General features: G+C 35.7%; 2 protein-coding genes across 4 annotated transcripts; one reads left to right on the forward strand and one right to left on the reverse strand.

The window, feature by feature from the left end:
* Nucleotides 1–28,563: 28,563 nt before the first annotated feature.
* Nucleotides 28,564–56,199, forward strand: CHODL (chondrolectin). Of its 3 annotated transcripts, XM_048957908.1 has the most exons (8): nucleotides 28,564–28,734; nucleotides 44,749–45,061; nucleotides 45,775–45,932; nucleotides 49,041–49,088; nucleotides 49,460–49,543; nucleotides 51,096–51,198; nucleotides 53,700–53,778; nucleotides 55,434–56,199. In XM_048957908.1, the coding sequence occupies exons 1-8, from the start codon at nucleotides 28,644–28,646 to the stop codon at nucleotides 55,434–55,436; spliced, it is 879 nt and encodes a 292-aa protein (XP_048813865.1). In that variant the 5' UTR covers nucleotides 28,564–28,643; the 3' UTR covers nucleotides 55,437–56,199. The 3 variants fall into 3 exon arrangements, with proteins under 3 accessions (XP_048813865.1, XP_048813855.1, XP_048813874.1); XM_048957898.1 differs by lacking the exon at nucleotides 53,700–53,778; XM_048957917.1 differs by lacking the exons at nucleotides 49,041–49,088; nucleotides 53,700–53,778.
* Nucleotides 56,200–60,820: 4,621 nt separating this feature from the next.
* On the reverse strand, nucleotides 60,821–114,104 carry TMPRSS15 (transmembrane serine protease 15). The gene is made up of 28 exons (XM_048952073.1): nucleotides 113,960–114,104; nucleotides 112,112–112,242; nucleotides 111,086–111,153; nucleotides 110,549–110,593; nucleotides 108,896–109,038; nucleotides 107,180–107,227; nucleotides 106,049–106,080; nucleotides 104,385–104,481; nucleotides 103,003–103,122; nucleotides 97,006–97,114; nucleotides 94,796–94,905; nucleotides 93,278–93,415; nucleotides 91,927–92,076; nucleotides 89,373–89,475; nucleotides 88,786–88,936; nucleotides 87,889–88,030; nucleotides 84,065–84,154; nucleotides 82,695–82,820; nucleotides 82,118–82,249; nucleotides 79,893–80,003; nucleotides 77,138–77,270; nucleotides 72,248–72,343; nucleotides 69,395–69,444; nucleotides 68,778–68,952; nucleotides 66,644–66,825; nucleotides 66,299–66,394; nucleotides 65,232–65,371; nucleotides 60,821–60,994 (listed from the first exon to the last, which is right to left on the reverse strand). The coding sequence occupies exons 1-28, from the start codon at nucleotides 114,102–114,104 to the stop codon at nucleotides 60,821–60,823; spliced, it is 3,237 nt and encodes a 1,078-aa protein (XP_048808030.1).
* Nucleotides 114,105–140,780: the final 26,676 nt, after the last annotated feature.

The raw sequence follows: 140,780 nt of genomic DNA on the forward strand, positions 1-140,780 counted from the left end.
AATGGATAGCTGGATTCCTGCTCCTAGATATTCTCCAGTTGTTGGATTGTTAAAATCAAATGCTGAATAAACCCTTATGTCTCATATCATTACATTTATTGTTTAAAATTACTGGTCGATATTTGCTTGCACATTAACTAATAACACTGGCTATTTCACTGACCATACAATATCACAGTTAATAGCAATCATGATGCCTTACACCACAATAAAAGTTGTCCTAAAAGAAATCAATAGATCCCTTCTTTTGTATCAGGGAGGACTGAAGAATAATAAATCATGTAATTTGAAATGATTGTTCAGTCTGACAGCATGCAACTCAGAATTGCTTTGAAAGATAGGTAGAGTCAAATTCTAATATGAAATGCATCTCCAAATTTATAGCTTCTGTGTAGGGACAGGTTACTGCTACAGGGTCTTGATTAATTTTCTGAGCTTAAGTGCATAATGCAAGTTTGGAGTTCACACAACCAGTCTTGTCTGTTTGTGGGTTGTGCAAGTTACAGCAACAGAAGTTGTCTCCTGGTGCATCATGAATTTGATGACATCATATTGTGATCTGTGACAAATATACATACAGAAGAACAGAAAACTGATTCACCTAGGTGAAAATCCTTAGGTTTCATATATAAGAATCGTAAGATTCTTTGAGAAAGAGGCATTCACCACCAAAAAGACAAACACTAATACAAATCAACTATCAGATACAGCATGCAGGCTATGACATTAATGATACACAAACACATCAAAATCGATTGGCTTTCTGGCAGCTGTTTATACAAAAACATTACTTCTTTTAAGAGAAGAGTTGTCTCAGTTTTATCATAAGGATCCAAATACAGCTCTATGGAAGTTTAAACTAGAGGAGATATATTGAAGATATGCTATTAATGATGTTTTAGCATGACAAAATTTATATTAATTCATACTCATGGTAGAAGAATCTCTTATCTTTTTTCATCAGGACAAATAATGGTTTGCTATGAGACTACAATGTTGTTATACTGTGCAATGATTTATTACCTCAGATATTCAGCATGGCTAATTGCTGAATGTTTTTGACAGGTAATCCTCTCAGCATCTTCTAGTCAAAGACAGTGTCTTTCCTGCCTGCGTATATTTTGGAGTGGCCAGTAGGGCGAGGCAGTAATTGCTCCCGTTACTGTCTTTGTGAGGCTTCATCTGGAATACTATGACCAGGCCTGGGGCCCACAGTATGAGAAAGACTTTGAGTTGTTGGAATGGGTCCAGAGGAGGGCCACAAAGATGATCAAAGGGCTGAAACATCTCTCCTATGAAGGCAGGCTGAGAGAACTGGGCTTGTTTAACTTGGAGAAGACTCTATGGTGGTCTTCAAGTACATAAAGGGAGCCTGCTTTGGCAGGGGGGTTGGACTCGATGATCTCTGGAGGTCCCTTCCAACCCCTACAATTCTGTGATTCTGTGATTCTGTGATTCTGTGATATATAAGCAGAAAGGAGACTGAATTTGTATACAGTCCAGTAGAGGTAGAGCAAGTGGGAATGGCTTAAAACTAATACAGAGGACATTTAGATTAGCTGTCAGGAGGAAATTCTTTACTCAAGAAGGTGGTAAGGCACTGGCACAGGCTGTCCAGAGAAGCTGTGAGTGCTCCATCCCGTGAGGCATTCAAGGCCAAGTTGGATGGGGCACTGGGCAGCCTGATCTAGTTGGTGGCTGTCCACAATGTGAGGGTTGGAACTTGGAGCTTTATTTCAAATTCACTCCTTTTTATTCCACCATATGTTCTCCATAACATGACTAAAACTATTCTGGAGCACAAAATACCTGGAGAATAAGTCTATGCATGAAGTATTCCTGTTTGTGTTTTGCTGCACGATGCTATGTTAGCTTTTCTACATGCCATTTTATTTACCTTCATAGCCCTTAAATGTGTGAGCTTTTTTATATATCACATTTGTAAAACTAAAACAATGCACAGACTGACAACAAACTGACAACAAAAAACCAAACTACAATGAAACAAAGCAAAAAAACTAATAGCTATTATATTGACTAGTTACATTATACAGCCTTTTACATTATTTTTCCTGACAGATAAAATAACATAAGCATTCTGACATCTCAATGTAGTTCAAAAGACATTATCCTACTTACAAAATGGCATTAAAAACCCATGTGCAATAAAAAATTCCAAAAATCAAATAATACAATTAAATTTGACCAGTGTAGATTAAAGGAGTATAATGCTTTTATTTTAGATTCTGAAGTGCTACTACAAGCATGATATTAGAATGCTGATAAGGAGAAGGAATTAAAAAAAAAAAAAAAAAGGTAATTTTGATGTAAAAATATGAAAATATGAGGGTTTGGAGAAAAGAGAAATCAAGGTGACAATTACTGTGCAAGTGTCTTGGACAAGCTGGAGATTTGCAAGCAAAGAAAGGAGAATAGAGAAATGGACAAATGGAAGTAGAGGTTGTGTGAAGGAAGAAATTATATATATATATATATATATATATATAGGAGAAAGAATTGTTAGGATACTGAGAAAGGGGGAAGAATCTGACAAATGAAAATGAACAGACTTGACAGGTCCCTTTTCTACCTATTGGATTTCTTGACAGTCAAAACACAGTGTGACTGAAGACTAGTCTCAGCTGTGGGGCAACTATTGATTCTGGTTCAGTATGCACAGTTGATGAAGGCAATAGATTATGGATGTGGTGAAGCAGCTTCTAGAGAAGGCCATTTGCCACATCAGTTTCTAATTCTTTCTGTTTTCTTAGTCAATGTCACAAACATTTTGTCTTATCTTTATTTCGCTATTATCATTGTCACAGTCACTAACTAGTTGCTCTGAAAATGCTTTTATTCACTCGTGTCAATTTGTCATACATTTTCATTTTTCAATAGAACTGATGAAAATGAACAGAATTTTTGATCTTCACATTTTGCACTGTATGGCTTTTACACTGGTGTCAGTAACTTCATCAGCTGAAATTACAAAACAGTGTAGTTGATGATTTGTCATTAATTTTCTTAACAAAAGTTATTGAACTGTCAAATGAAATTGACTGAATTGCAATTAGATAAATATTTTTTCTGTTTTGATTTTTCATTCTATTAAAAAAATTAAACTGTGAAATTATTCTTCACTGCAGGAAATAAACTGAGGACCTCACATATTATTTGTTGCTAAACAGAATCCTGAAATCAGCCTACTACCCTGAAGATATTCTCCAAAATTTTTACTTTATCCCTGGAGTTCTGAATTTGGAACAACTAGGAAAACAGCTGTGCTATCAAAGCATTCTTGTCTCAAACATAAAAAATGCCAAAACGGAACTGAATGTTCTGAAAAGTATTCTGAGTATGTATACCTCAAGAGAAAGTTAAAAATGCAATTTTGTATAGAAATGGGGGGAAATTCCTATTTTAAAGGACCAGGTAATTTGCTGAGAAGACAGCTTTGAATTGGAAGAGCTAGAGGGTAGTAGAAAGTCCCTAAGAAATGCTTACAGTAGCAACTGAACAAAAATGAAATAAAAATAAAAAAATAAGCAACTGTTCTGATTAATAAGAATGTTAATTCAATTTCCATGAACTTATTTTTTTACAGTAGACTTCTATGAGGACAGAATGTCCTTTATTCTGATACATGGGAAACAGAATATAAGAAAATATGCTTTTTTTTTTTTTTCTTTTTTTTTTTTTTTTAATCCTGGAAAGTAAATTGTAAAGAATCTGTCTTCAGTAACAAATAAAAAGATCTATTTTCCTAGTCTGTGATGTCCAAAAAGTTAAATAATCAGAGAAAACGAACAGAAATGGAATCAAATTTTTGAAATTGTATCAAAAATTTGCCACGTCTTTCTAGCCTCTTGTTATTCCTAATACATTCTGGGGAAGTACTCAATTTGCAATGAATAAAGCTATACCAAGATCAGAGAAATGCTGAATTTCATGGAATTCACCTATTAACAAACCAATCTACCTATGATTTCCTATGATTGAGTTTTCTAAACTCTGTCCTTTGGATCATAAGATAAATCAATTTTAAAGGTACCACTGGAAGTCTGTTATCCAATCTCCAGCCCAAAGCAGGGTCAGATACAAGCTCATGCAGGCTGCTCAGGGTCCAGCTGGGTCTTGAAAACTTTGAACCGTGGAGTCTACACAGTCTTTCCATGCAAAACTGCTCCACCAGCTGTCTGTTCTCACAAGGAAAATATTTCTTCTCACATCAGTCCAGTCTGAAACCCTCATGAACACATGCCCATCGCTTCTTATTCTCCAGGCTCTGTGATGAGCCTGGATCTGCCTCCTGAGTGACCACTGTTTGGATATAGGCAGACAGTTGTTAAGTACAGCACAGCTGTCTTTTCTCATTTTCAGTTTGCACAAGCCTTAGACCATCAGCCTCTCCTCACAGGTGAACATGCCAGCTCTTGACTGTGTTGATGGCACTCTGTTGAACTTTCTGGAGTTTCTTGTATCAGACAGCTCCAAACTGGATGCAGTATTCTAGATATGATCAATCTAGTACAAGTGTACTAGATTGATTCCTTTATTTTGTCTATCATCAGTACTCCTGTTCACTCAATCCAGGATGCTGCTGGCTGTCTTTGCTGGCGGGGCAGGATGCTGGCTCATCCTCAGCTCTCTCACAGCCCAGAGGTCTAGACCTTTTCCAGCAGAGCTGCTTTCCACCAGACTATCAGTCTCATGCCTATATTTTAGGCAGTTTTTCATTTTAATGGACAAGATTTGTTCATCTGTGTTGATTTTTATAAGGTTTCTACTGGACCGGCCTTACTGACTGTTTATGTCTCTCTAGATGAAAGCCCTGTCCTCAAGAATATCAAATGCTTATCTCAATCTGGTGCCATCTACAAACTTGAGCATATTTCCTAAGAGCCACTGACTAAAATGTCAAATAGGACAGACCCCAGGATGAAACCCAGTGGTAATCCACTTGTTACTGGCCTCCAATTAGAGTTTGACTCATTAAATATTTCTCTGAGTCTAATCATCCACCTTCTTCCCAGTTGTTCAGACCATAATGTCCTAATTTGGGCAGAAACATTGCAGGAAACTGTCAAAAGTCCTCACTAATCTTTAGTAAGCTTTACTAAAGATAAATGACATCTGCTACTCTTAATTCACATGCTTAAGCTTTTTATCTTATAAGGTAATCAGACTAGTTAGGAATGATTTTTACTTGGTAAATCCATAATGACTGTTCTCCATCAGTAGCTTCTTCTTTCTCTAGACAGAAACATGTATCTAAGGGAATTGTTCCATTGGACTGAAGTAAGGGTGACTGGGATGAAATTCTATTTGACCTTTTTTGAAGGCCAAGTAATCATCACCCTTGAATGCTCCCATGAACTTGTATTGTTCCAGTTATCTCTGGCTTGATCTATATCCAGAAGTAACTCTCCTCCTTGAGCCCTGGCACTAAGTGCAGTGGTCTGAGTTACCTTGTAATGTACTTGTAGAAACATTTTTTGTCCTGTGCCCCTCATGGGTCTTCGCTCTAGCTGAACTTGAATTTTCCTGACACCATCCCTTCACATCTGGGAGCTTTTCTAAGTTCCTCCCTTATAGCCTGTTTCTGCTTGCATCATCAGTATGTAGTCTGTGTGCAATGCAACTCTGCCATGAGTTCTCTGCTTTGTTTGAATTTGTAGGTGTGTGGTGCACCTACAGACCAACATTCTTTCCCTCTTGCACAATGAGATTATTACTGCATAGAAGTCGTCCTTTATTTCAATGGGACACATACAACAGTTCTTTCTCCAACACTTCTGTATTTCTTGTAGCATAACCAGCCATCTAAAGAGGTATCTCCCAAGTTGCTGGGAACAACTGGGTGGATAGTTTACCTTCACAATCTGTGAGAAGAGTGTTAACCTCTTCTACATAGTAGAATTCTGAAAAAAAAATGATAGAACATACTTCACAACTATTTGCTGCTTTAAAACAATGCATCCTAGTACCCCAAAGTACAAGCATTCCTACTAAACAACATGTGCATGCAAACACTAGATTTAACAGACAAGTAGAGAAATAAAACCTTGCTGCCACTGCCGTTCCCTGACAGGAGGAACAATATGAGCCATTTAGCACCAAATTAGCTAGTGGAAGAACCTAATAGTTAATTCCTTAGATAGCAAACAGGAGGGGGGATGTGGCAATTATTCAATAGACTCATATTTAAATACTAAAAAGTAAAAGCATTACTAATGTCTCAATTTTTTTTTTTTTTTTTTTTTTTTTTTTTTTTTTTTTTTTTTTTTTTTTTCATTTCTTGGGTAAAGAAATTTTGTGTAAGAAATTAGATTTCTCAGTTGAGAGATGTCATAGAGCCTTATGGAAAGAAGCGAATAACAAGCTTTTTCTTCCACTAAGCTCAAGAACGCACAGAGTACAGGCTGGCATTCTTCAGAGCCCTGTGGCTGATATCACTTCTTCATACATATTAATCAAGCCAGGAAGATCCTTCTTCATTGTTCTGATGTCACAACAGTCAAAGTTTTGTGTCTCTTCTTTGTTCATACTTTGGATGATGCATTCCTAACTAGAATAAAATTAAAAATATTGAAATTATACAATTGAAATGAAAAGAGTTTGATTTCATGCCATGTTAAATTTGATACTTCTAGATTCTTCCTGATACTTATCTGCATGATTTACTGTAGTAGGAAAGACAAATTCAAAGAGATGGAAAGAAATATTAACAGCAAGTTCGTGCTAAATCTACTGTTATCATACAAAGAACAGTTTTTCTGCCTACAGCTAGATAGGTTTAGCCTAAATTTTAATATCAGCTTTTACTACTGAAAGGGAAAGCTGAAATAAAACATGAGCATAAATGAAATAAATTATACAAAAATTACTATAATTATGAACATCAAAGTTACTTATCAAAACTCCATCTTCTTTATGCTAATTATTTTCCCAACAGATTATTCTGAATAGGATGAAGCCATTTTACTTATGAAAGAAAACTAGTGTTTTCCTGTTCCCTGATAATTAGTTATTCATATTTAGATAGTCTTCATTCACTGCTGCACAGGTGCCTCAACCTTTGCCATATAATGTTGAGCTGTATTTAAAGAAGTACTCTTTGAATACTTCTAAAGGAATAATAATAATAAAAAAAACTGTATTAACAGCTTAATCACCCTACATCTCTCCAAACAAGAGATCTGTCATGTGAAATTCATCTTTTTTTTTGTCAAAAGCACTCACAAAACAGTTCTGACAGACTAAAATACGACAACGTTGTATCAGCAAGCTTGCTTCAGCAGCCCTGATAATTTAACATCCTATTCAGGAGATATTCAATTTCCATGGCTGCTGGCCATGAAGTTTCAGTGAACTATGGGTTGGCACCTGCAAGATTTAATTCCAATTCATATAATAAATTTCTGTCTTCCTTATTGCAAGTACATTAAATGCTGACTGCTGACTATGGCTACGATGCTCCAGCAGAAGCATGTGTTATTCACGTATCTATATATAGAAGTCAAGGTTATATGTCCATCAAGCTTTCAAACCTATGTCTGGATAGACCACAACTGATTACACGTAAGAGGGAGAAAAGTCAATGAAGAATGATGTAAATTGAGAGGTGCTCAGAGACGTCAACAGGAAAAATGTATCTTGATTGATGCATTCCCATCTGTGTGTACTCTGAGTATGTTATACGCTTATTCCCATGCAAAGTTCTAGTAACAATCAACACAAATTAAAAATCTTCCCTGTATCTTTTGAGCTACCACTACATGAAATCATGAGCAAGGTAATGGATGGTGCAACCTATTCATTTTCCTATGAGCCAAGATTTTCTAATAATGAGTCACTGCTAGTGTGCTATGCCGAATCAACCATAACGTACCATACCTTCCCAGTGATACAGTTTGGTTTATCAGATCTGATGTAGCCTAGACAGGAAGCTCATATAGGAATCAATAACGTAAGACTACTTTTAAACCTCTAGGTTATCTGCTTTTACCATTTCAGCCACAAAACCTATTCTAATTCTAAACAAAATACTTCATTGTTTCCAATGAAAACTGCCATGAAATTTCTGATCTATAAGATAAAGCTTCAATATTTTGACAATTTCATCTGATTCACAATTAAATGTCAATGAAGTAACGAGTGATATAGTAGTCTGGTATTTCAGTCGGATACTGAGTTTACTATCTGTTGGTGAAACATTCATCATTACTTTTAGTAAAAAAACAAACAAACAAACAAACACACACACACACAAAATTGCAGAAAAACAGAAAAAGAACACCAATTATTTCCTCTGTGCATTTGATCTGATCAGCTGAAGAAAAGGATATAGTTTTTAATGTATTTATTTGTATTATTCCTGTAAACATAAGGAGCATTTGTATTTGATTCTAGTAGTTTATTCATTGTTACACTTCAAAAGTCTATACCTCCTTCTTGTCCATCTCCCAAATGTCACTTGCCTGGCTACTGAAAGACAAATGACCAGCAAAGTAGAAGTAGAAACACTCACTTCCTTAGAAGCTGTCTATCTATCTCTTTTAGTCAAGATATATTTGCTTTCCAACAGATATTTGTCCATTTGAAAACTTTCTTTGACTAGTTTGCATAATGGCAAACTAGAAATGAATAATAGGAAATCCCTGGAACAATAAGAATACAAGAAGGACTTAAGGATGAGAAGGGAGCTAGGAGATACTAAGGAAGCTTAATGACACCATAAAGTCACTCTTGAAGTGCAGAGTGGTGACTGAAAATGGGGAGAAAGATTTGAGGAAAAAAATCAGAAAGAAGAAAAGTAAACGAAGTCAGTATCTCGTACATCTCTAGCTGTTATCTGACATAGGCTTCTTTTCACTAATTTCTATTGACACAGCTGGACAGCTCTTCAACTTCTTGTTATGCATGCAAGGAAGATCTGGCTTCTGTCTCTATTAGTAAACTGAAGAAATTTAACTTGAAAAGCCATTTAGGCTGTGTGAAAAATATCACTCAAAGCCACATCTATTGCATTTCTTTCAACCCTCCTACACATTATGATGAACTCTTATGATGAATTAAGCATCTGTGTTCCTGAGAACTGCACACAAGAATACAGAACTGCAGCAAGCAGTGCAATGTGTTTTCCTTGGATGCAGGAGAAAGCCTCCCTTTTCTACAACGTAATAAAATATACTACTGCTTGCACTTCAGTGAAAAATTCCCCAAAATGCTTTCAGTCTTCCATTTTATTTTTAACGATTGGAAAATGAACAGCATGCTGAAGCTCCAGTGACTGCTTTTCTTCACTAATTTGGCCTTATTTCACAACTGTAGATTGCTTGTGCCCAGATTTTATATGCTGCTTTTTTTCCCTCTCTCCACTGTGCCAGTAAAAAATGTTTTTTCATCAGAAATCTTATATTTATCATTTTGGTGTCACTTAAATGAATAAATCTATCCTGGAGTAATGTGCAAGTCAATAAAGTAATGTACATACATCAAATAATCTTTTACCAGCTAAGGTATTATGGTACAGGTAATAGAGTTCTTTGAAATATACTATAAGGCAATATATTTAACTGTAACTGTTGATTTCTGCAGTAAGCCAATAAAACTGTGCTTTTATGCTCTAATAAAGGTCAGTTTTAAAATATTCTAAGGCCTCCTAGATTCTTTTAATCTCTGAATTAATTTCTTCTTTGAATTAAGTTTAAAAATATATATCTTTTTCCTTCAAAGATGATAGAAAAAAGTATCTATAGTTAGTACAGCTTCCACAGAAAATCAGTAATGAAGACCTCAACCTCCTAACAGACTCAGGTTTATTGAAACCTTATGATTACATTAAAAAAAATTTTGGAAGGTAGTAGTGGAGGTAAAATGGATACCCACAGATATTTATGCATTGCATCCTCTTGTTTATCTGGACGGCCTACCTTAAGCTAGAATAAGCTGCGTTCAAGCCAGAATCTTACAATATCAGAGTAAACTTTTGACTATCTAATGCAGTTGGCTGGAAGTTTTAATGTAGTTTTTTCAAATGCTTTATTGGGAAATTAAAAAGCTGGGACAGCAAAGATATGATGGAGTTAGGTCTCAGTGCATGTGCTAGATGATTGGCTAGACAACATTCAGGCTGGATTCTGTAAAAAATTTTGAAGGAATCTTCAAGTTATCCACTGGAACAAAATATCAAATGTAGTGGGCATTCAGTTGTATCAAAAATAGGCAGATGTATAGATATAGATGTATTTCTGAAGTATTATCATGATAAGACAGATTCTCCCCAATTTTTTTCTATTGCCAAGTGGATGTTTTTATTTCATTTTTCATATAGAACTTCTTAGATTATTTTTTGTAATAGTACATAAGGAATTGAATGCCAGACTAGGGTACTGCAAACAGCTTGAAGCCATATGTCCATGCCACAGCGCACTGATTTCAGGCTTCTGAGTACTCTGTGAAGCAGTAACTTTCCAATCAAATTTGCTCGGTTCACATGCAAAATGGTGCTTTGTTTAGGTTTTATTACTACTAGTTCTGTCAGACCATCCTTAAATCTGAAAAGCAAGCTACTTTTTTTTCCAGTTCATGTATTTTTCTAGTTGCAATGAGATCTCTGATGGCCGAATTGCACCTCTTTTAGCACAGAACACATGGTACGGCATTACCATTTCTGTTGCTTTTGAACCCTTCAGGTTGCTTAGACTGTGTTTACTTGGTCAAATGACATGCTGCACAAACTAGAGTATAAAACTTAAAAAAAGAAGTTTTTTTCATTCAGGTGGTTAACGCTAGGGTAAGAATGTCTGAATACAGAATGCTGAGGTTTTCTCAACATTAAAGACCATAGAAAAACAGAACAGTTTTAACTGCTTTGTCTATCCGCTGAGGAGTTTGCCAAGACTTCCAAGTGCCTGCTGATGTCCCAGTGACAGACATGTCAGAAGGCTAATTATCAGCCACCATCAGACACTTTCATTTTTCAGGAAAAAGGAGGCTGTTTATCTTGCAGATGAAATTTATCAAAGAGAGCATTTTATTCTAATGTTCTGCCTCAACTATGGTAGTGAAGTAAAATGCATTAGCAAAGACAAAGGACTCAAGATACTAACGATAAAAAGAAGCAAAATCATCTTCATGCAAGCTAAATTACTCATCAGCTCTTCGCTGGAATGATTTGTGCATAGCTTTATTGTTTGTGTTGCTGAACTGCCCAGAAACTCCATCCATTATTGTTAGCACCTATGCTAGTATTTTCTAGAAGAAAATTCTGCCTGTCATGGAGAGAAGACTGCTGTAAAGAGAAAACACAGATAATCAGTGTAAGACAAGTACAGTTAAATTTCTAGGTTAGAACTGAGTACAGCTAGGTAAATTCCTCAGTGCTGAAAACCATCAGAAAGAAGTGAAGCATCTCCAAAAGCCTGTCCTTGGTGGCAAAATTATTGTTTCTTGTCAGCTTCACACCTTGCTGTTGATAGAACAAGATCAACAGTGGAAGCCTGGCTGGCAGCTGCCCTTCTGAATGCTAACAAAAGTTTTCAGTACCTTGGGGAGCTAGGTATCCAGTTGACTGATTTCAGGTTTCAATGGTCCCATAGGGAATTTTTATGTACTTGCAATACAGAACAGGGGGGGTTTGGTTATTACTAAGGTTAGGCTTTTATTATCTATCAAAACAGACAAAAATATGTGTCGTACTACTGACTTATCAGGATTGCACACACTACCTAAAAACTTCCATTATATGACACCAATTTAGAGATAAATATTAGCCATCTGACTTAGGGAAAAAGGCTTCTTTGGCAGCGGTAAGGATGTTTAAACTCAAAAATCATCAACATATATTTGCCAGAATATCTGACATACATATTTTCCTGGATTAAAACCATAAATTCTAGTAACATTCATAGAATCTTAGAATCATAGAATGGCCTGGATAGAAAAGGATCATAATGATCATCTAGTTTCAACCCCCCTGCTGTGTGCAGGGTCACCAACCACCAGACCAGGCTGCCCAGAGCCACATCCAGCCTGGCCTTGAATGCCTCCAAGGATGGGGCATCTGCAACCTCCTTGGCAACCTGTTCCAAAGTGCCACCACCCTCTGTGTGAAAAACTTCCTTCTAATATATAAAAAAACCTCCCCTGTCTCAGTTTAAAACCATTCCCCCTTGTCCTATCACTATCCACCCTCATAAACAGCCATTCCCCCACCTGTTTATATGCTCCCTTCAAGTACTGGAAAGCCACAATGAAGTCTCCCTGGAGCCTTCCATTCTCCAAGCTAAACAATCCCAGTTCCCTCAACTTTTCCTCATAGGAGAGGTGCTCCAGCCATCTGATCATCTTAGTGGTCCTCTACTGGACCTGCTCCAAGAGCTCTGCATCTTTCTTGTACTGGGGGCTCCAGGTATTCCAAGCATCCAAGCCTTCAGCTTTGTGAACTGTGTAAGTGAACTGCAGAGATAAGCAAATGAGTAAAGGAGGAGGGCAAAGGGCAATAGAGATAAATAGTATCAGAAGGGGATAATCATAATAAAACCTGATTATGGACTGTTTGTCAGTAGTTATGGTGGCTTAAAATGAAATACACACTTTGGACATCCTAGGCAAGTTTAAAACAAGGAAGAGAAGAGAAATTCAGGACTATCTACTAATTGCAACACCGATGTGCAACAAACCTCTGTGACTTTCATGGTTTTCAGCAGTTCTAGGGTACGCTTGGGAAGTAAACACCAATGAAAATTTGACCCAGCAACAGCAATTTTGCCTTGCAGGCTGGGATAGCACACTCCCAATCCTCAGTTCCAAATTCTAGACTCTTTTTTCTTAAAATTCCATTTGAAACAAATCTGAAACTTAAAGTTTTATAAAAAGGGCTACATACATTGTATATCAATACCAAAGCAGTTTCAGTTTCCTACAGATTCTTCCTCTCCCTTGCAATTGTTGTTATCTTTGTTATGACATATATATGTATATATATATGTATAAATATGATATCTTTGCTATTATAATTCTGTCCCCTGAATTTGTCCATTGGCAAGAGTAGAAGCTCAAAAATGCTAAAAATTGTTAAAAAAGTTCCTGAGACTATAGTTCAGATTTTCTTAGTAGATGATTCAATTGTTCAATTTGAGGTTAAAGACTTCAGTAGTTTATTGTTTTTTTTTTTTTTTATTAGAATTAGTGAAATAGACAAAAGGTATTATCGTTCAGTACTGAAGTGAAAGCAAACCTTGAAGCTTTAAGTTATTATTTTTTTTTTATTTGAATCTTCTCATTCAGATTTCATTTTTGGACCTTCAGATGGAGAAATTACACTGTTCCTCCAATGAAAAATTATGCTTTCTGATCAAGCCTGTTTCAAACTATCAAAATTAAATCCCCAGCACACACAGAAGTTTGTGTTCCAGATAAGCACTTTCCCTAACCCGTGTACATATTCTGATCATTTAGTTCACCTTTGTTCTCTTCCTTTATTTTGCAAAGATGACGTGAGTAATTATTATTATGTTAGCTCTGGTACCATGAGTGCTACAACAGACCTGCAGCATAATTTTCTTCCTCTTTGGGGAATTGGTATTTTTATTCACAGTACAAGAAAACCAAGTTTGTGAACAGAATATTTTCCCCCGTTTCTGTTTCTTTATTTGGTGTTTGATGCAATAAATTGATTAGATAGACTAGACAGTAGTTTCATAATCCTGTTCTGAGCCTACCAGAATTAATTACAGTTCACATAATACTATTCAGGAAGTATGTTCTAAAAAGCAGAATACTCATTATGATATAATTTTCAAGAATGCCATCCACATGGTATAATTCTCAACAGTTATGGGGACTGGTTCCTTCATACTATAGAAGGGCGAGACAGTTAGCAGGTAAGGATTTATCCAGTTGATGTAATGTATGGTCCTGTGTGAGTCTGTCACAACACAGATCTTCCTTCCTCTTTATTTGATTAGATTTCACCTGCCTACAAGTACCAGTGTTATCCTAATGAATGCTAATGAGGTATTATAGCATTTTCACTGGTTTCAAGACACTTGGTGTCTAGTCTTCAGTATAGACCCTTGCACAAGGGATGTGAGAGTTTTGATCGCATTCCCTAGAAAGAAGATGAAAATAAAGACATGTGAAATATATTTTGCAGAAGAATTCTCTAGCAGTTCATTTACTGTTTCATAAACAACTTTCAGCATCCACAACTGAATTGACTTGATAGTTGCATATACAGACTGCAAAATTGTTGCTTCCTGTTCATCTTGGACAGCTTACTTTTGATACTATTCTTTATCTGGTGCGTCCCTCAATGAAATAAACAGAAAACCTTAGATCTTGTTAATGTAAAAACACAGATATCTTTCACAAAGGACTTATTAGCACACTTGAAAATTCTTTCTCATAGCTGAATTTATTTTTAGGTGAACACAGAAGGTTTTTCTCTCACTAAACACTCCCTGAGGCAGAAAAGTTAACCATTGTTGACTCCACTTCTATTGAAAAATTTTCACTAAACTTCTCAAGTTTATCAATTGAAAGAGTATTTAAGGCACGAAAGTAGAACAAAAATAATTAGTGTGGTAAAAAAACAAAAAAGGCATAAAGTTAATTCCTTAGGATTATTCTTCTACAACAAATTAACTTACTGAGTTCAGCCTTTTTGTAGTTCTTCTAACAAAATCACAACATTTACATACTTGGCTACTTCTTATACAGACAAGTGATCATACTTACCCTTATATGGAACCTACTGTTGTCCTGACATTTTTGTGTTTCTGTTGGTTTTTTTTTTTTTTGCAGTGATACATCTGAAAGCGCATCTATTGAACACTTGAAGAGCTACACAGCTATTAAGGACTGAAACTCGTTAAAAGTGCTAGCAGGGATTGAGTACACAAGTCTCTACTGAAGGAGAAGTACATGTCTGAGTAGTGGTGTATAGCTAAATGTAACAAAGATTTTCATAAACTATTAGGTTGCTATTGTACCATATTGAACAGAGTAAAGTCATCCACTAATGGTTCATGTCCATTCCATTACAACTTCATAAATGGATACTGAAATTATATTGATTTGCATAGATATGCAAGTAAATATGAAATCTGAAAATTCAATGAAATATAAATTCTGGGGTATGAAGAACATCTGATGATCTCATAATAGGATAAAAAGTCCATTACTTAAAGAAAGTATTGCTACACTTCAGAAGTTTATTTTAACACACTACCACAATAGGGATGTTGTCAAATATGGGTTACCAAATGTTCTTGTGCCATTAGGATTCACTGAAGCCTTGACTCTAAGCATAGAAAATCCTAATGTGGAACATCCAATTTGTAACAAAGTGAAAAGTATCAACATTAAAGTAGTAATGTGAAATGGGAAACTTTGGTCAATACAAAAGAATGAAGAAATATAAAAGAAAGTATTTGCTGTTTTCAAAGGAGAACTTGACAATCAGCTTCCAGAGTCACTTTACCATTTTACCAAAAAAGTAAAATAATAATTACATAATAATTTCCTTGGAATTTATTTTTGTTTTTATTTTGTTTTTTTTTTTCAACCACTGTCTCCACAGATCTATGTTTCTAATAATGATTTGCCTCTACAACATCATTTTGCTTTGATATAAAACAAAAGTAAAACCTCTCAAACTTATAACTCAAATAGTTCTTTTTAGTTTTTATTAAAAAGAGATCATTTTTCCAAAGTTACACTGGTCAGATTCTATAGTAACTACCAGAATGTACAAGTAAAGGCCCAAAGATGCAAAAAGACTATTTTGGTTATTTGAATATATCTCATAGTCAGATTACAAAACTGAAGGATGGAAAAGCACTCAAACAACAGAGGTGTAAGTGAATGGGTTATTTAGAGGTCAAGAAGATGCAAAATGGAGTTCAAGAGTCTCCTTGTTTACTGAAATCTGTAAGCTGGTTTGAGAAGTCAATAAGGAGCTTTTGCAGCTTTTGAAAAGAGAGTTGCTTAAGCTTGACTTCCTTTCTTGCTTTTATTTATCTTCTTTTTATACCCCCAGAAGATGGCAGTATAAGACTCTTCAGGAAATAGCATGATGTTAACATTTTCATTCAATTTTCATAAAAAAATGCTTATTTTTTCCTTTTTATTTTACCTTTTATATGAAATCTATGTAATGAATTTATTTACATTCTCTACAGAGGAACTGATCTGCTTCCAGGAAGCTTCCTTCCATTCACCAGAACAAATCCACGCACATAATGTCTATTCACCTGGGAGCATCAGCAAAGATATTTGTGGAATACTTCTGGTACTTCACCACTCTGAGGTGCTTATCTCATATTAAAGTAGTCTGCACAATTAAGTGTCAGCTTCCTTCCTTTACTTTTAATTCTCAACAGCTCACGTGGATCAGGGCAATTTTGGATATGGCTCCTGGGATCAAAGAGATATAGTGTTTATAGCATTCATGTTAATTGTAGAAAGAAGATTCCCATGTCTTAGGAAGTCAAGTCAGCATCAAGCCTCTCACTGGCTTCGATGTAAGAGGGATAAGGTCTGCAATACACATGAGATCATTATAGGATGTTTGGAGAATTTTCAGTTTCTGTTTATAGCATTTAGATTAAAAACAAACAAACAAACAAGCAACACATCAACACACCTTCTATTTAGGTTGTTCAGATACTCAAATCTTTCTAAGTATAATTCCCTCTGCACAGAACCACTCATTTTTGAACTCTAGCTTTCAAGATGGAGAGTGAATGAACAACTGATATAGAACAATTAGGTAGAGACAAGAAAAAATAAAAAGTCTATTTCCAGTCAAATATTGCCATGGCATTGTTTACAAACACTTGCAAGTTCTCACTGATTATAAAGATAGCTTGTTGTTATTATATTCTCCCTAACACGCTTAGCAACTTTTTAAAAATACAGTACGTCACTGTACATGAAATCTAGCTCATATATAGCTATTATTGAAAATTTTTAACATTCAGACCAGATACAATCCTTTCCTGAGCTCAATAGGCACCAAAGCATAACTGTTGACAATTCTGCCAACTAAGACCACTTCTTCTAGGACAGTTCCAGCACAGACTCTTGGCTGCATTCCCTTTGTCTATCTCACTAAGAAACACTCTCATGTTTTCTATATCAGGCAGATGGAAGAGCCACAAGCACTAAGATATTTTCCATTTAATGCCTTCATCAATCTTCCTCCCTTCTCAGAAAATAAAAACATGAACTTTGTATATGCTAAATGATTTTCTTGTTTCATTTATGGCAAATATTCTCAAAATTTTCACTGCTTTTGTAAAGGAAGATGATGTAAAGATTTTCTTTTTACTAAGAGGAGAGAAGACCATGGGTAGAAAGCTCCATGCAACAAACATTGGTGGAATAAAAGCTGTTTAAATGGAAGAGGGTTAAAAAAAAAGTATAAAGCAGTATCCAAAGGAAAAAGCTTCAACTAGTAAAAGATTTATGATGTGTTGAAATAGAAATATTTTCCTTTGTGAAAAATCTAGTCCTAGCCTGAACAATAAATAGTTATAAAGATGTATGCAATAATGAAGTATACGATATCTAAATCCCTGGATAAAATTGAATAGTTCTGTTGGGACTGATATTAACTTCAGTGAAAGATGGGAGAACAAACTGGCCTTATGTTAAAGTCCTTGGAGAAGGAAAAGAGGAACCTTCAAATAAAGACGAAGAAAACAGCCTGATGCACATATTTCAGGAGAAATCATAACAGGTAGGAATAACAAAGCAGTAGTTATGCACTTAAGATGAACTGGATAGATATCTTTATTGAGTTTTCAGCTTCCTTGCCCCACCATAAAACAAACAAACAAACAATCAACAAAAACAAAGAAACAAAAATGTACGAAAAGCAAAAAAGAACACATGCCAAATAAACAAAGAAAAACTCTTAAAAGATGCACAACTACCCACAGTTAGCCACTTGGCTGAAGTTAAGATACAACAACCTAACATTCCTTATCATATCAAAAGCATTTCTAACTTTCTTTAGATTTCAGCGCAAAGATGGATACATGCCCCAAATGAAGCGGACAATTTTTTCCTGTTTTATGTCTGCAGCATCTTACACAGAACACAAGAAACAATAGTTATATCCTTTGTTTTAGAATAGATAACTGATGTTTTCGGCACTTCATTTCTTTATAACTATCATCACTCTACCTGGAGTATTATGCTATGGTATCTAACATATATATGTGTCCATACACATGTATGCATAGAATATGTGACAATATGTTGCTTAACCTTAGTACAAAATATGTGTCTGTGTATATATACATATACAACATATATTCTCTAACTCTTGATGCTGTTTGGGTCTTCCTGAAATGAAGTATAAAGATATTTTTTTTTCCAAGATTTTTCTATCAGTGAAGGAACTTGCTGGAATTAAACAAAAACTCTAATGGAATATTTGGATCACAGTGATGTGATTTTTCAGAGATGATTGGCGAGGGTTTCTTTTGCTGCTTTCAGGTAAACTCCAAATATACTCCACAGTCTGATTTTATACTTTTAACAATTTTTGTTCTATTTTAATATCATTACTTGTCTAATTTTCTTTTATTGAGTTATGAAAAGTGCTCAATTTTTAGTGTCAGTTAAATAGTGTATTTACCTTATCCGCATGCGTGTTTGCAGGATTGTGGGAACTCCAAATGCATTCAGAGATTGATGAAGTGATTTTTTTTTACAAGTTGATTACAATAGGTTAAGAGAATCCCTTAATTATCTTGCCCTGTGGCCTATCCACTTTGGCAGTGACACTATCTCTGCAGTTTCACCATATAAATTCCTTAATATTTGAGTTGTTTTACAGTCTGTCTATAAAATTAAATAGTAAGAGTTTACACTGCATGTGGAAGTACAACCAGATGACTTCAGAGGAACAGCAAACTTTAAAATAATTTTTCCACAGTGAGTTCTCTTGAGGAGAACATGAAATATTTTTCATTCCATCCACTCATGTATACCTTCTGTCATTTGGCATTCAATTCTATTTACCTGAAGGCATTCCATGTTAGGAAACCCATGATGCCAAACAAGGAGTTTGACAAGAATCATATTAACAAGCAGATGTCCTTAAGGTATTCCATATACTTTAAGTCAGTTAATGTATCATATAAGCTTCCTACATAGATCTTTCAGTGTAGCAACTGTAACTGGCATTCTTGCTATACCACTATTTGTTTTTGCTTAATTTTAATCCAATTTTTTTTTTTTTTTTTTGGGGGGGGGGAGGAGGGGAGAGAGGGGTGGTATCCTGAGTGTTTTGCCCTCTTGCCATAAAAAGAACCTTTGCCAAATGTTCTCTAGGAACATAATCATATCCTCTTTCCTTTTATAAGGCTATGGAAAGTTCTTTTAATCTATTACTAATCAATTTTCTCATACAGGAATTCTCATTACTTAAGTTTCTGGATTTATTTTTGTGCTGGTGATATTAGCAGATCTCTTGAACAAAACCTTCCGCTCTTAATACAATTGAGACTTTAAATCAATAACATAGCCTAATGGGATTATCCATTATTTTCCTTAAAGATGAAACAAAACCTACTGATTAGACTTTCTAGAGGATGATTTTGTATTCCATGTATGCTATCTGTTAAATAAGTTGCTGCAGGGTGTATTGTGTGGATTGCTTTTAATTCTCTTTATTTATTTATTTATTTAAATGGCTCACTGCAGGGAAAAGGGGAAGATATGAAAGGAGGAGTAAAACAGATCTATTTAGAGAAAGCTGCATGATCAGATGGTATCACTGGCCAAAGCTCAGTTTTGGACAGGAGCATGAGAGCCAAACTTTCAGAGTTCCTGGCATCCCCAGTATCAATCAGATCTCATTGGGAATACAAGAACCGTAGTTATGTCTGGCATTCCTGCTTCTGCAACGTAGGGAGGATCACAGGATAGCTTAGCTAGTGAAAAGAAATATCAGTGTGTCTTGAAGAAAATGAATTCTGCTTCCTGCTGAATCAGCCACCTTATAGCTGCAGAGTTTAATTAGCAAAACACTTGACAACTGTAACTGAATTAATCCCAGCTCTCCAGGAATTAGAGTAATGAAACAGTGAGAAGTCAATGACACCTTATTACCACCATCTGAATTACAGAAAGTTATGAGGCCATGGTAGTTCTCCAAATTGAAGAGAGATCTATGACCACGCTATCCCTTATTAGAGAAGTAATTTTCCAAGATTTAGGTAGCCTTAACAGACATTTTGTCTGAAAAAGACTACCACCTGTAGTTCAAGAGAATAAATCCAGAGACATCACTATTTTAGTGTCACATGTTAGGTTACAATAGTAATGTGACAATAGGCTTAGCCTCTTTCAGAGCTTTAGAATCACAGCTTATTTAATTCTAGTAAGAAAATTAGTTGACATCAATGAATGAAGAGGTTCTTCTTTGCAAGACTTCTAGCCTGAACAAATTCAGGGCAATGAAGGACAATTTTGCTCAGGAAACATGTGAGAGGAGTGGGGGATGAATGAAAGAGAAGACAGGGAACAAGGGTAGCAGCATGTAGCTGTTAATCCTCAGTACTGAAGCGTAAGAACCCAGATGATGGGAGACTTCCCAGAGAGAGGAAGTAAAGATCTAAACCATGAGATGCGAAGTCCTTAATCATTATCCTTCAGTTTTCTGGGGCTTTTGTCTGCTATTAGACTGCAGAGTAGATTAAGAGTCAGCTACTTAGAGATTTTGGTCTGTCTCTACTCAAGGATGGATCAGAGAAACCATACTACAGAGTATCATCAAAATTATTCCTTCCTGGTCATAAGCAGAGCTCTTTATTAGTGGATGCACAGACTCAAATGACAGAAGATCAAATCAGTTGACTGCACACAAGGATGTCGTGAATTTAGAGGCAATGTAATATTTCAGGCTACCAGCCTTTGAAAGACCAACAAGAAATTGTACATTAGAGATTAAGCAAATTCTTACTTCAGTTTCTGTCTTAAGCAGATAGGCCTTGCCAACCTATGTTCAAGCAAGATTGAGAAATACTAACAATATAATTTCATTGTAATAACCTTCCTGTGTGAGTCTTCTTCAAAGGAACTTTGAAGTGACCATTAAAGAAGGAATGCATTTTTGTCTCCGGAACAAGATTTTTATTTTGAAGTTTTTCCAAGTAATATTGTTACTGCTAGTGAGAGTGTTTGGATCAGAAATGAAGCAAGAAAAGCTTGAAATGTCATTTGCTGACAACCAAATGCAATATCATCTGGAGCAACTGAAGACAATTTATGCTCATCTGTGTTTCTGATGTCTCTTTTCCTTTGCTCATGCATTCCTGCTTTATTTGGTCATGACGCTCCATTAATGTACAGTTCACACAGTTCAATCAGCAGAGATGTAAGAAATCATCTCTGCACGCACAGCCATGTCTTGCACAGTGAGTGTATTCAGCCTGACTTTGACCATATTTTGGTCTGTTTTAATGGAGTGTGCAAAGTCTCATCTTTCACTTTCTCTGTATCAGAGACAAACACATTAGGTATGCTGACTAAGAGATGTGACTGACTTGTCCAAGCTAGGAGGAACACACCAAAACACATACTGTTACAAGATAGATTTGGAATTACAAATTGTCATTTATTCTTCTGCTTGGAAGAGAGAGAAGAAGGTGCATAACGAACTTCATAATACAGCGCTACAATTTTTTTGAGAGTTCTCAGTAACAAATTGCACAACTTGCTCAGAATAAATTAAGACACAGAGCAAGGTTGTGAAACAAAGATTTTTTTTCCTTCTACTCAAGTGCATTAGTTACTTGGGTCATTAAAAAGCTGAGACATGAACAAAAGCAGACACTGAGCGATGGGCAAGACTCCTTGTTCTGCTATAGAAAAACTACGTCCCTCCCAGAGAAGGGGACAGAGATGACATCCCTGCTATTCATCGCTGTCTGAGTGCTCCTATTTCTTCTGTAACACATCAGACTTCAGGACTCAACATTAGGAGCCAGCAGTTCCTGAAAAGGAAAGCAGTCTTGTTGGTGAATTGGTGTGAACAAGAAAGGTGTGGCAGGGAACAGTGTTCTGCGCATGATCATATCATTGTTATTAGGAGATCAGCACTAAGAATTCCTTTCACAGCATTACAGGGTATATGGAGCTTAATTCAGATTTATCAGAAAGAGTGTAAACTGCAGTCCTTGGTATCAGTAGAATGAAAGAAAAGATACTCAAAGAACAGGTAGTATTAGAGTGAGACTGAAGCAGGCTTACAATAACACTCTCAGAATTACTGCATTAGAATAACAGAATATGAAGCAGAGAAACAGAATAAGCATTGATAAAGGTGAAAAAAACTGAAAAATAGGTTTCAAGAAAGTGCTTAAAAGGCAATATCTCTACATAATAAAAACTAATTTGAAGTACTCATTTTTCCTCTTACAGCCTAGACAAAGCTTTTCAACTATGAGGTACAAATACCTCCATCAGTAAGAACATACAGCAAAGCTCAATCCAGCTCAGGTTCCACCAGTAAAATAAGGATCTGGAGACTGTCAGGCAATCTCTATTGCAGAGCAGCCATAATAGTCATCAACCTTTATTGGTGAGCAGATCTTCTTTGAACCACTTTTTCTTTTCAAGTGCTTGAAAGCAGATGAGAAAGAAAGCATGAGTGTGTTGGCCTAGTAGTCACGTTTTAAGAAACAGGTGAAATTTTTAGGGGAAAAAACACTGTGGTTAAAGAAGTCCAAGATAAAATCTGTCTTCCCTCTCATGTAATCACTGATTCACAGGATGTTTGATGGACACTCCTAGCAAGCCTTTCTTGTTCAGTCGTCAAAATAGGATTTCGGAATAAGCAGTAAAACCAAGGTCTGGAAATTTGAAGAGCGAGTTCTATGACAGTCCTGAACTTACTATCCAGGAAGTCTAGAAAATTCCAAGCTGCAGAGATTTAGATAAAATATGAGAAAAATTATGATTGGATAGCCACAAAGGTCACAACAAAAAGGAAATGTGCAGTACAACTTTCATTCTGGGAATGCCTTATGTAAATAGTGCTGATATCTGTAATGCTTACAAACCATAACATCCAAATGAGGTCCTGTCTTTGTCTCCAACACAGGAAAAACAGGTTAATATAGAGAAAGAACAGTATTAATCTCAGTACTTGTACTGCCTCAACTAGCTACACTATACTTGATGAACATCAGTAATTAGGAATTAGGTTCTCATTCAGATAAATCAAATAAAGAAATAGAGAAGCTTATGTTCAACCAAGGATATGTAACAATCTCCTTATAGTTGAGGACACTGGGACTCTGAAGCTGGGTACTTGCTGTGCAATTGCTGTTTCCTTGTTGAAGAGGACAGGGAAATCAGTGGCTTAAAATTTGCCTCAGCGGCGAATTCTGAGGAATTACTATTTTTACCCACAAAGACAAATTTTCTAACAATGCTTTTCAAATACTTCCTTGCCTTGAACACATTTCCAAAATAATAATTTTGGTATTGAAAACAGGACATACTCTGATCTCAGTTTGGGACATAAATCATAGAATGGAATCATAGAATGGCCTGGGTTGAAAAGAACCTCGAAGATCACCTAGTTTCAACCCCCCTGCCATGTGCAGGGTCGCTAACAACTAGACCAGGCTGCCCAGAGCCACATCCAGCCTGGCCTTGAATGCCTCCAGGGATGGGGCATCCATAACCTCCTTGGGCAACTATTCTGCTGCTCAGAGTTACTATTTTGCATCTGATTTGAAAATCAGGCTTAATTAATTTTCATTCTACTGATTATTCTGATCTAAACCCAAGAAATATTAATAAGTTATGACAATAGCCATGAAGATTTTGCTGAATAATTAGCTTTAATGAAATTTTAAGGAGAAAAAAAATGCTTTACTTTAATAGATACAAGATATCACAGTTTAAGAATGCTTAAAAATTCTGTGAGCTAGCAAGTTTTGTGCTAGCACATAAAAAATATCCTATGGCCTTTAAGAGAGCCTGTTTATCTAAAAGGTTTTTTTCTTTTTTTTTTTTCTGCTATATGTTATATCTAAATGGATTATAATTGAAGGAAATTAAATTACTTTGATCCTCGTTGGCAGAGCTTGGTGAAACTGTCAGTTGTGCTGCATTGCATGTACAACCACGCTGGTATTTTACACAGTGCAATGCAGCACTATGCAGAAATACCTGAGTTAGCACCAAATTATCTGGCTTCAGAGCTGGGTAGATTAATTTGGGAACAGTGCCCCTCAAATTGGGCAAAGGGTACCATAGCTCAAGCTCCTTGCTGTCCCCGGCTGTGCAAAATGCTGTTTTTCAGGTATTCAGGAATTTCTAAGTGGCACTGCATTGTGAAAGATAGATAAATGTTTTTAGACTCTTGAGTAGAAAATGAAGTACACATTCTTATTTCTCCTCTTTTCTGTTCCTGTTTTTCTTTTGACTCCCATCAACTTCAATGCAGGCTGGTACCTTACATGATACTGAAGGGGGGTTAATGAAACTTAAAATTTCTCGAATCCCTTCCCTCCTCTGGAACACCTAACAACTTCTCAAATGTTTTTAGGATCTGTACTGAATACTTCTCCATAACATAAGGAATAATAATACTAAAAAAAAAGCCATAAAAATATAATGCTATTATAGTACTAAGAGAATTGGCAGGAGAAGCTAAGTAGCTTAAACTGTTTTTGGAAGCCAGTGGGATATGAAATTGAAAGAGCTCTAGAAATGTTATTTAATAAATTATCTGTATGCAGACTGTTGTACAAAACTCTTTTCTCCTCCTACTTCCAATTGTACACTGGGCATCTATAGAAACTGCATCATCTAGGATCATGGGCAAATGACAGAAAAATTTTAGATATGAGTGGGAAAATTAGAAAGAATAATCACTGATGAGAAATGAACAGAGTATATAGCTGTAACTCATATTTTAACAGTACCTCAAGAAAATGAAATAGAGAGCACTGCCTCTTTGGTTAATGGTGAAATAGAAAAAATCACAAGCCACCTCAAAGGATAACTATTCCAATATGTCTTCCTTTTTTTCCCCTTCTAGGTTTGTTTTAAAATTGATCAGTGCTACTACATAGTACACTTTTTAAAAGGTTGGGTAAATCTATTCTTTAAAGTTTAAATTGAGTGAGCAGTAAAAGCACCATCACATAAAGATCATATTTATTCACAAATTCATAGAATGAATACCATCGCTAGCCAGTGATGTAACCGGTTTTTGGAATAAAAGCACACAAGCTTACCTATCTTCTTCTGTGATAAGACATTTATTTATCTTCAGTCTAGTTTGTCTCAGACTCTTTATCTGTACTTTTAGTCTAAATTATCTTAGAGTAAAATTTACTTCAGAAAGATGCCTACCTCTGATTCAAAGATAGTAATATTTTGAAAGCTTTATCTTCAGCTAAGCTATCCTCTTTCTTATTTAGTTTTCCCTAGATTAGGAAATAAAACCTTGCAATGCAGCAAAATAGTGACTCTGGACAAACAACAGTCTACCTGTTGTTTCCTGGATGAAAAGATGTTAGGATGTTGCAATAATATTTATAAATTTTATCCTAACATTTAATAAACTGGAATTACGTATGTCCTGGATACCAGGCTCTTGAAATACACACTGGTTTTGTTTTTTTGTTTTGTTTTGTTTTGTTTTTGGTGTGTGTGTGTGTGTGTGTGTGTGTGTTGCAATACAATTATCACAATTTCTTAAAATTCTAGGCTGGTCAAGTTATGCACAGTTCTGAGATGGGACATATACTAAGGATGAAACCAGAGTATCAAGAGATTGAGTGTTTAATAAAGACCATAAACTTGGTCCCAGCAGAGAGCAACCAATTAGTTCCTCTTTTCCTCATTTAAAAGGCCCAGTTTAACAACTCCAAATTATACAGTTGCCAGGTCTGGGAATCAATTATTTTTAAGTGAAATTTGACTCATCCTGAAAAAAAGAAATATACTTCAATTACAAAAGAGGTAGGAAGACAGATCAGTAGGTACCTCCTCAGCTGGTGTTAATGGGTACTGGTAAGGAAAATGCCTCTATGTCTTATATCAGTGCTCAGTGCTCTCTTTCTGCAGGAGAAAAAGGAGCAAGTGGCTGTAAGTAAGATAAAGAGACTGGAAAATTTCCACAGATAAAAACTACAAAAATGCAATTTCACAACACAACTGTCCATATTCTTATTTTACTTTTATTTTTCTTTTCTTTTTTTTTCCCCAGGCGATCCATATGATGAAAAGTCCAGCAATGATCAGAAGAATGCCAGGAACTGTCACTGCATCTTGGCTAGTAAACCCACATAAAGCAAGACGAGAAAAATGCTGCGTAATTTGCTAAAGGGAGAATTTGTTTTATGCATGCTCTTAATTTCAGTGGAAAAGAGATGGTGGTGTGTGTGCCTGGAGAGTTTCTTTAGATGTGCAAATATATTTCATTTCAGCCTTGCTTTAAGAACTGATCATTAAACAAATTTTTGAAAAGGCCTAAGGAAAAGGAGGAAGATATTTCTGCTGCATATGGCAGGTATTCAATAGAAGATTCCCACCAATATAGGTGAGGAATTCATTTCTTACTACCTGAATGCCATTCCTGAGACAGTAGAGGGAGGGTCCTGCCACTTTGGAAAACTTTTAACATTTTTCTTATTTTCCCACTTCTTTTGGCTGGATGTTACTTGGGATTCAAACATATCAAAACCTGAACTCCCTCCTATTTAAGACTGGAGTAGGTTACAAACATGTAAGACTAAAATGCTGTGACACACTTTCCCTCCCCAGCCTCACCCCCAATACTTGCTGTATGTATTACAGTTTTTTGGCCATGCTCTTCTCTTTCTGCATACCATCAACCTTATGTGAGGAAATGCTTGAATCTCAGATACCAGGGAGACCATAAAATCATTAAGGTTAGAAAAGACCTCCAAGACTATCTAGTCCAACCACCAATGCATCCCCACTGTGCCCACTAACCACGTCCCTCAGTGCCACATCCATATGTTTTTTGAAAATCTCAGGGACGGTGACTCCATCACTTCCCTTCCCTGAGTGCCTCACCACTCCTTCTGAGAAGAAACGTGAACAAGAAATCTGTTAACCTGAACCTCCTCTGGTGCAAATTGAGGCCATTACCTGTTGTCCCGTGGCCATTGCTGGGAGAAGAAGCCCACTCCCACCTCACCACAACCTTCTTTCAAGTTATTGTAGAGTGCTACAAGGTCCCCCCTGAGCCCCCTGTTCTCTGGACTAAACAATCCCAGCTCCCTCAGCCACTCCTCATAAGATTTGTACTCCATACCTCTCACAGTTTTGTTGCCCTTCTCTGGACACGCTCCAGGGCCTTGATGTCTTTCTCATGATGAAGAGCCCACAACTGAAAACTACTGGAGGTATGGCCTCACCAGAGATGAGGACAGGGTTCTAATCACCTCCCTGCTTCTGCTGGCTCCACTATTTCTCATCTGCTCTTAAGTAACTTTATTCCAAAACATTTTGTTCAGTATGACCATTTTGAGACTATTTCTCAATGTACTTATAGATTTAGAAAATAATAGTTATTGGCTTGGAACCCTAAAATCCACATGGAAGACCAAGTCTCATCACTCAAATAAATAACTGTTATTAAGAAAAATTTTGTGGCAAAATACAACAGAACTGGAAATAATTTTCCATTACAGTTTATGTGGGTTTTTCAGTAGGAAACTGATCTCAGGTAGTTTTAAAACAACTAGGAAATCCATCAAGTATTTTAAAATCCATAGTAATCTGAGATGTATTGACTTCACAACCTGGCTATAAACATCCAGAAGGAAAATAACTTACAAATATGACACGTATATATATGGTCTCTAGCTGAGTTTTGAGAAAGATGAAGTTGACTGGCAAACCATCAAATAATTTGCATGCAAGATGTCCATTAAACTCAATGGTAATCTATCTAAGCCATTCTCTGGAATTCAAGTAAAAGATTGGTGCTTGGAAAGAGTGTCTGTCTTTAGAAATCTACAGATAGATATGATGACATGAGGTACTTGAAGGTCCTTGACAACATGAGGTACTTGAAGGTCTTTGAAGCAGTCCTATGAACAGGTCCAGAAGAGTTACCGTGGCATGTTTTAAAAATGATGGTAATGTGAATTTGATGCCGATATCTTCTAGAGCAGTGAGAAAAGGGAACTTTGCAGCTTATACACCTGTACTTATATATGTAGATGTACACATTTAAGTGGGAAACAACCTATTTCTACCCTTGTCAGGGGAAACATAGATCAGAAGACCTACAAAGCCCCAAAATGCTGCAGAAAGCGCTCGGTCAGGCTCTCGCTCTCAGCACGGTCACCCGCCCTGAGCGCCCCTACGTCGAGGCATCCACGCACTACTGGAGCCGCTGGCACAGTGCGGCTCTCGGGGCCGGGGGGCGGCAGGGGGCGGCGGGGGGCGGTGCTGGCCTTCCGCCCGGCCCGGCCTCCGCCTCTAAAGGTATATAGCGACGGGGAGGCGGCGGCGGGCAGCATTGCGAAGCGAGGAGCGAGCGGGCTGCTTTTCCCCGGCATGTGTGTGGGGCTTGTCCTGCCCTGAGCGGGGCTACTGTACGCGGAGCCTTCGCCATGGGGCTGGGGCTGGGACTGGGACTGGCCGCGGTGCTGGCGGCCGCCGCGCTGTGCGGGAGCGGAGCGCTCGGAGGGCGCGTCCTCAGCGGTAAGTAGCGGGAACAGGGGGAGCAGGCGGGAGTGGGAATCGACGTAGGGGAGAGGTGGGGGCAAAGCACTCAAGAAGTAATCCTGCGGCCAGCGATGCTGTGCTGATGCTCCGGAGCGACCTGGCGCACGTCTAAGTGCATCTGCGGGCGCTCTCACCGCAGCGTCGGAGTTGGCGAACACTCGCCGTCCGGTGGAGGCTGGGCACAGCTCTGATTGCGGGTCCTGGGAGACGGAAAGTTCCGCTGCCAAACTTCTGCGGTAGCCGTAAGGCAGTTCCTGCCACCGCGGTGTTTTCTTGTGCAGACAGAGTTTTTGAGCTGATTGAGTGCCTGCGTAACTCTGGTCCGTTCTGTCTGCGGGACAAGAGAGCACAAGAGAGTTCTGTCTGCGGGACACGTTGCAGTGTCTCTGAACCTTGTGCCTTGAAATGTTTGTGGCCACGCGGGAGTGTTTCTTCTCTTTATAACACAGGTGGGAGGAAGAAGCAAACTATTAAGAACACGGCGCAAGTAGTTTTGTGATGTGTGGGTGCATCCAGAGCTCTCTTAAGAGAGAAAACAGTACTTCAGAAACATGTATCCAAAGCATGAGATTAGGTTAAGTTAAAAGCCTAATGTGGGATCGCATTGTACATTCCCAGCACACAGGTTCATTTGCAGAGAAGCTGCAAAGTGTAATGAAGAAAATGTTTTTAACTGGATTTGTGTCAGATCCTCCAAGCTAAAGCTAACAGGCTCCTGGAGGCATGCTGGGTGCACAACCAAATCCTTATGTCTATCTTGACGCAAAGATTTAGACACCTGATTACACTTGTTAATGAGTAGTGTGTAAGACTCTGTATGTGCAGGTAAAAACGTGTCTTCATAAACCTACTGCAGAACAGTGCAAGTTATTTCTATGAGCTGTCACAGAGACTGCAATGGCAACTTGTCAAGGAAAGTTTGTTGCAGGGCTTTTGGTATTCAACATTAGGTTTCTGATTCCAGACAGTTTTCTTTGTAGCTGCTCATGGAGTACAGTCACCGACCATTCCAGTGATGTCTTGTTTGAAGCAAGCTCATGTGCACAACAGATGTACTGTATGTGTGTATGTGAAACTGTCTTTCAGGAAAAAAATAGCTAAGTAGAAGTGCTGCAAACATTTAGGAAAAGCTTGCCTGCCTAGCATTTAACCAGAAGTATTTAATCCACCTCTGTTATAGCATAAAATTTGTAGTCATTTACAATACAGTAGAGCTTTTAGTTTAACAATTTATGTTAATGCTGTAGTGCATTTTGTTATTGTAAGGAACAGTGAAGATTGCTCATTCATAAGATTGCATTTTGCATTAGCATTCTTGGTGTAAGAGTCCACGTGTGGCTGAGGAAAGCTCATCCCTTTGTCTTCTACCTGGATCTTTGGCACTTAAATGACATACACAGCAAACTGAATAGAAGCCATCTTATAAAAGAGTGCATATAACACAAGTACCACCTGTTCTAGTTGTGTATAAGACTTTAGGTTTTGGACAGAATACAGACTGCAGTATTCAAAGAGTGCAATCAGTCTCATGCCACTCTATTATTCTAGCTAATGCTTGGTTAATTTAATACAGGAGAGGATTTAAAGCCACTTACAGAAGGAACCATTTGTATTCTATTAGATATATTAGCTACATTTGTATTCATTAGGTAAAGAGGACCCATACTATACAGAAACAGTTGAAGATACTCAGTGTGCCTCTATCAGTGTGTCCTGCAATATGTGGGGAGGACTCACTGTTTCTCACATGAACCCCACCCTCTCCTGCCACATGCACACGGGTGTACAATGATTAATATGCACTTTTCAAGAAAGAAGTACTACTGCTGAACTACTGGACAGTGTGTGCTGCCTACCTCTCTCCAGTCTTGCTTGTCTTTTGGACTTAAGCAGGCTTACATTTAAAATTACAAACCTTCATTCTAAACAGACCTGTTTCTGAGAAAAATGTTAACTTATGCTTCAATCCTCATAGTATGTAGGAAATGGAAATATCTCAGTTTTCCAAATATGTTTAAAAAAATAATCCTCATCACTCACATTAAAAAAAAAAAAAAAAAAAACCAAAAAAAAAAAACCAAAAAGTTCATGACCTTAACCTGAGTGCTGGTTGAAGCTTCTGGAAAGATTCCCATTAATTGTGGTAAGTTTGCAGCAGCCTGAGCAACAATTGCAAAAAAATTGCAGCCATTTTGCTCTCAGCATCAAGAGGGCACAGAAGGAAGAGTCTACCTTTTGAAAATGCCACTTCCTTAGCTAAAAGTTTCCTGTTTCTTTTTCAAAGAATGTGCACTTTTTTTTTTTTTTTTTTTTTTTTTTTTTCCCTAGGCAATTGCAAAGTTGATTATTTGCATCAAGACATTCATATTTAGGTGTTATTCTGCCATCTCTAATTTGAAATTTGTTAAGGAGAAGTAGTACAAGTGGTTTGCAGTGTTAATGCAGCTAGAGAGATGCTTTGCGAGGCGTGCTCACAGCCTCTGTGTCAGAGTATTTAGTATTGCCAAAGAATTGATGGTCAGAGAAAAGAATTAAAGCAGCTCTGGAGAAACTGCTGAGTCTGCCTTGCTACCCCATGACCTCATGAGGAATGTGAAGTGATGATAATGCAGTTTGCAAAATGCAATTACTTTAAGTATCTATTGGGCAGGAAAGATGCAAACTAATCTTATTACTAGTCATTTAACAGCCTATATATTAATCATAGACATTATACCTTAATGGCTGCTGTTTGCTGTATGTTTGTATTTCTATGGCTTTTAACATTTTTCTCTTCACTCTGGCAATGTATCAGTGCCAGATTAAGTGATACAGTATTTTGGTATAAAAGTAACTGGCTATATGAAATCCCAAATAAAGTAAAACATTTTTTGGATCACAAAACAACAAGGGTGGCCACTAAACTATAGGCTTGTTTGCTTCACATCTAGGATGTAGATATTTTAATTCGTATAGCTCATAATCACATTTGAGAAAGTCATAAGTATTATGAAGTATTTTCCTGGGTATTGCATTGAATATCCATGAACTGATAAGAAATCCTTTTTCAAAAGGCAAAATTCAATTCAGGTCACTTGGCTTGGCCTACTTGTTACACCTGAGTTTTGTCTTTGTGGCTTTAAGTATTTTTGGCTGATGAAACTTTTTGATGTTCTTAGTAACATGGACTGTTATTTTTAAGCTACACTGGTAGCTCAGAGCTTGAAGAAGTATTATTAAAAAGAACACTGCCATTCTTACCTGGAAAAGGTACATGTGTGATTGCTCTGTAAGGAACACAGAATTGTGAATGCTCAGCATTTGGTTCCATAATAGAAAAGGTTTTAATGAAAATGCATATCTGCGTGGTACAGGATCTTTTTGTTGGGATGGTTTAATCATACTATTTTGGATAATTGCTGTTGCTGAGTCTTTGAGAACTGCAAGGGAAGTTGGGTACTTAATGCCCATAAACTCCTTTATTAATTCTTTCTTTACACATCTATTTTGACCAGTGTCTTCTTGGTGATTAGTCAGTGATCTAGGATCTTAAATGGAAATGAAATGATGATTCCTGGTTACAGATGCATGCTTCTGTTAAATACTTTTTGCTCCTAAGAAGGAAGTTACATAATACGAAATGACCACATCTAGGCCTTGGGCTTCCAGCTCAAGAAAGATGCAGAGCTGTTGGAGAGAGTTCAGAGGAGAGCCACAAAGGTAGTCAGATGGCTGGAGCACCTCTGAAATGAAGAAAAGCTGAGGAAGTTGGGCTTGTTCAGCCTACAGAAGAGGAGGTTCCAGGAACACCTCACTGGCCTAGAGGAAAGATGGGGAGGGAGTCTTTATCATGCAGTGTTGTGATAGGGCAAGGAGTAATAGTTTTAAGCTAAAAGAGGTTGGATTTAGATTAGATATGAGCAATAGATCTTCACTAAGAGAGTGATGAGGTGCTGGAACAGCTTGTCAAGAGAAGTTATTGATGCCCCATATCTGGAGGTTCTCAAACCAGGTTGGATGAGGCCATGGGCAGCCTGAAGTAAACTGCTATGAATGTGCTGAGAGCATAGTTTAGATGACTTGAGATGCATGATGGTGGAGGAGATTTTCCATGGCAGAGTAGATATACAAGAATACTTAGATCAGTTCCAGGAATTGGACTTCTATGTCAGAGTCTAAAATTCTAGCATTTTGTCTCAGGTGAGCATGCCATTTTTCCAGAAATAGTGATTCCCCACTTTAGTATGTTGTTCAAAAACAAATTAAGGCACTGATGCTCATGATTGCCATGCTCCAGCATCCCACTTGATGAACAGGCTTAAGAGAACATACCACAGAGGGAGCTGTGGTACATAGACTGTGGGGCAGGATGGATGTTTTGCCTGTCTTTCACAGCTTTTCTTGCTCCTGGTGAGACAAGGCCAATGTTTTGTACCAGTGCAGCAGCTTGGTGCAAAATAATCTCTTGCCTTCTTGAAGTTGTTTTCTATATCTTGAGTTTATTTCTCTGTAGTTCAGATCTGATTGTGTGAAGGTGAAACTTTGGGTTTATAAGCTGTTTGCAGGAAAACATGCTTTGGTTCATAAGGTGTTCTGTAAATTTACAGCAGTATCTGAGTTTTAAGACTAATTCTCATAATGACTTTCTCTTCTCCAATCACTCATGAATCTGAAAAGGATGTACTCTATTATATATGAAATAAGAAATAACAATGACTTGATAGTCATGGTATTCCCATGTCCATACTAGGGACTCACTAGTCCAAAATGATTGGAGCCTCTTGATGAAGAAGTCCCCATCACTGACAAAAGATAGGACTTTCAACTCCAAGCAGTCTAAAGAAATAATGAATCCTAACTAAAAAGTTAGCATTACTCTAATCAGCATATAAATGTAGCTGCAATATACAGTTAATAATTCTAGGATTGCTTCATAAACAGTGAAGGAAAAAAATATGTATTTAGAGTGTGATTATATCATTTTAACAGTCTTGAAAATACTGCCAACACACCCTAGGAACACTTGTTATTTTCAGTCGTCTACACAGTGAGGTTAGTAAGACAGCTCAGATACTGACAGCTACGTTCTGAATTGGTAAAGACAAATTGCACTGGATGTATCAACAACTTATTTCCTTGTGGTGTTTCATACATGTGATGTGAAATAGCCAGTTATACTTTACCTCCATTTGGCTTTATAATAAGTGATATTTCACTCTAAAAAAACATTTGTTTTTTCCCCTCTTTAGGAAGCTCCTTTCTATCTTTGCCCAAAGTGAACTGTAATCACTAAGTTCTAAGTTCCCACATAGAAAGGTTTTTCCCATGCTTGTGATCAGAAGATGAATGAGCAAGAATTTGTCCATGGCTAACTCTTTTCATTGTGAGACTACTGTAGAAAAGTCAGCACACTATTGCACACATACAGAGATGATTGTAAGGTGATCCACCAAGGAAACTTTAAGTCTATGAAACAAGGAAATGAATATAATTTCACATTCATGTTTAAATTTTATGTACATAAACACAGGTCTCTGTAACAAATATATGAAAATACACTAACAGGAAAAAGAAAAAGAAATTTAGCTGAAAAAGAATAAGAGTGTAGAGATGCTTGCTGTGGATGCTGACTGATGAAGATAATTTCAATGATTTTAATGATTAAAGATTTATGAGCAATTCCTTTCTAGAGACTAAAATAAGAAATGAGCAATGAGCAGAAACTCTCAGAAGTGCTTAAATTTATGCTTGTGATAAATCTGGTTGAAGGAATCTACTGATGTATTTATGGAAATGTCTGCTGATTTGAAGTAAGGGAATCAGTATACTCTGCTCTCCTAGGCAGGCAGACATGAAGCTTGAGCTACTCAGACCCTACAGTTTCTATTGAGTCTATTTCAAAAAATGCTAAAAACAACTTACTAGCTGCCATGTTATGGCTGTCCTAATGTGATCTAGGAAATCTTTTCTGTTTTTTAGCCACACTGAAAACTATAGATGGAGAGACTTAATTTGCCAGTTTTCTTGCAAGACTGATTCTGTCAGTACTTCAGCCTTTTTGTTAAACTGCTGAAATGTCTGAAATAAATGGAGTTTTCTTGGTGTCTTTAGGCTGTGACATGCACACCTCATTGCTCTCTACAACTACCTGAAAGTAGATTGCAGTGAGGAGGGTGTTAAGCCCTTTTTCTCAAATGATCTCTTTTGACAACTGGTTGAATGCCAGGAAATGTCTCAAATTGTGCCAGAGGAGGTTCTGATTGAACACTGGGAAGAATTACTTCATGAAGAAGGTGACTGAGCATTGGCACACATTACCCAAGGAAATCCCCATCCCTGGAGCTGTTTTTATGGACATGGCACTAAGGGACATGAATTAGTGACAGGACTTGGTAGGTCAGATTAATGATTGGACTTGATGGAATCATGAAGTTCTTCTCCAACCTAGATGATTCTATGTAAAAATACATGTTTTGTGCATTTATGAAAGATATCAGAAAAATAAAAATATCAAGCCAAAGCATTGCTAACAGTTTCAGCAGTGTTTTAAATCTTGGCTAAGTAATTTAGATCCTGGAGAAGACTTGTAGATGTGTGGGTCTTTCTAACACCTTGTATTTCCTCTTAGTCTGAACAGGCTCAATCACCAACATATGTGTCATCACTGGTCTCCCTGTGTGAATCTGTGGAAGTTAGTATGGTTGATTAATACTTCTCATGCGTTATATTTTGGCTAGCATTGCAGACTTTTTAACAAGCTTCTTTGTTGAGACGGTTTACATTGTGTCATGTTGAAATGCAAGCCTATTGTTGAATTTATGTGTGTGGATGCTGATGCTCAGTTGGCATTGTCCTCATGCATAGTGGGGCCAAGAAGCTGGTTGCTTGCTGTGATGATATTGCTAAACCTATCAAAGAAAGAAAGGGGGAAAATTAGATCTGATACCAATCTCTTTCTTCTCAATATAGAAAAAGAGAAGTCAAGTTGAAACTGTTAGAGGGTTCACGTGGCAACTACATTGACACTTTGCACACATGATGAATCCCTGAGTGCTGTTGTGCACTGGCTCCTTATACAAGCAAGTGGCTGTCTGCTATGATCAGTTCTGTGATATATACTCGTTCACATGATCAGAAGAAAGAAAAAAGTTATTACAGGAAAAGCTAAATACACAGGTTTTAATTTATGATGTGAAAGTGAATTGATGCCAAGAAGAGAGGGAAGCTTTCAGAGCTTCAGTGATTTGACTGGGGTGAAAAAAAAGTATTCAGGAAATAATTAACAAACATTTTTTTTCAAAACTGACATATCATGCAAACCAGCAACTAATACTACTTGATTGTTCTATAAAAATGGATATTTATTTCCCAGTAGAACACACTTATGTTGTATTGATTCTGTCAACTGCATGTTCCACATGGATAATTATGGATGGCAAAATGTTGATTAGCTTCTAATGAGATTTAGATATCAAACTACTTCTTTATGGCTCTATTAGCAGCATGCCATGTGTGCAGTGCTAAGAAGCTAACTAAGAGAAATAACTGTTATTTTATCTGAAAGAAGTGAATAAGCCTGTTACTGCTTTGGGAAGATGGCAGCCTTTCATGAGGACAAATGTTCCAGTCCTGAGTACATCAGGAACAAGCTAGTGACTGATGCACCACATCCCCAGTTTTGAAAATCCAAGCTGACTTGTCTGCTCTGGGGAGTACAGATTCTTCTAGCACTTTAACCAACACAGTGAAACCATCTTTTGCGGGACAAGAAACCTTTGCTTCCATCTTTCCATGACCTAGAAATGTGCAAATTCTGAGGATAGAACTTCTGACTAAGTGACTTTAATAATTCTCCCCATAATAATCCATTCAGATGAATACCTGTCATCAGTGTTTATATATAGACAATTTAACTTCCTATTTAACTTACCAACTATCTTTCTGCAATGTGCAGGGAGGCTATTGAAAATCATTTAATTTCTTTTTTGTTTGTTTGTTTATTTTTCAGCCAGATAGCTGAAAGTCCAGGCATAAGGGAGAATGGCTGTTACAAGTAATAGCCAAATGAGCTCTGGACAGTGTCACCTTACAAATAGATTTGTACTCTTTTTGGTTGCTCAGTTTTGTAAAAATGTAGGTGTTATGGATCTGAGAGCATTCGTTATTCAGAAATAACCCAGAAAAATCCCTGTCTCCCAAAGCACTTGGCAACTCAACAGCATAAACAGTCAAGGCTGGCATATAGTTGAAAACTCCACTTCTCATGGCAAAATAAGAAAATAAGGAATCCCTGGACTGGACTAGGACAAATATGTCTTATGTTGCTTTGTATACTGTTCAGGTGCATTAAATCTCAGCGTGAACAAACAGTATGATACAGTACTTTTAACCTTCAACTTCCATCTTCCCCATTTTCTTTCTGTGCAGGAGTTGCATTAATTTTAGAGATTGGTGTTTGGCAGGTGTCTGAGTGCCTCTGTCATCAACTTTTCTGATTCATGTGATATGGGATAGTTAGTAGCTGAAGATAGATTACTCGATCTATGTTTGAGAGAGAACAGAAAGCACATATAAAAAGAGGTAAATTCTATTCTCTTTATTGGTTTTGTATGCTAATGCCTGAGAATTTATCACTTATTATGAAAAGTATTGTAAAATTTCTGGCTCATAGACAAGCGTTGCTTAAGAGAGACTGTTCCTCTCAAGAAACTTTGTCTATGTGCTACAACAGTATGATAGGCACACAGACTATCTGCCTGTACAAAAACCCAAAGCACAGCTACTTAATAGACTCACATGACTCCCATATTTTATGTAAGCACTTAAAGAGAACTCAGAAAATTCATAGTGGTGTTTTTTTTTTTCTTTCATATAAATCACTTCAGAGAAACTGTATTATGGCAGCTAGGTTTAAACCTTAATCCATAAAAAAGTTATAAATAAGAAGTTATTCTTCTCTCTGCAGACTTTGATATTAAGAGACTGGGAGAAGAAGTACCAATCAAGGTACAAAAGACGAAGCAAAGAAAATGCTACTACAGAGAGAGCTGATCTTCATAGCAGTATGTAGGACAAATTTGGTAGCAAACTCAATTCCCTAAACTGCTTTGGAGCTTGAGTTGGGCAACATATGTGAGCTGAGTACTGAGTAAACTGGAGAACAGTGTGTCTTCAGCATTACAAACCTTGTGAGAGAAGATAATTTGCTCTTACAATAAACACAGACAGCATAATTATGAAATCTCATCACAGTAACAGTTCTTTAAAAAAACCAAAATGATGACTCTTCAAAAATATAAATTAAATTCAGTAGACTGGATGAACACAAGCATGATGCAGTAAAACATAAAGAACAGTAACATAAAATGTCAAAACATGACCAGCACCTGAGCTTCATTGAAATCTGACTAATGATACAAGGGTTAGTTGACACGATGCCCCATCTTTGAATCAAAATGTGATTAGGAAATTGTAATATCTTTAGACCACATTCTAAAGTGCATTTTTATGGCTTGTTGTGGAATAGCCTGTATCTTGCATTCTGGCTACACAGCTTCCGAAGTCAGTGTGCTCACATAAGTTCCGGACTGAAATCTGTTTTCATAACGCAAGCAGGAAAGTATTATTAAAGCAGTAGAATATTTTAATTAATTTACAGAGACTTCTGTCCCGCTATTATTTTTTTTTTTTATCTCTTTAAGTCTCCATGTCTTTATTACTATACTTTCAGAGGCCTCTGTTAGCCTCATTCTGGTTTTTGGGACTTTGGTTAGTGTTGACTGTTCCACATGTGTTTGCACCGAACGTTCCTCTGTGTTTTCGGCTAAATTCATTATCTTATAAGTCACCATATGAAAACATAATGGACTTTCTAGAGCAGGCTTTGTATGTCCATTTTTTCTCTTTATGCTGTATGCATTTAGCTACTGTTACCACAAACTAGATGAGTGCTAATTGTAGCTGAACTGAGCCTTGGGTTATAGCTTAGTCAACAGTGTTCAAGAGGGAGATGGGATTTACAAGTAGGGAGCTTGTCTTTTATCTGGGATTTCCAAAACTTCAAGCTGAGTCATGTTCATGACACAGGATAAACCTTGTGCCTCTCATGGCCCATATGGATGTAGTTGGCACTTACGGAGGTGGCTCTTTGAGACGGGTACTATCAGTAACCTTTGTTGTCAGTGGCATTGCTATAAATTCTATCATGATAAACCTAAAGGAACCTATTGTTTCTTTCAAATGAGGAACCACTATTAAAACATAGCAGAGATATTCCTGATTGAAGTACCTAGCATTTGTTCGCTACTCCTTTTCTTAAAGGAGATCTCCTTTCTTGCTTTATCTGCAGAAATGTTTTAACTAAGTATCAATATTTGAACTAAAAGCTAGATTTATTTCAATATCGAAGTATTTTATTAGGGAGGTGCTGAGACACCTAAGGATGAAAATGTAACACGACAGTGCTAGATGTTTCTTAGCATAGATATTGTGCCCTTGCTTTCTTCAGCTGCAGGAATGGTGAGATGAAGTGAAAGAAAGGGATTTTAAATCAACTTCTCTGCAGTAGGCAAATAGAATTGCTAAGGCAGAGAGGGCTGAGGGACCAGGGGTAGAGCTATGCTTTATGGCTGGTGTGTGCAGGACAAGGAGAAAATTATAAACTTCTCCAGGTTTGTTTCCTGATGAGAACATCTGGGAGTTCTAACCTTGTAGTTCTGCAGTGCAATAGTGGGAGAACAGTTTTTCTTTCTGTCAGTTCAGTGCAGCACTCTAACCTCAACAGACTTTCTGGTGCTCTGGTGATGATGAAAAGGTAATGTGAGTGTTAATGGCAATAATTCAAGTGCCTGTCTCTATGCCTACTTCTGAGCAAGGTCTGAGGGCAGCTGCTTGGGTGAGGGGAGGTTAGTTAGGAGTTAAGGAGCATACTGATTCCATGAAAAGAAGGATATAGGTATCTATAGGTAGTCGGATAGGGTTGGTTGAAATACCAATTTGAGCATTTGTAAAGGATAGCAGTGAGAATAAATTATTAAATTTTCTTTATTGCATTAGTTAGATCTTTGGTCTCATACTTGAGGGAGGACTAAATACATTTGCATCTTTTTTTTCTTTCTGGATGTGCTGTGATGAAACATTATTTTTCTTCAAGGTTTTTTCAACTAAAGCAGCCTAGGGTAGACTTTACGGAAAGGTTGCAAAGACCATACTTACCTGTGTTTATTCATGTTGAGCGGTATCCAAGCCTGATTAATTCCAACTTGTAAAACTAGTTTCAATTCAGTCGCGATAGGAAAATTGGAATTAAACTTATAAAGTTGAAATAGCCAATGTTGTTTTAGAACTAACAGTAGGGTGTTGACAGCTATAAAGATGTTTGATAAAGATGTTTGAAAAACGCTATAGTTAATGTTTCCATACTTATCTGCTTTACAGTGTGGTCCATTCTCTCATTTTCACTAGTGAATTATTTTTGCTTTGTAGTTCATAAATTAGTAGGGAGACAAAGCTGTAAAAAATATTGCTTTAATGCTTGACATCTCAGCATGCTCTTAAAAGAACACTAAAATGTCAGCTGATTTGCCAGCTATTAACGTACAACTGCAGATTTCCATTAACACATTGAACTAGATCTGCAACAGCAGCTAAAAGTCCCCTTTGAAAGAAGAAAGAAAAAATTCAGAGAGGGTCATTGCCTAAACACAGGAACTAAATTAACTGGAACAAAAGAAAATTCAGAGCTTCTTCCAGAAAGCTTACTACACTGCTATACTTCATTCTTAAAGGATAAGTCTTAAACCCAGATATTTCTTGGTTGCTTGCTGTTTTCTCTATTTTTGTTTTGACACGTATTCTTGCACAAATGATCAGCCTGTAGGGAAGGAACATTTCTTTTGTATAGAGAGTAACAAATGTTAAGAGGCACTGGAGCAGGGCAGTGGTAGTAGCACTGGGCCTCCTGGAGTTCAAAAGTGTTTGAACTCTGCTCTCAGACATGGGCTTGATTTTTTAGGTGGTCCTGTGTGGAGCCGGGAGTTTGACTTGATGATCCTTCAAGGTTTTAATTCACTAACCATTTCAGATAAACACTAAGGGTACAGATTGGTCCTTTGTTTCTGTATTCTGGACCTCCCAAGAAAGCGCCTTACTCAGAGTGCTTAACAGACTTACTGGGCTGCACAAATCAGATACATACCAAGTGCTACAGTAGCACCAATTGCACAGTTCTGCTGCCACTGTGCATCACAAATACCTGTCCTTTTCCTCACTCCATGAAGCCTTATGTGTTTTACTCAGCTTGGTGGGAGTAATGGAGATGTTCACACTAGTCCAGTATTGAAGTTGCATGATCATACAGTGCAGCTTACAGCTTATGGATACAGGCTTTATAGCAGCTCAGAAACATCACATGCCATTTGGTAACTTGAGTCTCCTTGCAACATCTGACTGAGAATGACACATTTAACTGGAAGATCAGCACACTGAAGAAGCTTGGTCAGTTGACCAGCAAAGACTAATTTCTCCTGTTGGAAAGGTCCTTCAATTCAGTAACAGAAGAAAGGGAATGTGCATGAGAATGGAACATGAAAGAGCATTTCAGGCACACGAGAAACAAGAGGAACAGGGTGGCTGGAAGTATGATGGAGGGAAAGGTGGTTATTTTCCCAGGAAAGGAAGAGCTGCAGCAGAGGCATTGACATCTGAAGTGACCAAACTAGTCATCCTGGTGGTCTACTTGAATGAAACCATGATAGAGATATTTTGTTATCTGAATTTGCTCATAACTTACTATTTGTTGTCAAAGAGAAATATATGCACAGAAGGAGAGGAGTTGTAAAAGATTTTTTTCTGAAAGCTGTCTGGGAGGTAAAACGAAGAAGACAATGGACCAAGGAATCTCCATAAATCTGCTTCTACTTCATGAATTAAAGCTTTGAATTCAATCTTCAGTTACAGGGAGAGTCCAATCTCCATTTAAATGATTATTTCTGTCTTACATAATTCAGTGCTAGCCTTTGGATGTTTGTACTCCTATGTACATATGTGTACTCTGGCAGTAAGCCGTAGTCACTCATTCACAGTGATGGGAGTCAGAATTCTCCTTTACTGTGCACTCCATCTTGCCAATGAGACAAAGGTCCTGAGGAAAATAAGAAGGTTTGTGATCACACCAGCAAAATTTGAATTTCATTATATATGAAAGAGTTGAGCTGTTATTTCATATGCAGCTTTCAGTCTTGCATTTCATACTTCTGTACATTCAGACATTGCTTTGTTATTTTGATAATAGGTGTCCTTTTTTTTCTTCTTTTTTCTTTTTTTTCCCAAAGAAGTGCTATAAAGAAACCCCTTATTTTACATGCATCTCTAATGAAGTGTCTTCCCCTTGATTCTTCAGCAGCCTTGCCCAGCTAGACTTTGGCTCTGTGTAGATTCACTGATATCAAGGCTCTTCACTTATTTGAATGAAGGAAAATATCAGTGAAGAAACAAGGACAAACTGTAGAGTTGTCAGGACATTATCAGAGAAAGTCCAAGGAGGTCGACTCTTCCTGGTCGCTGAACCTGATTCATTGCTCAAGTTTGTCCTTACATTAGATTTTTCTTGTTCCTACACTGTTTTGTCAAGATAACAGCTGATAAAAGACAACTCCAGAAATCTGTCTGCTAAGCCTAAGTAAAAGGCTTTTTTTTACTGATAGTGTTTCCTCTAGGTGAACTGTAATAGACTGTCATAAAGAAAAAGGTTTCAGATTTTTTGAGGAAGGTTCACAACAACCACAGAAAACATTAAAAAATTAAGTGTAGTATATAAAAAATAGAAGTTACTTTCAGATTTAGCTAAAAGTCATGAGGTGATCATGTCTTTATGTTCACTTTTTGAACCCTTCCTCTGTCCGCCAAATAAACTTACTGCTTAGTGAGTCTGCTCATTCCACATTTTGTACATGTTGAATAAGCTCTAGAGAATCCCTCTAGTTGAAGATAATTGTGTTTTTCCTTTTCAGGAAAAGGGTGTCTTTCTCTGCCAAAGAACTAGAAGGAAAAAAACATTATTTTGTCATTGCCTTCTGATATTTTTCCACACTTCTAACTAAGAAGAGAAGGGAAACCCTCTGTGAATGCAGTATATCAAGTGCTTTTTGAAAGCATCATGGGGATTATTCAGTATCTTGATAGCACTGAGATGTCTGCAAATGTCTGGAACTTCTCTTGCTGTGTTAAGGGACATTAGCTGCCATCTCCAACATGGCTGCCATCTCCAGCACCTCTGGTTCATGGACTTCTGCCTGACTTGCTGGACTTGTAGAGTCCAGACTGGTGCTTGGGATCTCTGGACTTGGAGGACATGGCTGCCATTTTCCTACTTGCATGTTCATTCAGTATGCAGCAAAACTGAGCATACGTCCCAGAGACATGCAGACAAGGCTGATCATACAAACAGCTGCAGACAAGGTGCTGCCTTCAACAGCATCCACCTGTGGGATCCACTCTTCAGGCTGACGCATGCATGTTTGTGGGTCCCTTGAGTACTGGCAGGTGCCCACTGTCCACCCAGATCCCAGACTCCTTACCTACTTCATGAATCAGCCACTCACAGGCTGAGCTTGAAGCTTGCTGCAACAAGATGGTGGCTATGTTGACAAATAGTGTTTTATAGCTGAGAATTTGCTGTATCAAATAGTGTCATTGTGCTCTTTGTATCTGTTTCCATGCAAGCTACAATAGGAGCCATTACTTGTAGAGCAGTTTACATATACATCTCATGCACACTGAGTTAAGTTACACTCAGCCCTTTAGTAGCTGGCACCTGGGCTGGGTTCTACTGCCCAGCTCCAGCCACTGATGTGGAGCCTGCCCTTGTCTCAAGCTGGTGCCTCCCTAGAACTGATTTTTAGGAATTTTAGCACCTGCTGCTGGTGGTGAGAGAGGCCTAGCTGGGGTGGAAACCCTGCCTGCTTTAGGAGCTGATGCTAAGAGCATCCCTATATTTGCGGTGAAATGTGATGATACACAGATAAACAGTTAAGAAAAAATTTAATAATAAGACAGGATAGACTGCAGTGACTACCTGCAGGGCTCAGTCAGCCGAGTGTACTGACCAAGCCCCATTTTACATGACTGTTTTTTATCCTTTTCCATCTTTTCCTCCCTGTTCCTTCCCATTTATTAACCCTGCACTGTCCATCATTGGTGTATACAGTTCCGCAAACCCCCAACTCCCCCAGGTTTGCATCCTTATCAGTTGCAAAGCCCTGTTTGCATGCATTTTCTTGATTGCCTTCCAGTTGGTGTCAGACAAATGTTTATCTCCTAGTTTTCTCCATGACATTTGCCTGTCAGACTTGTGTCTATATGTTTATTGCTTCCTCTTGCTTTTACTAACTCTTTTTAAAATGAAGAAGTCATTAACTTCTTCGACATTGACCCTTTAAGGAGCATTCTCCTTCTGCACGGACTTAGGGGTTGCATTTAGAGATGCCATAGCAGAGAGTAACTATGAAGTCCTTGTGAAAGCAGCCTCTCAGGGTCACATGGCAGAATAAAGAATGAGTTAGCTTCTTCCTGCCTCTAACACTGAGAAGTTCAAAGTTTTTTTTTTTTTTTTTTTCTTTCTTTCTTTTTTTTTTCTGGTCAAATAGCTTTCCTTAGCAATGAGAAGTGGAGTTGGCCCATTAATTATGAAATACCCTCCAGATCCTAGCTTTAACAGTAGGACTTAACAGTACAGTCATTAAAAGCAGAGAAGCATTTCTAGAAGTAAGTGGGAATCTTTAGTGTCTCAGTATGTTTAATGAGCGTGGGAAGAAAACATAGATTCCAGTGAACTGTACATTATGAGCCATGTTAAATTCAAGCTAAGGTTTTCAGCAGTGCCACATTGTTACTGTGAGTCCTTTCAGGAGGGGGCACAATAAGTGCCTACTCACCTACACCCCTTTATTCATGATATGCTGTATTTTTTTTTTCTTTTTTCACATTTGTCACATATGTACTTCTTTTTTTCAGGTCAAAAGGTGTGCTATGGTGGCTTCAAGCGTTCCTGCTACAAGATAGCTTATTTCCAGGACTTATCTAGACGCGTGGGCTTTCAGGAGGCCCGCCAAGCTTGTGAAATGGATGGCGGGGCTTTACTGAGCTTGGAAAGTGAAGCTGAGCAGCAACTAATAGAAAACATGTTACAGAACCTCACTAAGTCAGGCTCTGGGATTTCTGATGGTGATTTCTGGATTGGACTGTGGAGAAGTGGTGATGGACTGACCACCTCCAGTGCTTGCCCTGACCTCTACCATTGGGCTGATGGAAGTATGTCACCCTTCAGGTAAGTCTCTAAAGCTGCTTATTGAGCAGGTATAATGGAAACAAATGAAGAGTGAAATGTCTGGTTAAAAAAAAAATCATAGAATTGTAAAATCACAGAAGGGGTTGGGTTGGAAGGGACCCACTTGCTGCCCTATGAAGTTAATAGCATAACTCCTTAACTTCTCCAGCCAAGGGAGAGCTGGCAGCCAGGGTTTTGAATTTTAATCTGTGAAGGGATGGCATAGGAGATGGCAGCCTACAATTTTCTTTGCTTCCATTTCAAATAAATTCTGCAAGACTGGCCACCACAAGTCAGGCGGCTAGCCAGCAAATAAATTAATGCAGGTTGCTTAATGCAAACTGTTCTGTTTCTACACTGTCTTTTGAAAAAGCTTTAATTTCATGATTAAGCATAAGGCCAGAAAAACAGCAGCTCACAGGTCTCAGGACAAAGGGGATCTATTAAGAGTCAAATAGGAATGAAAAAGAGTAAAAGAGCAGTGTTATTTCTAACAGAACGTTATTTATACAGAGATGGTTTTGATCAGAACTTTAAGATCCAGAAATTTGCAGTCCAGGTTTTAAATGCCTTTTATAGAGGTGTTGTGGGAAATACTGTTAATCATTGAAGAAGATGAAGTCACTTTTTTTTATTGATATTAACTGTTCTCCTTGATATTCTGATCAATTTTTATTGTCAAAATTTGAAAGTTTTTATTTATTTACTGCTAGAAATTGGTATACAGATGAGCCTTCCTGTGGAAGTGAAGCCTGTGTTGTCATGTATCATCAGCCAACTGCAAACCCTGGTCTGGGAGGGCCGTATCTTTATCAATGGAATGATGATAGATGCAACATGAAGCACAATTTTATCTGCAAGTATGGCCCAGGTAGGTGAAACTAAAGTCATCTCTCACAGATGGGGTGCTTCCTTAGAAAATCTATTGCCTCTTGTTTTGTGGAGGAAGCTGCAAATGTTTTCTGGCCGCACTGTTAGACTTGCCAATGTTACCGATTCCTTTGGAGAGTGAGTGACAGAGCTGGCATTAATTGGAGTTGCAATTTATCAAAGCTAGTGGTGTTTTAAGTAAAACTATCTGTGTTAAAGAATGTTTTTTCAAGATTCACTATCTTTCCTTCTCAGGATTACACTGATTTAATTCATTTACTAGTTTATTCTTCAAAAAATTATTCTAAACGGCCATTTTTTCCTTTCCCTACTTGCTCTCATATAGGATGGTCAAACCATCTCTTGATCCTACCACAAAAATTTAAGCCGTTTTTGCAGTTTCATACCTCTGAAATTCTGTATCAACTTATATATGATAATCACTTCTAACAGTATTGTTTTAATGAAAGAAAGAACAGTAGGAAAAAAAGTTCATCTGCAGATGGTGGCAGAAAAAAACCCAAGTCTTATGCAATGTACTTCAGGCATGATATAGGTTCAGCAGAGGAAATGTGAACTATGAACTAGAATACTGTGCAATCAGTAAAAAGACATGAGAGGTAAACTTTGAAGTTGAACCTGTAACAGGTTTTGCTTTTGATGGTACCTACAGAAAATCAAACCATGTTTTTCAGCAGGATCATGCACATTTCTTCAAATAATATATAGTGTTTTTGCTTTTCAAAAACTAAGCTCCAAGTCAGAATTAATATAAAATCCTACTTTTACCAGCTATTTAACCCACCAAATTCTGTGTAATTTCCTACCTGCTTTTTCTGTATTCATGATCTAGTAATGATCACAGTCATTGATCCAGGCTATTTTCTTCCGCCAGCTTTCATGGATAGACAGTTCTCTCATTGGCTATTGCCATAATGATATTTTTAATGCCAATTAATATTGTAAGTAGATATTAAATACTTGGAAGGCTAGATATATCCACATATTTCACAACTCTACCCTCCAAAATCTGTTACTGCTTCTAAAATTAGTAATGACTATTGTTGTCTTATGGCGATCAGTGATCATCTCAGTCACATGAGCCATTCAAAGAATTGTGACATATAAAGCCTTACCACTTTTACAGCTGATCACAGCTGATTTGAAATAAGAGAATAAAACACGTTTTGTTATTAAAATAACAATACTTTTTGTGTCAGAAAATGCAGGTTGGATTAAAATAGTGCAGTTTTGAGTATATTTCATGACTTTAAAAACTCAGAAATGTAAATGAAATCATCATTCCACAACAGCAAACTACTTACCATTCTAGCTACGGTGTGATAAAGATTTATTAACTTCTATTGCTTTCTCCATTGAAAAAACAATGCTGGGTGTTTGGGGTTAGCAGAAAGCAAAAGGATAAAAGTAACAAAGAAAATGAATTTATATTTCTTTCACCATATAGAAATAGGTTACTCTTGTATAATAAGGAACATTGTATCAATAAGGCAAACAATATATACATAATTATTAAGATTGGCATTGTTATGTAGCTAAATACAGTACTGCAAAATTGTAGCTATTTACCTTCCATGCTGCTGCAATTATGCTCACTAGCAAAACAGACTATTCTCCAGAAATGTATTTTTGTATCACATGAAGAATAGATGTATAAATGCATATAAATGGGTATATAACATTTCCTTCATTACCTAAAGGTAATACCATGGTGTAAGAAAACTACATATGCTACCTAAAACCCATACATAAGACTTATGAAAAACCTTACTTTCCTCTCCAAATAGCTCTAATAACTTCAACTTCAGCTATTTACTGCAACACTGCCAGTTTACTAGTAGTATTACAGTGGCACACAAATATTGAATTTCACTTTATTATGTAAATGTATTGTTTTTCACAACATTATCATCTGTTTAGAATATATGGTGTAGGACAAAATGGAAAGGTTGTAAGTGGCCATGACAAAGTTGTGCCTAATTTTACCAGCAGTAGGTTCAGGGCAGTCCTTCATTAGGCATTCACACTCAAGCATGTTCAAGTCATACATTCATTTTTTAACCATGCTGTTGCAGTGTTTGGTTTGCTTTTAAATGATATTGATCATTCGGTGATCTTGAATTTCATTATAGGTTGATAATAGCAACTGCATTTTTTCCCGTCCGTCTCCTGTATGTTTGATTATGCTATCACATTAAAAACTCATCTTCTTGTCTACTATCTAGAGTGATCAATTCAATTTTCAGTGGTGTTTTGATATCTTTCTTTACTTATGGCCAAATATGACCTTTTGCTCTAGTAGGTGTTAATGCCCCTTTGATTTCTCTCAGCATTTTGTGATAATGAGGACACTTGGAACTGCAGGCTAGTAGCACTGTTATATAGACATATTGACATAACATTAATTATTTTATTCCATCAATCATGCAGATTCCACTCCTATGCTCATTCTTTTGATATGAGATTATTATTTCCGTAATCTTCATAAAATTTTAGCTATAATGGTCACTATAAGTAAACTTGCAAACCTCCGCAGTGCAGCTCAAAGCCATGAATTGCTCCTCTGGTTTCTTACACATTACAAGGAATGTGATACTATCATTTGCCTTTTGGTAATTTCACTTCCCTATGTGTAACATTAGAATTCACTACCTATTACTGTTTTTTTAAGTCTGAAATTCTTTAATTATTATATTTTAAAAATGAATAGATTTAAGTATTAATCAAGAACACTTCCTCTTATATTGCCTTACTATCATCTATGTAAACGAAACTTTGGATATGTTAAGAGTCTTATTCAGCACAAGAATTAAAAGATTCAGTAATTTTGTAATAATTTAGTAGATGCCATCAAGAATTGAAACTAGAATGAACTGTAACCCTTTTCTCAGGAGAGGAAAATGTATGAAGTAGAAGAAAATTTACTCTAGTTTGCAAATAATCATTGGTAATGCTGCTGAAAAATTAAGCAACTATTGTTTTGGAGGATAAATCTATTTCTGTGATGCTGCATGCAAAATAATGAAAGTATCTGTTTTATTACGCACATTCTTTCTTCAACGATTGATTTCAAATATTGATTTAACAGACAATGTCTTAGAAAAAGAATTAGGAGACAGAGCAGAGCCAGATTACGGTAAGAAATTTTGAAACATTTAATTGAATTGCAATAATAAATGTGTAATGATAAGAATAACTTACAGGAACCTGCAAAATTACTTAAGTTTATCAGGTATAGGCTAGTACTGGAACATATGAAAGATATATCTTGGAGACTAATAGTGAATATGGCTATCATTCATATACTTCTGGTCATAATTCCTGTTCCAGATGAAATCCCAATTTTGCAACAAAATCCTATTTACAGATTTACTTCTGTCAGTTTAATCCAGAAAAAGTTCTTTTTTCTAATAGAAATTAAAATGTAATTGTGGTTAAATTTTTAAGTAGTGTAACAGCTCTATTTTGTGCATGTTGATTTCCTAACAGATCTGATATTCTTTTTAGGTATTTTTCCAACGGTGCCAGCAGGAAATCCATATGACACAAACAAACCAGAAGATCAATATCATGTTATAGCTACTGAAACAGGTAATAAGAATGTAATGGTATACTAAAAACATTTAACAGTAGACTCATTTAAATTATTAATAATTTCCATTATTGTCAGTGAGAAGGACAATCTATTGCCTCAGGAGATGCTCTGAAGAATACTTTGAATAACAGCTCAAGAGTTCTACTTTGTCCTGTTTGTAGCTCTGGAAATAAAATATTTCCATGTATCCCCAAATTTTGATCCAAACCTGCAGTTCAGCAGCCATTAAAATCTGCAGTGATGCTGTGACCCCAGTGATCTCTATGAAGATACAAGATTTCACTAGCTTTCATCCAGCTGTGGAGGATCTCCATCTAGAGCTATGATAGCGTTGGTTCTTTGTCTCCTATTCTCTTCTCCTACAAGTAACACAAGGTACATATCTGTTATACCTTATACCCAGGGATCACAAAGAAGGCACTAAGGAATCTTTCCTAACAGATAGGGCACAGAGTTCTCACTTATCTGTTGAATAAGTCCTGTGTCATGCATCTCCCAAGAACCTCATGTTTTAAGGAATGCTAAATGCTGAGTGGGAGCTTGCTGTAATGCTCTTGGATGCTCACTTAGCAAATTATGTCTTGAACAGAGTCCTGCTGTTCTTGAAGGGTTGTAGCATGGCCTTAATTCAAGGAACTGCATGTCTCCAGGGTGCAACTCAGGTTCTCACACGATATAGCATGGTATTATGGAAAGTTGGCACTCCCTTTCTGCACTTACTGGCTGGATTTGAGCCAGTTTCCTAACTGACTGTTTGCACCTCCAGGGGAATGGACATACTGATGAACTCTATTTTGAAAATGATACGAGTATTTTCTACAAACTGTACAAAGACTAATACAAATAAAGAAACCTAGCCTGAACATTCATATTTATTCTTGCACATACAAATATTTTCAAAAGAGCACAATGGATAAGAAAGTCTCCATAGTATGTACCTTAGGTGTATACTGTTATAAAACATTGGCATATAGTTACTGAGAAACATACACTTCCTGGAATCTGTAAGCCCCATGTTCTATTCTAGGCAGATAACAGAGTAATTTTGCTTTTGCAAAATTTGCTCGGGGATCTGCAGGGAAGCACTTTTAGCTTTTATCTGTCTTCATGTTAGCTGAGGACATTTTATGTATGTCTTTCAAGGGGAATTGGGAGAAAGAGCAGGGGTTGTTTCTTTAGTAGTCATGTACATCTGGAATCCAATATATAGAAGTAACTAACTCAAAAGTTTATATGTACTGCAGAAATAATAGACTAGAAATGTACTCTTTTAAATACTTGAATTTTCAATCACGTTTGGAAATCTTGTACCGACATACAATGGAAAAGTCAAAATTTAAAACCTTAAGGTATGTTTTACATTTCAGTGGGGAAACTATTTTATTATTGATTTTATTGACTCACCTTTTCCTAGCTTTTCCTATAGAAGGAATACATAAATATTCTGTGTAAGATAATGTATTTTTGATAGTTTATTCCAGACTTTTACTCACATGGTCAAGAGTATTTCAACATGAGAGGCATTAATGAGAACTTTTTGTCTTGTAGGTATAATTCCAAATCTAATTTATGTCGTAATACCCACTATACCACTACTACTGTTAATACTGGTGGCTTTTGGGACTTGCTGTTTCCAGATGCTTCATAAAAGGTAAAATACACTAATTGAAACTGGTCTAACAATGCAGAATTCATGTTTCCATTGGCAAGCTATTCATACTGAAGGACTGCTTACACCTCCAAGTATGCAAATAAGCATCTTATCATCTATTAAAATCCAAGTAGTTTACAGCTGCTAGAGCTGAACATTCACCTTCAGGCTTTTCCAGAATAAGCTGAAAGAATTCCAGGTCTCTCTAAGTATATTGCCCCTATGACTTCACTTGTTTTGAAGAAGATATCTTTGCTGACCATTTGATCTGCTGAGTCCCTGGCAGCAGTTTTACTTCACATTTTCCATCACAATTTACCTCCTATGTAGTTTCTGGGCTTTAGGGAGTAATAGTGGGACCGTCTCTGATACAGGGCAGACTCAAGGACTCACCTCATTTTCTGACCAAAATGTTAGTTTGTTCTGAGAGGGACCAGGAGCTGCTTCAGTGCACATCCCATAAGATCAAGATGAAACATTGGTGCGGGCAGATTGAAAACAAACAAACAAAAAACTTGTTTTGAGCCACATGTCATTGCTACTCCTTTGTACATCATTTATCTGTCAAAGATGATAAAATGAAGGGATATGCATTGATAGAGATGGGGTCAAACAGCTGTTTCATTATGTAAATAGGAAATATTTCAGCCAATGGAAAAGGATATGTTTTGATTTACACTTTAAATACTTTTTGACATTTCTTCTTTCTCAAAAATATGGTATGCCAAGATATGAAAATATGTGAGTAATTTTTTTCTCAGCTAATCTTTCTGAAACTTTCAAGGACTTTTTTCATTCTGCATTATTTTCACAAAGTGTTAATGTACTCTAGAGAATTTAAACTGAAGTATTTCAGACAGAACAAGGGGAAATGGTTTTAAACTGGAAGAGGGTAGATTTGGAGTGGGTAGACAGACTAGATATCAGGAAGAAATTTTTTATTATGAAGGTGGTATGGTGCTGCAACAAGTTGCCCAGAGAGTTTATGAATCTCCCTCCATGGAAGCTTTCAAGGCCAGGATGGATGGGGCTTTTAGCAACCTCGTCTAAAGGAAGGTGTCCTTGGCTATAGCAGGGGGGTTGGAACTAGATGATCTTAAGGGTCCCTTTCAACCCAAACCATTCTATGATTCTACTTTTTAATGGATAAAAATTATTTTGGTAAAGTAACAGGAAGAACAATGAACAGATTCACAGGCTCTGTTATCTCTCTTGAAGTGCAGCAACATGGACAAATTTGACATCATAGTTGTAAGAAATTAGAAATAAAAACAAAAAAATCCTCCTTACTTTTTCTTTCTTTCTTTCTTTCTCCTTCTCATTTAGTACTTCCTACAAATACATCATTTCAAATGAGAAAACACTCCAAATGTAAAAGTCTGCTTGAATCTGTATTCATGTACACCAATGATCACAGTGATCCTTATTAATAAATATGTCTTCTCGAGAGAAGTGAACATATAGAAAAAGTACTACAAGCTCTGCAATATAAAATAGATTATTACTAAAAATAAAATAGATAGCAACTCAAAGGAAAAAAGAGAACTTTGTGCGTAACAGTAGGAATTACACAGACAATTTAAATCTGGAACATGTTATATAGTGGACCTGAATTGCTTGCTAAGTGTAATGATAAACATGCTCACATCTTTTCCAGCAGCAATTTCTCACTTTAAGATTAAAAAAAAGAAAAAAAAGGGGTTTAGAAGCTGAAGCTCTCAAATAATCCTAAGAGGACAATGAGAGATTTGTGGCCCACTGATATCAATAAATTGTAGTGTTGACTTCGGTGGGCTTTAATCAGGCCTTTGATGCTATAGAAGTTCATCCAGGAGTAATAAATTTGAACTTTCAAGAATTAAAAATCACATGACAAAGAAATAGGAAATCCAGCTTGAAAAATAAACAAATGTTTTTTTCCAAATGGGTTTGCACCAAAGTTTTTAAGGACAATAAAATCTTTTTTTCTTTTTTTTTCATTAAAGCACATCTAAATCAGAAGCAAATATTTTAGTATCACCAAAAAATGAAGCAATTTAATTTGTATCAGTTGAAACAAGTCTTTAAAAAAAAAAGTGTCTATTTTCTTTTTTTTCCCCCACAAATGACTTACCTTGCAAATCATTTTGGTTCATCAAAAATACACAGTTCTTGGGCAAAAGAAAATAAAAGAAAAAGTCAACCACTTAAACTAATCAGTTGGACAGTGTGGAGTTATAGGAAAGGGACGCTATCCTGCTGGGGAAGGAGGGATCCCCAACTTTCCAAATGAACTTGACTTCTCATTCTTTTTTAGGCTTCCACAACATGGTGACCTTTCCTCTGAAAGCCACAATCCATGGCCAACCAGGACATGCCTAGCTTGAAAGGTCATGACTAATTTTGCCTGGTGTTGGGCTCTTAAAGGGTAGTAATAAAGGCAAAGCAAAACATCTTCCCTGTAGCCAGCAGAAATGATCAGCTTGTTCATGCTTAGATACTCTCCCTTTCATTTCTTCCAGGGAAGCAAGGAGAAACTGCTTCAAAGACCCATCTCCATTATCATCTGAATGCCTTGCAGAAAGTTTAAATTCCAACCTGGTATATTTCTCAATTTCTACAATTGCATTTGATGATCAAAACAGCAATGTGCTATTTATTGCACCTTCTGTACTAAAACCTGTTTCTTGAAATAGATGCATAGCTTTTGAAAAACAATTTAGGTTAACTAAAGATTAGCTTGTATCTGGCCCAAGGTATTTAGAAATTCTTCCTGCTGTGTGGCAAAGATGCTGTTCAAAGCATTTCATCAGAAATTTACAAAATATGCTTGATTTTGCTCTATTAATCTGGAAATCAGTAGTGAATCAATTTCTTAAAGAAGAACTTAAAGTACTTGATTCATTGCAGTTGCTTTGTTTATAGCATTGTGGCCTGATCTAAAGTCCACTGAAATTATAGGAGGCTTTTCAATTACTCCAATGGGATCAGGTAAATAATGCATTACTTGTAGAGCATCAGAGGTAAGTCTGGAGGGACTGAAAACTACTATCCCATTCAGCTCCCTGAAAGTGTGTTTTAAATCATTCCAGACTTGCTTACATTTACACACCAGTAATAACTGAGTAAAACTGAATGTATAGTACTGTTGGGATCTTGACTCTCAGGCTTCCAACATACAGAATTACATGGTGCCACAAAGGCCACTTTCCCTTTCACTAAATCAGACAGTGTATCAGTATGAAATATTCTGGCCAGAGACTAAAATATTTTGATCACAATGCAGCTGCAGTGGCTCATGCCATTCCTGTTCTTTTCAGTAGACTGCAGTTACTTGACATCTAAATGAGGAATGATGGTGCATTGTGGCAGTCATACCTGAGAAGATGCTAGCCATGTGGAAAAACTGCCTTCAACCTGCAGGGTACCTCAGGGTTCCCTGTAAGTATTAGTGTGACTGGTTTTGCAGTGTTCCAGAGCAAGTGCTTTCAGATCAGTTTTATACTTTTACTGAAAAATCCTACAAAACCAAGCTCACAAAAACTGTCAATGGCACTGAATGAAAACTAGGCCTCAGGAAGCTTTCTACTGGACATTCATTCTAGGAGTCTGATTCATATCCCATTGCTTCATTAGATGTTAGCTCAAGCCCCGAAGGGAAGAGGCTTTCTGGCTAAGCTGGCACCTGTTAATGTGTCATGAGCACAGGTGTGCAGCGTCCATATGCACATGGTCAGGTTTGTGGTAGCCCTTTTGGTTGGGTGGGCTGGACCTTGAGCACACGGACGTAGGCTTGGAGACATGTATGCTCCTGTCCCTTGTGTATCCTATTCAAGGGAATTGCTCTGGTGAAACTGTGTCCACACATTCACTCACATCTGTTCATAGAGCATAGTCATCTTCTGAGAGGTTTTAGTCTGTGGCCAGAGATAGGAAAGGCTATGCTGTATGAGTAAGTGTGAAAGGATGTGAACTGAAAAATGAAAAATAAATACTGTCCAAGTCAAGTCACTGCATGGAAGGAGCTCTCCTAAACAGGGTGGTCCTGTAACACTGGTAACAGTTGCTTACCTTGACCCACCACTGTGGCACTAAGTTTGGTCCAGCATGGGCATGGCTCTTGTGCGGAGGGGACATCTATGCCAACAAAGACAGCCTTCAAATAGGGGCTGAAATATCCGGGTCTGATCACAAATCTGAATCAGAACTGTAAAGGTATGTGTACACTGAGAATAGTTTATATTTTTATTTTTCAGTAAAGGAAGAACAAAAACGAGTCCGAACCAGTCCACACTTTGGATTTCAAAGACCCCTAGGAAGGACAGTAGCATGGAGGTATAATGATTTACTGACTGAAAGCAAAGCAAAAATAACATTTTGCAGTCGGGCTGTATTATAATGTCGTCTGAGAACATTAGCTTGGAATGGCTTGAAAATGCAAAGGATCTACAAGAATGAACTGTAAGCTCCCCCTTGAGGCAAATGTTCAGATCATTTTTATATAATGTTTGATTATTAATTCAGTAACAAAATATGCCATGCTAAATAAAGGGTATGTGTTTATTTTGCTAAGAGATGTAAGTCAGCTAGTTGTGAGTAATGAATTGAAAACGCATTTGAAATTTTTATGAGGACATATCTACAATGTATATCAATTTTAAGATAGATTGTTTGTAGTTAAACAAAACCTTCTTGTTTTCTTTAATCTCCTATGCATTGTAACCTAGTTGATGTACTGTACATGAAACTGACAATTTTGCAGTGTAACAATTATTTATCTTTGCATAAATGTTTGATACAAAATATTTGTTTAGTATTTATTTGCACACTTATGACAGTTTTTGATCCTCAGGCACAAATTACTTTTGTATACATAAATTATGCTTGCTGGCAGATACTTCTGCCATATTGCAACATTCATCAGCTATGACAAAATTCAAGGATTCAAAAGTGGTTTAATCTTATAGTGAATCCACTTTATCAGGGAGTGACCACCATATCTTCTTGATGTATTGGTCCAAGGTCAACATAAATCACTTCGCAAATGATAAAACAATAATGAAGTACCTTTGAATACAGTTCTTTTTACACTGGTTAAGCAAAATATTTTTAACTTTTTCTGAGAGAAAATACAAATTTCAGTAACCCAGTGGGCAAGAGTTTAAGAACAGAATTAGTTGTTTCAGTAAATCTATGTAGAGAAGACTTTAAAGATTATTTAAATATGGTTAATAGTTTTTTAGGAATAATGGATCAAAAGGAAGACAAATGGCTTTTCTTGGAAACAGCACTAAGAGATTGATCCCAGCTTTAATGAGGCTTAGCTAGAAGAGTGTTAATTATGTTAATTGGTAGATCTAGAGGTAACACTGATGCATTTAAAGTCCTTTATAAAAAAATATTACTAATATCATTAATGTTCATTCTCTTTGATGCCTTAAGAGCTTTCTGTGCTATTAGGATGACATCTCAGGGTGCTAGCAAAAGCACTCTAGCTGATTTGTTGGTGACAGTCTGGTGCTGTTTAAGAAAGGCTAACGGGTTTTACTGCAGTTTGCAGCAAGAGTTCAAAAGCACAAGTTCAAGTTTGTCAGGCTTTCCATTAATAGAAATGCTGGGTGGGAGCTGGGGAAGCTGGATAGAAGTGAGAGCATATTACAGTTCGTGAAGCCTGCACTGTGATTGCTGATATTGACTATAGCTTCTGAAATTCATGGACAAATGTGTATCAATTTTTCTGAGTAAAGAAAAAAAATAATTTAAGTTCCAAAGCACTAATACTAGTTGTGCAATGCTATCATTGCAACTCTTTTGGAGGCATCTTAAATTTGAAGTTATGCCATGTTTTTATTTCCTCTTTGAAGAAGCTGCCTCCTGTAGTTCAGGTCAAGCATTGCCATTCTTTCTTGCACTATTCTGTAGATTTTGTTTATTCACAACTTCCTTTATAATGATTAAAAATAAAACAAAAAATACTATGGTCCTGCATGATCATCAAGACCAGGGTTGTTTTTCACTCCATGACCTAAATGATGCTTAACTCACCTGAGGGCAAGAGCTTCATCTTCCTTGGGAATGTTTGGGGTAATCACAACTGGATCTTTATGGATTAACTCCTTCAAGAAAATAGGGGACGAAAGAGTGATGTTTAACCTAAAATTACAGAGCTGCCATCTCTTCATACTTTGTACTTCCAAATGACACTTGGCAGTCAATACTGTGATTGGTGCAGCGGAAGTGACAGGAGTCATTTCCATGCTGCAGTCAGGAGAATGCAAACACCTTCAGATGTCTTTCCAAAGGGGCAAAGGTGATTGCTGGGCATTTATCAGTGCCGGCCAATCTTAAATTGTGTGAAAGAGGAATGGAAAATGGCATGCTATGGTTTAGTTATAATGAACTTAGATTTCACATATCAATAAGAAATACTGATTATTGGACAAAATATTTCTATATCATTTCACCAGTCTAAGAAGAAGGAATCTGTTTCCTTTCTTGTATTTTGTTTGCCTAGTATTGAGTTTCTAGATACCAGGTAAAATCAAAACAGTCTTAGAGTCCTCTGTAAAAGATAGTGCAGACAATAAACTGTGCAGTCTTACATCAGTTAGTTCCACCTTTAAGGTGGTGTTTATTTTGCATGCACAACCAATAAATCCCATATGTACACAAATTATTTCATATTTATTTCCCTAGTTTTGCATTCCAAAGGGAGATAGGTGTAATAGTAAGAGAGGAAAGGAGAAAAAAAAAAAAAAGTGTTTCACATTTGCAGATAGAACATGTAGAACTTTATGCAAAATTCCTTTGGATTTTTGGTGGGCTTAGATAATCCAGGAAAGCCGATTTTTATGTGACATAGTACATTAGTGAAAACAGATTTGCTATTTAAAAAAACCCACAAATAACAACAAACACAAAAAAAGCTAAAAACTTTGTCCTTCATATTCATGAAGGACATTAAATTCTACAAACATTAAATTCATGCTACATTAAGTTCTACAAACTGGTGGAAGGAACAATTTCAGGTGACAGATTTCATCAACCACAGCTACTTCAAAAGCAGCTTGTCAACTACAGGCAGCTATGGGTCAGCTCATGCTGACCATATTCTTGCTACTACCCTTAATCTCACAAATTGATGCAGGAGGTGTGAGGCAAGGAACTGACGAAGAAGAGTAAAGGTATAACTAGGTCTCAAATGGACATCATGACTTCAATTTGGCATTCTAAAAAACATTGTACTTCTTGCCTCCATTCCCCATTTTCCTCAAGAAATGTAATTTTTTTTTTTTCCATAGTGATTCTGGCCTTTTGCAAGTAAATAGCATTGCAGATAGAAAGCTCTTGTTGCTTCCTTCAGTCCTTTAATCTTTTCAGGTGCAAGTGTAAATCAGTATCAAGTTCCCATACCCTATTTTAAAATATCTCAGACCTTTAACTCAAATAAAAAATTATCCATGCTGCCCACATGTATTAACATATTAATGGCTGATTTCAACACAGGCTAATATGGGACAGGCATGCTAAAGTAATGGATGCTGAATGAAGGCTATAATTTGCTTGGCAAAGGTTATCCTGATATAAGTTGAAATAAAGTCTTTATTTTTAATTATACTATCTAGTGTATGTTACATATACGCTTCTGGATAGAAGTTTACAATCGGAAATTTTTTAGTCCAGTGTGATAGTTTATTAATGTATATCTCAAAATCTATGCTTTGCATTTTGAGAAGCAAAAAATACACATAAATGAAAGGATATTACTGTATTTCTGGGAACCAGATCTTCTAGTAACTGAATCTGCTTTGATTTGGCTTTTGTATTTCATTAGCAGAATGAAATGCCATTTACAACAGTGATGTATTGTAAATATTACTGAATTCATGTCACATTTTAATTAAGTATTTTAATGTAATTGCTTCATCCACATCAATTTATACTTGATAGCAGAATGCACTTTATTTTCATTGGCTTTTTTCCAATGAAAGAGATGAATAGGAGAAAAAAGACTACTACTGAAGATAAGGTTAGCAGCTCTGAAATGTTAATCAAATAGTTTAGAAACGAATTCAGAATAAAATGAAATATCTTTAGTTAACTTGCAACAATGGCACTGTGTAGTTTGTATGAAAGAGTCTAAGATACTTTTTGTCTGCTCTCTGGCTTGATTACATCTGTCTGATTTATGGACACAGATATATTGATGGAACTGCACATTTTGGTCTGGACCTAATTCCTTGACATTTATGATGACCAAAGGACATTTTTTCTCAGTGACCATCAACCTGTGTTTGTAAGCTTGCCTTGTATTCTGAGCACTTCATATCTGCATTTAACATTGTGAATAACAAGTATGGAAGCTCCTTACAAAAATCATACATCTATGAGTACATGTGTAGATACATATGTGCAGTAAATTAAAATGCATTTTGTGTTTTCATGTATACTATAGAATGAAAAAAACATTAAATTACTATACAATCTATAAGCAGAAATAAAGGACATATATCATATTACACTAACATTAAAACACCATTGAATTTACGGTATTTCAGTAAGAATTATTATAATAGAACTGCTTTTCTTTTGTTTGTTTTTACATATTTTATACCATTTGGACTTCTGTTAATGGGCATCAGGATAGAATCTATACAAAACACAAAATCATTATAGAGAAAGCATAAAATATCAAATGAACCCTAATTAGATTTTATTCACCATGAATGACTGATCCTCATTATTGTCAGTTGTTAAACCATATATATGAGGGGAAGTGTAGTATTGCATGTTTCTACAAAGGTCCATGCAAGTATATATCTATAATTATTTGAATAATTACCAGAAGGTTTGCATGAAAGAAAAACTGAAAAGCAAACAAATTACACCAGAGATAATTTTTGTGATCCATTCAGTTTGCTTGTTATAAAGCAGCATGATACATGATCAACCATTATTCACAATCTACAAACTTCATTTTAGAGCTTTTTGTAACAGGCAAGATAGGAGAACTCTCATGAGCCCAGTTTCAGATAACATATACCTTCATTTTGATATGTGGCAATTACTGAGAAGAATTGACTGTGCATTGAAATGAAAATGCACATTGGGAAATGTACTGTAAAATCATAAAAATAATTCACATTTATCCTGAAATTAACAATTTTTCTGACAATTTATCCCCAAATTAACAATTTAGACCATTTTTCATAAAGCATCTGTGGCTTTAAAAATCCTTCCTCCCTCCCTCTCCTTCTTCTTTCCTTCTTTCTGCCCTTCTTCTTTCCTTCCTCCTTGCCACACTTTACAAAACCCTAACTACACATTTAATACAGTGATGTTCATATAGACTGTTTTCCCATACCATGGACTAATGGCTGATTTACCTCTTACATAAAGCAAACAGTAAACTGCTAAAACTATTAACAAAAGCATAGAATCTATCTCATTTGAAATATTCCTCTCAATTGATAAGGAAAGGAATTTTTAGTTGTCAATGTTTTCCTTTCCTAAATTTGAAACCAGACTGCAATTTGAATCATTACTTTTTTTTTAGATTCCCTAATTATGAGTATTGAATGCCAGTCTGTACTGTATTACTCTGCAATGGCTTAATTGCAGTCTTTAACTTCTATTTCTGTTTTTAAGGAAAATCAGGGTATGAGTAGATGATTTTTTGGATCCAGTCCACAAACATAGCGACCCGAACGTACACTCCTGGTCGTTGGGCAACTGCACACTTATAGCCAAATGATGTCACACCTACCAAAACCCATTGATTACCATCTTCAGACATCAGAGGGCCTCCTGAATCTCCCTGCAATATGAAATTCAAAAGTTAAAAGTGTACAATTGTTAATTGTTTATGGTATTTTTTGTAATTGATCCTTAATCATAAAAATTGCATCTTATCTTTTGGACATCAGAAACATAATCAGTGTGGAATCTTCTGCATAGAAAAAAATCTTGAAATAATTCAATTTACTTTCTTTTTCTTTCAAGACTGCAATTTTAAGCTCCCATCAGTCTTCTAGATACAGGACTAAGTTTCAAAGGATTATTATATGAGGAATGCTCTGAAAGTATTGCCTGCTATTTTATTATGTTGGCCCAGGTTGACATCAGAAACAGATGTGGGTGATATGTCAATAAAGGCTGAACATTTCCACCAGTATTCTGTTACATTCTGTTGCATGTGACAGATGTCAGCAGAACATTCTGACGGAATGGTGTCTTACGTGGAAGTGTGGATGAAGCAAAGGAGTGTCATGGAGTTACTCCATGCGGAAAAAATGCCACCCACTGACATGCATTGATGGTTGCTGAGCATTTATGGAGACCAAAAAGGAGTCTTAGTACAGTGAAAGTTGGACTGTATGAGCAACATTTTCCTATCAAAGACACTATCATAGCTGCTGTGAAAAAGTGGGCCACCTCTGCTGATACAAATTTTAATGAGCATGGAGTGCAGACTCTTGTTCATCACTGGCAAAAATGCAGAGCAGATGGTGGTGACTGTGTTGAAAACAGTGTTTTGTAGCTGAAAATTTGCTCTATCAAATAGTTTAATTGTGTCTATTGTATTTTCTATGAAAATATATAGGAGGCATTACTTTCAGAATGTCCTAAGTACATTTAACCCTTCATTTTCACAACTCCTGGATAAATGTGTAGCATTATTTTTTAGCTGAATCTGTTTAGCTAAGAAGCAGTTCTATTTTCTGTCCCTCCAGAATTTTGACAATTTCAAATTTAGAGGAAATGATGACAAGATTGCCAGAAGAGGAGGTGAGTTTTTCTGCCACCTCCTTCTCAGTAATTTAGGAGTTACAGAATTGTAGTAGTCTGCAGGCATGTCCAACAAGCAGTCTGTGAGCTGCACATGGTCTGGCACAGCTTGTAATGTGGCAGGTTCTTCTGCCATGCCATCATGGCAGTGCTTCTGCCCTGCTGAGTGGCCCAACCCAGCCCTGGGACTGCCCATGGAGGGCACAGTGCAGTGCTGACAAATAATATGGCATTGTACTTAATTAGCAAAGAGATCATGTCAGCTTTCAAAGATTAGAATTTGAAAAGACATTATGGGCAAAAATGTGCTGCCAAATTCTGTGTATGTCAAGGAATGGTTCATAAAGACTCAATAGTGAAACTGAAAAAAGATATGTCATCTCAACAACCTGAAAAAAAACACCTGAAAGATCAAATGAATTCTGTTATAAAAGCTAGCAAATCTAATTGCAAAAAAATCAAAAGTTTTTATTGATGGTGAGTTTATTAAGCAATGTATGGAATGCATGGCGGATATAAAGTGTCCTGATAAAAAAACAGATTTGTCTAAAATCAGTTTATGTCAGTTTATGTCAGTATTATCAGTTTATCAGACCATAGTCAGGCAATCTGAAGAAACATAAATATCTATTGAACAAAATTTGCTAATTTCCCTTTTTTTTTCCTTTGGCTATAGACAAAAGTAGCGCTGCTACAGATATGGCTCAACTTGCAATTTTCATTAGAGATACTGATAATAAACAAGATGTCACTGAAGCAATTGCTTCTTTGGTGTCATTGAAAGACACAACTAAATCTCTTTATTTGTGTGAAGCAGTAAAAAAACACGTTAAAGCAATTTTCTTTAATTTTTGTCTACATATCTGGTATATCTACTGATGGTGCCCCGGTAATTGTTGGTAGAAAAGATAAACTTATAAAATTATTAGAAGATCATGCAGTTTCCATTGGCAACTCACTTTTGATGAAATATCACTGCATTGGACATCACAAAAATTTTATGTGTGAAAGCTTTACAAATGGACAGTCTTGTGCAAATCATCATCAAAGCTGTGAATTTCATAAAGTCCAAGGGATGGAATCATTGCTAATTCTAGGAATTCCTTAGAAGGAGGGATGTTGACTTACGGGTCATCACTTACTTTTCTAAAGGAAGGTGGCTAAGTTTGGGTAAAATACTAAAAAGACTTCATGATTTTCAAAGTGAAGTCAAGTCCTTCATGGAATCAGAAGGAAGAGTTATGCCAGAACACGAAGACTAAAAATGGCTCACAGATTTAGCATTTTTGGTGGATTTTGGTGCTCATTTAAATTAGTCAAACATGTGTCTTCAAGACGTGTATCAACATATCTGTGCTGCATTTCAAACCATAATAGCATTTGAAATGAAAGTTATGGCAAGCTCAAATTACGGCAAATTATTTCATGCATTTCGATACACTGGCTAAACACAGTCCTGTGAACAGTGAAAAATATGTGGATGTGCTTTCCATTTTGAGAGAGTTTTAGGAATAGGTTTCCAGATTTCCAAAAAAAAATCATATTTTTTTTTGTATATTGTGACTCTACTTTGAGTTTACATAAGTACATTACCTGCAAATTTTCAATGAAATATACAGAGTTACAATCAGACCTTCAACTCAAAGTAAAATGTGGTCATGTCTCTTTATCAGGCTTTTATAAGACCAGTTTTATCCAATAAAAATAGATCTCACTTCACAGTCATGCCTTGTTCATGTCATCGCTTTTTGGCAGTAAGTACAATTGTGAACAATTATTGTCAAGGATGAAGCACAGGAAGGGTAACATTTCATAAAAAATCTCTGATGAGCACCTTGAGAACTCACTAGGAATGCCAGTCACTGCCCTTGAACTAGACTGATGCATTAGTTTCACAAAAACAAGGGCAAACATCCTATTAGGTTTTTTTTATGTTTTTGTAGTGTATTTTAACATTTTAATAAAAAATACATTAAAAATATTTCTTGTTACTTATTTATGTTAACTTTATTATATATTTTACATGTGGCCCATTACATTCCTTTCTGCTTATTGCGGGCCAGGCAAGTCAGAAGGGTGGATACCCATGCAATAGAGTGTGGGGACCAAATTTTATTCATTCTACTGCCTGAGTAGCTATGAATGTCTTGCTTCGATGAGAAAGAAAACAATGATTATTTTTTATTGTTTGGTTTGAAGCAAGTTAATTCAACTAGTATTATTGTTGTCTTTTCATGACCCTATGAAGAGAGCTTTAGGGGAGACTTCTGTGGGAACTCAGTCATTAAAATACTTCTGTCTATAACTCTAGGGCATCCACAAAAGTTCAAAGGCTGTGACAGCAGCCTAGAGGACAAAGTAGTATCAGGACTCGCTTGCTCCTCTTTGCTTATGGTTGAATGGTCATTGATCACAGTGCTGGTCACTTGTGCTCTGTATCAACTTATAGTGCTACAATTTTTTTTTTTTTTTTTTTCAGTTTGAGGGACGAAAAACAAAAAGAGATGAGGAATCACAGACATTGAGAAAAAGGCAAACCAAATAGGCTTGCATACATTCCTGCTTGACTAACGTAGCCAAACTCACTGTGCATGATAAAGATTTAGGGTTGCGATAATAAAGTAAGAGGAGTTATGTGAGGATGCTCCTTATCAGATCTGAGGAGAACCAGTCTCCATGCCATGGACTCCACATTGCTGGAAGAAAGATTAAGCGTTGACCAACACCGTGCTCTTAAAGAGAAGTGTTACATAATGAGCAGAGATAGAATGGATAGATGTGAGAAACAGTCCCAGGAAGTAGCCTGTAAGATAAGTGCAGAAAGGCAGCTTCTCCAAAAGACTGTGGTGTCCACGCATGAAATGTTTCTAAAGCCTACATATTCTGGGGAAATACATCATTGCTCTACCCCTTTCACCGTGAGAAGCATTTTTGAGATTTTTTTGACCTATTTGTTATGCATTTCTCTGTACCTTACTTTTTGCTAAAAGTCTTCCTCCTTCCTCAGCAGTAATTATTCAAAGCTCAGTGCATAAAACATCCAGTCCACATATTTATCTCCTTCCACTGTTGTTTGCATTGAGATCATACAAAATAGACTTTTATCTTTACAACATGTATTCTGATAAAGAGGTAAATATTGAGCATAAAAATAATATTCATAGACAGTGACCATCTGGATTTAATGACTGGAGTATCAAAGAGCACTTTACTCCATAATTAGATGTGCTATGTGCTAGCAGTGAGAATTAGCCATTTATTCTTACCTGACAGGAATCTACACCTCCCATGTCATAGCCTGCACAGATCATATTCTCAGTAATAGTATATTCTGGCAACCATTCCTGGCATTTTTCATTTAAAATGAGAGGAACCTCTGCTTCTTGCAATATATTTGAAGTGGGACCTGATGAAAATACAGAGTACATTTACGTGCTGCATTAAATATGTATAGCATGTTCAGAACAGTGATAGCTTTGTTCTTGTTCCAACATGTAGGCATGTTACTGAACAGCAGGAAGCCCTGCCAGACTACTGTATTATTCAGGTTTATGCCCCTGTAACACAATCACTGATTAAATGGTGCTCATTAACTGAATCCTGTCTTTCATTTGCGTAATGGGACTGAATTTGGTTGTAATTAAATGAAAGTTACTAAAATCAATGACTATGAACTTACTGTAGAGAGATCTAAGAGCTTATTAAAGGCTTAGAAGCTTGGATTTTCCAGTGTTTCCACGCTATTCGTTGCATATCTTTGATTGCATATATCTAGTTTTTATAAGCATTTCTATTACAAGTTCTTACTTAAAACTTTAAATACAATTCTACTCTGAAAATATGGATACAAATATGTACAAGCAACCATGAAAGTGAATTTGCATTTTTTATTTATTTTTTTAGTTTATTATTTTATAGAGACTCCAAATTTGGAGCATGTGATATAGAAACAGAAAGTACATTTCACACTACACTCAGTATTCTTGGCTTCTGGGGAAAATAATTTGAACACTGTCAGAAACATGAATCTTTGTTCTTTCTGATCCTTTCATCTCCCCAGTTATCTGGAAATAAGATGTTCATATTCTGTAAATTGAGAAAAGTAGTCCTCATAACGACTAAGGAGATGCAATAAGTTCTTTTATTAATTTAATGATTGGAGATGTATATATTTTTTCTAATAAATATGTTGTAACTTTATTTCTTTAGAGAAGAAATGGTGGGGGAGTGGAATAGTAGAAAACTTTTTTCTAGAAGGGCATATCTCTAACCTGTTTGACCTTAGCAGCTTCTGTGGAATCAGGAGCAAATTTTCCCAGCATAATTTACCCACCTTCATATCTAATAGCACCCCAGCCAGCAATGGAACAGTTAATGCCTGGTAGAAACTGTTGATTTTCTTGCGGTAAGCAGATAGGTTGTATGTAATCTGTGAATGCAAAATAAGCAATCAATTTCAATCTCTTTTCTTCATTCTGTTTTTTTTTTATGAAGTCACAAAAGAAAGTATTCATTAGTTCAAATTCATTTTTGGGACACAATAACCAGGAAGTAGTGGATGAACTCAAGAATAATTAGACTGTACAAAATGTACAGCCATTCACTCCATCATGGTTAGCATATTTAGGGTTTAAGCAATATATACGTTTTGTGGAAAAATACAAACTCACTTACTTACCTGTATATTGAACTTTGTTCTGAAGATGCATCAGAGCAATATCGCTGTCTTTTGTAAGTTTGTTATAGTGAGGATTTATAACTATTTGATCAATGTTTTGAACTACTGTTAAAGTGTCTGTCATATTCGACTGGTCATATAAGCCAAGAACTGCTTTCCATGTAGATGGTTGTAATTGCCTCCTGGAAGTTGCAAGGAATATTCATAATTATGAATGATTAATGAACTTTCTGAAAAATATGTTAGATAAAATGCTAATCTTTAAACTCATTATAATAAGTAGCATGCTCTCAATTTCCCCTCAGTTAATAGGATAATGTAGTAGATGTCCATACAATTTTGTGGTAGTTATATTATCTTAAACATTCATACTGTAGTATGTGATTGACTTTTGATTTTAAGCTTATATGCGTTATTTAGAAGAATTAATCATACAGCAGTGCAGTGGAATAAGATACATTAATTAAATCACTATGTCATTTTAGCATTGGAAAGAATACTGCTGACTGCCCACAATGCAATTAGCATTGGTCCTAGTTAGAAAATTATGGAACTATCTGAAGAATAATAGATTACAGTGTTGTAGTAGAAAGTATTTCAGCTCATTGACTCAGAAAATTGGTCCCTTAGTTTTTTATCTAAGTTGAAAAAAATATGTTCAGACAGCTATGGCATAAATCTACATGCTTGTTTTTTTGTTTTTGTTTTTGTTTTTGTTTTTTTTTTGCTGAGACATCTGTGCTGGTTTGAAACTAAGCTTTCTGAGGTTTCTAAGCTAGTGAATGCATGCATTTGCTAGTTTTTTAATCAAGTTCATTTTTATTCTAAAACATTATTTCAGTCTGCTTGATGTATGGAATTGGTTTCTGTTTATCTTTTTGACTGACATCTGGAGGCTACCTTGTTCTAAATTAGCATTTCAGTTAACTATTCAGAATTAAGAGCTAAAAATATAAACTGTTGCTTAAAGGAAAAACTCCAGCAAATTCAACACAATAAAATGATATCTAAGTGAAAATAGAAAAGTGAAATAGGTGAAAAGGAAGCATCAGTGTAAGTGTGGATTTGTCATGTGCAACCTAACATGGCTTGATCCCCCTCATTTCAAGGGCTTTGTGTGGAATATACTCCTGTAATGGAATGAGGAGTCATTCTTATACCGGCATAGCCTCCCCAGTATTATTACTTAGCTATTCATAATGAAAAATCTACTATAGTTTTGAATAATAACGTTTGTCTTTGCTATTGCAGTTTCTGAGTGTCTTCTTCAGTACTAGTTTCTATTACAGACGTTATGGAAACAAATCTTAGAAAATATTTATATGCATCACTTCTTTGTGGTACAAACAATGCTATCTGGAGGACATTGCAATATTGCCTGATCAATATTTATGAATCAAGGTTCATTCCAATTATGCACAGTAGATCTTGATCAATCTGTGATACTTAACAGGTGGAATGGGAAAAAATGAATTTACCTTTCTTAGATACTTAATCCTTTAACCACTACATACCATCCTCTAACCACTAACAGAGATTCCTGTGAGTAATGGAGGCCCACGTTGCTTATAGGTAAAGTAAAAATGCTCAGTATTAATACCATGTATTTTAAATGTTCATTGTTCAGAAAATGGCTCTTGGTTTCTATGACTGTCTGCTTTAAAATAAGGACTGAGGATTTACTTGTACGTAGCAGAGCTTTACGTGATTCAAACATAGTAATTTAACAGTGAAGTAGTTATTAATTTTTTATATTAGAATCACAAATTATTCATTATCTGATACATCCTTAGTCAATCTGCACATAAAGCAAATGTTTCACGTGCTTTCTTAAAATGAAAAAGACATGGTATGGATGTCATCTGGCCATCTCAACAAGTCAGCAGGATGCCCTGCAGTCAGTGGAGACAAAGATGCATTTGTGAATCTGTAATAATTTCATTTCAAACATCTAAAAAGTACCTCCTACCAATGGTTTCAGTATGATACTTTGAAAGTGTGATTTGCTCTGTGATTGACCAATGACTCAAGATTATACTTCAGCCCAACTTTACTGACAGATATCCACCATTTAGGTACTTGCATGTTGTGGGAGCATCAGAATGCATTAACTTATGAGTACAGTGAAAGTTACCCATATACACAGTGTGCTGCTGTCACCAGCCATTCCTCATTGACAAGGGAGGCTCCACAAACGGCTCTGGAATTAAAACGGAGTGAGACAATCCAAGGCCAAGCCTCTCTTCTGGCATCACTTCCACCTACAATCCTTGTTCCTTTGTTCTCAATTTCCAGGCGTTTTCCACAAGCTAAAATAAATGCATATATGTATTTTAAATAAATAAATGCAAATTTGTAGAAGAACATGGTATGCTTTATTTGAGTAGTTAAATTCTTGGAAAAATAGTCTTGGTACTACCTGACCTGCTATTCAAAAATATTATTACTGTGGAGAAAAGTTTGCCATTTTATAGCTGAAATCAAGATGCAACTTCGTAACTTGGATTTAGATGTTTTATATCCTCAGATCTTAAATTTTTGTATATATTTGCTTTCAGTATCGACCCGTCTCCAGTGTATACTTAACTCTGAAAACAAGCGAAGATTGTAAATTTTGCTGTGTTTATATCATTACAAGCATGGCTTTTATAGTCCATTTCCTAACCTTTCAATTCAAACTATAAATGTTAGGCTTTATGGACTGAACAATCTGATTTCTGTGTGAAACATTCCCAGGGTAAATGTACTTACGTTTAATGTTACACTGCAGATGAATCACCAGGTTGTTTAAACAAAGTTCTCTAGAAGGAAAGTATAATTAAATCACAAGTATCTGCATACCAAGTAACTCTTTCATATATATAAATGTACATTAGCTTCATTCATGACAGATTCTAAATAAAACTGTAACTGCATACTGCATTTATTTTACCTTTTGAGAAGTTTTAATAACTTACCACTAGAGATCAGTGTAACCAAAGAATTTTGAAATGGTTAGTTCGATATCACTGTATCTTTTTTACTAAGATTATAGTGCACAATAAAATATATAGCTGCATATAGAGGGGAAGGAATTATTTAGCAGAGATATAAAGCCAGAGCCTGAAGAGCATGAAACCACAGATCAAAACTACTCAAGCATTTCTGATACCTAGAGGTTTTAAGATTATCTTCATAGCTTGTAATGAATCTGAACACTTGGGACAGTGTGTGTGCTAGCAATTTAAATTGGATACACAGAAATATATCAGAAAGAAAAAAAAGTCAGCTAAGGGCTAGGTCACAGTATGCATTTCCACTTCATGTTTTCAAAGAGATAAAAGGAAGCATTCTTTAAGCAGAATATAGCATTATGCATCCCTCACTATGGTTGCACTAAAATTTGGCATTTTTTGTGAGAGAAATAATGAGTGACAGCCCAGCAAGTGAGAACATGTAACCTTCCCCTCCATCCCTGTCTAATTAAATCTTCATTATGGTGAGTGTAAGAGGGTGAAATATGCCTCCAGCTCTGTATTGTATCATACAAACTAGCCAATCTAATACTCAGCTTGTCAGATTTGTCCCTATTTTTATGTTGAAATTGGGGTCTATCTCCCACCATCGGTACCTACTGATTGCTTAGTAGAAGGTACTTTATGGAAGCCCACTTTTTTGTCTATTTGGAGTAAGTTTCCAGTATGAAAACCATTTCCTTGCCTGCATTTCAATTTATCAGTCCTCAGTTACCCCTTGGTTAGCTCAGAGTCCAAAAGGCAGTAGAGTCACACTACATGTGCTAAATACCCATCCTACGTAACTCTGTGAGCATTATCTGTGAAGGAGCATGCTGGGAAGAAATCTTAAATCTATGAGTATGGTCTCACTTAGGAATGGCAAAAAAAAATATGCCTGTAGCATCTGCTCATGTGTATCTTCAAAGCAGAATTTTGGCCCATACAAAGCAATTCTGCCAAGAAATCCATTACCTAATGGCATCAGAGAACAGTTACGCCGTTTCCGTACTACAGCTTTCAGGTATCTGTATGACCCTTTACGTTCATGGCAGTTACTCTTGAAACTAAGACCAAAGGCAATGTGAGAAGTAGCTTTTTAAAATTTGATTACCAATTTGATTTTTTAATTATCAAATCTATGTGATCATTCTAACATACACACAACAAAAGCATGTGAGACTTTAATGGTGTTACCCTGTAAAATGATTCCTATCAGTTTTCTAGATGAAGAATATCTATCTAGATACCCATTTCATCAACAGAAATACAACTAAGATTAATGAACTTATTCCATTCACTCCTGCATCAATTATCTTTAAGTGTTTAAGAGATATTAACAGAAGACATCTTTAAATTACTGCTGTTGTTTAAGATCTCTTGTGGTTATCCTTATTTAGACATGTAGTCAAGAAAAACATGAAAAGTAACTTGCAGTATCTCAATTGTAAAATATCCTTTCACCACCAGTAAAAATGATAAATGTTGGGATTAACAGAGTATAACTGGAACAAACAATGGATTTATTTTTTTAATATAGAAATAATACAGCATATCAAATTAAGAATTCTACCCGCTTTGCTACCATGTGGTGTGCTCATAAAGGAAACCTGAAAGAACATGGACTCTTGACATCATCCACATCATTTCATCATTTTAGCAATTATACAGTAATTTTCTGCGTCCATGCTTGTAGTAGGATTCCGGGATAATGTTTGTTACAAACCTTCTTATAAGCAGAAACTCAGTAACTGAAGTCATTATATAATGTTTTATTTGACGGTGGCAATCCTTTCTACTTTTTAGAGGTGTACTTAAACCCGGTATTTCCTGAGAAAGTAATCCTGGGCAAACATTATATTTTCATTTAATCTACAAGAAACACTGACTGACAGTTTGTATGACTTTTCAGAATCACTTCAGGTGTTATTTGGAATTTTGGATAAGGATGTAACGCATTCCAAGGATCATTTCATCTAATGATAAATATGGAGACACGACATGAGAATGACATGTGGAAACATTTTTTGAACTAAATTAATTTGCCTAAACATAGATACAGCTGTTGTCCTAAGTGTCTTATCAATAAACTCAATGGATTACAAAATGCGATTCATCTTATTCCAGAAAAGATAGCTAGACAAATTAGAATTTGGAAATATTTTTTTTCTCTGTTGATTTTAGGGAGAACCAAGAGTGATATTGATGTATTCATAGTTTAGAGATCTCTAGATAAGAAACATTTTATAAATAGCATTTTCAAACAAAATGTGCATGTAAAAAGAAATGTAAAAGTAACAGTATTAATAATTTTCACAATAAATATATAAAAATATTGCATAAAATTATACCGAATGCTAAAAATACATCAAGCATCTCTCTTATTTAAAATTTGCAATAGGCGAACAAGAATGGAAGGTGGAAAAGTGAACTGCACAATGATACATACAATTCAGCAGTAGACACAGAATAAAACCTATTTCTATGGTCCAGACCTCATACAGAATCACATTAGTCTTCAGATAAACTTAAGCTGGAAATTAATGTATAAATCATAGTCACTGCACTTGCATTTTTCCTTAGTATGAGGAAGCAACCTCACTCTACTCACTTTTTTGTAAATATTAGGCTCTGATTAGCTACTTCAGTGATGTCGACAAATGGACCATCTCCAGTGAATAATACAGTTGATGACATATTTGAATTCCTGGAAGGAAAAGACACACATAAGTATTTTTAGAAATTTATCCTGTTTTATTGGTGGAGGACTGTCTGGGAAATGATGATGTTTGTGGAATTATCTGGAGATGTGTGAGGATTAAAACTTTCACAGATTAAAATGTGACTTGCCTAACTTCATTCACCTTATCCTAAGAACTCCAGTGCTACAGTGGAGAGAAAACAATTATTTTAATGAAAGTAAATTATGAGTTTATCCTCTTTTGTGCCACAGTGAATGGTTTGCAATACTGATTCTTAAATATATGGAGACAGATTGTGGTGGTATGGCAATAAAGACTGAAGCTTCTTGACAGTATCCCATTATATGTTGTTGCCATGTGACAGTTGGCAGTAGAGGGGCAGTCTGACAAAATGGTGTCTGGCATGGAAGTGTGGATGATGTGAAGGCGTGTCATTAAATTTCTCTATGTGGAAAAAAATGCCATCCATTGATATTTGTTGACTCTTGCTGAACGTTTATGGAAACCAAACATCGGATGTGAGCATGGTGAGGTGCTGGGTGGTACATTTCAGAAGTGGTGATAGCAACAGTGGATTGATACTGCTGGTGCAGATTTTTTATGAGTGCAGCATGCAGGCTCTTGTTCATCAATGACAAAAATGCACAGCTAATAATTGTGACTGTGTTGAAAGTTAGTATTTTGTAGCTGTGAATTTGCTCTATCAAGTAGTGCTATTGTGCTCTTTAGTTTCTTTAGCTGTTATAGTTTCTGTGGAAATAAATAGAAGGTATTATTTTTGCAGCAATCTACTTAAATGCTGAAATTTCTGGATTACAGGCTGGATCTTCTCTGATCTTTCCTTTAACAATAGGGACTTTATTTAGCTTCCTCATCTTTCTGAAATAAAATCTAAAGTGCTTTTTTGAGAAAACCTTTGGTAATTTCATTTGATTTATTTGTATTCTTTGAATTCCTGAGATACACACAGCAGGAGATTCCTAAATATTATCAGTGATTGCAAAACCAAGCTGCTCTTCTTTCAATTAATGTATTGATAAATGGTGAGTGTTTCTGTAAGTATAAGAAATCATATACTTTTCCTGGAGCAGTGCAGTTTAGTAGCAGCAATGTACTATTATGTATTATTATGCAGTAATTCCAAGTCACAGCTCTTAAATATTCCTTGATTCAAGGCATTATCCAACACATACATATGGTGTACTCAAGACAAAGTGTTCTAATAAGATTGCTTTGCTAGAACTGATTAGCATTCAAAATACAGTTAGTTTTTAATTAGAGGGAATGATAATGGAATATTATGATAGATTTTAGCTCTAGTAATCTAGCTCCTTATCATTTCAAAAAGAAGAAAGATTAACACCATGGGCCAGATCTTAAAGGTGATGCGTAATTTGAGTTTTCACTGGGGATCTACTGTTAATGAAAATGATTTATTAGAAGTATTGAAGGCTATGACAAAAATGGCCTTAAGGAGGTTAACCTACGAATTAAGTAGCCCTCACTAGCCAGAATTTACAGAATAATTTTGGATAAGTTTCTTACACACAGATCTACAGAGGTATTTACGGTTTCAGTCTCTATCTATGTCCCTGATATGATCAGTAAACAATGAGCAGTACCAAATGTTAGGAAAGATTCAAATGAAGTGGTACATTTCTGAATAATTATTCTGAATAATAATGCCATTTGTTCAATAACTACAATTTTTTCTCTTATCTAAAAAATAAAAATAAAAATCCACATGCTTATTTGAAGAAAATATATTTACAGATTTTTCATTCTATTATTTAATTTTCAGGCTGCAGGATATTTGTAATTTGTTTTATTTATGCTTAAGTCACAGGGTGGTGTTTCTGCTTTGTCCACTGATTTTATGACAAACAGGAAAACAATACTAAAGAATTGCAGCAAATTGTCAATAGTGAACACTTTCTTTAGTATAAAAGAAAGGCTTTGTTCACATGTGGATTCATATGAAGAACAACTATTTCCTAACTGCTGATGTGCACACAATATTTTTATAAGAAATCATGCAAATAGAAAATAAAAATAACCTCTCTAGGCTTTCTTGATTTGAAAAGAAGCATCTTATAAGAGGGGTTAAACAAAGGTTGCTCACAGTTTCTGAACATGAGTGGACCTGGAAATCTCCAAAAAACCTGAATATGAAACTTCTCTTGTGGCTTCCAGGTGACAACTGACATGACATTAAGTCTATCACCAAGCTATCAGGACTATTCTCATTCTGGCTGCAAACACGTCCTCAATACACTGAGGAACAGGTTCTTTTCTACATCCAGTCAATGACTTTTATACCATTTTGCCACACTGGAAAGCCTGAGTCTGGCAGTCAGAAGTCAAAATGATTTTATCTGGTATTTCTAGTAGCTAGGCATGTAGCTACTACTACTGACCGTTAACTAGTGGAGTAAATGAAAATGTAAGTGACTTGGGCATCTCAAACATGACATTTTATTTCAGTTAGTTAATTTTCAAGAATTTTATGAGTTCATGAATAAAACAGGCTGCAGGTCTGCCAACACTGGTCCTAAAGAAACAAATGTATTTGAAACCAAACAAAGGAAATGGTGGAAAGATCAGTGTCTGAACTGATGGCTTGTAGAAAATCAATGCTAATAATGACAACAATAATCAGGCATGGCAGTGTCGTGCACATGGTCACAAAGCACATACTGAACAAAGGATCCTTCTTTAGGTTTCTCAGTTCCACCACTCTGTGCACCTTTTCTCTGGACTCACTTTTGTGTATCTGTGTATTTGTGAATTATTTCCCTAACCTATATTTTCGTAGATGCACACATGGGCATCGCTCTAGATTTGCTTGTTTGGTACATATCACAAATACAACAGCTGCATACTTGAAGAATGGAGGCCAAAGGATTCTGATGTGTGATATACTAGAATCTATTTGAACATTACACTTTCTAGCTCAGCTACATAAATAATCATCATATGCTGCAGGGCATCGTTTCACTCCTTTTCATAAAATAAACAGTAAATGAGACTAGTAAATGTATAAGCAGTTAATAGCAAAAGTAAATAATCCAGATTAACCTTAGACTCTTTCTCTGATAATTCCAGGTAATTATTCAGTAGAGCAGCATGAGATACAGCCTATCAAGGACCTACTATTACAAACATTCATTTACTAACAAACGTGGTGCTAATCGTTAACAAATATGCTGCAACAAGGAGATAGATTAAAAGAAAGTATAAATAGTGTGATATTTAAGGGATTTCTAGATTTGTGTGAAAGTTTCATTCTGCTATCAGGATTTTTAACAGAAGTAACACCCAGGATATCAGAGGTGATGCAATTTAGTTATAAAAACACTATTTTTTTAAAAACAATGCGAACAGGTAAAAATCTGAGCAATGCAATTAGAAAGAACTAACCAAGAAACTTAAAAGAATTTCTTTGGACAGGAATATTTGACATTATTGTAGAGACAAACTCTAAAATACATTAATACAGAATGTTATTGAGACAACAGCATAAGTAATTTTAAAATGTTAATAGAAAGTGCCATGGAAAACAAAGTTCAGTGAAGCCTATCAATTATTTAAATATAAACTAAACCATTAGACCACAAAATGACTAGAATTCAAAAGTTATAGAGGAAAAAGAGGCAATGACAGGCAGGGAGGGAGAAAGAGGGAGAGGAAGAAGGCTAATGGCCATTGTAAATGGATGAGGCATCTGACTCAAAGAACACTTAGTCATACTTCCTGTATCCTTATATACATGCATGAAAAAGATAACTACATACCAATATTACAAATAGGATTTGTGCATCTGATACGTACACAAAAGCAGTACTTAACCAAAAGAAATAAGAATAAAACAGTACCTATTCATTGGATGATTGAAAATGCTTTCAAATAACATTTTGTCTTTTTTCCTAGCCCTCTTTACTTTGCCATTTCTACAGTTAATTTATGAGACAGGCATTTGCAGGCATCTTACTTTTGTTGGAGAGCAACATAATAAACTGCAAGCTAAGAATTTTATTTGATTATTACTTGAGTAAATTACATTCTCTAAAAACCTCAGCACTGTAGGAAAGACATTTATTATTCATTGGATGGCAGTGAAATTTCATACAGTGTAAGTGGGGCCAGAATTCGGGCCATAAATTTCTGTAAAAATACAACACTTCTGCACTAAACTCTCCTCGCCTCTTCCCTGGAAATTCCGCTGAATAGCAGCATCTGAAGACAAATCTGCTTTTTCAATCATATGCTTCCCTCCTTCCTCCAGCCGCAAACACACCTCAAGTGAAATAGTTTCCTACCCCAACAACTCATTTTTAATGATAGGTATGAAATGTATTGGTAGCCCAGTTACAGGATACTCAAGTGGTTATCTTGAATTTACATGAAATGAACATCAGCATGACAGTAAAGTAGCCAAGGATCCTGTTTTCTCAAGATCTGATTTTGTGCTGTTCTGGCAAAAATGAAGACATAAATGATGACACAGTGATAAAAGACTAATGCTTTCACATGAGACTCACAGTGTTCTCCTATATGTGTACTCATATTTAATCTGCTGTTTTCAGAGTTAGCAATACAGTGATGAATGATGTAAAAATAAGCATTGTGACACATACAAATTTGTTCACTGATTTGGAGCTTCATTTACTACAGAAAAGTATATTTGCTTCGGTTTTTATGGGTGATAACAATACCATTAAAATGATGAGAAAAACACAAATTCACAAACTCAGCAAAACTTCAAACAAGTTACAAGAGCATTTAATATTTTCACTCACCCTAATCCCAGCTGCTGGCAAACACTGTCTGAAATCTTTTCATTCCAATCAGCTGCACATGCCAGGTGCCATACCTTCCCGATCCTGACCTGTACCAGTCCTTCAGTGCTTGCAGAACCATTAAGCAATCTCACTGTAGACCAAAATGGACAGAAGCATTTTAGATAGGTGATTAAAATACAAAGGAAAACCACCCCCAATGAAAAACAAGGCAGTATGCACAGATTTATTATTTCTAGCAAAGAACAAAAGAAGTAAAGATGTTAAGATGCACTACAGCAGTAATAAACCCAGCATGTTTAGGATATTGCATTCCTACGGGGAGGAAACATTATCTTCTTCTATATTTCTGCCACATGACAGTTTCATAGCTTGTATTTTGCAAGTGTCTCGTGAAAAGACAGCAAATAGTACATTTTCCATCTACTCTAAGCAATATTTATTCTTAGCCAGCACTATGTAATTTCCAACTGCTTGTGAAGTTTTAGCTATACAATGGTCAGTAATGATAACTGGAAATAAAGTTTTAAAACAGAGCTAACTGAAAAATAGGATTGTCCAGTTTCAGTTGCTATGAGAACTTTTGCTTTCACTGCAGCTTAAGTTAAAATAATAGTAATAGCAATACATTTCTCTGAAAACCAGTATTTCCATCAAAAGTTTTCCAAAAGAGAGTGTTCAGAAAAAAAATTTGTAAAACCATCAATAATGTGGTGAAAAATTTTATGCTATTGGCATGGTGACTGAGGAAGTTGGAGTGGAAGGTCAACAGAATCCTGTCTATAGCATGAGCTAAAACTGCATTTGAAACAAGTAATGGTTATTGCCAGCATGAAGTAAGGAAGAAAAAAACACAAGGTATTTGTAATTTACTGGTTACTGATTTTTTAAACTAATACTAGCTCTCCAGAAAACTATTTTCCACTGCTTTTTCCCTAATAATTAAAGCCTTTCCATAAACTAACAAACAAACAAACAAACAAACAAATATTTAGGAATGCCTCTTTGAAACTCAGAGCACATGAATGAAGTGATATATGGGAGTAGATTAATGGTAAACTTCAATCATGCTAGATTTTGGAGTACTATTAAAAATCTCAGAATTGCATGCAGTTTGAGATTTCTCCAAATTATTTTTGACATCTTTCCTCTCTCCTACTTGAACTATAATTCCTCTTCCTTTCTCCTCATCACTTCTACATTCATCTCCAAACACACTTCTGTTAAGCCATAAAAGACTTACCCAGCACTCAAAAGTTTAATTCAAAATTTAATTCAAAAGTTCATATATTTTACTACTTTCCATATGAAGACATATGTTATGTTTTCCCTTTGCTGCCCATGGGGAGTTTCAAAAGTTGGAAGTATTTGAAAATGCCAGTTTGTCAAGTTTAAAATGGCAGGTATGATAAAAAATTGAAATTCAGGAAAAGGAGCAAGTATTTTGGACACTGAAAAGACTCAGTGTGATGGTGTCTAATTAAATTTTCATTTTATTTTAAAGATTAGATTGATTCAGCCAACTTTTGGATTAAATGGGTTTTTGGAAACAATTCTGCCAATCCTTTAATGTGAGGTAATTTGTTAAGAAGGAAAAGACAACCCATGGCAAAATAAATCTTTGGGAAAGCATACAAAATGTTAAAGTAGGTGATAGTAACTTCTCCAGAGCTTTAGCAACGTCTGGAACAAGACTTTCCAGTCCTCTTTGCTTAAGAAAAAGCTGAAGTGAATTTTATTTTGTTCGTTTTAAAAGGCAGGATATTATTGCAACAAAATAGTTAAAGCATTAATATGAAGGCTGAATTTGGGCTTTCATACACACACATGTATATAAAAGATGTTGAAATCAATAAGAACTGTCAGCATACATCTAAGGACATATCTCAAGCACAGAAGTCCTCCTTAAAACAAGGGCAGATGATGATGTACAGAGCTTAAAAGCCTGCTTTTAACTTTCCCATTAGTGCTCCATAATACAGTGTCAGAAAAGCACTTTGTCAGGAACAGAAATTTGGTTTTTGCTGTAGGCCCAACATGATTTTAACATCAGTTTTACATTTAAGTTGTTGTTTAGGGAATATTATTTCCATGTTATATGAAATGAAGCCGTATGTTGTAAACCTAAATTTTGGAAATGGCCATTTTATTAGAAGATTAAGCAACAGTAGCTGTTGCTTTTCCTGTTGTAGGAATCTGCACATTCGCAGTGAACAACAGATGCCACTTTTGCAGCTGTGCCATGTCTTCACCCTGTGGCAATGCCTACATAAGGTGGAGTCCAAGCAGTCTGGAGGGCGCCACATGACACAGTTTGACTTCCCACTCACAGAAGTATTTGAGAGTTTCTGTCAAGAAGATTTAACCCTTACCCCACACTGCAGCATTTATACTGCTATTAATCTCAAATTACTTGCAGGAAAAAGTGATAAAATTTGGAAATCTGAAATGGATGTAGGGGATAGCATGTAATGAGTTTTCATTATATTTTGAGGTCATTATAAGCAGTCACTGGTTTAAGCATAGAGCAACTTTCTACCTTTAACAGAAATTTCCACCAGATTACATACATTGACTCAGAAATGTGATTTTGCTTTTCTATCCCTGACAAAGCCAACAGATATTGATGTGTAAATTTGCATGTCTTGCATGCAGTTGCAGTAGTTCACACAAGCTGTGTTATTGTGCCTGTTTGCCTAGGTAACACCTACTAAATATACATGCATCCTTTTTCTATGTATGAAGGGAAACTCACTGCATTTTTCTTCATCAGAGCCATCTTCACACTGAGGTAGCTTATCACAAAGGTTATCCAATGGTATGCACTCTCCACTACGACACTGATATTCTTCAGGTGAACAAGCTCCTAAAGGAGAACAGAAAAGGAGAAGGAAATTATAATTACTAGGTTATATTGATGTTCAATGCAGATCATCCAGTTTACCATAAAATAAAATTGATTGAATAATACAGAGGACCTTTTCCTAATGCCCTTCTGCTCTAATTCTGTTTTCTATTTCCTTGCTTCCCCTTTCCTTTCATCTCTTTTTCAGAATAAAGACTATTTTTAGATAAATAGAAGGGAATATATATCACATATAGAGTAAATATAAAGCTATAATTATTTCTGTGTCCAAAGTGTATTTTTAACGCAGTTTATTTTGTGGAAGTCTTATTTAAGGCAAGACAACTGCTGTGTAACATATATGGAAAAGAACATGATTTCTAAACACATTAACTGGCAACAGCTGATGCCAGATTTTCCACAGAAATCATTTTGCATGGCTAGATAAGAACAAGATTTTCCAAATCTGCCTTTAAAAAAAATTATATTTTATACCACAAAAAGTATTTATTGTCAAATTATGCTCCCATATCAGAATCTCAGTATTTCATGGAAAAATAACATGTGAAGAAAAATCTGCTTTTCTTCTAAAATTCACTTAATGGCAATGCTTTTATCTTTTTATTTTTATAGACCTGTAGGCTAATGAAATTAATATGTGTCCTTTGGCTGCAAAGATCATGAATAAGCATAATTCTTTTGGAAATGAAAACCTTTCGATATATTTAAGAAGAACTGGCCATGGCCACTTTGAGAACTCTGCCTCACTAAGCTTAATTCTTATTTTACAGCCAAATGTGGGGAAAAGTTCATTTTTGCTGAACCAGCTGAAAGAAGTCTTAGCATTGTTGGACTTAATAAATGTGATAGAGAAGGAAGAAAGAGAAAAAGTAAAATGGTCTTATGCCAGTATAAATCTGCATCTCAGTCTTGTACAATGGGAGTTGATTTTGCAACAATAAATCAATGGTTAAGATTTTTGAGATATTAAGAAAATTAATTTAAGTGCTACTACTAATCTGTAAAAGAGTTGCAGCTATTTAACATGCCTGAAGATACTTGTCTTTATGATACTTAAAGAAAAAAAGTTTAGGTTCTTGTTTTGCTTCTCTACATGCAAGTGAATGGTACTGTATGCATCTCTGAACACACTGCTTTTCCATTCTCTTACTTCTGTTGTCAGACTTCCACAAAAGTAACACAAAAACTTTATTTCAGTTTCCATAAGACTTGTTCTAGAGACAGTGACAGCGTAAGTTTATCCTTGTAAGCATGTTGCTCTTGCATATACTTTTGTATTTGGCTCAATTTTGTATGTTTTTGGAGAGACAATCACTGAATTTTGCAAATGACAGGTCTAATTGCAATCAAGAAAAACAGAACTATTTCATCAGGGGAGAGACTAGAACCACACTGCTGTCCAAATATGTAAAAGTCCCTTTTCCCAGATTTTTCGCATATTAAGTGCACTGCTGGCAAGTTTACAGAGGACACAAGCTAAGTGGTGCAGTTGATACAACAGAAGGAAGGGATGACATCCAATGGGACTTGGTGAAGCTTGAGAAGTTGGCTTACGTAAGCTTAATGGGATTCAACATTGCTCTTGAGTTGGGGGCAATCCCAGATATGTGTACAGACTGAAAGAACTCATGGAGAGTAGACTTGCGGAGCATGATATGGGGGTCCTCCTTGTGGAGGACCTCCTTGTGGGCAAAAAGCTGGCCATGAGCTAGCAGTATGCATTCATGTCTCAGAAGACCAATTGTCAGACATTAATGACATCATCAAATGTGTAAAAAAGTGATCTAATGACAGAGCTTTAATAAACAATCATTAATATTTGCCCTCTTATATTTAAAATGTCTATCAGCCAAAATAATGAGTCACTTTTTCACATACAATTGCAGAGAATTGGAGATGGTACAGATACTGACCAATAGGTTATTTTGTAAAGTATCAAAAATGTCACTTTTTGTTCTAGAAAACATACAGTGCAGATGGCTAATTAGACTGCTAATCTTTTTAACTTTTTTGGTATTTCTGTTGACTAAGGACAGAGAGACACCCTCTAAGTGCACTTCAATTTTATTTCAGTTCTGGTATAAGCTCTTAAAGACAGGAGATCATATACTTACCTAGATTGTAGCCAGTAGTAAAGTTTGCAAGAAATCCCTTCCCTGTTGCAATCTCGTCCGTAAAAAGAGTTACTGTCATCTGGTTTGTTGTAGAGAAGACATCAGGCAATGGGTCGTTTCCTGTATAGACAGCTATTCTCCAGGAGAACATGAAGATATTTATGTTATTTTGTTCTTATTAATTTCAAAATGTTTTAGGATTCAGTGCAAACACTGCTACTGCATGAATGCAGCTATTTCTCAAAACTAGATGCAATAAGATTGCAATGTCCAAAGCCCAACCCCTAATTTGACACATCAGAACAGAAAATAATGACACTGTTTGTCCAGGAGCATGAACAGTATTATTTACTAAGTTGTTTTCTCTTGGTTGTATGACAAGCTAAGTGTTTACAAACACTTTGGAAATGCAGTGTCACATATGGTATGTTATCTCAAGTTCTTCTCCTACTTTCCAAGACAAATGAATATGAAGAAATAAAGAAGAAAGAGAGAATTAATTTCCTTTACATTTGATCCACCAATTTGCTTGAGTGGCCTGATTGCATTCATTTTACTACACATCAGTGTTACTTGCCCAAAAGTAAGGAATCTTGTCCTCTGCCATCTCTGATTTCAACAACATCATAAATATTTTCCAGATCAAAAACCTGAAAATGAAGTTGAATGTTTTTTCCTTTTTCAGCATTTAAATACCATACACCTAGAAAATAGTAACACACAAACACAAAAATCACCTTATTGTTTTTTAGAGTTTACTGTGCAATTTTCATGAAAAAAAAAAAAAGGTGTAGAGGTTTAAATCTTAACGTTAAAAGGAACTAATGCTGTCAAGACCTAAAATTTTGTTGACTCTGGCTCTCTAAAATACCTTTGAAAATTGCATTTAAGCTTCTAAGACATACACACATGTATTTATTACCATTCATGGCATCTGCAGTTTTCTCTGACTATAAAAAGGGTAATTATTTTGTACATATGAAAACATGACAAATAGTTTTGTCAATTAATCCTTATGCTATTTGATAGTAAAATATTTTCTATCATTGTACACAGAAAACTGCCTTTAAAGTTATTTACAGAAGAAGTATTTGCCTCTGTTTAACCTTACCGTATTTATTCTGTGTAAGTGAGGATACTATGGAAATCTTGCAAAGTTAAAAATAAACAACATAAAACACTTTTCTCACTTCATAGAGGGAAAAATATTTTCTCGCTAGTCACAATCTCATCTGGGAACGTGTGAAATTAACACGTGGCAATGAGAACCATATCTCAAATGGGACAAAAACACAGAATGACGTTTTTTGTGATTAGCATCACAACACAATTCTACAGTTGAAGATGAAGTAATAAATAATTGAAATTTAATTAAGAAGAAACAGCAAAGTTCTCTTCCTTGCTTCATCCATCAACTGCACTTAGCAAATCACCTTGAAACATTGTATGTCTAATTTTCTTATTAATTTTGCCAACTCTAGCTTAATATATATCAAGTAACGTTAGTAGAATAGTGCCGTCTTTTCACCAATATGTTAAGAAACATTCTATAGAGAAGTTGCAAAATACATGCATTCTTTCACCTTTAAAAAGTTAGCAATTTAATAGAAGTGATGACCAGGCTACTAACCTGGCAAATACATTGAGGTGAAATGTTAAAATGCAAACGTTCAGCACTTTGTCTGTTGTACTGACATAAAAATATTTGATATGAAAGATGTGATGCAACTGACCAGTCTGAAACATAATAGTGTGAACTCATTATAATATTTTTTTAATCAACTGGCACAAAATTCCTTAGCTTCTGCTAAGTGCCATACACATACACTTTAGTTAAAAGAGCCCACTGTATTTAGCTAAAATCTTTTCAGCTTGACAGTAGGAAAACACATTTAGAACTATTATTCAACTAAACTTTTCCTGAAGACTTGGAGGAGAATAACTTACAAGAAGCTTGATTAGGATAATTGTTTGGAAAGTTTTTAGAGCTGAATGTATTGTTTGGCTCCCAGAGTTCAACTGGACCCCCACAGTCAGCTGAAAAAGAGAACATTACAAAAAAATAAATAATCTATTTCCTTACTGTTGCAATCAGTTGTCTTCAAAGATAATTTGGAAACAGTAATTTTATGAAGAAGTTATTTAACATTACCAGTATGAGGACCCAGCTATGCTGCTACTGTTATAAAGCTTGAACAATTAATTATGAGAAGTCACCATCCCAGTAAGGATCATTGGAGAATGTGTGAGAGCTTCACTGTCCCTCTCAGTTGCAGTGTCTAAGTCAGACTTGCTGACCCATATAATTCATGACATTTTGTTACCTACAGCTAGAGGTCAGTGAAGTGCTAATGGCAAGGTGTTCAACTGCAGTCCTGATGATGTTATGAAAAGTCATTCCCCATGTAGGCAGTGGAATAACATAATTTCCTTCATGTGGTGATTACTGGTCTGCAAACTGTACACGTGACAGCAAATTGGTCAAAAAGTTTATAATTTAACAATCAGTTAATTTAAAAGCTTGAAAACAAGTACGTAAGACCATTATGAACAAAAAAGCGTTAAACTGGCTTTTGTTATGAAATATTAGTGGCAATACAAAGAGACACAAAACTACTGTGAAGCTGCATAAAGAATCTAAGATGCATAGCCAGTAGCATCTGATGACAATCTTGCTTCTTTCAGTGAGCATAATGCAGGACTCTCTCAACACTGTAGAAAATGACGAGGGGGGAAAAATCCTCTGTGCTTTTGCCAAAACATTAATTTATATTGACATATACATTAAAAGTGTGGAATCTACTCTGTAATTTTCACAGTGTGGTTTGTATTAGAAGACAGGTTATAAATGAATATGAAGATTAAAGCAATCCTTGCTTTAGATGAAAGTGTAAGGTAACAGTCTTGTGTAAATGACAAAAGGAAATCCAGCTTTCCTACCACACACAATGGCAAAAAAAAAAAATAAATTGACTTTTCAGTGAACTTTTGTGGCACTGCAAATTACACCAATGTATCTCACTGAAACTCTAAGTCTAGCAAAGGGAATTGGCTCAATGCAAATTCTTTCATCTCTCATTTATATATGTGACATTTGTAGTGAAACCATCAGCGTTAGTAAAGTTGCACCACATCCATCAAAATAATGTCATGCTTCTTTGAAGATGATTGATAATATTGACGTTTTTCAGCAGGTTACAGGCAGCATATGTATAGCATGCTTCAATAAAGTTGGAATGCAAACTAAGTTAGTTTTTCCTCAGGAACTGCTGATATAACACTTTTGTGCCGTATTGTAGGACAACATGGATCCTCTTATTCATTTTATATGGAGTCAGTTATATACCACACAAATACCTCATTCTTAAATATTCAGGTCTCAATGCAAAGTATAGCATTGAGATCCATAGTTTGAAAACCATTTCTGTGACATTTTGACAGCAGAACTCAGTGACATCCTATTACAGAGACTTTACATCATTAATCATTTGATTGAAGTTAACTTATAAGGAGGTGGCACATATCAGCATCTCCTAACAGTTTAATGAAAATTGCAATCAAATTCCTAAACTTACCTTGCTCACCTGACTGCAATTACTAGTGTTTGTAACAATTTATTTTACTAACAGAGATGTCTTGTTGGACTTTATGTCCCTTTTTTGTGACAGTGTTCTAAAATTTAATTTTGCTCTCAATTTGGAAGAATTGGTTCCTTCCTTGTTCTAATGCAATAGATTTAGAGGTGATAGATTTGATAGGATCACAATATTACATATAGCATCGATATAAATATAGTGCAAATAGTCTTTTTCTATCATTTTAATTTTAGACTTCTATTAGCTGTATGTTTTGAAGGGAGCAATTAGCTGTGCCTTGTAAGGGACAGTAAATATAATAGGAGGCAGTTCTGGAACATATTTTCTGATTTAATGATTTCAAGCCTTCTGAGAATAGATCTGGAAGTCTTTATTTTCCCCAGTAAAGTTCATGACCACATTATGTTACAAAATCTCATCAAATATTTTATGTGGAATCTTAAATCTCTGTTTTCCTTTAAAAGACTCCACAATGTGGTGTGTCTAAAGCAAGATGAATTAATATATGTAGGAACATAATTCTTACTATTTCATTAATTTTCAGTTGATGTGGAGAAAATACACAAGTAAAATCAACTCCTACTCCGTTTCCAAGATTCAGAAAGGAGGCCAAGAAGACAGTTCTGTGAGTTGAAATGAAATTCCTCGTAGCAGGGGAAATACTCCATCCATTGTTATTAGAACCAGTAGCTATTCCTCACAGGGAGACAATTTAGCAAAGCAAGATCATGTTCAATAGGCATCCGAATTAGATGCTACAAGATATGGTTTAGTAGCTTAGTGGTAGTAATGGTAATAGGAGTATGGTTGGACTAGATGATCTTATAGGTCCGTTCCAACCTTGTGATTATATGATTCAGTAATTCTGTGAAGACTGATAAAGTCAGGAGTTGGTTTTGGCACATTTGTTATTTATGCAAATATTGAAATCACTCATTAGATCAGGCAGACAAACCCTTTGATTGTTGTGTTGTTTTTGTTTGTTTGTTTTTTCCTGCCGTCAGAACTCCTCACTCTGTCTTTTCTGTTTTCCTACTAAGATTTTTTACAAACCAAATACTGCTCTATTTTTCCTTTTTAATGTAATGGTACCTAGAATGAATAACAACATGGCCAAATGCAAATCAGAAGATCTCATTCACTGTGAGCCTTGATCCAGATAAATACTCCCATTTTGGGTATTAAATGGTCATATAGATCATTCTTAAATTGTTCTGGCACTATTATTCTTTCATTCCCCTTAAGCATTGGATTTTTCATTGTGCATGTGTTCTCAGAGTTTGGTGAACATATGCTGTCGAGACCTATGGAGATATCATGATTTGATTTTGCAAACTCTTTTCTCACTATTAATCATTTATAATTTCAAATACAGAAGTTACTATCCTCATCTCTCTTTGTTCTCTCCACCTTACTGTTGTACTGGAAGTTTTAGTAGTTAAAGATTTGAGATATAAATACTAAATTCTTTACTAATGTACTGAGCCTGGCTGGGATGAAGTTTATTTTTTCCAAAGCAGCCCATATAATATTGTGTTCTGCACTTGTAGGTAGAACAGAATTGATATTGCACCAATATTTTGGCTACTGCAGAGCTGTGCTGGCAATCATAAAGGCAATCTCCATCCCCCTCCAACACCAGTAAGCTGGCAGTTGACAAGAGATGGGGAGCTGGGGTAAACTAACCAAAGGGCAGCTGAGGTAAACTAACCAAAAATATATTCCATTCTGCTGGTGTCATACTCAGTAACAAAAACTGCAAAAGGGGTTGTGGGACTCTTGTTATGAACGCATCTTTCCTTCAGAACAAATACTATGCAATGAGACCCGGCTTGCCAAGATGTGGTTTCCTTGTGGCCAAGATGTGGCTTTCTATGCTCCTTTGAAGGGGAGTGAAATAGCAGCTTAGTGGACTTTAGCAAGCCATCAATGTGAAACCACCACAACTTGTCTTTCACTCTTCAAGTTTGGAAGATAATGTACTGATAGCTTAAGCCGTGAACGTATCAGTTATATTGCTATGAATGGAGTCATGAGCAGCAAACCTAATTCCTAACAACTATTTTGAAGTTAATTTTATAATGTTGGAGAATTTTGTAAAGCTGAAGTGAGTTTTTGAATCACTGAAACACAAATGCAGGAAAGAACTGATAATCACCAATCATGTTTACTTACTGGGAACTGAAGCAGTAGTGGTGGCAACTGGAAGTGCAGTTGGCTCTACGTAATTGCTTTCATTACACTTTCCCTCTGTCAGGCTAATATCATCCAGGGCAATTTCACTTGGAGCAATCTTTGTAAAGGCATCAAATATAACCTGAAATTCATCAGAAAAAAAACCCTATATATATATATATATATATATATATATATAATGAATGAATGAAACAAATTTTATCTTTCTGACATTTCATTTCCATTATAATCTGAGCTGGTGCTACACTCAGAGGTGGGTATCAGAGATGAGACAAGATTCCCAGCAACACAAATTCCTACCATGCAAACAGAATGAATCATTCTAAGGAATGCAGGAACTTTATATTAGTGATGAACATAATTTAGAACTATTCCATAATTTACATATAAATTAATGTAATTTTTGATACATAGCATTCTGTATCACTTACCAGTCCAAACCTTGTGATATAATGGCTTATCTACATAAAAAAACCTGCAATTTATCTGATGTTCATTACTGTGTTTTACTATATACGCATTTGAAGAGATCCTGCTATCAAGGCATTTGTGCAAAAGACATTTTTATGTCTTTAAAATATATGGTATAGGTATATAGTATATATAAGTAAAGTACTGTAACTGTTCTTGAGGTCCCAGAACACACATTTGCTAGAAATGTGATGCAGCCAGGTCACAGACATATTCATTTCCTCAGGCAGTGGATGCATCTTTCTGATAGTGTTTTTGCATTGATAAAATCTACTATAGCAAGATAAGCCATCAAAAAACCTATGGAATAAATTTGGAGCTGTGGATCATTCGGTTCATTTGGAACAAAATTGACATCAGTTAAAAAAAAAACTAAATAAATAAAAGTCTAAATGTTAAACAAACCTTAAAATCAGATGTTTCATTTAAAGTTACTTGTCCGTAAATCCAGTTTTTTCCATAGTTTCCTTCTTTCTGGAAAATTATCTTTTCAAGACCATATTCACTTCTTATGTTAACGCATAAACGGTAAATGTTAGGACTGTACATGTAATACCTACAGGGGTAAAAGCAAAGTTTTCTATTTTTAGAACAAAATGAAACTTTGTGGAGTAATATCTAACATTTTAATGATAAGAGTTCCATTTTTCATGATTAAAACTGAAAGTTTTATCTCGTTTTTTTTTTTTCCACATTATCTGTGGATACTTAAGCTTTGTGACAAAAGCATTTCAGGGATTCTTAATATTTCTGTGTAGAAATAAATGCTGGGTATGGGGTGAAAAAGAGAATACATCAAAGCTAATTGCAAGACTCAAACCTATAATGGAGTAAAAGTTTCAGAAGTTAAGATTGGTCATAGCAGTCTAAAGAGATGTAGGCTATTACACTGACTTGAACTAATATATATGAAAGTAATTATTTGTTTTTATTCTTAAATGAATGATATGTATAGGATCCACATGTAATATACAGAGGTTACATAGCACTACCAAAAACTTAGACAAGATGGATCTGAGGGGATCAAAGGCAAACTTTGAAGTCGAACTCTTCCTCCTTCAACTCCAAGTCCTGAGGGTGTTGAAATATAGAATCCTGCAATATAATGAGCACATTTTAGAGAATACACAACTTTCATTTTTCAAATGAGAGCAAGTTTTTTTTTTTTTCTGTTTAAAAATAGTATTAATACTATCAAGCACAAATATTTCTAATGGATTGAAATATCCCTGACACAGTAGAAGTGAACAGTCAACAACATTAAAATGAGCTTTTAAGCTTGATGGATGGTCCTCAGAACTAAACATGAAATGAGAAACTAACCCTTCTAAACTCTGGGAGATCTGCATTTTCTTCAGTAAAGTCAGGTATTAATTTATTTCTGCTTAGTTTATAAAGATGCCATCCTGTTTGGCACTGTGGCTTTATAGAATTTCCTAAAGTGCCGTAGCTTTTATCTACATAATAGTGTGACATACAAGGTGTGTGTTGAGGAGTGAGGGAGTGACTATGTGAACACTGTGTAGCATGAGGAAACATCATAAAAAAGAAAGATATCTTATTTGGAGATTTTTTTTTAACCTTTCTGAATTTATTTTTTGCAGCTGGGAATTTGAACTTTCTGCTTCAATATGGAAATATAATACAAGGCCAGGGTACAGAAGCGTTGTGTTTTATCACAGAAAAGTGAAAAAGTGGACAGAGAAAAAGTCCTAAGATAAGACTTTTGCCTTATTGAAATCTTGGCTGTAATTTCAGATTTTATTCTCTCTATCTGCATATCTAGCTAATTCCTATATATGCAAATATTACATAGAATTTAAAAATAATTATAATTAATGTACATTATACCACATTTTTATTTATACCTCCAGATTAGCTAGAAGATTCAAGTACACAAGCACACAAAATAGTGTGAAATATCAATAAATTCCTGAGTTGCTTTAGAAAATCATATATCAAAAAATAAATGATATCCAGATTTAGAAAATAAGAGTGGCATTCTTATTTAGAAAATGTCTTTATATAGCCAAAACGACAGTCCTCTGTCTTTATTTCATCAATTTTCTGAGCATTCTGATTCAATTTAGGAAAACTTGTCCAGTAATGAATGATGTTTTCCATTAGCACTTCTGGTGTTAGAATGTTTGTTACATTGGATATATAATTTTTAATGAATATACTGATGTGTAACACAGTCAGATGTAAACAAAAAGTGAAATGAGGCTTAAGCATAATCTAACCAAAATAAATAATTTCTAATGGAGGTCAGAAGTATTACAATGGTTTGGTTTTGAGGCTTGTTAATATGTTTTAATTCTTCTGCTTGCAGCAAAAGAAATAGAGCAGCAAAACAAAAGTACACTGTCTACATAATATCTAGATATTAACACTATAATTTATGCTTTTATTCCAATCAGAAATACTAGAAATATTAACATTCAAAATAAAAATAACATTACATATAGTAACATTCTATACATCAGCTTAGACCTATGAAAGTGAAAGAGAAAACATCTAGAATATGTTAGCATTTTCAAGACAGCTGGAAATTATTGTCAAGTGTCTCAGGAAGTAAATATTACATTCTCTCATTTGATATGTACTATAGGAGTCGAGCGGGAAAACAGTGAATTATTTAGAAAATGTTCATTTACTCAGAAAGAGGAATAATTTGTATACAATAACATGCTGAATTATATTTTTCTTATCCTCTGAGTAACTTTTGCCAGAGTAATCTGCAATTTTTCCAGATACTTGTCACTGTGTAATTTATTTGTCACTGTATAATTTATTTATCATGAATAGCACATATACGGTCATTGTGAAATCCAGATTACATTAATTACTTTTAATTGGGCTGATCAATCAGCTGATACAGATTGTTTGGTTTTCCTTCTGAACTAGAAAAACTTCTGGATTCAATTTCAGAAAAGCACCCATTGTATGCATTCAAACTCTGACTCCTAACAGTATTGTCTCCGTAATTAAAATCCATACATAATACGATCACTCTTCTGATCAAGTTATTTTCCTATAGATGTTCCTGGAGTTTATTGTGCGTGTGTGTGTTGAAAATTAGTGCGTCTGATGTGATATTATAACTAGGAAAACAGAAGACATATATACCACTCAGGTCAACATTTTAAAATAAAAATTATTCTATGACTGTCATGATGTAGACAAAGATGAAAAAGAAGTAGTTTTGGAAAAAAAAACAATAATAATTTTTCTTTCCTTTAAGGCAAAGAAGGATTTTTTTTTTTTTTTTTTACCTAAAACGCTATTGTATAATATATCTTCCTTAGGCTTTGAACCGTGTTAAAATTCCTTGATACCTCATACCTTAATCACTTCATATATTCCATTTATTTCTAGTTTTGGTATACTTACACAAGATGAAAATGAGTTTTGTCTGATAGCTCTGAATAATTTTTATGGCAGAATAAAATTGCATCCTCTCTAAAGAAAACAGCTTAGACTTATGCAGCATAAGCTAAAATAAGCTTTTCCTTTAATATGAAGGCAATTTGTATGTGACCTTACCTGACTCGTTGCCAAATGTATGATCAAAATCAGGACCACTCAAAAAGGGAAAGGTAGGGCCCTGATATCTTTCCCAGTCTAAATCATCATCTAGATCTTGTATCCAGTAACAAAAGCCATCTTCAAAAGTGCAACTGACTTTCTCAAAATCTGTTAACAAGAACATCTAGTAAATAAAAATGACAAATAGATTAAATATTTTCTCAGATTTATAAAAATGACAAAGTTTAAATTTTCAAATGCATTTGAAAATTGAAGCCTATAGTGACTCTCTTCTAAGAAACATAATTACTCACTGAAATGTGTATTTTTTTATTGTCAACAATTCATTGTTGCTGAAGGTGGCCTGAAGGTTGCACTCCTTTACCAAACTTCTTTCTTCATCATTTGCCAATAAGTGGTGGATGAACAAGAAAGGAGACCTGCATAGCAGACCCTAAGGACTAGCCCTCCTCTTAGCCACAGTTCAGGCTGCTTCATCTGAAAGGGCTTCCTATCAGAGCCACCAACTATAAGCTCAATATATAAATGCTGTGCTTCATGCACCAGGAATGTTCCTTTCTTTGTTCTCTTCTCCTTCTTTGATCATACAGATTTGCTGAGACATCGCTTTTCTTCCCACAATTTGTCCTGTGTCTTTTCGTGGTGTCTTGAATTTCAAATTAGCCCACATGACAAGAATTTAGTGACATTTTGGACGTTTCTTCTGCAGCATACCCCTTTCTAGTCACATTCCCTATTCATTTCTGCTCAAAATTTAGCAGCCTGAAGCAATCTTCACTTGCAAAATCTGCATCTAAGTGTTTTAACTGCTAAGGTACATCAGAGCATGAGTTGTATTGCTGGATTTTATCACTGAAGACTTGTTACATCTGGATCCCAATATCTATTCACAGAAGCAGTGTTTTCCTTAATGGTTGTTTTACCGCTTGGAACTGCTATTTGTGGCAATGAGATAGGACATGAGAAACTCTGGAGAACAGGTATTGCCTAGAGATAACAAAGTAATGATTAGCAGCAGGGATTATACTGTGTTTGTTAGTGAACAAACTTGCTGAAAAGAATCTCAAGGAAATACTGCCATTGTTTTATTCTTTTATTTTAACAGCACAAGCACTGTAAGTCAACTCCCTATTGCTAGATCCAGCCTGTATGACTGTAGACAGGCATTTTGAAATCAATGATATGGTCTGTAAAAAAAGATGTAATTTCCCAGTGTGGGCCAAGGTAGAGGATTGAGGCTAGAAAATACTGCTTCTCTTTCCATTTCCATTTTATAAAATGAAACATATAGTCTCATCAAGCATTGCAGACTACCACAACTACAACAATAGCAAAAAAGAACACTTACTTTTTAGTTCACTTGCATTAAAAGCAGTGTATGTTGCATTAAAGCCATTGTAGTTTACAGAATAATCAGATGTAAACCTGGCTGTAACCTCATGAGAAAAAATGTGAACTGTCTCAGGATTAGACCCTGAGAGAGAAGCTGAAAACAAACAGAGAGTAAATTAATCAGTAAAAAAAAATCCCATGTATAATGAAATCCCCAGCACTGTTATAAGAAATAATATATTAAAAAGTTCTTTTGAATTTTAAATAATACTCTCTCTTGCATTGTGATCTGTCCATAAGACCTTCAAAATCCTGAAGCCATTTAGTCATTTGGCTAAATATAATTATTCTGCGTTTCCCATCTCACATATCTCCCAATATGGATATCATCAGCTAGTGCAGAATCATTGTCTATATTACAGTGTGATTATACTTTTATTTTGTTATACAATATCCATATATTAAAATCTAAAATCTTCATATACATGCTTCTTATGCTGCAGATTTTTTTCAGTGTACAGATATGCACTCTGAAACTCTGTAATAACAATACTGAATATATATATTTGTTATATAAACTTTCTCTCATGGTTTAATAATCAGTACATATGCTTACAGACATTCGAGGAGAAATTTTGAAATTAATGTAAAATTATTTTATTTATTTAAATGTAGAGTCTACTGGAGATGTACCTTTTAACGGCAATGTTTTACAAAACCAACTGAAGGACAATCTTTAAGTTTATATCATTGCACTATTACCAGACACGCTCACAGCAGCCTTAAAAAATGTGCAAGTTAATGGTTGCTGCAAACTGTACTACTGAAGCAATCTCTCTCACAGAAATTTAAATCCCAAAGTGGATTTATATTCAGAGCAGTAGAAGGAGTGGAGTTTCTGTACTCTGTATTCCACGTCTTTCACTACTTTACAGTCCCATTCCCTCCCTGCTTCCAAAAATATGAATACATATTAAAGATCTTTCTGACTTAGAAAGATTTCAGATCTAGATATTTATCTTCACGTACATGTATTCCATCTATGATGGAATTCATCTGGATAAACTGAGTCTAGTGAAAAATGGGCAGAAACCTATTTTTTCAAAATAGAATATAGAGAGAAATTAGTTATCTGTCTTCAGTATCTTCACTATTTCCAGGTCTGAGTCAATAATGCCACACATATAATAATTTGCAGAGTACCAAGTACTCATCCTATCAGCTTCAGTTTAGATCACTTATTTTAATGTCACTATGGATGACATTAAAGGATCATGGCAATAGTCAAGGTATTTACATTGCTCAGATAAGGCCTTTAAAAAATTGGGTTTTCTTACATGTTAGGCCAACATTTATCTGTCCACTGCATAAGAATGGTCGAGTATATTGATATGAACTTCAAAAGGAAAACTCTACACAGATTCATTTTTTCAACATACTTTAAACATACAAATGCATACTTTTTCAGTTTAAAATCTTTTACTACATGAATTCAATTAATGGGAAAGTAATAATAGCTGAAAAATTACTTTACCTCTTAAAGTCTTGTTTTGTCCTATACCTTCAAAAATGTTTAAATTGTCCATAAACTCCTCTGTATCAAAAGAAGTGAAGTTCACCTTAATGGATAATCCTTGAGGCACTCTAAGATGAAAACAGAAATGTAAAGCAGAAAAGATAAAAATTAAAAAAAATATACTGTAACAAATTTATTGTATGCTTGAATAACAATCAGTTCAGAACCCAAGTGAAATAATGTCAACCAAGATGATTAATTAACATTAGCAATTTGGCTAGCTCCTAGTTTGTAGAATTGCAGATGTAATAGGGCATTGACCTTTTGTAAAAGTAGAGGTATTCCTGAACTCACTGGAGCCAAGAATATTTTAGGAACTGAATCTTTTAAAAATTGAGAATATGATATTCAGTTGGAGAGCCATTTTTTCTCTGTGGTTCATTAATTCTAAATCACTTTTGAATACATTACTGATAAATAGTATCTAGCTGCTCAGGCAGAATTCTCTAAGTCAGAAAAGTAGTGTGATGCTATCAATATGAATAGCAGGACATCAAAATCTTTCAAAAGAGACAGATGTCAATCCTTCTTGAAAATCCTCTTTTATTATGAGGTCTTTTATTAAAATGCCTCTTTAAATTTACATGAAGAGTTGAGACCTCAAAAACATTGTTTGAGGATATGTTATCAAATCTAATAATCACCCAGTAATTTTAATAGTATTTATAATAGTAGCAATTTAATAGTATTTATTTCAATAAAAGTGTAAAAATTGCTGTATTTTGTTTTTACTGAAATTATATTCATTTAGTAACCTATAATTAAATAGATATACTTGGGGTAGTACAAATTCCAAAGCAGTGCTATCATGCTATCACAAGCAGCTTCTTATATCATCATTTGTTTTTGGAATTGAAAGAGCCAATAAAGATTTTTTTTCTTTTTAACAACAATCTGCTGGAACTTATCAATACTGCTTAGTAGAGAAGTATGATCTTTTTTTTTTAAAATTTTTTTTTAAATGTTTATCCACTGGTAAACAATTGTCATTTGTTTTAAAACGTAAAACATTTTGTTGAAAGTTCAAGAGGAGCTAATCTTTTAGGTAAATATTGAACATACTGCTCTTATTTTTGAAAGGAGAAGAAATTGCTTCTTCATGGAAAGATTAGAGGGGTGGAATTGTAAAATCAACACAATCTTGTGCTTTTCTTATGACACACTATATATTAAAATCTCTGTGGTGTAAGTATTGGTGAATGGAAGGAGCAACTGTATCAAACAAGAAAAATGACGACTTATTCCAGAAGTGTAAAGGTGAAGATTCTGAATGAACTCAAAGAGTAGAGCTCTCAAAGGAGCCTTTGGAAGGAAGAATTTCAAATCTTATTCAATTTTCAAAATATATCCTTAATCTGTTATAAAACTTTTTTTTTTTTTTTTACAAAACTAATACTTCTCAATATCAAAGAATGGTTGTTATTATAAAGCCATCATCATAATCACTGCCTCTCAATTCAGTAACTTCTGAACTGACAATCATTCTGTGGATTTTAGAAGCTTCAAACATCTAATCACCTGTCTTATTTTAGGTGTATACTTTAGGATGAGATTTGTCACATACTATAGCTATCTTTGTTCTTCCTGGGCAATAAAGAGAACATAGAGTATCAAAGTCAAGTAGCTGTCCATCCCTATAGGTGTGTATGCTTGGTTAAACAAATTTTACCTCCTTTGCTGAGAACTTTTGTTCTGTTATGATGCTATTCAGTCATATGTGTAATTTTAAAATATTTCTAAATGAATTAGGACCTTAAATACAAATAATTTCAAATTGAACTTTGTATCCCTCAATGATGGGAATTCTTGAATTCTCCGCTTTTTAAAAATAGTGATGTCTTATAAAGTTAGTAACTAAAGGCTACTATATACTATATGTATTGCAATTATTTTGAGTTGTATGATTTATTGTAAGCTTACAAATACATTCTTGTACATACAGGCAGCACACCTGATTTATCAAAATCATACACCACAACTATCATTATTAGTGTCAGTTTGGGGTCTGCAAGTTTTTAAAGAAATACAAAGGAGAAAATGCTATTTCGTATTTTCCATGCTATGATATTTGAGAATACAAACAAATGACAGAGGGTTGATGTACAGGAAACAATATCACCTCATAATTGAATAAATGTTAAGTAGAAAATCATCAGAAAATGCCTTACAGTATAATCCACTGGCAAACAATATTTGCATTATATGGTTTTGGATAATTCATAGAGTGAAAAGACCCAGAGGAATCAGTCAGCATGAATTTTCCATCACAAATCGCAGCTGTAAAAATATAATGAAGAACATTTGTCAAAATGCCATTTGAAAAATGGAAGCAGTGTCAAAGTGATAGTGACCTTAAATATTGTTTGCAACTATTACCTAGAAAATACCTTGTAAGCAAGAATGGAATGATAAACTAAAACACATTACCATCCCGCTCCCATTTCGAATTCCTGTGATTATTTAATCTCAAAATACTACAATATTATAGATAATTTAATTTTTACATTAGAGACAATGCAACTAATCCAAACTAGTCTAAATCAATCAGTCTAATTAAAAATCTGATTAATTCATCTGTCTTTCATTTTACTTTTTACATTATTAAAGAATTTTCTCTTAGTATTTCTTATCTAGTGCTATTTTAAATGAGGAAAACGTGTCTGGAAACAATCTGATATCATGTTAATGATGTCAAGAAGGGATATGGTTGACATTGCTTTCTCTACTTTTATGAGCTCCCTGGTTCCTTACCTTACATTTTACTAATTACTCAAAGAGCTAAGTGGATATTCTGTATCATTTCAGCTATCAAGTCTAAGCCAAACCTCCTCCATTATGATGTAATTTTCAAGATATTTGTATTAGTTTTATTTTCTTGGTCTTGCAATTTCATTTTATGCATGCTCAGTTTAAAAATCAATTAGTTAAAAAAAAATCATATTTTTAAGCTTCCACAAGACTAAAAATGTTAATTCATGTAGAGTTTTTTCATTTCTAAAGACATTGAAGCACTGTTGAAACCTTTGTTGCATCTCACTGAACGTGATGCAAAGATTCCGAGGATGGTTTTCCTTCAGTTTTTAGGAAAGCATCATATTTTCAAATAATGCTATAATCAATACATGATTAGCTGAAGAGGTAAATGACAAGTTCATCAATTTGAGACTGATAACCAGAATTAGATACAGCTTTTCATTAACGTCAGAAGTGAAATCATACCTATAATGACTATTCAAATTATGAATGATCAATCATACTGAAAATTAAATGGAAATTTTATTGACCATAGTTCTCCTCTGGGAAATGATTACATAAAATGATAAATCAGTACTCCTTGCCTGTTCATTTGATAAGTGTAAAATTCTTTCTGACTATCACTGCAAACCTAACATAAAAATCAGGCTTTTTTTCGGTCAGGTTCAGTCATACTGTGTTAATAAAGGCTGTGTAGAATGAATTTCACTAACAATTACAGGACTCAAGAATAAGCTGGAATAGAAACTTGTTAGCATGTTCCATTTTGCAACTCTCATGGTCTTTGGGAGGAAGCCAAACCATGTATGGTCTTAAATACATGGAGAAAGTAGGTCTATGAAAAAGACTTACTATTCTATACAATCTTCTAATCAGGTTAGACTAAAGTTTTGGAGCAGGCATAGAATGACTTTTTCTGTCCCTTTGAATATGTATATTCCCTGTTTTCACTAATGTGTTAAAATTTACAACTATTTTTTTTTACTTAATAGACAGAGAAAATACTATGGATATCTTTCCAAAGTCAGTATTAATAAAATATTCGGAAATAGTAGAGGAAAAGAAGAAATCATTAACAAAGATATTTAATGGAGACATTTAAAAATATAAATCCACAAGCTTAGTTTTGGCTATACTTGTGGGATGAATTTCAGGTGTCAACACGCTTAATTGCACATGCAGTCACCAAATGGAAACCAACAGGTATGAGGAACACAGGAAAAGGACTGGAAAAAATAACAGATACCATGAATGAAGAAAGGGAAAGGCAGTACAAGATAGTAGATACAAGTAGTAACAAATAATGTGATATAGAATTCCCTATTTGATGCCATTATTAGTATTATTAGTAAGAAGAGTAAAATTAGTGTAAGAAGAAGAAGAAAAGTGCCTAGCTCTGAGGTGTGAAGTGTGAAAAACAGCAGTACTGTTAACAAATGGCTAGCAAGACGCATGCTAACCTAAAAAGGGTTTTTTAGTACCTGCAATAATAATTAAAACCTATAACATACTGTTTTTATAAGAATAGTGACTATTTTGCTCTTTTCAATAATTACTTGCTGTTCTTGTTTTCTTTTCCTGTTTCTTCTTACCTCCTAAGAGATACTGAATAACCTGAAACAGGACAAAGAGATAAAGACAAAAGCTCTTAAGTTGCTCTCCACTGTCTAGGAATAGTAAATGCTTGATATCTTAGGAATGACCTGGAAGGTGGCTGGAAGCCATCAGTATGCTCCTAGCAGTTCCACATCGCAGGGTAGAGACTGGCAGAGTAACAAACAAGTACACTTTTTCTTTTTCCTGGAGCTCTCAGAGAAGCCTCAGCTGTTCTCCTAATGAGACAGGAGACATCTCTTATAGGCATCACTTTCACTGCTTCCCAACATGTCTCTGTCCATGTTTGTTTATTCATGTGGTATACAGGGAGTATTAAGAAGGCTTAATCCTGTTATTCCTGCATTCCATGGAGAAGCTCCCTGAACTGGTCAGATCAAGTCCACAAATTTCATTTGATAGGCTCTTTCTCTGCCAAGGGCAGCATATTTCTTCCTGGCTTTCGTATGATTGATCACTCTCAGTACTCTAGTAATGTTGTGAGGTAGGTAATCACAAAATGTTAGCCTAGACATATAATAATTGAGATGAGAGTCTGCGAAGTGAAACAGCTCCTGGGCTCAGGCTCCAATCTCCTTTTCCTTATACTCATGTGCTACATGGCTGCTTTTCGTCATTGCAAGCTATTATTAATAGATGCTGTTCAGACTTTTGCATTTCTCTAGAGACCCTTTCACTGAAATTGCTAACTGTACTTTTGCAATGGCCTTTTGTTACTGCACTCCATTGCAGAACCAGAGAGAAACCTTTCAAGATAATTTTCATCAATAAAAGCAAACAAAGAAGGTGTTCATTTTCTGAGAATGTTAGACTTTCCTGAATTCTGTTTAATGCACAAAAAGACTATTAAATATTCCACGCATATCCTATATTTTAATACTACAAATGTACTATAAACCCACAAGTACTCAACAAAGCTAATCACCCTAGAAAAACAAACTGAGTTGTTTAAAGGGTGGCAACTCCATTGTGTGAAAGAACAAGAAGAATTACCTTCCAGGTAGGGTTGTAATAACTTTCATAAAATATAAGTAAAACTTATAAATTTGAATCTAATTATTCAAAGTAGCAAAAAAGATTTTTATGAGATATGTATTGCTAATTATTAACTATTATAAGACCTTCACTTTGTTATTTAGCTGTGTCCACAATAAAAACATAACTCACCAAAACCAAAATCCCACATCTCAGAACAACAGTGAAAAAATAGAAATGAATTACTGAATAACTCTTTGGTGTTGTGCTGCCCCAAACCCTGCAGTAGCTACTTTAGGATTTTCAGCTTTCCTCAATGTAGAGTGATCGTGCATCTGATCATGCAGCTGTGGACGCAGCTATTAAGATAAATAGAGATTTTGATGTGTTTCAATGGATATGCTAAGTATATTGAAAGATAGTTCCCCCAAAGTTTTGACTAGATCTCCCTTCTCAGCTGGCTGCAGTCAAAAAAATGTAATTAACAAGCAGGTCTGCAATTAGCATTTTGGTGTGAAGAAGATTCCACTTCTGACAGGAGTCGTATAAAAGTTATTAAAAATATCAATCTTTTGTTTACTTCTTTGTTTTTAAACCAGAGTTCAGAAATTCACATATTTCTGAATATTTAGGCCAGACTGACTTCATCACCCAGGAGAGCTCAGAAATATGTTTTCACAACAGAATTGAAATAAGTTTTCCTGACTCCTCTAGTACAAAATTATATTTTCTAAAAAACGCCTCAGGGAGCTAATTGCTCCAGCATCTCCCAGAACATTAAAAACTTTTCTTTGCAAGAAAATACTAGAGGTAAGACTGTGAAAAGCAACATAGACATTAGCAAGTGTACCTCCCCATCAAAAAGCTGCATTTTGGTACACAGTAACAGACTCCTTGGTACAATTTGACAGTATTCACTGCTAAATGGAGCATTGCCAATTCTGCACAAAAAAAAAAAAGGCTCAGGGAAATTAGGTAAGGGTGAAGGATGTAATTTTTTTGATTGTAAGATTTTCACAGAATCATAGATCAGTTGAGATTGGATGGATGAACCTTGTCCAACATCATGCTCATGCAGGATCACCTAGAGCTGTCTGCTGAAATGTTCACGTCATAGAATCATAGAATCACCAAAGCTGGAAAAGACCTCTAAGATTATGTAGCCCAAATGTCTGCCTACCACCACTATTGCCCACTAAACCATGTCCCTCAGTACTATATCTACATGGTTCTTGAGCACCTCAGGGACAGTGATTCCAACACCTCCCTGGGCAGCCTCTTCCAATGCACTACCACTCTTTTAGAGAAGAAATTTTTCTTAATGCCCAACCTGAACATCCTCTGGCACAACATGAGGCCTGTTGTCTTATTGCTATCATCTAGTAGAAGAGTCCAACCCCCACCTGGATACAATCTCCTTTTATTGAGTTTTAGCGACTCATAAGGTCTCCCCTGAGTCTCCTCCAGACTAAACAATCCCAGATCCCTCAGCAGCTCCCCATAAGAATTGTGCTCCAAACCCTTCACCAGCTTTGTTGCCTTTCTATGGACATGCTACAAATCATCATCGTGCACTTCTAATTGTGGTTAGCAACTTAATATTTTTCTAGTCCCATTTCCTAGCACTCAATGTAACAAGATGGAAATAGATTGCCAACAAAGGGTGCCATGATGTGTCACTCTCAACCATTCTGCCCACAAGATGTTGCCACAGGACACCCCTATCACGCCAACTAAGCCTGAGAATGTGGAGGCAGGAGGGAGGTGGCGGCACTTCATGTGAGATACAGACTCACAGAATGCAACTTTTCTGATAGAGCAGTAACCAAACTTCCAAGGAGGTGGCCAATTGATCTAAATTTCTTACCACTAAAATGAAAAAAATTCCTCTCCATTCAGTATGAACGGTTTTAAGCTCTATGAATCCTTAGCTGTGTATAATCATTTCACAGAGGGCAAATTTCAACTGTTTTAATTTACTTTATAATTTTACCAAAAATACATTAAAATAAGAAAAACAAATCTAAATAAAAAGTAAATTCAAGATATCATTAGTTTAGAGAGTACACTTTTAGTTGAAGCATAAGAGATTTTACCAGGAAAAGCCAAACAGATGTTTTATAGCTAATGTTACTGTAGAAACTTTACAATGGGATCGGGCATATCAGCTTAGCTCTTGCCTCATTTTTCTATGCACAAAGCCAAAGCCAATTATCTGGTGACAGAGAGATCAGCAAAGAGAATACATTGTTTTTAATGAAAAGCATAGTGAAATAAAATATCACTGAACCAGAGCGCATCTAGTATATTGTGAAAATCTGTTTGTAGTATTTTTTATGATGATATTTTTAATGATGGAATCAAAAGATAAACCCGTCTTCTAACGCTGAATATGACAGTAAGTAACTTCTGACACTGGATAATGTGATTTAACATTTGTTTTTGGAAAGAACATATTTGGTATTACCAGTACACAACTTCACATGAGATTTTGACATTGTTTTATATTTTCTATTATATTTATTTCTTTTTCTATTAATTTATTTATAGTTATTAATACATATATTAAACATCATCTTCTATATCATTTTGTATTAATGTAGATGCCTTGTGTTATTTTCTTCTTATATACTGAGCACATTATTCATCAATTAAAATTTTAAATGAAATTGTGTTTACAAGATAAGGGTTATAACACTTAGATATTGTTGCTAGTATTTTTAGCAGAGTTAATGAAGCTAATTGCTTATGAAGTACTTAAAAAATACTGACAGTTTTAAGTACGCTCAGAAATACTGCTTTAAATAGATTTACATTCTTACCACATCTTTTTTCAGATTCATCTGAACCATCTGGGCAGTCCAAGATTCCATCACAAAATAAATCCTTTCCAATGCAGGTTACTCCATCATCACAAATTTCAGCAGTCGGCAAGCACTCAACTGAAATAGAAAGCAAAACAGCAATAACAATAAAGCAGCAATGCAGTTTTACTACAATGGAAAATTGACTTACTTTTGGCTACTCTAGCACAAATCAAACCAACCACTCTATTGTGTTTCACAAAACGGCATTTTTAGAAGCCAGGAATGAAATATTGCATACTAAAAAGGAATGTTTAGCACAGAGTAGAGAATGGTATGAGAAGTGGCGCATTTTTAAAAATTATGTTTGAAGCAGGGCTAGAAGAAAATTTCCATGAATTCCCATCTCCTTCATCTACTTAAATAAACTATTTTATGCAATATACTGAATACATTTTCAAATTCATTATTTCTTTGTAATTTGATTAAGTAAATGCATTTTTTATATAAATGTATGTAAAAGTAACAAGGACTGGAAATTTTTTTTGATGTATGGTAATGTTTCAGACTGATTTACAAATAAAAACTTTCAGTGTTAGCAGCAAAAAGCATAAGAGCTGCCATTTTGAATCCAATCGGTAACCAAAACGACATCAGTCAAGTGATGGAGGTGTTAGTGTCAATAAATTAATTGCCATGGATGAGTAAAGATGAGACTGCATTCTAGACAGAAAAACAAAACCTTATCAATGATCTAGGAATATGCTTTGCCCAATACAGAAGAAAACACTGTTCACATATGACATAATCCACCCTAGATTAGTTCTTCAAATCATAAAACTAAACAGCATTGCCATCTACTGGATATAAATAAATTAACATTTTCTAGTGAAACACTTTGGCTTCTTTTGGAAACAGTAAATTATCCTTAATTGCAATATGACTGCTGAAGCCAACTTAGAAATGGCAGTAAATAAATAAGACCCATTTAAAAATGCTTATAAATGTCATATATATTTCACCATTTTATGAGACTAGGGGAAGTTTTCAACAATTCAAACAGGTTTGGCTTTCCATCCATCAGAATTACTGTGAGAGTTTGTTACCAGTTAAGAATTTCCTTTAAACCCTAAGAAATAATATGCATCAAAAATGGTCAGTATGGGTATCAATATACATATATCAGCATTTGTATAACTCGTGAAGCATTTGTGTAGAATGTACAATCTCTTTGAAGAGGCCTCTCTTGTCAAATCAAAGGTAAATCTGCATATAGTGTACTTGCAGAAATGGAATGCAAGAAATAATATGAAAACAAGATATGCAAAAAACAGTGTAACCCTAAGATCCCAGACTATTTCATGTAATTGCCCTGCTTCTTCCCATACAGAGTTACCTACCTGAAGTTATAGCAGCCTTGCTTGTTGTGAGTTGTTCTGAACCTGCATAAACACAACCCTGCATTAGAACTTTACTTCTTAGTCTCTGAAAGTACCCCTACAGTTGTTTGGGCATTACTAAGAAGCTACTGATCTGCTGTTATGAGATCTGCATTATTCACTGCATCTTGAAACCCCAGCTCAGGTAATGGCATTGTAACTCCAGTTTAAGTGATTTGAATCTGATTGTCAAATGTCAAAATAAATTTAAGAGAAATACATGGAAACCAAAATTTTGTAAATTACATTCTTTTATACTTAGTCTCATGCATTTTCAATAACTTCAAAATGCTTTTTAAAAATTTATTAAAAGAATCATAGAACATAGAACAATAATGATTTCTTGTCTTCTCTTTCCCTTCCCTATTCTGATTGGGGTTGATGCCAGAGAACAGACAGACTCACAGGATTTGTTGAATAAAAGAGAAGTTATGAGAATTTCAAATTACTACTAAACATATAAGTACTTCTTCATATAAATAACATTGCCCAACAAATTAGTGGTCACAGTATAAGGAGACTCAAATCTGTGTAGTTGCATATTTACATACTGGCATATTTACATATATGTGTTTTTACATATTTACAAATAATCAAATGCCTAGGTACTTGAGTAGACTTACATTAGTGATAGTAAATTGGAAAAAAATCTGTTTCATACTTTCTTATGATTGTTCCACATACCTTTCCACAAGAGATTTTTTTAATAACAATCTTCATCTTATTGAGGATGTCTCTGGACATTCTCAGTTCCTACTTTCTCCTTTTTTCCTCTTTAAATTTGTATTAGCATGCCTCTGTACTTTTTTACTTATACCAACACTTAAATATGTGTCATTACAGTCAATGACCCTTTCAGTTTATGAGATGACAGACTAGAAGGAATAAAGTGGGAAATGTAGTAAAGTCTTCTTTATAGTTTATCATCTATCACTTTTGCTGTTAGTGGTTGCTGATCACTAGAGTCAGAGACAGTTAACTTTTGTTAGATGTTCTTACTCAAACTTACTGGTGCACAAACTTGCATGAGGATTTGCTAATAATTTTCTATCAAATCATGTTGATTTGGCAAACACTATTAAGCTAAGCTAAGTCATTTTGTAGTAAATGGACCATTCAGGTCCATTATATGCAGCAAATCTGAGGACAGAGTTCAAAGACAGAGGAGAGAGTAGAGAAAGTGCAGGGAGTGTGCAGCTGGATGGACTGTTTTCTCACAGCTCACTCAGCAGAGGACATTACTCATAGCTTCACAGTAGTTTGTGAAGTATTACATGCATACGTATCTACCTAATTTACTTCTTGTTGTCTCATTTAATGGATCATTATTTTGGGAGGAAATAACTGTTTAATAGATGCATGCATGAGCAGGCTGTTCTAATAAAACAAATCTTGAAGGCTGTAAAAATAAGGTTATTACAGGTGTTACTCCCAAATATGCACATATAAGTTGATGACAAAAGCCACAAAAGCAAAGGCATAGGACAGTGGCAGAGGCATTAGTAGTATAAATACAAATCATACATGCTCAGTTACTGAGCAGTTTCACTAACAGAATATGTGAGGTGGATAAAGTAGGCTTTAGGGTTAACAGAGAGAGTAAGCCCAAGTTCCAACAGATATACCATACTGCATATGGTAAAGTGTGGACTTGGGACTAATAAAGAACAAGGAAGCTAGTAGTATTAGCAAGCATATAAAAATAACTGGATTTGGGAGTTGGAATCAATGAGCCTTGTGGGACTCTTCCAACTCAAGGTATTCTACGATTCTGCGATCTCACGGAGACCCAAAAAAAGAGGGGAGGAATCCATCCATGCCAGAAATACTATTGCAATTCCAGTTTAGGACGCCAGCAACTCCCTGCTCCCTTCCCCCTTCCTCCCCCTCACTCTCATTTTCTTCTTGCTATGGACTAGCAACACTGACCTTAGGACTCAAAGTGACGTTCAGATAGCAGGCCAGAGAAAGTGATAGCTAGGAGAAAATCTGTGTATTATCAGTTTTTAATGGTATCACTGGGAATAAAGAGTAGCAACTGTATACTTTGGACTATGTGCGTTAATAGGCTTATAAAAGGACTAACATTTATTTATTTATGTATTTATTTATTTACGAGTGTAATTAGGCTACTGATAAATAGTTGGCTCCTATATTTATAAGTCTATACGTAACGTATGTATCTTGACTTCATATTAATTGCACAATGTGCCTGATTTGGTACCATGATTCTGCCCTGGATAATTTATATGTGGCAACTTGTATGTATTATGTGTATCTGTATCTTGTGCTAAAAAGGACATATTATACTACTCGTCCCTCTGGCTTACTTTTGGTGGGTTTCTACTATGCAAGCTTGAGAGACAGAGATGTGTCTGCCCTGTTCCCTATACTCACAAGTCTTCCAGTGATAGCAGAATTAGAATCTACTAACATTACTCAGTGTACTAGGAATCGTAGTATGTGAATCTATTTGTCTGAATCTATGAAAATGTCAGCATGTGGCTCAGATGGTTGACAGATTCAACTTTTGTTTTGATCCTCAGAATAAGCTCTTACAGCTTTTGTACAAATTCAGATTACTGGTGTCTCGTATGGTCAAAAATGATGAAGGCCAGCTATCACTGAATGAACACTGACAATTCCCAAGTATAATCAAGGCGGCTTTCTTAAACTAGACCAGCTGAACAGTAAGTCTATGTTTCTTCTGCTGTACAGATGCAAAAAATAGCTTCTGTTTCATGAAGGATACTGACCTGATGAAGTTAAAGGCAGTATTGTAGTAGCAGGATTTTCTGCAACAACTGAAAGAAAGCAAATTCATTATGAACTCCTTTTATAGTGCAATATCTATTTTTATACAAAATAGAAAGAAAACACAGTCAAAAATCCTCAAAAGCTGTGGCTTTTTCTCTTTGTATCACTAACAATATCCTGCTTCTCTATTTTTGACCATTTCTCATTATTTTCTCAGACTCTGACCTTCCAAAGGAGGAAAAGTCTCGTAATTCCCTTCTATCCTGAGTCTCTGTTTATTATCTCACATATAAAATGTCTTTATCTTGGAAATCTCTTGACTCTTTTATACCATGGAGCTTTTCAGAGCATCTGCATCATAAAGCAGTATTTATATCAGATAAATTAGTTAAAATTAATCTGGAATTGTTTGCAAGATAGAAAGTTACTCTTAGTCACTATGGAAATTCATTTGGAGCAAATCACAGATAAGTGTTATAGTTCGTTCCCTCTATGATATGAAATAGAAACAAAGTTTGTCTTGAAGAACATACTGAGACATTGAAAGCAAAAGTGCTATGTATACATAGGATCGTTAGTTACAGTTGTTACTTTATTGCAGCACTCCTGATAGAATAGACAGATGACATCTCATGTGAAAAAAGACATTTTAATGATGCACATCAAGAAAAGTTTTACTGCTTCAAAATTCATCAACAGATATGTAATCTTTTAAAAAGCTCTTCATAATTTTGTTTGGAGGCATTTTTCAAGTATAATAAGCAATTGCTTTCCACAGTGACATGCAGCTATTTAGAACAAGTTCTTAAATGTGGTGCAGATAGTAAAAAGAAATAAAGATGTCAGGACTCTAAATTTAGCCTTTGAATAGCGGAAGTACTTTGCAAGAAATGCACCTTTTAGAACAGAGTAAGAAATGTTGCATAACAAATGTTTTACTCCTCTTAAGGCAATCAGTAGCTACTTGATAGTAGCTCCATCAGGTCTTCAAATGTCAGCTAATCAACTTCTACTTCAAGGGATTCAAATTGTTTTTTATCATTATACTTAGTGAAGGCCTATTTTGTGTCTTACTGAAATAAAAAAAAAAAAAAAAGAAGATTCTCATTGATTTTGCTGGGCTTTTTCTTAGATTTTGCCCAGTTTTCTAGTACTTGCTTAAAATCACTATATTTGAGTATTTCCAAAATTTGAAAACATCTAGTTTTTAAAGCCGCTTCATTTGTTTCCCATTTACACTTTACCTAAGTATCAGAGGAATTTGATACTAAGGTATCCTTCTCCAGAAGTCACAGACTATATTAGCTTGCTATTCTTTTTGACATCTTTTCAATAAATAAGTCCTCAGTCACTGTGAAGCTGAACCACTTTCCTTATTCTTGAGCAAAACAAATTGATAGTTGCATTTACTTATGAAATACAGTCCAGGCTTAATTGCATTAATCTGAGGGACAATGAAATTACAAGTGTTATGCTGCATAAAATAGATGCAGTTGGGTGCTTTTGACTGGGAAATCCCTACTTTTACCTTTATTTCTTCCACAGGGGACATACACTAAACTGATTCATACTTTCTGTTTGACAAAGTTCTTTCACCTGCTGATGGAGATGGAGTAATGGAGAACACCCATAAGCATAACAATCCTTCTGATGGTTGGGATCCAAAGTTTTTGCTCATATTAACAGCAGTTTTCAAGAATTTATATTAGCATTACCTGTGATTTGTATGCTGTTCACATCAATTTTCAAGGTCTGAGAAAGATCAGTTGCATTTGAGTTGATACCTGAAAGTAACTCATTCTTTATTTTCTCAGCTGTTATTCCCTGGGTAAGATAGAGGCCGAAGATCACAACAACACTAGCAATATAAAACAGAAAGTTAAGCAAGATAATGGAATCTATGATTTGAGTTACTGATATTTTGACTACATTTAATTATAATAGGGGTTTCACTTGTAAACTTGTAGTATCATAAAGTGATGGCTGGTTAATATAAGGAAGGAAAAACTCTTAATTTTAGCTTAGAACATTAGAACATTGGAGAAACTGTTTTTATCTTCCTTGCAACTCTTAGATCCATTGTAGGAGAGAAAAAGCAATAGCACTATTATTAATGCAATGAAAATGAATTGGAATAAACTGAAGAAGTAGGTTTATTCAGTACTTAACAGGTCTTCTAGTTTAATCTCAAAAATATTGATGGTGAACCTGAAGTTTTCACAATATAAAAATATAACACAAACTGGTCAATGCTGGATAGCAAACATCCTCTATGGATTCTGCTTTCGCAAGGATCTGCTGTGTGATTACCTATATTTCCATAAGTAAACAATAATGGATATAACCATAGATATTTTGAAATCAGTGGTTGTACTTTATTTAACTTCTATGAGGCCTGAATTTTATCCAGAATTTTGTTTATTTGCAGTCTCTTACTCCATCATTATATACAATATTTGTAGCTAGATTGAAGTATCTGATTGAAGTCAAAGTATGATGTGTGCTAAAGATATATATTTTTTCCATTTACTTAGATTTAATTGTGGTTGTTTATTTTTATTCCTAAGTGTTTATAGTATCAAATTGAAACAGACTCAGCAGTGTTTTTTGATATGGCCTGCAGCTGTACTGCAGGATTGAGCAGTTTGTAGTGTAAGGAAAAACTCTCCTCTTTAATTTCTTGTTTCTCATAACCTCTAGGCCGTGCTGAGTAAACAAAAGCTTTTATTGCTTTCATTGTGACTCAAAAGAGTTTTAAAGGTCAAATAATAACAAGGTTGCCCAAAGGGATAAACACCTTTTTAATGGCAAGAGTCAACGTGAAAATCATTTTTGAAATAAGCAGATGTTATTTCAAAGCAGAAATGAAGACAAATGTCTAGATTTCTATTGCATTTGATGGAAGGAAACAAGCTGTTCTTTGGCATAATTGATCTTCTCCTGAAAAGGCATCCAAATATAATAGATGTGAAAACCTTAAAAGTAACTTTTTTTTTTTTGCCTTTATTTATAATCAGTTTTGAGCAACTAGCTCAGACATGCTTCTATCTTCAGTGAACAATTTTGATAAGTCTAATTCTACATGCAGAAACAAAAGTTTGCTACTTGGATCCATCTTCACAGAGACAAAAGCCTGTATGTAGTGCCTACTTCTTTTCCCTTAGTATTATAAAATAGTATTATAAAATCCTTCATAAGGTTATCTTAGTCCATCTTTCCATGTAATTTGTTTTATAACGTCACTATTGATTCAAATCTGCTTCTGATTTTCAGCATAGATGTATTCATAGCTGGCAAATATCCTTATCCTATTAGTAAAATCCCTGTCTCCTGATCATGTCTAACTGAAAATTGTTGTATGCAATTACCCTGTTTCAGATGTCTTCAAGATTTCATTACCTTCTTCAGGGTTCCTATAGGAAAAAAAAAAAAAAAAGCATATTATTCTCCTTGAGCTTATAATGTTTAATGCTGCGGATAAGATGCAAGTGTGTTCTGGAACTGTATAAAAGTGGATTATAGTGTTATATTTGCTGTGTACACTCAAGACCATGTGAAGAGCAGTGCAGGTTGAATTAGTACCACAGAGTTCACTGCATTTACTGAACTGTTTTGCCAGATAGCCTTCCATAGGACAACAGAGATAACAGGATATTGAGAAGTGAAATTAAGCTACTCCTACTCTGCCTATACTATGGATTCTTTAGGACACACAGGATGCAGCTTTAAATGGTGCCAAGTGACAGCTTCACTTGCAAATTCCTTAAGTGATACAATTTAAATGGACCTGAGTCCATAGAGACATATTAGTATATTTCCATTCATCTCAGGTTATGCCAACAGAAAATCTCTGTCCTGAACTTTATTCTAGATAGGAAGAACAGCAAACCTGCAAATTTACTTACTTGAACTGGAAAATTTCACATCTCTCAAATTTATTTCTCAGATCACTTGCTTGAAAGATTTCTTGTATCTGTACAAAAAAGGTAAATTTTTAACCAATAGAATAATGAAAAATACATGTACTTGCACACTGCTTTCATGGTTTTAATATATTTTCCCTCCTCACACCTCATATCAGCAAACTTTATTTGATGCTTCACTGATTTTCACAAAGAAAGAATATAATGGACATGAGGATGTTGGTCGACACTTGTCTAAACATGAGACAGCAGTGTGCTCAAGTTGCCAAGAAGGCCAACGGCAGTCTGGCTTGTATCTGAAGTAGTGTTGTCAGCTGGAGCAGGGAGATGATTGTCCCTTTGTATTCAGCTCTGGTGAGACCATACCTTGAGTATGCAATCAGTTTTGTGCTCCTCATTACAAAAAGACATTGAGGCCCTGAAGTGTATTCAGAGAAGGGCAATCAAAGCTGTGAGGGGTCTGGAGCACAAGTCTTGTAAGAAGCAGCCGAGGGAGCTGGGACTGTCTAGTCTGGAGAAGAAGACACTCATAGAAGACCTTATCACTAAAATCTCCCTGGAGATTGCTGTGGGGTGACAGTTTGCCTCTTTTCCCATGCAACTAGAAATAGAACAAGAGGGAATGCCTCAAGTTGTGTCAGGGGAGGTTCACACTGGATATTAAGAAAAATTTCTTCTCAGAAGGAGTGGTCAGGATTTCGAACAGGCTGTCAGGGAGGCGGTGGAGTCACCATCCTTGGGGATATTCAAGAAAATATTTAGATGTGGTACTAAGGGACATGATTTAGTGGAGGAATATTGATGGTAGGTAGATGGTTGGACAGAATGATCTTGAGTGTCTTTTCCAATCTTGGTGATTCTATGATTCTATGATGACTTCTGATCAAGCTTAAGATACTAAATGTCACAGTTTGGGGAAAGTAAAAATGCATCATCAACAGGTTATGTTAGGAAATTAATGTAGCTAACGCATACTCTTGGTTCAACCAGAGATAAAGAGGTTCTTACCAAGTGTTCAACATCAAAGGCAAGGACTTTGAAGTCCCCTGATGATTTATCTTGCAAAGCAGGAGAGAATGATGTCCCAGAAATTATTTTAAATGTTCCTGTGTAGCCTTGGCTATTTCCAGCAGTTTGAGCTAGATTATTAAAAATATAATTAAACATTTATAAATAATACAATAATTATAATAATATAAAGAAATGTATTATATTTTATTCTATGCAGATCATAAAGATAATTTTTTTAACCTGTTTTGCTTTGTATAAAGAGATTTTGCCAAGTGCTGATTTTTCATAAGTTTCAGATCGTTTTTGACAAAAGTAATAACTGTAAACATATGAATACAATTTGTCCTTGCTTCTCATTACTTTCAGTTTCACACTAAATGCTGAACTTTCCAACAGCAGTTTGAACAGTTAAAGGAGACAGTAGTATTACTCTGGGGGTGCCTGAGCACTAGAACAGATTGTCTGGAGAGGTTGTGGAGTCTCTATCCCTGAAGATACTGAAAAGCCATCCACACATGGCTCTGGGCAGACATCTCTAGGCAGCCCTGCTTGAGCAGGGTGTTGGACTAGAGTGTCTCCAGAGATCCCTTTGAAGCTAAATCATTCCCTGATTCTGTGAATCTCTATAACATGTGAAACTATGTCTAATATAAGGAACAAAACCTGGAAATTCTCAGATAAGAGCTGAATTAATGTGACTGATAGAAAATACCATTTGTTTAACAGCTATATTACCAGGGGTATTTTTAGAATGGGATTAATGGCATTAACATCCAAGAATGAATTTAAATAAAAGAGAAGCTAACTAAGAAGTATTGTAACAGACAATTCGTGATGGAGGGGCATAAGCTGGTGACATATTTCCTAATATCAACCAGTAATTATATTACCTTAAGCTTCTATTTGTCCTTATAACTGCATATCTATTTAAACAAATGTTTCTAAATAGTAGGTTGCTTTTTTTTTCCTTTCTAAGTAAATCATGTCATATATAATTTAAAAAATGTCTTAGAAATATTTATACATGATGAAACTAATGCTAGTGCATCTGCTGTAAGAAAGACACCTGGGAAGTTCAACATCTCCCTTGTACTGGGGAGACCAGAACTAAACACAGCATTGCTGGTGAAGTGCACAGTTAATATAAAGCTAAAAAATATCTTTAAACTAAAATTTCAATTCCTTTTAAAAGTCATTCGGTGTAGATTTCTTAAATTTACTTTACTTCAAACATCAGTTGTGTGATTTCCTCACATTATGAGCATCAAGTAGATACTGAGAATTACTTTGTATAAACCTTATATAATGCTAGGAGCTGACTGTCTACTACAGAATCTCTCTCCTAACTATATAGATTAACAACAACAACAAAAAGACTTTTTTTCTTTTTCTCTTTTTTTAAGAAAAGAAGATTCAAAGGATTCTAGGGCACTTCTCCAGAGACTCCAATGGATTATGAATGTCTTCATGTGTCAAACAATACACATAGTGAAAAAGCAAACATTCATAGTTTGCAATATCATGTTCACTATTTGATGAATAAGACTGAATAAACAAAGCTTTACAGTTTGGATTAAATTCCAAGGACTTCTCTTAAATTATTAGATGTGAAAATTCTCTCATTTCATCAGGCTTCAAGGCATGTGTCAGTGCTTTTATCTTGGCTTATTTTGTCTAGATCAATATCCAGAGAGGGAAGTGTAAAATAAACAAACAAAAAACCAAGCCAAAAGCATTAGAATTATAGGAAGAAATATGAAATATAATTACAGTGACAATGATACTGTCCTCAAAATCTGAAGTTTTACCGAGGATCTCCTGAATAAGTTGAATGTTGGTACTTACCTTGTTTTAACTCCTTGATTGTTAACCATGAAAGTGCAATCAGCCCCACACAAACACACATCAAAAGTGCAAGCAGAGAAACAAACAAAATTTCATAGTAACTAAGAGGAACATATTTCTCACGAGATGATTTTCTCAGCTTCATTTCTGTCCTGAAAGCTTGTACCAACAGAGGACTGACATGAGAAAGAAATAACCTGAAAATGAGGGTAATAATTCACATGAATCACAGAATCACAGAAGTGCAGGGGTTGGAAGGAATATTTGTTTATTTACAGGAGACGCCTATCAATTAATTACACCATAAAACTTAATAGACAGGTTTTTTTTGCAACATTTCTGAGCGCTCATATTCATTAACAAGATACAAGATATGCAAAAATGAAGAAATCTCTTCAGAAATGAAATATTAAAATTTCTGTCCCAGATTAAAAAAAAAAAAAAAAAAAAAAAAAAAGCAAGAACCAAAGAAATGCAAAATTGGTCATTATGACCCATCACAAACAATTCCAGCAGGCTCCAATGTCCCAGCAGGGCAAGGCAGGGCAGAGAAGCCACCCTGGTGTGCTTGGAGACAGCCTGGGTAGGGAAAAGCACACAGCACATGGCTACGAGGGGTGAGGGGAGCAGGATAAGGAGTGGCCCTACAGCACCCTGTGGAGAGCAGACTACGGAGATCCCACAGTGGAGCAGATTTCCACGCTACAGCCATGAAGGAATTCACAGTGGAGCATGTGCATGTCATCTGAAGGAAGCTGCAGAGGAAAGAGATCCCATGCTGAAGCAGGATCCAGGACTGAACAGCAGCACATGGGGAGGATCCCACACAGAAGCAGGTTGCTGGGAGGAACTGCAGCCTGCACAGGACCTGCACTGGAGTAGGGAAAAAGTGTGAGGAGAAAAGAGGCAGAAAGTAACTCTGAGAGGATGAAAACAGGCCCGATTCCCATTTCTCCTATGCCACCAAGGGAGATGGGAGTTAGGAATGAAGAAGATGAGCCTAGGATGAAGTGGACTGGGAAAAAGGTGTTCTAGTTTTGTCTTTGTTCCTCACTATCCAAATCAATTTTTAAGTGAAAATAAATTAATTTTCCCCATTTTCCTGTTTTACACATGATGAAAGTCCTGGAGAAAATACAAAATGGTGAGGGATTTTCTTGTTTTAATCTCAGCCCACAAGATCTACAATTGGACTAGATGATCTTGTAGGTCCTTTCTACTATTCTATGATCTTCCGTCATATTTTCACACACTTTATTCTGTTGAGGAGAGGAGGTGGGATAGGGAATGATTAGAGTTTGCCTGCTGTATGATGTCAACCCACCAAAATATCCCACGTTGTATGAAACAATACTAGAACTGGTCTTGCTCATCACCAGACATTTTCTTTCACAAATCTGAGGAGCTGAGTTCAAATTGACTTTGGATTCCTCTGTAGTATTTTGCATGCTTTGACTTTGTATCATTGACACTGTACATCTTTAGTAAAAGCTAAACATCACCACCTGTAAATGTTATTACAATTTAAATTTGGAATTGGTGCCCAAAGGAGATGGGTCAAAGGAGAAGTAAATGAAGTCATGGTCACTTAGAATTCAGTGTTTCACTAGCACCTTGCACGTGGTGATCGTCAAGATGCATATATACTCATATTTGTTCCACCCTAGCCAAGGACAAAACTTATCATAGGTAGTCTCCAATTGCAGTTGTGACTGCTACAAAGGATCTAATTTGCTAAGCAATTCTAGCTGGCAACAAGGTCCTGGTAGCAATAATTAACAGGCAAGCCCTGGAAGCTGAGCTGATAGTAATTAAGTGAGCTCTCGTTCATCAACTGTAACATCTTACAGTCTGTACTGCTGTAAGCTGATGAAAAAAGAATATAACACTTTATGATTTCTCATAGTCATTTGTGAATCTTAAAAATTAGATGGGAGGACTTCAGCACAGTGTTAACACTAGCTTAGCATTAGTCTTGAATCATATTAGCAGCGTTTATGCTGAAAGGAACCTTTGAAAGTCATCTGGTTTAACTTCCTGCTCAAGCAAGGGATAACTGGAATTTGATTCGTTTGTTCAGGGCTATACCCAGACAAGTTCTGAATATCACCAAGATGGAGGACCTCAGAACCTCTTTCGAAAACCACCTGTGCCAGCACTTGATTGCCTGCAGAGCGATTTTCTTTCCTAATGTCTTACTAGAACTTTCGTCACTTCAATTTATGCCTACTGCTTCTCAGCCTTTCACTATGACCCTCTGAAAAGAGATGGCTCCTTCTCTGAAATTACCACTTAAATGGCTGAAGACAGCAATTAGACATCCCTACCAACTGATTGGCTCCCAGCCTCTATTGGCACCTAGGATTATTATAGAATTTGCTCTTGTTGAGCTCTGTTGAACCTCATGAGTCTTCTGTCAGCCTATATCTGTTTTTTAATGACAAGGAAGTCTAGTGACTTCACTCCTATTCTCTTATCCCTGATTAAATTATTAGTCTTCCTGCTCCTTCCCCGTCTGAAATATTAGGTGTATATTTTTTCTCCTGATATAATTTTAAAGTTTATTTTTTCACTTTCATTTCTTTTACAGATTGATAGGACTCTTGAAAATTAGATTTGGTTATTTGCTATGTAACTAAACTGATGAAATTGTGTGATCCATTCAGGAACAGAGGGGGGGCAGTGTTACTACAAAATCAGAGAGACTTTTTCTACCGTATTGCAAGTTGTGAATAGTTGCAAGCCATGAGCTGCCTGCAGCACAGAAATTAATCACTAAAGCAATTAATACAAAAATAATAAACTACAATATTCAATTATATTGGCAAAAATTTGCAAATAGAAAACTAATGAAATTAGTCACATGCTATTTTCTAAGCTCTTGTTTTGCCATGCCTGTTGTGAACTCTATGGTAATCAATTATAGTATGGTTTAAAAAAAAAAGTTAAAAAGTTATAAAGGCAAATATTCTATGAGTAGTGTTCAAAATTAGAGAAAGATATTTACGTATTGATAATCAATAATTTTTCAGAAGTACTAGTATTAACATGCTAGTGATGAGCTTAGGCCATTTTCAAAGAAATAGACCTTCACTGGGGAAGGAGCCTAACAGATTCACAATTTAGTTGGTTTATATTGCATCTACATCTGCAGCTCCACAGGATTTATGGCCTTACTGGGTTCTGTTTATTTTCTTATTTAATCATTCTTCAGCACAGACTGAAAAGTCTGCTGACATAGAAAGGAGGGAATGTTGTGTTCTGATAATACCTCTAATATCCACAAATGTACTTAATGCCTGACATTCTATTAATTGCTAGCAATCTGCACAAAACTATTTTGGTTACCTACGCAGACTTGCCCTCCACTATCTAAATGAAATGGAAATTGGCTTTCTTACGGCAGCTGTTTTCAGATGTCAAGATGATTTGTACCTTTTGCTGTGTAGAATTCCACATACGAACGCAGGACTGAATCTATAGACCTGCAGTGAAAGTGCAGAAACAGACTATGGGCTTGTTTTTACATCATAAACACAAATATAAAAGGGAGTTCTAGGAAAGCACAACTTCCAGCAAAGTTGTATTTCAAAATAAAATCCTTACATATTGCTTACCTTTAACTCTTCCAACTGTTTGTATTGATGAGGAGAAAGATATATGGTGGTGGTCTGTCATGTGCAAAACTTTGTATGAAATGAAAAATGTAGATTTAATTTACTAGTTAACAGTATTTATAGCAGTTGAAAATGTAAGATTCGTTCTGTAATCAATTATTGAAAACTAAAAGTGGCATAAATATCTTCTAAAACTTATTTGGCTCAGCAAGACTTATCTTTGCAGAAGAATTGTGACTTGTCAGACATCACACATTGTTTATATACACACTATTTTCATCCACTTCCAGGAAAACTGAGACTGGAGAACTTGTTCAATACTCAGTTGTCTGGGATGCTATTTCTTATCTAGAGAGGTCCTTAGACAAGTTTATGAGATTTTAAAATCTCATACAGTATTAAAGACATCATCTTAAAAAAATTGGACTATAATTGGACTAAAATTACTATGCTGCAGGACATAAAAATATTCAACAAATGAGTTACCTGATTCTGTGTTCAGAAACAGTAGCAGTTTAGGAAAGACATATGTTTTAGTCAAGTGAAAGGTATGAGGGAACAATGTCTCTATTTTCACACTGAAACTGTTAGTTTAAACTATTAATAAATAAATAAATAAGCAATCTGATTTCAGAGTCATGGAACAAGTGCAACTGCTCATAGGCCTAGGTAATGTAGAACTTCTTTGGGTCAAGATATGTCCAAGGCATGAAGATAGGGAAGGTAGCTGGACACTGCTCTTCCTTCAGTCTTTAAGCACTGCCCAAAATGGGGCTCTGCGTATACAGTGAAATAATAGTTGTTGAAAGCTTGGTTGAGTTTTTCTAGTTTTCCTCACACTGGAGGATTTATTGGCAGTATGAAGATCTTACGGAGTTATCTCAGAACAGTATTTGCTCTGAGACAGTACCTGAGAACTTTCATATACACAGCTGACAAGAAATAGAATTTTGCAAGGATGATCCTTGAACAGATGGGGTACACATGGACTGCTCCAAAAGTGATGCCTCCAAGTTTTTTCTCACTGGAAACTGTAAAAGATGCAATAAACACAATAACACTACTGGATAGAGCAAATTCTCAGCTAGAAAAAATATTTTTCAACATAGACATCACCATTAGTCATGCACTTTCTGTACTTGTAAATTCTGCACTTGTGAAGGTGACCTACTGCTTCACAGCTGCTATGATGCTGCTGCTGCTAGGAAAATATTGCCCACGCAGTCCACTTATCATCAGCTTGAGCAGGTGGAAGTCAAAAGACACCAAATCCTGAATATACAATGGGTGTGGTAAGATTGTCTAGCTGAGACTAGCAATGTATTCCACAGTCTTTAAGTTTCTGTGGGGCCTGGTGTTTTCATGTTGCAAAAGAAAGGTTGTCTTCTTCTCTTGGCTGACTTTGAGAGTTTGAGCCTTTAGCTTAGATAGTGTCATGATGTAGCAGTTGATGGTTTGCCTGGGTCCCACGAAATTCAGAAGGATCAGCCTTTTCCTAACTCAGAAGACAGTGCACACCACTACTTATTTAGGACTGCTTCTTCAACTTTTTATTTGATGAAGAAATTCATGTCATGAGTCCATGATCCTATGTTTTGACTACAACTCATGGTAGTGGCACCATGTCTTGTTACCAGTAATGAGGTGATCCAGGAAACTGTCACCTTCAGCCTCATAGTGTTTAAATAGGCCCTAACAAATGTGTATACAATGTTCTTTTTTTTCTGTGTGAGCATTTGTGGGCCCTACATGGAATGAAATTGTAATATTCCAGTGTTACCACCATTTTTTCCAACACATTGAAGACACAATTCCCTAGTCGTAAGCCACCAATTCATGTGGATGAGCTATAGAGATACTCTTCATTTTGAGGTGTAATAGCTGTGCATGGCTGTCAGGAATGTGGTCATTCACATCACTGTTGCAACTGCTGAAGCGCACCACCCACCACCTCATTGTGCTACCATCCGCTGTCTGATCTCTATAAACATTCAGCAAGCATTGATGAATATCAATGGGTACAATTTTTTCCACATAGAGGAATTCAGTTTTACACCATTGTTTCATCTACACTTTCATGTCAGATGCCATTCTGTCATACTGCCCCTCTGCTGCCATCTGTCACAAAATGTAATGGAATATTGGTGGGAAGGTTCAGCCTCTACTGCTGTACCGCCAACAACCACTTCTGACCTTGTGGGCCAGCATAATGAAGTAGGAGGCATTCCTTTCAGAGCAGCCTTCTTATGCTGCGCAAAGTAATTAGGTAACTGAATGCAGTTATACATTTGCTTTATCTGAAGATCATACTGAGACTCTGGCAAAATAGTTCTAAGGGGTTTTACATTACTATTACGTTAGATTATTTTTATGCTGGTTTGTGCATTCATAATTTATTTAAATTCCGAAATGGGCCACCAACTGAGTAATGAAAAGAACATGCCAATGCCAATTTCTTTATAAGAACTAAACAGACACAGATATGCCACACAGGAGAAGGAATCAGTCAAAACTTGTCTGAAAATGCTGATTGGCAGAAGCAGGTAAAAAACAAGGGATCAAGAGGTAGTAACAATACTATTGTTCCTTTGATTAAATTAATGTAAAAGCCGGGGTATTAATAATGGAGTGGTAGCTGAAAACAGCAGTAAATTTGTCACAGTTTAATAGTTCCCATGAATAAAACCAATTACAGCAACATTATTGTGCACATAGTTTTGTGCCTTGTAGGCCAATATGGAAATCTTGAAAGGAAAATAAAATTGGCAGAGGAATGGTTCTCTGTCTTTCTTAGCTTCTATTCAGAATGCCAGAATAAATACAGTCTCCTTTTTGTATACTAGGCACACAGCTTTTTGTCAGCATGCATTTGTTTCCTTAGAAGCACTGGAATAAAAACATGCTTGCATGTCAAAAAGGTCTGAAGCAAAGGCTTAGGTATGGGCTAGTTTAACTTCATTCTACGTAATCCATTTGAAGATATATAAATAATCCATATGGGAAAAAAATGCTTGTTTTAATACGGTATATGTTGCACAATGAGAAGCTGTCCTTAAAAATGCACCCTCCTCTTTTTGTGCAGCCTCCAGCAATCTTTCCCAGGGTTGTAAATGCTAGCTAGTTGTAGTTCTTGATATGTATTTAGAAATATGTATAATTCAAAATAAGAATACGAGAAATGGGAAATTCCATGTCCAAATAAAAATTAAAGCATCAACATCAGTATATCATAATAATGATTTTAACCATTGAGCATTTTATTGACCACAGATTGTAGTATCAGCTGTTTTGCTGTTTCATAGATCAGCTACCTAAAGATACTTAGAAGGTCATTAACTATGAAAAATGGGAGTAAATCCTTTTTCTCTTCAATTCAAACACTTTAGAAGATCCTAGTCTTAAGTTAATTTTCTCAAATCTCTGGCTTTCTTAGGCAAAAATTGATCTTTTCTTTTACAACTTTGGAAGAAGTAATAAATATTTCTAACCAATATAATAAATACTACAAGAACTAAAATATCTTGTCCAGAAGTCTTTGGAGTGATTAGGAAAACCTATGTAAACTCCACTTTCGTTTTTATGAAATATTTGTACTCCTGTGTAGCAATATTATGGATATGACAGCAATTTTAGCTGACTGAGATTCTATGAAAGAAAAACAATTAAAAAAACAAAAACAAAAACAAATAAACCTTCTGAATATCTCTATTATTATGCCATGTTACCATCTCACAGATGTTTTTTTCTTCTTGATCACATTATCCAAAGCAAAAGGAAACTGATATGCAAGTCAGAGGGAGTATATGTGACTTCAAAGAGAAGAAGAGGAAATCTGAAATCCTTGCAGTTCACTCATCTAAATAATGCAAAAAATGAGAAGAAAACTGAGGCCAGATAAACTGTAAGAGCACTAATAAAAAATTACCTAATGCTCAATATTTCAAGAGTAAGCATGTCTAGTCTTTCTAAATATACCTGGTATGAAATGAATTTAAAATTTTTTAAAATACTTTTGACATTAACAATATCAATTCCAAAAACAGTTGGCCTTCATTTTGCTCCTTTTCTTTTGAAATCTATGGTAAACTTTTCAGTAAAAGCTGAGCTTGATTGGTAGAAGAATTACTTCAGTGCAGAATACTTAGAAATAATCATACATTACACCTAATATATCAGAAAGGCAACAATTATTGGATTGTTTTAATATTTTTCAAATTGCTTGTTTTGGAGGAAAGGAATGATAAAAAAAACAACTGTAATGCATCTTTCAAATGCCCCCAATCAAGATAAAACAGATCAAAAGTTCAATCGATAAATTATTTGATCACTTTTATTTTCTTGTCCTCTATACTTGACCCATGATACGACTACTGAACAGAGATAATTTATATGCTTTTAAATACATGTGAAAAGGCATCTGGGTTAGCCCTCTCTGGTAATCTATTTATCTTACATCAAATTAACTTTTCACATTGGATATTTGACAAGATAATGGAGAAATAAGATAAAGAATGTAGAGTGAGCTTTTTTTTGGTGATAATTATTTTAACAGGAATTTACAGAAAGCAGAAGGATGAAGAAGATGCTCTTGGATTTCAAAAATGGGGTCAACTAAGCATGTAATTACTTTCTCAAAGGTTCATAAAACTGTGCTGAACTATCTGACCAGGAGTTCAAATTTTGGTCACTATGTTGATATTGTTAATCTTCATCCACTGTAAGTGCTGCAAAAATAAGACTATCTCTTTTGAAATAATTTAAATGCTCCCAAGACATTGAATAGGCAAAAACCATTAAAACTTGTAAAAACTTAGAAGTATTAATGAGTTTTTTATATTAATATCTATACAAAGTGGGGAAAAAATACCAAATAGCAGGTACAAAATACTATCAATTGTATTTTAAATTGCATAGCTTTTATCAATGGCAGGCTTTCAGTCTCATTTCTTCTTCCTTAGAAATCAGAATTAGCACAGAAAAAATGATGAAAACCTGTCAACTGAGACACAGAACTACTCCACACGAAAGGATTTACATACAAATATAAATTGACTTTGACAGACTTGATATGTTGTGTAGGAAAACGGAAATGTGAAATGAGAAATACAACTTTTTTATTAGGTCTTTCTGAAACATAGTGAAAGGTAAAAAACTGGCTACAAACTGATCAAATGCAGCCAATAGAGATTTCACATGATATTTCAGATTGCACAAGATTTTTACATAGGAGTAACATGAAAACTGGATGCATGACCATAATTCCACAAGATAGAAATTTAAGGTTTGCAAATATTGGGCATTCTAGTTAGCATTTGTCTTTCTTACATTGCTTAAAATGTAATTATATATGTTTCAACATTTCCAGCTAGGAAATGTTTCAATTCAATTCAATAAAAATATCGACGTTGTCTATGTTCCTTCCTATCCCCAGCATCTGGGGTATTAAGAAAAGAGTAAATCTTCATTGATACTGCGCAAGCTCTTATGAGCAACATTATCAGTGAATTACTGAACCTGGGCTAGCCAGAAATACAAAGCACAGAATACTATGAAGTAAGTTAACTCCAGCCCAAGCAGACTTGCAGTAAACAAAACAAATATTACTTAATTTAATGATGTAATGCACTGAGTAAATAAGTAACAATGCAGTAGATATGATAGGCAACATATCTAATACAGTGATATGAAGCATGCACATTGGTGAGAGTCAGTGACATTGCAAAGAGGAAAGATTTTTTAAACAACTACTTTAACAAGTAGGGCAATGGGGAATTTTAAACTGCTGAGGCAGAAGGTTTCCAATAATAGCTCAGTTCTGAAATGGTTCAAGACATGAACGTTAACAAATTACAAGGTCAGAGTAACACTTTGTCATGCCAGACCTTCCTTTTATTGTCTTAAGCACTAATATAGAATTAATCTAAATCTACACAGGGAATCGCATAAGTTTATAGGCTATAAATTATCAGCTACTTTGCATCTAGGCTGTTCAGCCTTACCTTTTTACTTGGGAGAGACCCATTTCACCTATTCCTAATGTATATAATACTTCCTGGTCACCTTTCTTCCAGTTAGCTCTTGACATATTACCTGCTGTGTACTTAATGCTGCGGGTTTATGTGTGCAGACTTGCTATTAATCTACTTTTTTATTCTTTCCTGTTGTATAAGGTTATTTGTATACGATGCTGTATATATATGAGAAATGGTATAAGAAATTGTATCAAATAACACTAATATTCAAAGGATATTGTTATCCATCACTCAAAAATGATTGCATAGTACAATTTTCTAAGTTCTCCTATACTACGGTCTGCAAGTAAAAGTGGTGATCCAGATCCATATAATGGTTAATATAAATCCTGTCATTTGGTTATTCTCAAAGTATTAGATTTGGTTTGGTCTGGAAATGAAACATGATTTACTTTAAATTAACTTTCACTTTTTTGTTGCTTCCCTGTAAAGACTCAGAATCATCGTGATCATGTGCAACAAAAGGTAATGCAGAGAAAACAACCAAACATTATCAAATATCACAAAATTCTGAAAGGCAGATGTTTGAAATCACAGAATCACAGAATCACAGAATTGTAGGGGTTGGAAGGGACCTCCAGAGATCATCGAGTCCAACCCCCCTGCCAAAGCAGGTTCCCCACAGTAGGTCGCACAGGTAGGCATCCAGGCAGGTCTTGAACATCTCCAGAGAAGGAGACTCCACCACCTCCCTGGGCAGCCTGTTCCAGTGCTCCGTCACCTCACTGTAAAGAAGTTCTTGCGCACATTTGTGCAGAATTTCCTATGCTGCAGTTTCCAGCCGTTTCCCCTTGTCCTGTCTCCACTCACCACTGAAAAGAGTCCGGCCTCACCATTCTGCCCCCCACACCTTAGATATTTATAGACCTGGATCAGGTCCCCTCTCAGTCTCCTTTTCTCAAGGCTGAACAGACCCAGTTCACTCAGCCTTTTCTCATAGGGGAGATGCTCCAGGCCCTTCACCATCTTTGTGGCCCTCTGCTGGACTCTTTCCAAGAGATCCCTGTCTTTTTTGTACTGGGGAGCCCAGAAGTGGACGCAGTACTCCAGATGAGATCTTACCAGGGCAGAGTAGAGGGGGAGGATCACCTCCTTTGACCTGCTGGCCACGCTCTTTTTAATGCACCCCAGTAAGCCATTGGCCTTTTTGGCCACAAGGGCACACTGCTGGCTCATGGCCAACCTGTCATCCACCAGGACACCCAGGTCCCTTTCCGCAGAGCTCCCCTCCAGCAGCTCATCCCCCAACCTGTACTGGTGCATGGAATTATTCCTCCCCAGGAAAATGCTTCAGATATCCCTTATTTGCAAAATGTATTTTACTGTGCAATATTTGTTCCTAATTTATAGAAACTGACAGAGTTGACAATGATGTTTTGTGGAAGATTATAACTGTGGTACTAGAAATTAATTTTTCCAAAAAGCTCTAACATTTACAAATTTTAGTATTTAGAATAATTAACTGAAAATTACTTGTTTCTTAAGTATTGGCACTATACCCCTTCCCCTTTTTATTTGCCTTTCTTTTTCTACTCTGTCACAATGGACACTAACCCCGATGTGGGAAAAAGAAAATCAAATCACTGAAATCATCCTATCATACTTACCTAAAAATACATTATAATATTTCTATATGTTTATATATAGAAGAAAATTTAAAAAGGGTTGTTATCCTGGTACATCATTTCCCATTGTCCTATGGAATTAGATTTAATGTTTTTGCATTAATGAAATGTGTTGTCCAGTTCAAGAGACCAAAAAGCTCATGCACATCATTTTCACATACTCAAACATATTATTCAATAAAAAGTTTTGTATTTTTTTATTTAATGGCATGCTACTACTGTGGAGATTAATACAGTGTATGTATAACTGACTATGGTATGTAATGGCCAAACACTGCATTTAGCTGAGAATAAAATCAGATTTTTCTGAGCTGCTGTTCAGCAAAGAAAGGCAGTTTTGTTAGTTCCTGCACACCGAAAATATGCAGGTTTTGGTAGTAACTGGTAATTAGTTGCATTTAACTTCACTTTCCATGTTATCACAGACTGCTTGGAGGCTGATCGAAGGGTTACAGGTGGTACATTAGCACAGAAAGGAAGTTTTCAGCCCCTGAGGACAAGTGGACTAAACTGAAGATTATATGCTCCTACTGTGGCCATTCTGGAAAATGAAGTACAGAAAACAGATTTAAAAAATATAATATTAATCTTAATCTTTTAAATATCTCATTGCAACATAGTGAAGCCAAATATTTCCCCTTTGTCTTATCTAGAAGTGTCAAATTTATAATCTGAAGAAATACATATTGTTTCAATATTTTAACACTTCCTGATTACTTTTCATAATGTAAAATCTATGTACGTCAAACTGTTATCACAAAGTTCAAAATACAAGAGCCACTCCAAAGTACTGCATTGTATGTTATTATTATGACATCAGAAGCAAGTGTTGGTGATATGTCAGAAGAAGTTTAGCCTTCCTACCAACATTCCATTACATTTTGTTTTTATGTGATAGATGGCAGCAGAGGGGCAGTCTGACAGAATGGCAACTGACATGGAAGTGCACATGAAACAAAATTGTGTCACTGAATTCCTCCAAGTGGCACCCACTGATATTCATTGACACTTGCTGAACGTTTACGGAGACCAAAAAGTGAATGTGAGTACAGTGAGGTGGTGGATGGTTTGTTTCAGCACTGACGATCGTGACAGTGGGTCACCTCCGCTAGTCTAAATTTCTACAAAGAGATATACTGGCTCTTGTCCATTGCTATTGAAAATGCATAACTAATGGTGGTGACTATGTTGAAAAAGATTATTTTGTAGCTGAGCATTTGCTCTATCAACTAGTTTTATTGTGCTTTTTGTATCAGCTGTATCTTCCATGGAAATAAATAGGAGGCACTATTTTTAGAGGGTGACCTATGCATATTGTCTGGAAAATCATGTTCTAAAATGTTTATTCCACCAATATTAAAAAAAATAATAATAAAAAAAGCAAAAGAAGCCACTACACAAAACACACACACAAAAAATAACCCATAACTGTATGAGAAAATGCTCTAACAGAAGCAGAAGTATTTAATTAAAAATCTCTCACACAGGTCACTATGTGCTACTGAGAGAGTGTGGAAGAGGTTACTATAGCTGTGGGTAGCTGAGAGAAGTATTTGTAACTAGAAGCATTTTTATTTAGAACAGCTTGTGAAAACCAAAAAGCTTTTTCATTCTTTCTGTTAGCACAGTGGTATAGTAGCAACAGTGGGCAAACAGGCACTGGAGAGCCATAGGCAAACAGTTAATGACATTATTATAGCGGTTCCTGTAAGTTCCTATGTTTGAGACTTTCTTCTGTGCTGTTTTTATCAAAGGGCCATGCTTGGTCCATCTAAAATAAAAAAGCTATTACAACTCTGAATTCAGGACTGTATCCCCATTACTGCACCTAATGAAGGATCATATCCCCTCTCTTACTAAATCAGAGTAAAAAGAGTAAACCCATAATGAGAAGACCACAGTTCTAGCAATCTTTCTTATTGTTTGTTTTTGTTTAGCACTATGACTTTCCTTTTGGTTGTCTTGTCTTGACACCCTCATTCTCCAGGGTGTAATCTGCATTCATCAGCTGTGAAAAGAACATCTGTCTGTTAAGGTAGATTTAAATGGATCTAAGTTAGAGTTGCTTTTACCATTATTTTTTTTTCTATACTCCCACATAAACCCTAAATTTGATGTAGAATTTGAAATCACCTTCAAGCAATTTCAAACCGCAGCTAAGAAAACATTTCTCAGCAAACATGGAATGACAGACTAGAGAAATTTCTGAATTTTAGTGCATACTGGAGAGAGAGGGCAGGGGAGGCTACAGCTCCATTATTTTCACACAATCAACTGTAGGATAGAATTCTCTTCCATCATTGAATATCTTCTTAACAGTTGCACTGCTGCACAGTAAAACACTTCTCAAAGGTTATGCGGGGACAGTTTTCTGTATGTGCATATGTGTATAATATACATACAAATAATTAAAACTGTGTATCTTTAGAAAATGAATAGAGTATATATTAGAAATATTTTTTAAAAATCCCTTCAAACATATTTCTGACTTAGCAAGTGAGTATCTATTCATTACACAAAGTTTTCACTTAAACTATTCACTATAGCTCCAAAGATATACCTCTTTTTTGTGAGCCTATACACAGCATTTCTAATGAATTGAGAACAACTCTTATCTGCTTACGGAAGTGCACATTGTATCTTGGTATCATTTTTCAGCAAGAATTTCATGTTTAATCACAGTTTCTGTGAGTAGAGAGAACCATGTGCCCATGGCAATGACACTAAACATTTGCATAGATCTGATTGCTGAAGCAGAGCCTAAGACCTTAATTTAGAAGAGCGCATAAGTTTATGCCTATCTGTAAGTATACCCTTGAGCCTGACTGGCACTGAAACAAAAATGATGAAAATGTGACCTTCAATATCACAATTCACACAGCAAGATAACACCTTAATCATAAGATCAATAACAAAAGCAAGCAACACTGACTTCAGACAGTAGTTACCAATTGCTTAGCTACAGCCTAACTTTCTTTATCGGAATGTAATTTGGTCCTCAAGTGTGCAAAAACCAAATGTAGGAACATAAAAGTAAGCTTTCTACACCTTCAATCAAGAGACTCATTACTGAACATTTCTTCTTGAGGACTTTACTTTTTTTAAATTACACAGCATATTGTGAATATGGGCATTGCTGAATATGGTAATTCTAGTGAGAAAGATAACAATGAGAAACAAGTATCTAATAAAACAGAAATATACATTTTGCTAGTAAAAACAGCCAAAACAAGGAACAGAAAAGTCAAGGTCAAGCAATCCATAATTTCACAGAAAAAAATGGACAGGTCAGAACTTGCATTGGAAGAAATATCATTAACTGTAGAAGAAAGAGAAATGCTAGACAAAGGCTATTGAATAGCTTCACAGGAGAAGACAGCAGATGCATGATTTAAATCTACCTAGTTACTTGGGATTGGTTTTGACATCATCAACCAAAGGAAAGAAGACTATTAATAGCAAGAGTTATATGTATTTGCAGTGAAAAGGTCATAAAAGTTGCATGCTATACATTTTCTTTTATAAATGTTTCCAAGTAAATTTTTAATGTAAACAAGAAGAACCTATAACCAAAGCTTCAGTATGTAAAGAACTTGAAAGTTTAGTCTTAATGTAGCCGATCACTGAGCACTGATGCATTTTAGTATACAATTCTTGAACAAATTTAATAAAAAATGCAAGATATATGCCACGTCTCTTGAAAAATAAGTTAGTTCTATATGACACGTTGGTTATCTGATTTTATGCATTAGCAACTGTGCACACAGATGAGTCAGTTTGATCCTCTGCTGGAATTGCAAAGAATTATTTTTAAGTGCATGTTAGGAAAAAGGCATTTCTGTTTATCTTTTGAAAGCTTAATAGTAATACATGGTTTTATTATGGATTAGTAATTCAAGAAATGAAAAGAATGTATCTATTTTCTCAAATATCTACTACCAAACTCAAAACTTTAAATCTTTCTACTATTCTTCCTGAATTTCTAAGTTAGTGCAGAGATGCTCACCTCAAGAGGGTCACAGAGCTAACAGTTACATACCAGAGGACATAGTTCAGCTTTGAACGTCTCCTTGGGGAAGCAACTAGGATCTCATGAGAAGGGCTTATAGTTGGTGCTTTTACACTCTCAGGATAAGCAAGAGGTCCTACTATGAGCAGGATGATGCAAATAGACGATTGGACTGAATGATCTTGGAGGTCTTTTTCAACCTTGGTGATTCTATGATTCTATGACTCTATGATTCTTTGCACTTGCTTTTTTAAAGAATTTTTAATCAGGAAATTCCTTTAGCCTTTGAAAAAGAGGAGGAAAATGATTTTTTTCCATAGGCCGATCAAATTTGACTAAGTTTTTTAGTTCATAGAAATTGACAAAATTTTAGAATTAAGGTTAAAGTAAGAGCCTGCTTAAAGCACAACCAACCTGTTGTAAAATGCAATCTGTTAGTGGCTTTATAGGTAAAAATAACACCAAAAAACACCAAAACCAAACCATGAACAAAACTGAACACAGGCAAAATCTCTTCTCCTTATGAATGTACAGCCCATATTACTGATCTAAGGCAATAGATAATAACAGGTTACTTAGCTCTAAATCATCACAAAAAGTATGGATTTGGATTCTGACAAACAGCCAAAGAGAGTAGAAATGTGTTGTGTAGGGTACAAATGAGGAGAGATTACTTGGCTGGCAGTTGGCTGTGCTCCAGTCATCCTCTGACAGGCTGGAATCTCCTCAGAACTCAAACAGCAGGTTATGGCTGTATTAATCTAATGACATAAACTGCTTTCAAACATCACAGAGGACATAGCAGGTTAAATTCACATTTAAAGTACTGTGCTTTTTTGAGAATGTAGTCCTGTGCTTTGAAGTGTGTTCCTTTGAAAATGCTAGGTGAGAATTCAGGGCAACAAACCTTGTGTCAGAGAAAAGCTGAAGGTACTGTAAAACATTCAATTTTACTGGAAGCTTTGCGTTTGCCAAGAATACTCTTATATAACAAATTTGGAATGAAAAAAGGCAGAGTGTGGTCATTCCTATAAGTTCAAGGAAATAATCTCCTAGATCTGTACTTGCTAGATATCCATGACAATTTTCAGACAAGCCATTTTTGATTGGCAGGTGTTCAGTAGTACTGTACATTAGTTCTAACAAATGGTAGAACTTAAGGGGACTGATTTTTCTATCAGTGTGCTTATGCATACATATACCAAATTCTGCAGTGCAAACTGCCACTAAGGAAACTGGAATTGATTGTTGACTACTGTGTGAACTTTACCTTCTAAGATGGACAAGTTTGGACTTTGTGCAGATTTTATTTCCTCTAATATTCAGTTATAACCCTTATCTGTTTCATTACGTGTGAGATTTAATTGTATTGACACATGATCAGCAATGTTTCATAAATTATTGCAATGCCTGTGATGGAAAGTAATGTATCACTGAAAATTGCATTTATTTTATTCAGAGGAACCAGTAAAGTATTGATGCTTCTTAATTTCAGATATACAACTCTAAATTACAGGAAAATTCACTGAGAAAAATTCATTGAGATATTTTTTTTCTCAATTGTATTTCTTTGTAACTTCTTTGTAACTTTGTAAAAGCTACATTTTTTTCCCCTTAAGTTTGTGAGAAACATGTTCAAAATCAAAAATTTGTAGTCAAGTAAAGATCTTCATAAACAGCAGTTTATTTATTATTGCAATAGTAGGCAAACACTCCCTACTGACAAGAGAGAAATTGCGCGTCTAGTTAATGAAATCCATTCCATTGAATACCCTGGGTCTGACATAGGTAATACTTCTCCTGGCACTTATTGTTGAGCGTCTCAGGCTTACAATCTTCTTGATGCTGTTGCTACGATACAAGGTCTGTTACCAGCTACTACTTTTAGGTATGTTTTTACTTTTCTATTTACTTTTCTATGGAGATAGGAGGGCAATGTTTCCAAAAGTTAGCGCATTCATTCTGTCCTGTACTAGGCTCTCCCTACCATGAGTCTTTACCTTACCTTGTGCCTGTGCCAATTCTACCCAGGTCAGAATGCCCCAGTCTCAACTTCACTCTGTTCAACAGCTTTCTTTGTGGAAAACAACTTATTCAACACTACATACAGAAATACTGGAAACTTCCACTGCAAAAACACAATCTGCGTCTCATAATTTCCCCTTTTTCTTTGTACCCTTCTCTTGTTTTTGTCCCAGAGTATAAAACACTTCTTACATAAGAAAACTATCTTTCTAATCAGGCATGACAATTGACAATAATAATTTATCAAAACTAATAATCTTGCTATTCTCCATACTCTAATATATATATGATTATTTTTAAAAATAACAATTTTTTCACCACTGTACGATTCATCCTGATAAGAACAGGTAGTAAGTCTTGAATTAATGCATAACCAGACTGTAGTACTAAGGAATGTGGGGAAGACGGGGAAATTTAGCGGTAGTAAAGAAAGAAATTCTAGCAAAAGTCTTACAGAGTGGGGATAGTTACCACCAAAGGATCCAGCAACATTTTGTTGGTCTGTGGGGAGGCACCAGATTGGTCAGCAACATCTCCATGACTAACAGTTGCAGTTTGGCAGAGAGGAACCTATTCTTCCTTGGGACACTCGGGGCCTGCCTACCTCAACTATCAGGGACATCATGTCGTGTCCATCGTGGTGATGGTAGCTGTCAGGGTACCCACAGTTTGTTCATCATGAGGAACAGTACATCTGTCCTCTTACCACTGTGCTCATTGTAGTCAACCACTAACTTCAAAAAACTTGTCGGTCAGGTCATTTCTTAGATGGGCGCCATTGAACAGGCTTTGACTCAAGCATTCTGCAGCTTCTCATGTCTCGGATGGGTGCCACTGAACAAGCTTTGAGACAAGCATTGTTCCTGCTTCTCACACCAGTCGGTGCCTTGTTATCACTGTCCCATGATGGTATTAAGAAAAAAAGCATTGAGGGGATCGAGGGGAGAAGGGAAAGATACATATGTTGAAATGGCATAAAGCAAAGGATATTCATATTCACGCACAGTTTCTTTTGGAGGGCAGAGAAGGATCACTGAGTTTTCTAATATTTCTTTTTGGGCTTTCACATCCTCCAGACTTTCTCCTGGATACAGGTCATTACCTGGGCAACTAGCATTAACATCTCCCTCTCGTTTACTAGCTGTTCTCTAACAGCTTCGTTAAAGGAGAACTTTTGAATATTTTTGTTTCTATAACTGTCCCCTAAGATTTTCTACTTGGCCCTGCAGGTATGTGACCAATTCCTGCAAGGACTGAATAATTTGGATTCATGGCATATGCTGCTGGTTGTGGGTCTTTAAAGCAGCAGTAAGAGCAGCTCCTAGAACTGCACAAATAATTGATTTTTCCCTTTCTCTACCCCATACAAGTTTGTTTGTGAAGGGAATTTATATGATCCGCGACTCCCTCTAAGTTAGACCAGTTATTCTGTTCCCATTCTATCCCCACAGGGGAGGGGTTGGCAACACAGTTTTCTAAGAGGATGAAAAGCAGACTTCCACCCTTATCCTTCCTTTTTTTCTGTTTGTTTATTTGTTCGTTTGTTTGGTTTTGTTTGTTAACGATCATGCCTCAAAATGTGGAGCAATCTCTTCAGGGGGTGGAGGGTGGGGTGGGAGGGCAAAACATGTAATATCAACAACTGAACAATTTGCTTCTTACACTCTCGAAGGGTCAACTTCCTTTTTATACCAATAAGGCATTTGGTGCTACCACCTGGACACATTCAGGCCATCCTCTAGATAAAGGGTCTAGTAGCTTAGACAATTGTGCAATAGATTTTATTTTGTTTCCCCCTTTCTTGTGTTAGAACTCCTAGGGCAGCTCCTTCACTGACACTTAACAAAAAGGTGAAATGGTTTCTTTAAGGCAGGCAGTTCTAACACTGGTGCTGTCATTAAGTCCTGTTTTGATACTTCTACTAATTCTTTTTCCTCTTTTGTCCATTTAATATGTTGAGTTCTCCCTCTGATAGTTTGAGATACAACCCCCCCCTATTTTTTTTTTTTTTTTGTGCATATGCTTCTATTCATCAGGACAATAATAATAAGGACCATTCATAATCAACAGTATCCAATTAAACCTAAAAACTTGCAATTCCCGCTTTGTTCTGGGTAGAGAAAACTGCACAATTCCCTGAATTCTTTCAGAATTTATTCTCCATTTCCCTTCAGAAATCACATGCCCAAGGTATTTGACTTCTTTTTCCACATACTGCAGTTTATTTTTAGACACCCTTAGCCAACGTTCCTCCAAGAAGTTCAAGAGTTGTAGTCTCTTCTACTTTAGACTCCTCTGTTCCACAAATCAGCAAATCATTCACATACTATAACAACTTGACCCCCTCTTCAACCTGAAACTTTTCTAAAACTTTCTCCAGCACTTGTTCAAAAGATTCTGTGGTGTAAAACAATCCACCTATATTTCTGCTTTTGTCTCGTTTCTGGGTCCTCCCATTCAAAGACAAAAAGATCTCAACTCTCAGTCCAAAATGCAGGTCCAGAAAGCATCTTCTGAGTCTATTACACTAGACCATTTGTGTTTGTGTGGGATCTGATTCATCAGAGCACAGGGGTTAGGAACCACAGGGTGTCACTTGAGAACTATTTCATTAATTTTTCTTAGATCTTTCACCAGCCGATACGTACCATCTGCCTTCCGTACTGACAAAATTGGAGTGTTATAGGGTGATGTACAGGGGTCCAGAAGACCATCTTCAACCAATGTCTGTATTATAGGTTTTAGACCCACTATCTCTTCTAAAGGTATGGGATATTATCAGTGTTTCACAGCTTCATATCGTTCTTGGACAGTTATTTTTAAGGGAGTAATTGTGAGTCTACCCCAGTTTCCTTCCCCTGCCTTTGGATTTATTTCTTTTTATCATCAGCTGTTAACAAATTCATTGACACCTTTATAATTGTTCCACAAGTTTTCAACTGCAATCCTAATTTAACTATTTAATCTCTCCCCAGTGAATTGGGCCCTGCTTCTGGAACATTTAACAATTGCCCTGTGACTGTTTTATCTTCCTATTTTAATTCAGCATTGTCAAAAATTGAAACTCTCATTCCCTACCCTGTATCCCTGTTAGTTTTAAAGTGTGCCCATTTAAATTAAGTCCCGGTATCTTATAAGTTTAAGATTTTATTTCACTTTTAAAATTTCTTACTACAGAAGTAAGTCAAGAGTTTACATATCCTATATCTCCTGGTAACACTGGAACTCCCCCAAGAGGATACACAGAAGTATTAGTGGGGTTAATGCAATTAGATTTAGGAAAGGGGAAATTTATAATATTGTATAATTACAATACATTGTACCAATTCTTTCTTAAGTCGACAGAGATTTTTCTTTTCATCATCAGCACTAGTCACAGAATTCTATTCAGATGGACTGTTAAGGAGGTGATCCAAGCCAATACCCTCCACTTTGTAAGCTGTCTCCAGCCTCCCTCCTGTAGTTACAGGACTTGACTCAAAGGCAGGTTGGTAAGGGGGAGATGCTGTTCCATAGAGGAAAGTGAATCAGTTCTAATCCTAGGGAGAGGTACAGAGGAGGTAAAGAGCTTAAAGGATCCCTGGGGTTTCTCTGTTCTTCCTTATCTACAGAATTTCATCTAGCCATGATTGGCTGTTGTATTCCCTGAATACAACAAGCAGCATATACAGACTCCTCCAAAAAAAAAAGGAGTTTTACTGTTTACGTACATGTTCAAAGCCTGACAAATGCAGTACTCATCAGACTCGTATTTTGGCCTAAATACTGATTCCCTTACAATTGGTTCTTTAGGCCATACAACAGCACAATTCCTAATCATTTCTGTTTTTCCTTATCTCTGGTTCTTGAATTTCTCTTCCAGCTTTTGAGCATACTCTCTAAAGGACTTATAGCAGGCACCACTCTGAGGACCTTCTCTCTGTCCTCTCCTTTGGAACTCTTATCCCCATTTCTCTCAGCAACCCATGGTCATACAAATGCAGAAACCACCCTTCTGCAGCCAACCCAATTCTCGGTTCTAGAAAATCAGGTGTACCATCAAGCAAACTGCTTTGTGAGACATTCATGTAAGGCATAAAAGTCCTGGATCTCGACCTCCAAGGCAGTACTTAACTGCAAATTATTGTTCTTACCTTGGTCTGTGCACAGTTGCTGGGAATTATCAGGTCTATTTTACAAAAAAAGGTCTATTTTACAGGCACTATTTTGCAGTGCCTGCTGTCTTTCCCTATCCCCCCAGCTGTTCACAGATCTTGCCTCAGATCTACAGCTGGGTCCACAGCCAACCCCACAATGAATCACCACTGCCAACCCACAGGGCCACAGAAATAAAAGCAGGGTGCACTGTCCTGTCTTACAGAACTGGAGTCTACCTCTCACAATTAATGACAAAGGGATGTAAGACTTTGCAGAAAATGTTGGAATCATCATAGGCTGTAAACCTACAGTTCAGTAATTGTCCTGTGCTTTAGACCTTTTTCTCCACTGTCACTTTCTATCTGTTACAGACTGCCTTTTCTTAACATTTAGTTGTACAGTTTATAACTGCTAGCTAATTTATTCCCGCCCTTCTGCTGTTAGTTTGCTAACCTATGTTATCCTTCACATGGGACACTACTGTTGGTTGTATATGAAATAGTTTCATCTGTGACAGTAAATGGAAGAGCTAGGATTGCAACAAAGGCTATAGAGTTATTTATGTTCGCTTCAGCCTATGCTTCCTTTCTCTGCTCCACAGCTTAAGTTATACAAATGTACTGATGATGTTCCAACTCTAAACCTTAATAAATAAATAAATAAATAATATAAATAATATAAATAATAAACATTAATATTATTAATATGTAATAAAAATAATAAAATATTAATTAATCCAAAATGTTAAAGCTAATATATGCCAGAAGTTACTCATAATTTCTTAATAGAGTGACATTTCATTTCTCTGAGCTGCACCAAAATCTTTACCTCTGCCCCTTGTTCTGGAAAAAAGGAACTACTGTTCTCTAGTTCTTTTTTAGATTCTCTTCTGGTTTTTCATGCAACTCCAGAAGAGAACTTCTTCACTTTTCTGGCAGAGTAAGACATATTTAATTTTCAGTTTCAGGGTGTTTCCTCTTTTAAGAATCACTCTCCTTGCTGGATTTGTCACACCTTAGGAAAAATATATTATGCATATGGAGGCAAACAGTTGTTTATCTGTTTAACTGTTTATCACTATTCTTCTCATATGACTCCCATTTACTCCTAAATAAAGAAGTTTTCTTCTCCCACGATAAGAAAGCAAGATTTTTGATTCTCAGTTATGAGGTTTTATATTACCTCAGGATATCACCAGGATTTCTGCTGTTCTGCTGTTCAGTGACACTAGATACTTCCCTACATAATGAAATTAATTACAGAAGTTTAACAGCCACTTAACCAGCACAGTCTATTTTCAGCCACCTTAAGATGTATCTTTCTAAAAGCCCTTTTTTGTAAAGAGCTGTCAATTGGCAGTGATTTTAGGCTTTTCCAAGAAATTCTGAAACTTTCTGCACTTTCTGAATTTATCTTTAGGATCATCCCAGAAAGATACACACAAGAAAATTCAAGTTCACAAATTTTCTGTACGCAGGTTTCCTTACATCCCACTTAGGTCAGTTCTCTTAACAACTATATAGTTACTTTGGTGATTTTATGCTTTGCTCTTTAAAGGCAAATCAGAAATAAAAATGCAATTAAATATTAGTTTCATTAATTCACTTTATTTTGTTTTGAATTTCTTTATGTAGCAGTGATTATAATTTAACTACACAAGAACTAAAATAAACATTTAATAAAAAATTATGAATGTAATATTAATTGTTAATGAGGAAATCTCCCTTATTTAATCTCCAATAAAATATTACTTGGTTTAATCTGATTTTTTCTTGTCTCTTTTAAACCTTTCTTGTCTTAATTTTCCATTCTATAATACAATCAGTGCCTAAAGATAATATTTAATAGAATATTAGGTTGTTTTTCAATGTGATTGCGAAATAGTGTATTTTTACTTGTATTAAGACCATGGATGTTACTCATAGGGCTAAAGTGCAGATTTAGGTCTGGTTGGTATGAACTGCAACCCTTATTACAAAGTACCACACATATTTCTCTGAGTCATAAAACCTTTTATGGTTTCTACGTGCCTTCAAGGGTTCTCCATAGGATATTTTTTTTTTCCATTAGGCTGTTTCAGATAATAATTGTACTTCTTGCACTGGCTCAACTGTGACAAGACATCACTGAAGAGAGGTCAGAGAGTATTAATTCTTCGGTTCCAAACTGCTTTCAGAACACAGTATATAGACTCCTAATATATGTATATGTATAGATATGTATAGAGGCAGATGATCCAGGGGATTCTGGTGCTGATGAACAGGTACATAGGTCAAGTGTCACCAGTACAAAAGAGTTTTGTAATCTTCTACTGACTGTGGATCATGATTGAAAGATCCAAATGGTCTTATCAAAGTGTTTCACCAGCTATTCAAGGTAAATTCACACCATTACAGTATTTTCCCTATTTGGCAACAATATGACTGCCAGGACAAAGCTTTGCTTGAGTTTGAACAGCAATCTGAACAAGAATTCCATTAGGATGAAATAGCAGTTCATTTCCACAGCTATTTCCATCCTCGAATTCCAGTGTCAGCTCAGTAGTGGCTGTGGTCAGCTGGGTTAGCTAGTGTCAATTGTGATAACCATGACTTTGTGCCTTCTAAGAGTCTACTACTGCCACCAAATTTCTCACAGGCCATCACTGGTCCCAAGCCCAGCAATGGTGTTTACTCACTATATTAAGCATCTTGCTAGGGCTGATCTTGCATATGAGAAAAGCATTAACTATTTTGTTATTTCTGCTACTGAATATCTAAATATAAACAGCTAGCTATCGAGGAGAAATTAGAAACTCTGTATCACTAAAACCGACATAAACTTCTGTCTTGGTAAGGCCTGTTGTAAGCTGCCCATTGCCCCTCCAAATGTTTAGATGCCTATCTATCAAACACTGTGAAGCTAACACCTACTCTCAGGAATGATACCTATCTTGTCAGCAAAAGCTCTGCTGTGGTTCGTCAGGGGAGGTGAGCAAGCTAATGCTTGACTCAACAGCTCCTAGTCATGTTTTGTGAGTATTAATGAATAAACAATTGTTAAACCATCAAACTGTTTGCATCATGCTTTGTTCCAGATTAAAGGTACCCCAAAAACATGACTTATAAAGAGGCTTAAACAACAACAGACACATCAATCTGACTAGCAAAGACAACTAACCTTGTCATAGGGACTAAATTAATGTCTGGTTTCCAAGCAGCAGTGGTTGATCCAGGCCAACAAACTGTCTGACAAAGTCTCTTTATTCAGTCAGCAGAAAAAATATTAGTAGCAGCAGTGGGGCTAAGCAGATTACCTAAGTACTTTACTTGGTACAGCTACTTCTCTTTAGTGGACTATAGAAGGAACCAGAGACTGAAACCCTGCAAGCACTCTGAATAATTCGTTGCCCCCTTGAATGTAGACGTCATAGTATTTGTAAAGCAATGTCTCCATCAACAGCGGTACCACTTTCGTAGTTCAGAAATTTCCATAAAATATTACTGGAGTGATTCCATCTTTCCTAGTTGGCAGAGAAAACATGAAATTCAAGCTAAACAAAAAGCTGAGGAAAAAAAATGACACTTGAATTTTTGTCTCTTGACCTCCTTCAGACCTGGCATTTTGCCCTTTCATTTCTTGGTGCCCAGTGGGAAACATGAAGGAGGCTGATACATCAGTTTTCACCATCTGCAAACTAAGAAGGAAAATAGACCAATTTCACTGCGCAAAAAAAATCTAAAGTGATAGTGAAGGCAAAAAGTTCAAAATGCCATTACCTTCTGTCAGAAATGGATCTTTAAAAGCACATAAAAGCTGATCATGTCCCCAGTGTAAAATAAACCAGGAGATGACAGGAAAAGATATTTATAAGGAATAGGAGGAAAGTGCTTTGCTTTGGAATCCAGCCATAAGGGAAAGTGCAGCTAAGGATAATTCATTTCAGAATCTTCCCCAGGCTGTGTTAGTCCTCCTGCAATTTTGCAGAATAATAGAACCAAAATGTTCTTTTCTGGAGTTGTAGATTCAATTTCATTGCTTTTTTTTTTTTTTTTTTTTTTTTTTTGTTGCACTGGCATTTAGACAGCAGGGAGATACGCCCCCTTTTATCACCCAAGACGGCCAGATGTTCTAATATCTGGAAGGATCAGCTAAGCTTAAGCTTATAAAATATATGTCTACTTTTTTTTAAGAATGGCCTATTCCTTTTTTAGGAATTATTTCAACAAAATCTTACAAAGCAAATTGGTCCAAGTGGGAAGTGGTTGCTAGTATGCCTGATCCAAAGCCCAAAGAAGGAGCATCTTACTGACATCATTGTTACTGACACCACTGATGTCAGCTGATTGTGAAGCAGGCCCTATGGGATCACAGAATAGTGCTTACATATATTAAAACAAATACAACATCAAAAACAAGAAGACAAAACAAAAAACATATTTGCATTTGAACCTTGCTACATTATGTATTTATAGAGGATATTTCAAATCTAAATTCACTGTATTTATGCCAGCTTTTTGAGATATTTTATATATATATGCAAACACAGTCTCCTAAATACAGTGTATTTAATGTTCAACATGTTAAGAAAACATGTTTAAAAGTGATTTCCTAGTGAACTAATGCATATTGTTTAGTTGCTGCACTTACAAAAACACTAGAATTTTTAAAATCTTATCAGTATTTAAAAAGAAGCTAAGACACATTAAATGTCTGTGCAATTTCAGCAGGTCAGTCTCCTAAAATCAGTGGTTTAGTGTCATGCTTCAAAAAGTCTTTGGATGGGACAGACAACTGGTCAATTCAGAATAGTTTTGAAATATCATGCATGTTTGTGAAGACTAAACAAATCAGTTGTTGAGGGAACCATATTGCTATAGTATTTTGAAAATCACTGACAAAATTTAACTTGATTCATAGTTTGAGCTTTGATTCAGTAAAGCATGGAAACATAAGCTTAAAGGTAAGTACTTTCTGTCATACTTTCATTGTCCTGTCTGTAACATGCAGCCAGCGTGAATGGTAACATGCTAAGAAAAAAGATTCTGCAGTGTAAGGCTTTAAGAATGGCTTTTTATTGCTGGAGAAGATGGATTGAGGAAATGGAAATCTGTCAAGAGAACTAAGATACTTAGCAGACAGTGATACCAAAATGGCAGATTTGAAGACCCTTCAAAAAAATTAAGATCAAATGCACTGTTTATTTTTTCTTAATGTAAAACAGAAGGCATCTGGATAGACAGCAATTTGAGTCAGGAAAGCCATCCATATCATTGTGGGCATGGATGTGGTAAAGCCAAGTCAATCTCCAAGTGAAAAACAAGAAGAATAAAAGATCCTCCCTCTGGGGAATTTTAGTTAAGGCAAGGAGATTATGCAAGGGCAGAAATGGTCTAA

This window comes from Lagopus muta, chromosome 1, assembly GCF_023343835.1.
Source record: "Lagopus muta isolate bLagMut1 chromosome 1, bLagMut1 primary, whole genome shotgun sequence".
In the NCBI taxonomy this organism is placed as follows: domain Eukaryota; kingdom Metazoa; phylum Chordata; class Aves; order Galliformes; family Phasianidae; genus Lagopus; species Lagopus muta.

Coding starts and splice junctions, on each gene's coding strand:
- CHODL (XM_048957898.1), top strand. CDS start 28,644: ATGGGGCTGGGGCTGGGACTGGGACTGGCCGCGGTGCTGGCGGCCGCC. Junction 28,735..44,748: donor CGGAGGGCGCGTCCTCAGCG/GTAAGTAGCGGG, acceptor TCTTTTTTTCAG/GTCAAAAGGTGTGCTATGGT. Junction 45,062..45,774: donor GGAAGTATGTCACCCTTCAG/GTAAGTCTCTAA, acceptor ATTTACTGCTAG/AAATTGGTATACAGATGAGC.
- TMPRSS15 (XM_048952073.1), bottom strand. CDS start 114,104: ATGAAGCTGAGAAAATCATCTCGTGAGAAATATGTTCCTCTTAGTTAC. Junction 104,482..106,048: donor ACTTTACCATATGCAGTATG/GTATATCTGTTG, acceptor AAACAACTGTAG/GGGTACTTTCAGAGACTAAG. Junction 97,115..103,002: donor TGAATCTGAAAAAAGATGTG/GTAAGAATGTAA, acceptor ATATTTTTACAG/CTGCGATTTGTGATGGAAAA.